The sequence below is a fragment of the Bidens hawaiensis genome, unplaced genomic scaffold (genome assembly GCF_021521415.1).
Source record: "Bidens hawaiensis isolate Kalapana, Puna unplaced genomic scaffold, B.hawaiensis_p1.1 tig00001960_1, whole genome shotgun sequence".
In the NCBI taxonomy this organism is placed as follows: Eukaryota; Viridiplantae; Streptophyta; class Magnoliopsida; order Asterales; family Asteraceae; genus Bidens; species Bidens hawaiensis.
In genome coordinates, this window is record NW_027491108.1 from 300,655 (window position 1) to 444,833 (window position 144,179).

Below are 144,179 nucleotides of genomic sequence, written 5' to 3' on the forward strand. Positions count from 1 at the left end.
TGACTCGTATACTCTCGGTGTCTTCCCGGTTCTCGTAACCGAAGTATATCGACAAACCTCCTATGGTTGATTATTATTTATAGTTTATTGTACTCGTACGCGTTTGTAATCGGATCCGGGTTCGGGTTTCGGTTCATGGTTCGTTTTAAATATTTTATTCCGCTGCGTTTCTTTATTGTTTCGTTAATGAGGTTAATAATTAATATGGATTAATTATTATCGAAACCGAAATATTAAATAAAACGGGTCAAATAGTTTATCCGTTTTTGTCTCGGACCACCGTTGAAACCCAACATGTCCATGTTGTTCGATAATGGTTTGGCATGTATGATTCAGAAGACATATTACTCGTACGTATTTATAATTGGGATCTTGTAAACTTAAGTTTCATAATATGTTTATGTCATCACTATTTTGGTCCTACAAAATATTGGACCACAAATAATTGTGATTAGGTATATTAGTGGGCTTCAAAGAAATCGACATTTTGTTGTTTGATTGTTATAAAATATACAATTTAAATGCAAAGATAAAAGGATCATGTGTTAACTTGTAATGTTTAAGTTATGTAGGATTCAATTACTCAAATGAGTCTGGCCCTACAAAATATTGGACCATAATTATTTATGTTGTAGATATGTGGTGGGGTACAAGGAAATCGACATTTTGCTTGTTTGATTGTTCAAATATTCAATTTAAATACTTAACATCGTTAACGGCAAGTCTCGCCGTGATCTTCTCTTGATTTCTCAAAATTTCCGTCACTCCATCCCCATAGGGTAACATTAAAGGATTTTATGCTAACTTGTATTGTTTTAAGTAGTGTGGGATTATGAGTTGGGTTGATTATCGAGGGTTGCACACCTTTGAAAAAGAAATCGAAGGGTTGATTATGTTAAATGGTCTAAACTTCTGAATATATTCCAGTGAATTAGCCTCCAACATAGCTTCTCATTTGTTTTGTAATCGGCCATATATTAGTTTGTGAATATTGTGAATGAAACATGCCATTCAATAACAAGTCTCTATACCGTGATATTTACCTTGTTTGAGGTTTGTGTTAGTTTCTGTGTGCACAAGATCGTCTACTACATTCGTTGCCACTGCTTGAAAACCTGGCATTTGTGACCTAAAATGCAGTGCCAATCTGCAAATAATTAAATTTTGCAACTGTTTTGCAATTGAGGACTATTCTGCGACTAAATCTAGCGACCCTTTTGGCAGTACAATATTCTTTTGTCTACTAGATGATGACGTAGGAAGCATGGGTTCTTAAATGGAGCCAAGTTCAATCCCCACCGACAATACTTTGGGAGGACATGGGTGGCTCAATGAAGGAAGACCGGGATCTATGTGATCTTCGATTCGATCCTTAGGGCGTTCCGGTTTTAACACCAGCGGGCCTTCAGGCGGACGGGTTTTCCTTGAAACTGGAGATAATTTGGAGGCGCTTAAGGGTTCCGTACGGCTGGTTTGAGCCAGCTGGCGATGACCTTTTGTCATTGGGTCATCTCGTACAAAGTATTTTAAGCAAGTTTTTGTTTGTTGGCCGTATAAAAAAAAAGATATGAATAACTCTTAATAAAACACCTGGATTTTCTCAAAAATTTCACAATAGCGGATGCAGAGTTCTATAAGAATCAAATACTTTAATAAAATAACAATTAATTGATTAAAAATGTCAATGATTAAACGTGAGAACTAATCAACCAATAAACCATAGGAATTAAATCAAATTTCATTATTAAATGGAATATTATAATTTATATACATACAAGAAGCATATGATAAAAATTATTCTTTTCAATTTCATATATAAGGTTAGATTTTGAAGGATCATAGCTACTATATAATTGGCTGGAACGGTCGAACGGAGATATCGTTAGTTGGAAGTTTGTATATGTTGCATGGAATCTTAAATTTTTTATTATTACTTTTAGTAATATTGTTTATATTATTTTGACTTTCAAACATATATAAATAGTTACTATTATAATCAATCAATCAATCAATCTAACTCCTTCAATTCAAAAGTGTTCCGAGAGTTTCTGGAAAATTTGAATGCGTAAACAAAATTCAAAAAAGCTCGCATCGAAAATGAAATTTTGTTTGAGTTACATAGTTTTAGGCTTTTAGATTTAGTTATGGAAAAACAACTTTAAAAACTAAGCTACTTCAAAAGTCTTCAAAAACGTGCTTGGTTTATGATGTATATTTAATTTAATCAGATTTTTTTTTTGACGGTGACTCACACATCTATATACATCTTGCTCTTAAACTACATCGAGAAACTAATCTCCCCTTATATCAATGGTTGAACACTGACCTTTTCAGTTTTCATCAAAAGACAAGAGCTTTTATATAAACCCAATCAAGGCAGAAATGACAATTTTTTTGTACTCTATGATTTGAGTAACGCTATTTTATCACTGCCGGCTCTTGGGTGGTGCAACCCGGACAACCGTCCGGGACACTTACTTTTCAAGGACATCTTGCTCTTAAACTGTGACTCACACATCTATATACATCTTGCTCTTAAACTACATCGAGAAACTAATCTACCCTTATATCAATGGTTGAACATTGGTCTTTTCAGTTTTCATCAAAAGGCAAGAGCTTTTATACAAACCCAATCAAGGCAGAAATGACAATTTTTTTGTACTATATGATTTGAGTAACGCTATTTTATCACTGCCAGCTCTTGGGTGGTGCAACCCGGACAACCGTCCGAGACACTTACTTTTCAAGGGCACAAAATTTATATATATATATATATATATATATATATATATATTAAATTTCTTTATAGAATAGTAATAAATCTTATTCCCGTTATTACATATTGGGTCCAATTTTTGTTGTACCATAATCCATTTGTGGTATTGAGCCCAAACTAATTAAAAAAATGATAATAACTAATAAACCGATTAATTGACTTCTTCAAGGATTTTAGAGAAAATGGTTTTTCAAAAGCGATAGATGGAATTGAGAAGATTGCTTTTGAAATAGGTATTGGCCTGATATTTGCACAAAAACGTGTAATTAAAAGGAAAAAAACAAAGTGATGGGTGTTCAAGTAGTTAAGAAGCTTTATTTACTCCTTAAGAGAATTTTAGAGTAAATTATTTTTATATATTATTTATCAAGCTATTACTTCTCTTGAAACAAGATTTGATCAATTAAAAATTAAGAGAAATTATTTGGATTGTTGTTCCTACAAAACTTGTGGGAAATTGAAGATGAAGATCTTAATTTATCTTGTAATTTTCTTGAAAATGCACTTAAGTTTGAAGGAAGATCTGATATAGATGGCGAGGAGCTTTATATGGAGTTAAGCTCATTAGACACATTATATACCATGAAATTTAGTAGCCCTATTAAAGTTTTGAAGAATTTGAACGAGACCCAATAAAATTTCCTAAATGCAATAACTGCATATAGAATATTGTTAACTATTTCAGTTACGGTGACATCTGCAGAAAGAAGCTTTTTAAAGTTGAAGTTATTAAAATCTAATTTACGATCCACAGTGTCCTAAGAAAGACTTAATGGGTCAGCGATGATAGCCATCGAGAGTGAAATCTTAGATAGTATAAACTGCGAGGAGATGATCAAACAATTTGCTGTCAAGAATACTTAGAGAACTTCACGAATCATTGGTTAGACATTAGCTATTATTGTATTTGAGTTATTACTACAATTTTGCTATTTTTATTTTTATAACGTTAATGTCGTTTAAGAAAATATCTTATATATTTCGTTACTCATTAGGGCCTACGAGCCTTTTTTTATACTCGTCCTAGGTATTTAAATTATCGGAGACGGCCATGTACTTTATCATTATTAATCTTATTTACCATCCTTTGTAAACTGGACCACATTTAAGCAGATTAGATGTAATAATATTAGAGTTGCAGTCTAACACTTGGAGTCGAAAATGAAAAGAAATTAACTTATTAATTAGCACATAATAGTATTTATTAAGGACATATTTTTAAAGGATAATAGTACTAAATTTGGTTAATATAGTGTTGTGTATACTTCAAAGAAGCCAATGTTGATTTGACAATTATATTAAATGCGTTTACAAAATGTAGAACGTCATATGCATTTTAATAAATTTGAACTAATCTTTTATATATATTCTTTATATTTAAGTTTTATGTTATTTGTTTAACGTGTAATCAATAAAATACAGATAATAAGTACAATATGATAAATACAATCTAGGGTCAAGTTATTCTTTAAAGGGAGACAAAAAATGAGAAGGATTTATAGTTAGACAAAAAAAACCTCTAAAAAAATTAAAAATAAATAAATAATCATAACTCAAAATTTAATAAAAAAAACAAAAAAAGTAAAAACATAAAAATGCTTCCACCGTCTTCCTCATTCTAAAAAAATAAAGAAAAACTCGAAAATGACGCAATGTTGAGTGAAAAATACCATTGTGTCTTTTTGTTTATCATTGTGTTTTGTGTTTATTTTCGTCATTGATTGTGTCTTTTTTCCTTGACATTGTGTCTTTTTTTCTTTATGTTGTGTTATATTACTCAACATTGTGTTATATTTTGTTCGGCAGTGTGTTATATTTTGCGATTTGCTGTGTCTTTTTTTAGTTATAATTGTGTCTTTTGTTCATTTTCGTCATTGTGTCTTTTTGTCTCTGCATTGTGTCTTTTAGGAGTTTTTTTTGTTTTTTTTTTTGAACGAGAATGATGAGGGAAACATTTTTGTTTTTTTTCATTTTTTTATTTTTTATTTATATTTTGAGTTATGATTTTTTTAAAATTTTTTTGAGGGATTTTTTGTGTGGCCACAAATCCTTCTCACCATTCTCATTTTTATCTCCCTTTGTATTTTAACTTTTCCCTATAATCTAATATGATAAATTATAGGTTATGTATGATGATTATTAGGGAAGGCTCAAAAACCGTTTCTACCTTTTTTTCTTCTCATAACAATGAAATAGAAAATAGAGTAGGTTGCATTTTTGGTTCATTTGTTTTTTTCTTTTTTTAGAACAGCAAAGGAAATTTATAAAGCAAACGCTATACCGAGAGAGAAAATGATTTAGCCATCAAAGTTAAATTACATACGAAGGAGAGGATTTTTAATCCACTCGACCCAATTCGCTTTCCTGGTCCTATTCGAATACTAAAAAAGCGAATAACTAAGAATAACATATAAAAGTTCCTTAGGAGACCTCATCAAATACCGGTTTGTTCTTTCCGAACATCGTTTGCTTCATAGACTGTCCATTTGTTTAAGGGCGCAAATTTGGTTAGTTAATTTCATGAGATGTTGACCCTTCAAGAAATTTAAAATATGCATATATAACTATATAAGCCCATCCCATATTTCTTTCTCTCTCTCAAATCAAAAATGATCTTCAACAACTATATATGATTGTATAATGTGCAAACTGAGAATAAAAATAAAGCCAATATTCATAAATCTTTAGCCCAAACAACCGCGAAACATATCAAAAAATTTATTTGGGAATTTATTATTTGTCGTTTTGGACTTCCACGGAATTTGGTGAGCGATAACGGCACCAACTTTGCTGACAAGAAGCTACAACAGTGGCTAAAAGAACTTCAAATCACCCACACCTTTACCTCAGTGGCACACCCGCAAGGTAATGGTGAGGTGGAAAGAGCAAATAAGAGCATTGTCGAAGGCATCAAGAAGAGACTATCGGAACACAGATCCGGCTGGGTGGACGAGCTTCCGCACGTCCTTTGGGCAAACAGAACGCTGAAGAAGGCCAGTACGGGAGAAACCCCGTTCAGCCTCACTTATGGCACTGAAGCCATGGTCCCGGTCGAAATTGGTCTACCCTCACCAAGGGTATTGAGTCAGCCAGAAGACAATGATGCGGAAAGACGGTTGGATCTTATGCTAACCGAGGAACGCAGAGACTTAGCCGCAGTACGTGAAGAGAACTACAAACGACAAATGTAAAAGTACTACAACACGCGGGTAAAACTCTGCAACTTCAATATAGGAGACTACATACTGCGTAACAACGAGGCTTCAAACCAAGAGCGCCCGGGAAAGCTGGCCCCGGTCTGGGAAGGGCCATACATTATCAAAGAAGTCCTGGGAAAGGGCGCATACCGGCTCGAAAGGCTCGATGGCACTCCCATCCCAAGAACATGGAATGGAGCTCAATTACGCAAATGTTATATGTAGATCAATTCTAAAACTTGTAAAGAAAAGGCCTAGAGCCACTTCTAATGGAAATGATTCTCCTTTCATAATGTGTTTACCTTTATACTTATGAACTTCCCACTGGTGCCGGTATTCACCGCATAAACGGGAAGAAGTAAGTCGTTACGTGTGGAAGGCGGCAAAACCCGCATAAACACAATGAGGGAAACCTACACGCAGGTATGATGTAAGTAAAGTTTAGCCATCCTTGTAAGTGCAAGTGACGGTCTTACCCGCACAATCACGAACAAGGAAGCAAAACTTCAACCTATCATCTACCACGTTCAAAGGTTATCCTAAAAAAAAAAAAAAAAAAAAAGATGAGGAAAACATACACGCAGGTCAGATATGGGTAAAGTTTAGCCATCCTACTAAGTGCAAGTGACGGTCATACCCGCACAATCACGAAAGAGGAAGCAAAACTTCACACCTATTATCTACCACGTTCAAAGGTTAACTTATCCTCAAAGATGAGGAAAACCTACACGCAGGTCAGATATGGGTAAAGTTTAGCCATCCTACTAAGTGCAAGTGACGGTCATACCCGCACAATCACGAAAGAGGAAGCAAAACTTCACACCTATTATCTACCACGTTCAAAGGTTAACTTATCCTCAAAGATGAGGAAAACCTACACGCAGGTCAGATGGTAAAGTTTAGCCATCCTACTACGTGCAAGTGACGGTCCTACCCGCACAATCACGGAAGAGGAAGCAAAACTTCACACCTATCTACCACGTTCAAAGGTTAACTTATTCTAAACACTTGGAAAATTGCAAATTTAAACTAAAGTATGTAAGTCATATAACGTTTATAAAGCAAGGAATCCAATGAATCAAGCGGTCTTAGCCGCACAAAGATTTACATTTCATAAATATTCGTTACAAGAATGGCCGGGTAACTACCCGCCTACAAGAAAGTAAATCTATACAAACTAAATCTATCCTAGCAGCGGGAAGGGATCTTCAGGATCAGGCTTCAGGGCCACTTCCACTTGGACCAGCGCCGTCAGTAGAGCGTGGCTGTTCAAGGTAAGCCTTAAGGATAGGTAGCCCATCATCAGCAGCAGCAATTTCATTCACCTTCTCCACCACCGGATGCGGGAAGGCGGCGTATTGATTTACTGCTTGGTCATATATGGCTTCGGTATCTACATTGTACAAAGGGAAGTTGGATGGCGGGACGCCTTTCTCAACAAACCCTAGACCAAGCAGGAAGCCGACCCGTTCCCCATCCTCGTGAGAAGCGTTGAGGGCTGCGCTCATTGCATCGTCGTAAGATGTCTCTGAGAAGACCCGATGCACAACCTACATAAGAAAATATACAAGTGTCAACACCCTATTTACAAAGAAAAGCGTGTAGACATGAAGATAGACTTACCTGAGACAACGCTTCTCGAAAAAGCCATTCCTTGGCAACCAGAGCTTCTTGAAGGGCGGCTTGAGCTTGGGTGCAGGCGCGTTCGGCTTCGCTTTTGTTAAGGTTGGCAAGTAGAACTTCCTTTGCGGCAGCCTCTTCGACGCCCTTAAGCTTCCGCTCGGTATGGTCAAGCACGCCCCTCTGGTCCAAGATCTCCTAGAGCTTCTTGGCATCTTCCATCGCCAAGGCATCATGAGCACGTTGGAGAGCCTCTAATTTGGCCTTGAGCTCCTCATTCTCCACGCGTAAAGGCTTAGCAACGGCTTCAGCCTTGGTGGCCCTCTCGGTTGCGTTCCTCGCAGTCTCCTTAGCCAGCCGAAGCTGTTCGTTAACAGCTTGGGCAGCCTTGGAGCGGGCCTCGAGTCGCGCTTGAACCTCAACCTCGAGGGCCTTGAAGGCCTTCTCCTTCTCCGCAGCAGCTGCGGACAGCTTTTGGTTCTCCTCCCGAAGAGCCCGCGCTTGAGATACTTCCTTGGCGCGAGCTGCTTTCAACTTGTCGTTTTCACGACAAAGCAGCTCGACGCGCGGCTGCATCCGGGCTTGGAGAACCCGAAGCTCGTTGGTTAGCCTACCCTCCTGGTAGCTAGCCATGGCTTCCCCCAACGCACCATGGGGAGCAGCGTGGCGAGCCCATTCCACGCACTCCACAGGGGTACGAAGGGTTGTTCCTCGGCGTATGTTCCATCGCGGAACATACACTTCATTGGAATCCGACACTGCAGAAAACAAAAAGCAGTTAGGAAAAGATGATAAAAAATATATGTAGAAAAATGGGCCAAAAGAACCCTACGCACCTGTAGGGTCAATTACAGGCCGATAGCCGCCGAACCCATCACCTGAACCCAATGGAAATCCATCCAAGAGGTCAGGCAGATGGGAAGGTGGCGGAGAGATGCGAGAAGCCCCACGCGTACCTGATTGTCCGGCCGTCGTTGCCGATGACGGGGGCATGGTAGCAGCCGCCGTGGTCGCCGCCGCGGTCGCTGCCGCAGAATCCGCGGCAACAGTAACCGCCGGCTCTGTGAAGGATGCTGTAAAAATCGCCCTCACAGCCGGCGGCGACGTCATCTCGGCTGGAACAGTCGGCTCAAAGGAGTGAGCAACTGAACCAGCGGAAGCAGGCGCAGGCGCCTGGGTCGACGCCTCAGGTAGGCTGACCAAGCCTACCGTCATTGGCGGAGAGGTAATACTCGGCCCCTGACCCTGGAATGCGCCAACATCCACGCCTGCGTAAAGAAGAAAAGTGTTAAAAGACTTAAGGATTAAACTACGAAGATAAAAGCTAAGAGAAAGTTGTACTTACGGGTTTTCTTGAGCTTGAACGTACGGACGGGCGGGGACGAACCCGATGGAGCCGGTCTCTTGATGCCGGTCACCGTCGTCGTCATTGGTTCTCCGGAGGTAACAGTCGTAGCCTCCGGAACAGTGGTCTTCTCACCACCGGGGTTCCCCGCCACCTCTTCACTATCTGACTCAGTGTCAGATAGGAGCACTGGATCGGCTGTGGAGGCCGCCTTCTCCTTCCCTTTCCCGCCGGCAGCCCTCTTCTTCCGCACTAACGGAGGACCATCTGCGGATTCCTCAGAAGAAGACAGGATGTCAGGAATTCCAGCAGCGGGTACAGCACTGAGGGGTGGAGGAGAGAATAACGCCTTACCTGGCCGCCGGTGGCTCAGGATCTCGTGGCCCAGCGGATAGACCTCCACAAACCGATCCGCTGTTTGCTCCAGGATGGGCAACTCGTTCTCGTCAAGAGCACGAGTACCCACCCGCACGGGACCGTCAGCTTCCCGCGGGTACAGGAGCGACTCCAAATCGTTCCCCTATGAAAGAAAAGAAACAGTTAGAAGACAAACTCATATCAGCAAGAAAGACAAGACATACCATAAGGAGTAGAGTTCAAACCGTATTCGAGAAGGATGGGAACCTGAGACGCCTCCTTCCATACCCGGCTCATCCCCAGCATCACCATCCCGGACTCCGCAAACCGGTAAACCGGAGATTGGACCCGGGATATCTTCGCAAACCATTCCGCCTCCTGGTAGTTGGTGGCGTGGTGGCTCAGAATTGCTTGGCCATTTTTAAACTTCATGGCAATGGGGATGGCGCGGGCAGAAATGTAGAAGAACTCCCGCTTCCACGATCGGAGACTGCGCTCGGTCGCGCAAATCTTCAAACCCTTGATCCGGGTTGTTGTTGGTACATGTTTGTCAGTAGTTCATAGTCTAGAAATTGTAATCGAGTCTGTATTGTAATTGTGTATTTGATTATGTTTTAGATTGTGTAACTAGCGAAGTTGTCAACAAGTTCGCTCAGGAGAACTTGTTGAACAAGCGAAGTTGTCAACAAGTTCGCTCAGGCGAACTTGTTGAATATGCGAAGTTACAGACAACTTCGCCTGTGGCGAAGTTGTCGAGTATATAAACTGTTTCAGCCGAAACAGTTTGAAGTTAAGCAGTTTAGGGTTTCAGTCAAGTGTTTGAGTTTAAGCAAACGTGTTTACGAGTTCAAGAGTCTGTAATAGTGACTTCGAGTCACGTGTTTGGTTATTAATATAACGTGTTTGATTCTTTGCTCGTGTGATTCTATCTCTACACTCGTAACTACCTGCGCAGGGATTCCGCACCTGCGTTGTTAGCGATATCCCGTGTACGATCCGTCCAGGAACCTACAATTGGTATCAGAGCCTGAAGCTCGATTGTGAGGTTCGGGATTTCACGCGGGTGTAGATTTCGTTTCATTTCGAGTGTTACCGGGACAAGTTTGTGGTGTTTTTGCTCTGTTTAGCTTCCTACCGGTGTGTTTAAGCTTTCAATCCATTGGAATCGTCGTTAAAATCCGTTTTCCAGATCTGCAGTTCATCAGGCGAAGTTGTAGTTCTTCTGGCGAAGTTATCATTATTCAGGCGAAGTTGCCGTCACTGAAATTAGGGTTTTGGCGAAGATATAAGGATTAGCGAAGTTAACCACAACTTCGCTTACCTCATAAGTTCGCCTTAGCGAAGTTACGAACAGGCGAAGTTGACTTTGGGCGAAGTTGACTTCTCGGCGAAGTTAAAAAAAAAAAAAAAAAAAAAAAAAAAAAAAAAAAGTCTGGAACGCTCGCTTACACGAAAATTTGCCCAAGCCATTTTTATCAGTCGGGAAGTCTTCAGAAAAAGTTTGGCAAAAATAAAATTTTTTTTTTTTTCGACAAAATTTCCCGGAAATTTAAAAAAAAAAAAAAAAAATAGTCTTCAAGAAGGATGTCATCAATCAACATCTCAGACTTAGTCAAAATGGAAGTCGAAGCGGGATCTGCTACTAAGGCCCCAAGATTGCTGAAAGTAACCGATTTTGTGGCGTGGAAGGATAGGTTCATTCAGTATATTAAATACCAGGATGCAAAGATGTGGGTGTGCATCCAGGATGGATATATTCCACCGTCAATGGAACACGAAGGTCGGGATGTGGTAAAGAAGTACAGCCAGATGGAGGAAGAAGAGAAAAAGATGTATGAGGCCGAGAGCAAGGCCCATGCTGCAATTACTATGGCTCTTCCTCAAGAGATTCTCCATACATTCAGGAAGTACACTTCTGCACGAGAGCTTTGGGATGCTCTTGAGAATAGATTCGAAGGGAACGCTGGTATTCGTGCCTCGAAGATTAAGCTATTAAAGACCCAGTTCTCTGTCTTCAAGTATTTGAAGAACGAATCGCTCGATGATATTATCACTCGATATTATCATCTAATGACGGAGCTGAACAACTATTCTATTGCTTACAGAGAGGAGGAAATAGTTGAGAAACTTCTCGATGCTCTCCCACCGAAGTGGGAAATGTACACTGTTCTAATGAGGGAAGACAAAGACTTTCCTAATTATGACTTGGAGACAGCAGTAAACAAGCTCAGAACCTTTGAGCTTAATATGGTTCGTAAAGAGACGCCAATGGATCAGGTTCAAGACCCTGGTATGTATGGTGCCAAAGTTAACTCAGGCTCAAGTTCGAAGCCTGAATCTGCTGCTTACTACTCCAAAGGAGAGTCAGGTTCTAACTCTTCTCATGAAGGGAATATGTCAGTAAACATGAACGGTGATGTTTGCTTTGTTGCTGGAGGATCAAGTGCTTCAAAACCTCAAGCATCCAAGAGTAGTTTCTCTCCCAGTGCTTCAAGCAATAACTACTCTAAGATGCCAATGAGTGTCAAATCTGCTGAAGAGCAGTTTGCACTCTATGCTTCGTTTATTGCTTCATATGAAAACTATATTCAAGGAAAGGTTGTTGATCCAGCGATGCTGGATGAAGACTATGATCAAATAGATGCTGATGATATGGAAGAGATGGATTTACAATGGCAGATGGCTATGATAGTAAGGAGAGTGAAGAGGTTTATGAGGAAGACGGGGAGAAAGTTTGTTGGTGGCAGGCCAGGGTTCGACAAGTCTAAAGTGAGGTGCTATAATTGTCAACAAAATGGGCACTTTGCTAAAGACTGCAGAATCGAGAGAGTTGAACGTGGTCAAGGCCGGTCTGCACAGCACACTGAGGTTAATAAAGAAATCAATGCCATGATGTCCAGAGAAGCAGGTGAATACAACTGGAACCTGCATTCGAATGAAACTGGTGAGCAGGCAAACATGGCTAAGGTAGAGAATGAAGAATGTGAGAAGATTACTGGAGAAGAGAAAGCTACTGGAAAAGAAGCAGCTTTCATGGCAGATAACAAGGATCAACTCTCCGAGGTAAGTACTAAGCCTATTTGTAATAAATGTGAGCAATTGTCTGAGCAACTTGCTACCATAACTGATCAGTATGTTCGTTTAGATGCTGAATTTAAAACTCTTAAAGAAGATCACCATTTTATGAAAGCAAGAGAAAACAGTTATAAAGTTAAGATAAAGGCTTGTGAAAAAGACATTAAAAGTCTTAAAACTAAACTTGCTGAGAAAATAGAAATTATTGATCTTAGTTATGAGGTTTTGGAAGAAAAGACAAAATTGATTGCTGATAGAGATAAACAGATTGCTGACCACCAGGTAAAGGTGGTGGAACTGAACCGCAAACTTGAGCAGTTCAGAAACTCCTCGGCTATCCTTGATCACCTTGTGAGTGATCCAAGTACCTCTGCAAAGAGGGCAGGAATCGGATACCACGAGGTTCCACCACCCTTTAACCATAATTACACTTATAATCCAAGTGTTCAGAAATCTGTTGATTTTGAGATTGCTCAGTCAACCCCAATTAGAATTACTAGTGTCAAACCAAGTGTTAGCTGTGGCGAAACAAGTTCGCCTGTTTCTAGTGTGAATATTTCTGTATCAAGTCCAGTCTCATCAGATTCGGATATGTTGTCCGAATCTGGTCAGACAAAAGAAAAGGTAGAATTACCCACCAGTGGAGATAATGATAAAGTTTCTAAAAAGAGTTCTCCACTCAATCCGTACGTCCCACCTTATGTGAGACGAACGGCTGGTAATACTACCTCTACATCCAAACCAACATTTGACAAGAAAATGGAGAGTAGATGTTGCTTTAGATGTAACAGGTTAGGACATCTTGTTGCAGATTGTCCTTTGAAACCGAGATTTAGAGATGTGAAGCCAAATAAAAATGAGAATAAGCGTCATTTTATTCCAGCTAAAAATGAAAACTTTAAAAATTGCCAAAATGTAACGAATTCAAGTTTTCATAAAAACCAACCTCATTTTTACAACCAAACCACAAGAAATAACACTTTCTATTCTCAAAGGTTTGGAAGGCATTACACTCAATCTGCAGGGAGATTCCCTAACAGGACGTACAGAAATTATCCTGACGCTAACTTGAGAAAGCCAGGGTACGGGATGTATCGATCCAAGACCAACTGGTCTTGGGTCCCAAGATTCTAACTCATTGTTTTATTGTGCAGGAACAGTTGAACAGGGCTGCCAACAATCTTTGGATTGTAGATAGCGGCTGTTCCCGGCACATGACTGGCAACAAACACTTGTTGCAAGATTTAAAACCTGTTCAGGGAGCTAGAGTTAGTTTTGCTGGTGAAAGCGGAGGAAGAATAACTGGGAGAGGAACAGTGTCGAATGGGAGAATGACACTTGAAAATGTAAATTTTGTGGAGGAATTAAAGCACAATCTGCTGAGTGTGTCGCAGATCTGTGATAAAGAATATACTGTCCATTTCACTAAGAATGAAGCAATTGTATTGAAGCCTGGTTTTCATATACCAGAAGAATGGATAGTAATGAAAGCTCCACGTGAAACGAATACATACGTGATGGATATGAGGTCTACTGAAATGGCCACCAGAGAATCCTGTTTAATGACAAAGGCAAGCGAATCAGAATCAGAGTTATGGCACAGGAGAATGGGACATATTCATCTTCGTAAGATGAACTTCATTGTCAAAAATGGGCTTGTGATGGGTGTTCCCTTAAAGAGTTTTAACTTTGAAGATAAATGCATAGCGTGCAAGAAGGGAAAACAACACAAGAAAAGCCATCTCACCAAGACGATCAACTCAATTGCTGGTACTCTAGAACTACTTCATATGGATCTCTTCGGTCCGGTGAATGTACAAAGTCTAGGCGGTACTTCTTACTGCTTGGTGATAACTGATGATTACTCACGATACTCGTGGGTATATTTTCTGAAAACGAAAGACGAGACGACTCAGATGGTGAAGAATCTAATTACAAAAGTCGAGAACGTCATGAGTAAATCAGTTAAATTCATCAGAAGCGACAATGGGACAGAGTTCAAGAACTTTGAGATGGAAATCTTTTGTCTTCAGAAGGGTATTGAGCATCAATATAGCGCTCCGTATACTCCACAACAGAACGGAGTAGCTGAAAGGAAGAACCGAACGTTGATTGAAGGAGCCAGAACTATGCTGGCCGACTCAAAGCTTCCTGTGATGTTCTGGGCTGAAGCAGTTGCTACAGCCTGCTATGTTCTGAATCGGGTGTTAACCGTTAAGAGACTTGGAAAAACTTGTTACGAGCTTATGCACGGAAGGAAGCCCAACTTGTGTGGTCTTGAACCTTTTGGGTCTCCTTGTTCGATTTTGAAGACTAACTCGAAATTTGGTGAAGTAGCCGATGAGGGAATTCTAGTCGGTTATGTTGTTGGGACTCCCAACAGACGGGTCTTCAATACGACAACTTGCAAGGTGGAGGTGGTTTGTAACACCGACATTACTAGTTATCAACCGCCAAAACCAAGCAATGGACCTGCTGAGCTTTTTGACTATGTTAAACTGTTTAAGTCGTTTAACGTACCTAATTTGGAAATTGCTGAAGAAGACGAAAGAGTTGTGACGAAGATGATATTTGATGAGGAAGAGGAGCTAGTGCAACATCAGATGACAGAAAAATCTCAGCCTTCCACATCAAACCCTATCGATACCCCTGCGGCCTCAACTGAAGATGAGTTTATTAATCCTTTTCACTCTCAGCCTGAAACTACCATAGATGAGATCTCTTCAAACTTGGAAGACAATTTACATGTCGGTGCTGTTCCGACCACGAGAATTCACAAAGATCACCCTTTGGAGAATGTTATAGGTGATGTGTCCTCGGGTGTACAAACCAGAAGTAGCCTGAATGAGCACACCTGTGTTTATTCAAGCATAAAAGAAACAGGTATAATGAATGAATGTTTGTACTCCTGCTTTATAAGCCAAATTGAACCGAAAAATTATCAAATGGCTTTGAAGGACAGCTCGTGGGTCGAAGCTATGCAAGAAGAGTTGGCTCAGTTCGGGAAAATGGAAGTTTGGACTTTGGTCGAAAAACCAAAGAATGTGCACGCTATAGGCACGAAATGGGTGTTCAAGTGCAAGAGAGATGAAAAGGGGATTATTGTGAGAAATAAGGCGAGGCTGGTTGTTAAAGGTTTTAATCAGCAAGAGGGTATTGACTACAATGAGGTTTTCGCTCCTGTTGCCCGGTTAGAAGCGATTCGATTGTTTTTGGCGTTTGCTGCTTTCAAAAAGATGAAGGTGTTTCAGTTGGATGTAAAGAGTGTGTTTCTTAACGGGAAAGTTGACGAGGTTGTGTATGTTGAGCAACCACCGGGTTTTCCTGACCCAGACTTTCCTGATCATGTATACAGGTTGAGCAAGGCGTTATATGGTTTACATCAGGCACCTCGTGCCTGGTATTCAACGTTATCGGACTACTTGCTGGAAAATGGTTTTGAAAGGGGTTTAATCGACAGTACGCTGTTTGTGAAGAGAGAAGGATGTGACTTCTTACTGGTTCAAGTCTACGTGGATGACATCATTTTTGCTGCATCAAGAATATCCATGTGTCAAGATTTTGAGGCTGTCATGAAGAAACGATTCGAGATGAGTGCTATGGGTGAACTAACTTTCTTTCTAGGATTGCAGGTTGATCAGAAGAAAGATGGAATGTTCATTCATCAAACAAAGTATGTTCATGATGTGCTGAAAAGATTCAAGATGGAGGACAGTTCTCCATATGACACTCCAATCTGCGTCAATCACAAATTGGGAGCTGAATCAGATGGTGACGCAGATGTGGACCCTACTCTGTATCGGGCGATAATAGGTTCTTTAATGTATTTAACTGCTTCTAGGCCTGATATAATGTTTTCTGTTTGTCTTTGTGCTCGCTTTCAGGCAAACCCAAAGGAATCTCACATGAAAGGTGTGAAGAGGATTTTGCGGTATCTCAAGGGCAAGCCGAAACTAGGATTGTGGTACCCAAAGGGAGGAGACGTTGAACTGGTGGCATATACTGATTCTGATTATGGAGGTTGTAATCAGAGTCGGAAGTCAACAACAGGAGGCTGTCAGTTTCTTGGAGGAAGATTAGTTTCCTGGCAGTGCAAGAAACAGACATCAGTCGCAATTTCAACTTGCGAAGCTGAATACATGGCAGCATCCAACTGCTGCTCTCAGGTTTTATGGATTCAGCAACAATTGCGCGACTATGGTCTGAATTTCTTACTCACTCCTATTTTAATTGATAACACTGCCGCCATCTCAGTAATTAACAATCCCGTGAAGCACAGTAAAACTAAGCATATTGACATTCGTCATCACTTCATACGGGATTGTGCTGAGAAGAAACTGATCAAGATCGAAAAAGTTGATACACTTGAAAATTTTGCTGACTTGTTTACAAAAGCGTTTGATAAATCCAGATTTCAAAACCTAATTGAACTAAATGGGATGATCAATCCCGAGTAACCATGTCTTTGTTTTTGATTTAAAAAAAAAAAAAAAAAAAAAAAAAAAAAAAAAAAAAAAAAAAAAAATGAGTCTTTATTGCTTAAAATTAGTCGGTTACCTCGGTTTGATGGACATCTCCTCGGATATGTTTTGGTCCTTGTTTTCGACTTAGGAAATGAGGATAGCCATTAACCGGAAGACTGAAAGTAACTGGGGCAGTGTTGACATGTTTTTCTTTCAGTTGCTGAAAATTAGTCGGTCATTCTTAGTAAGAAGGACACATACTTGCATGTGGTCGGTCCAGCTGATCCAATGGATCTTCAGGATAGCCGTTTACCTGATGACTTTGACATGATTGGGGCAATTGAATTCAATACTTTATTTTGGGAAATGAAATTACTTTTCAAGTCTATTACTTCGTAAGAAGTTCTTTGCTGTGTTTAAAAGAAAATTGATCCACCCTTGGAAAATGATATGTATACTGACTATGTGTGCCTAACTAGTGAAGTTATTAAGCTTAAAAGGCTTTAGAACAGTCATTGTATGTCATGGTAATTTTAATGGTGCGTAAAAGTGTATGTGATACTAACCTAAATTTACTCGAATTTAATGTGGAAACTCCTTAAGAGTTTTGCATGTCTTCATACACATCTTTTCGAAGGATAGGCAGAAAAGCAACTACCCAGTCATACACGAGCCCGTGAGTGTTCTGATTCCCGTGAAGAAAGCATTTCAAGACACTGCAGTGATCCAGATTCGGGACTTGCAGTAGTTTAGTACTCCGATGAAAACTCTTATGTGTGATTAAAAAAAAAAAAAAAAAAAAAAAAAAAAAAAAAAAAAAAAAAAAAAAATGTACTTATGAGAAGTAGTGACAATAAACACGAGAACCGACACTTCTCAAGATTTCTCAAGTTTGGAGTAAGAAGAAAACGGGAAGCAGACAACGAGTATCTACAAGTTAATCAGACACTATGGGTCGAAGTCAATTCGGGGTGACTTGGGTATAGCCAAATACGCTTTGAGAATAGATAGAAGGCATCATTACCTCTGAGTTGTTGCCAACTTAAATTTTTGAGCTTAACTGAACCTTAATCCGTATCACAGAAACAATGAAAACCATTTAAGTTATTACATGCTTATAACCTGTTTCTCTATGTCATAATACAGCCAAACACGGATCCAAGTGACAGTCACATAGTTAGTATGATTCCTGTTCGGATCTTTTCTAAAACGGAGTGGTCCCTGACTAGACTGAAATTTGATCCCTTATTTCGTTAAAATTTTATAAGTATTTTCTGTTTTTGTTGTTATATTTTTATTGTTGGTTACTGGGTCTTGATCATTTTTGTTTAACTCTTTTTGGTAACTTATAAGATTTATGAAAGAGCTACAGTTGTTGAATTTGGCGAAGTTGTTGAATTTGGCGAAGTTGTGCTTAACTTCGCCATGGCGAAGTTATTCGTAACTTCGCCAGACACAACTCCGCCCAGACACAACTTCGTAGAACACGGACGAACTATCGATGCCTTCAAGGAATTCTTGGCATCTCAGGGGGAGACAACTTGCAGGGGCGATGAGTTGAGGACAAAGAGACGACAAGATCATGACGATGATCCCAACGCACCTTCGGGTGCAGGTGGTGAGCTGCCAAGAACCTCTCAGGATCTTGGGGCTTCCACAGCTGAGGGGGAGTCAACTGATGCAGCGGGTGATGATGTTGTGAATGTTGATGACGATGCTGATGTTGAAGACGTCATCGATGCTTTGAAGGAGTTAGATGAGGAGGAGGTTGATGACTTTGTGAATGATGATGACGATGATGTGTTGCCCGTGGAGGAAATTGAAAGGATTGGAGAAAATATTGATGTGGTGAATGTGTTGGAAGAAGGAGAGATCGTGGATGACGCAGTGGAACATGAGATTCCAGCTGTTGAAAGAGCAGATTTGGGAGATGAGAATGTGGTAGATGATACGGTATGGGAGGAGCAACCAAATTGGAAAGAAGGGTGTGCTCAATGGTTTGTTAAAACTAAGAAGCCTGCAGTGCCAACAATGTTTAGAAAGACGTATAATATAAAGGGCTATGCAGAGTCGAAGAAAGGTATTATATGCTGGTTGTACGACAAAGAGTTGAAATTATTTGTGATCAAAAGGTACGACGGCATTCAATACTTTAAAAGATTATTGAGATCTCTAAACTCCCTACCGGAATGCGAGGTGAAAGAGTTAGCAAGACTGGGGCTAATTAACAGAAGTAACGATAATATGGCGAGAATTATTGAAAAGATCGTCTGGAAAGAAGCCATCAAAGACAAAAAGTTTGAACTGCTAAAGCCTCAGAAAGGAAGATTGATAGAAGATAAAGATAGGGGAATGAGGGCTGACGGAAAACCATGGATGGTTATGAAGTATAAACCAGTCCGACATCTGAAGGAAGTACCAATGAGAGTCATGCCCAAGAATGTCCTAACAGATCTGAAATGGTGGTATGTGGATTGCGAGACAGCTGAGGCGGTTATGGAAGATGAGGACGAACAAGAAGTTCTTCGGGTTTATGACCCGATGCATCTTGTTAATCTATCGCAGGCTGATCTGGAAGTGCTGAACAACAAGAAGATCTTCTACATTCCTGCTTGGAAGGATCAAGCTAGGAAATATCAACGGGTAGTGTCGGTATGTGTGAGAGAAGGGGCGCACGCGTAGAGTTGCAGATTACAAGACTCGAGATTTGAAGATCAAGATATGAAGCTACTGCCAAGGGGGAGTCTGTTGGTACATGTTTGTCAGTAGTTCATAGTCTAGAAATTGTAATCGAGTCTGTATTGTAATTGTGTATTTGATTATGTTTTAGATTGTGTAACTAGCGAAGTTGTCAACAAGTTCGCTCAGGCGAACTTGTTGAACAAGCGAAGTTGTCAACAAGTTCGCTCAGGCGAACTTGTTGAATATGCGAAGTTACAGACAACTTCGCCTGTGGCGAAGTTGTCGAGTATATAAACTGTTTCAGCCGAAACAGTTTGAAGTTAAGCAGTTTAGGGTTTCAGTCAAGTGTTTGAGTTTAAGCAAACGTGTTTACGAGTTCAAGAGTCTGTAATAGTGACTTCGAGTCACGTGTTTGGTTATTAATATAACGTGTTTGATTCATTGTTCGTGTATTCAATCTCTACAATATCTACACTCGTACCTATATACGCAGGGATTCCGCACCTGCGTTGTTAGAGATTTCCCGTGTACGATCCGCGTTCAGGAACCTACAGTTGTCAGGGTGTACCACCCCTGGATGCACCTCCAAGTATAGAAGGTCATCAGGTGGTCCACATAGGGCTCAATGCCCAGAATCCGGCACACCCACTCGAAATGGCGAATCTTGGCGATCGCCATGGGGTGCAACTCGGTCAGATGAACACCGTGCCTCTCAAGGACACGGTAAACAAACTTTGTCAATGGGAACCTAAGATTCCCATAGACAAAGAATGCTGCATAAACCCCGATCTTGCCTCTGGGGGCATCGTACACGGTCTGATGGGGTTCAGGAAACTCAGGCTCGAAAGGATCGAGCATGAACTTCCTAACAACATACCGGTACTGATCGCCGGGCAGAGCACACTGGCACTCACCAGCAGTACTCTTGTCATCGGCCGAAGACTCAAGATCACGAGAAGACATTTTGCAGAAAGAAAGCGATTTCGGGAAAATGCTTGCCTGAAAAGGGGAGTATTTGCCGGAAATCGCTAAGAAGAAGAAGAGAAGGGTGAATGTGTGGATTGCAAAGAGCCCTCTCCCCCTTTATATACTAATCGCAATTAATGCGATGAATTTAATGCGGAGGAGAGAGAAATCGAAGGTGCAATGAAACTATGACACGTGGCAAAAAACAGGCTGGCAACAGCTGTTGACAGGACGCGTACCATTAATTTCGCGGCCACGCGCCCGAAAAATCGCGCCCACGCGCCTGAAAAAGCGTCTGGAATGACCATGTACTGTCACGTCACCATAACTTCCTGCACGTCCTGACACAGTCAGAAGAAACCGTCGCACGACGTTTCAGATGTTTGGACTGTTCCTATCTTTCCACCAACTCTTCGAATTTCGAAATTCAAAATTCAAAAAAGATTCAAAAGTTAGCGGGAAAACACCCCTTACCTTGGCAAACAAGTAACCGTAAGACGGATGCGGGTACAGTGTTAAGGCAAAACCCTTCACATACCTAGCACCCGCAGGGAATTGAAAGCCAAGAATACATTGGCAACCAAGTAACCATAAGCCGGGTGCGGGTACAGTGTTAAGGCAAAACCCTTCACATACCTAGCACCCGCAGGGAATTGAAGCCAAGAATACCTTGGCAACCAAGTAACTATAAGACAGGTGCGGGTACAGTGTTAAGGCAAAACCCTTCACATACCTAGCACCCGCAGGGAATGGACCCCAGTACCTTGGAAGTAAAGTAACCGTAAGACGAGCGCGGGTAGTGTTAAGGCAAAACCCTTCACATACCTAGCGCCCCGCAGAGAATTGAAACCAAGAAGGATCTTCTGGGCAATGCTTGCGGATAGAGGAATAACACCCCCGCATAACGGGAACGTCGAGAATTATATTGTTTGAAACTCCGTGATGGAATTGGTGGTCTTAGCATAATTGATCACTATGTTGAAAACCACCAGAACCCCATGGAGACTATATACAAGTAAGACTCAACGCTCCTGACTTGCGAGAAGGTTACATACCTACCCGCATCATACCCAAAGATCAAGCAAAAAAATCGGGAATTTTTGCAAGTGACATTAGGAAACCCGCGGGAAGAATCCCCACGGAGAACCTTAAAACTAAAAACCTTTTTCAAAACCCCTTGCTTAAAGTCCAAAAGTTCACCTCACTTTATTAAACATTCATGAGAAGAACATTGGACTGGGGGGACTTGAAGAGGTAGGTCCCAGCAGAGCCTAGTTGGTCCCGCAAGACTCACCTTGAACAGGGACGTCTGCGCAAAGGCCATCTGCTCCCGCAGGACCCACTATGCTCAGAGAACCTTACGCGCAGTACGCAAGCTGTACACGCATGGAAAGCCTCCCAATGGTGAAGTACCCCGCCTGTTCCCGCAGTTGCGGATACAAGCCATCAGGGAAGGCTACCCGCAGACAGCAGGGCTACACGCACAAGACAATAGCTACTTCAGTAGTCACATGAAGGAATGAGCAAGGCGGGAACAATCCCGCCAAAATGAGCCAGTCCGTATGATTCTGAAAGATCTTTTGTACTATACCTACCAAGGTATGGATAGGACAGACAATCTGACCAGAACAGCCCATGAGCCAATCACAGGGTGACAGCTCACCGACAACAGTACGAGGAGGAGCACCCTCTAGTACTGTTTGTCACTATTAGCCGCTGCCTACTCACCAACTCTTACTGAGGGGCGTGCGCAGCCTACAGTTGGTAGAATAGTGTTACTGTTGGCCGTAACCTATTCACCAACCAGCATGGCCTGCGTATAATCCACAGTAGGTGGGACGTGCATAATCTACAGTTGGTGGAATAGTGCAGCCGACTTTGTTACTGTTGGCCGTAACCTATCCACCAACCAGTATGGCCTGTGCATAGTCCACTGTTGGTAGAACAGGAATACTATTCAGCCGGCTGTACCTTCTAGGAAACCTATCTTCGGCTATAAATACTCCAACATCTTGGAATGGTAAGATCATCTGCTATCCTGTTATCTAGCAATCTCTTAATATACACTTATATTCAGAGCAATCTAGTCTGATTCTCACGCCGGAGGGTGGTCACAAGGAGGAACCCCCCCCTTCTCAGTGACGAGCTTACGGTGTTTGTTTTGCAGGTCCCCTGAAGAACAACCGTCTCTGTTGGACCTCATTCTCGTGGGAAACATTACTTAACCCCCAGATTATCTATAATCTGCACCGGGTCACTTAGTGTTTCTTCAATGTGCAAACTGAGAATAAAAATAAAGCCAATATTCATAAATCATAACAGCTCCATCAATGATTAGGCAAACAAGTATTCAAGCTACGCATAAACAACAAAACTTGAAATTACGGTCTGGGCGACATCATTTCGAATTTGAGCTATTGGAACGAAAAAACCGTAATTAAAAATTTGTGTGCAATTAGTTCACAAGGTCATATACAATTAGCTTCTGAATCTTGATAATGTGATACTTTGAAGGCATTTACTTCACCAAACATCAAAGTGAACCATTGGAGGCACTACACATAAGGTTGCTAACCAACTCAAAGTGGAATTAACAAAAATTCAAAAACACAAATTTTGTTAAAAATTGTTCATTTTTTGGTGCAATCTTATATTGTCCAATATCCCAAACGATGAATTTACACCCAATTAATCTCTAGCCTTCATTGAAGGCACTCAAAATTTCTTTTTAGCATTAGACACAAAATGGGCGGGAAGACTATTATTAATTTATACTCATTTACATACATTTCTTTTGCAGGTATTATATTATTATTGTTAGCTTTTGTGGGTATTATTAAACTACTGTTAACTTTTATATTATTATATTTTTATCACTGTTACTATTACTTTTTATATTATTGTTTATTTTATTTATTCGAATTAAATAAATAACTGACTATAATAATTAGAAGGTGTGTGGGATGAAAATGATTTATAAGTATGATTTTGGAATGAAAAGAAAGGGCTTAAAAATAGTGGTGTACAATACTGGTTTTTTTTTAAACATTAAATCGGTTTAAAAACCGAACCGGTTTGGTTTCTGCATATTCAAAACCGGTTTAGGTTAAATCGGTTCGGTTTAGAAACCAGTTAAAGCATGGAAGTAGCCACACTGATCCGAACTAGTTCGGGTCAGGTTTAAACCGGTTTAAGACAAAAAAACCGGTTGATTGAAAAATACCCAAACCTTTATAAGAACCGGCGATTTGGTTTGGTTTAAGAACCGGTTTGATAGAAACTGGTTTTAAAAACAAACCGGTTTGATTCGGTTTCGGTTAACCCGTTTTTCTTGTACACCTCTACTTTAAACTTTTAAAGTAGCATGAATGGTAAGTTTGGTTACCAAGTCCAGCAAAATAAATTAGAAAAATAATTAACTAACCGGTTCATTACACACATACACATACACATACAGTCTCTCACTCGTGACAAATTTGACGTCCTGAAGCTTTTTGCAGCTCATCAATGGCTGCTCGTAAATTCGCCAAACGCTTGTTGTACGACTTAGGTACCTATTTCTCTTCTTTCACTTTGGTTCCAATTACTCATAATTCAGTATGAACCCTAAGTTCCTATTGATTTTAATCTTCTCTGAATCGGCATTGTATCAGCCTATTTCGTTACACTTTTGTTGATGATCTTATTTATTGTGAAGTTTACGATCTATATTGTGCTTTACTGATCCATTTTCGCCTCTTCTAAGTGGAAACTTGAGTTCTGTTAAGCTGCCTTGAGGCATATGTATCTGAGAATTGGTATGAAGATCAATAAGGTTTACTGGAAATGTGAATAAATTGATGATTATGAGCAAATTGTTTTTGATATGTTGATGTTCAATCAAACATATTATAAATAGTAGTTAGAATAATTAGAAGGTTTGAATGTGCCCTAGATAAAAGATAATATAATAGGTTATATGTTGAAAGCAAATAGGATGTTAATAATATAAACTATGACTCATTGACTGATAATAATGAATGCGGACAATTTGATCAATGACACTCAACTTTCACTTTCTTTGCCAGTCTCACTCCTTGGATTAAATTTGTTTTCCCCAGAATACCGATACGGTACCGTATCCGGTATTCTCAAATTTGGTATTTTCATTGTCCGTACCGGTAATTTTTTGGTATTTTGGTATTTGGTACCGTTTGAAAATGTACAATTTTTCTTGGGTATTAGGTACCGGTATGGTGGTATCCATGCCTTTGTTTCTTTATTTCTATAGGTATCGATAAGGTATTTTGGACATTTTGTATGTTTTGCTATTATGATTTCTTGATTATGAATGAATTTGATTCGATTTTTGGTTTCTTGATTACCTTTTGCTACGAATGAATTTGATACGATCAACGAATATTAGGAAAGAAAACCAAAGCAGGTACCATACTAAACCAATGCATTCGGTACGGTATTTGATACCCAGTTTTGTTCAAATTCAGTATCGGTATTTTCTGTAATAGTACCAGTACCATACCAATCTCGTCTCTAGTCAGTCACTCTAATTTCCATTTATGTCGTTTCAACATTTTGATTGAGTAAAAGTTAGTTACATTGATTTTGGGCTCTTGTTTCCATATTTAAACTTTTGCTTTTTAACAAGATCATGACATTTTGGTGCTGCAGATTTGAGTTTAAAGTTGTTAAGAAAACGTGAATCATATCCACTGTTTATTTACAATGCACTCAGCCGATATCAATCACACTGCTCGAAAGCAGATAAGTTAGAAAACCCTAACATTATAGATGCAAATGATGCATCTGTTTCATCTACAATGCCAAACTCTGGGGCTAGAAAATACACTTCAGATGAAGATGTTGCAGCCAATAATAAGTGGAAGCCAGAGCTAGCTTGGCTCACAAAATCACTTGAACCGGCTCTGCAACTGTGTAGGTGGCCTTTGCCCACAGGTATGCTTGCCGTTTTTTTTCCCAAGCTCGTTTAAACTCGGATCAAATCAAGTTTTTAACGAGCCAATCTCGAGTAGCTAATTAGCAGCTCGTCAAGTTTACACCTCTATATGTGTGTTTTGTTTCTTGAAGTTGGATCTATCCAACACAGTCTGTCTCCAACATGATGTGCATGAAACCGGAAAAACCTATCCACAACCGAAAAACCAATAATCGAACCCGAACAAAAACCAACGGTTTGGTTTTATGTTTTTCATAAAATCCAAACTTTCGGTTTGGTTTTGCTTTTGCATGTAACTAAAACTGAAAATTTGAACCGGACCGATACTATGGATTTTAGTTTTTTATTTTGAATTTTAAGCCATTTATAAAAATTTAATAAATAATATTACCCGAATATTTTAGCCTGGAGGTATAATAATCAATTAATTATTGATTAACAAAAAGAATAAAAGATTTAGGCCCAAGTTAATATCTTGGGTCAAGTATTTTTAAAAATTTCAAGCCCAAACGGTAAAACCCGAAACCAAACCAAATCCAAAGTTAAAATAGAAAAAAAAAAAAAAAAAAAACTAAAACGAACGGTTCTCAAAAACTGAACTTTTGGTTTTTGGTTCGGTTTGAGTCCAAAACTGATAACATGGGCTTTGATAACTTGGTATGGTGACAGGTCGAATTGGTTCGTTTAAAACATGGCGAGCTGTCTTGATAAACAGCTTGATTGTCATTACAAATCAGTATTATCTCATTAACTAAACGGGTCGAAACTGCACACGTACAGAAAACCCTTTGCAATTTACAAAAAAAATTGCAGTTGATTTAATTTTATTTCACAGGAGATGCATATGGAAACAAAATTCCGCCTAGTAGTAGGTCACTTGCAGAAATCCTTGCAAGCATTCAAAGGAGTAAACTTGAAGTTCAAGATTGGAGCTTGAGTGATCTTACAATAGGTTTATACCTCGTTTACCTTCAACAAGCATCTAAATATCCATCTGAAGATGTTAAGGGCGTAAAGATTTCCTCTGAAAAAGTGGTAAACACTTGAACCTAGGCCTGCAAGTGAACCGAACGAACACAAACGGAACATGTTCATGTTCGTTCGTTCAACATTAACCGAACAAAGAGTTGAGCACGAACAATTAACCGAAGGAGGTTTTTTTTTTCGTGTTCGTTTGTTAAGATAATGAGTATGTTCGTGTTCGTTCTTTTGACTCTAGCTGAACAAATGATCAAACAAAACAATGGAACCAACGGGATTTTCTTTTTCGTGTTCGTTTGTTAAGAAGTGTTAGTTCTTTTAACTCTAACCGAACAAATGACCAAACAAAATAATTGAACCAATGGGATTTTCTTTTTCGTGTTCGTTAAGAAAATTTGTGTGCTCGTGTTTGTTTATGTTCATTTGTTATACTTGAATTGAACAAACGATCGAACAATTAAACAGATGGTGTTTTCTTGTCCGTGTTCATTTATGTTTGTTTGCTAATAGTATAGATGAACACAAACGAATAAACATAACTCAACAAAGATGAACGGACATAAGCAGACAAAAACTGAGTAAACGCCAATTAAAAGTAAACGTGGAAAACAATTTGTTGGGCCTAAAAGCAATTAAACCATACTAAACTATAATGGGTGATATATTGCTTCCATAAAACTAGACTAAATTGTAATGGGCCTAAAAATTTTATATGAATATATAAATGAATGAACTTAAACAAACGTGAGATAAGCAATTATGAATATATAAATGCGCAAACATAAACAAATTTAAATGAATGTACGTAAACATTACGTAAACGAACGTTTACGAACACAAATAAACAAACGAGACGTGTTCATGTTCGTTCGTTTATAAATAAACGAACACAATGAAATTTCCGCCGAACAGTTCACTAAGTGTTCGGTTTGTTTATTTGTATAGGTGGAAGATCTTATATACCATGTAGAACTAGCAAAAGGGGCATATAGGGGTAGTGCTGCTGCTTTGGCCAAAAACAGCATGCTTAGAGAAAGTAATGTTGTGAAGTTTGTGAAGGACTCTAGTATGCTGCGACCCGGATATTATATTGGAATTGATACGCGAAATAAACTTGTGATATTTGGAATTCGGGGAACACACACAGTTTCCGACCTTATTACTGATATTGTTTCTTCGAGTCATGAAGAAGTCAATTTTGAAGGCTACTCAACTCATTTTGGCACTGCTGAAGCTGCTCGTTGGTTTCTAACACATGAGACAGGAACCGTTAAGAAATATCTTGATAAGCATGAGGTAATTAATCTCTCCCAACTTTTGTTTATTGATAAAAGTTGGGTAAACGAGTAGAGTCGAGCCGAGCCCAAGCTCGATTAGGCTCAAGCTTAGCTCGCTTAACTTACAAGAGCTCGAGCTTGGCTCGTGAGTAGTTTTTTCAAGTTAGCGTTTGGCTTGGGATTGGCTTGATTATTATTTATTGATTAATTTATATATATTTTTAATTGATTATTTTATATATTTATAAATAAAAGCTGTATATATAGCATGATATATGCATTTTTATATATATAATAATAGATATTATACAAATATAGATTTAAATATACTATACAATTATATTAGGCTCGTGAGCCTGCTCGAGCTCGGTAAGTGTAACTCTTGGGTTCAGGCGCATTTATTAAACAAGCTTATTTCTAGGCTCGAGCTCGTTTAAGCTCGGCTCAATTCAAGCTTTTAACGAGCTGATCTCGAGTAACCGATAAGCGCATTGCTCGTTTACACCCTAATTCAGAATGGGTTGGGTTAGTTTGACCTGTCAACACTTTATTTTCTTTTGAACTTTATGAATAACTAATGTACTAAATATCATTACAGGAACTCGGATGCCATAGTTGACAGTTCCAACTCATTCTTGTAAAATGGGTCAATCCATGTCGTAGATTATTGATAATAGGTCTAAAAGATAATCTTAAAAATTAACTACTAATGAAGCATGTCAAATTGGCTGAGTTTGCCTAAAGTGTATCAAAAGCTTGGAATCTTCTTTTTTTTCAACAACAAATATTTCCACCATGTCTTAAGTGAGACTAGAACCCACAACCTTTTGGTTGAAATACATACACCTTTGCCACTAGACCAAGCTTGTGGTTGTTTGCTTGGAATCTTCTAAACCATCTTATCTAAGAAAAATCTTATTTAAACAGTATAGTTTTTGTAATTATGTTTAATACATTAATTATTTATAAAATTAAGAAGTCGACTAAAATGTTTGGGGGTAAGGGTGTGCATTAAACTGAAAAAATCAAACCAAGATTACCAAATCTAAACAAAAGCTGACGATTTGGTTTTATTTTTTGATAAAAACCAAACTTTTGTTTCGGTTTTGCATGTATTATAACTGTAACCTGGACCGAATTTTGTGGATTATAATGTCAAATTTTGAATTCTAAGTAATTTATAAAAATTTAATAAATAGTATTACCTAAATATTTAGTCAAAATGTATAATAGTCAATTAATTATGTGTTAACAAATGATTTAAGCCCAAAATCATTTTTTGTGCCAAATTTTCTTTTTGGCCTAAAAATTTTAAGCCCAAATGGTAAAACTGAAATGGCTGAAAACTGAACCGAATTTTGTGGATTTAAATTTCAATTTTTGAATTCTTAAGTAATTTATAAATTATAAAAATTTAATAGTGTTACACAAATGTTTTAGTCAAAATGTAAATTAGCCAATTAATTATTTGTTAACAAAATGATTTAAGCCCATATTCATTTTTTATGCCAAATTTTCTTTTTGGGCTAAAAATTTTAAGTCCAAATGGTAAAACTGAAATGGCCGAAACCAAAACAGAACCGAACCCAAACCAAAACGAATGGTTTCAAAAACTCAAAAACTGATTTTTTTTGGCATGGTTTAAGCCAAAATCCAATCCATGTTTTGCGGATGTGACCCGCATATTCTGCGGCCTTTTTACTTAGAAATAATAATCTGGGTTTTTAATAGAGCTAATTGGGTTATTCAAGAGTTTAAATGCCTTTTTGGAGACTATCAAGTTTCAATATGCTCTGTGTTTAACATCTACCGACCCATTGAATGTCAAATGTAAAGTTGCAAACAAAATCGACCCGTTTCTAGTCAAACAACATATTATGATTCTAATCCGTCTACAGGGATATAGGTTAAGGCTGGTGGGCCATTCACTTGGAGGTGCGATTGCATCAGTGCTAGCTATAATGCTTCGCAAGAAGACACGTGAAGAGTTGGGTTTTAGCCCGGAAATTGTGACGGCTGTCGGATATGGGACCCCACCTTGTGTTTCTAGAGAGTTGGCTGAAAGCTGCTCGGATTATGTCACAACCGTTTGTATGCAGGTTGGTATATTATTTGATCATTTTCGTTATGAATATTTCATGAAGTTTATGGATTGCCATGGAGCTAGTTGCATGTAGGCCTATGAACGAAGTCACGAACCAAACAAACACGAACGGAGTGTGTTCATGCTCGTTTGTTTAACCGAACAATTAAGTATAAACAAATGGTTCAAGAACATAAACGAACGAACGTAACTGAACATAAATGAACGAACACGACTGAGCTAGAATCAATTATATTGTTTTGTACTTATATATTAATCATCTTTAAATAAATCACAATATTCATTTTGTACTTCAATATTTCATTTGTATTTATAGTTGTTATAATATTAATATAAATAATATGCTTGGGCTAAACGAGCTCCAGTTTAGGCTTGAACTCAGATGATTCGAGCTTTAGCCCCGAAACATTTCAATTGATCTTCTATGCCTTTACAGGTTAAGCTTTCTCGTTACCCTCAGAATTTTAGGTCTTATTCTCTCCTAGAGCACATGCTAGAACCATGTAGACTGTGAGTTCATGATCTATCTACTCATATTACTTGGTCCAAATCTTTATAAAACATCATGCCATTTGAAGTTCTGTAAATAACTATACACAAAAAACTAACATGTAAAAAAATCTCAAAGAGTGATTTGTTACTTGCTCGGGTTTAGATTTATAAGAATTTTAGATGTCTGGTTCATTGAACTTTGTTTGGTGACATGCAGGATGATATAATCCCAAGGCTAAGTGTAGCTACTCTGATGAGATTGAGGCATGAAATCATTCAGACTGATTGGTAAGTAACATCCACCAAATTTTTACCTCACATGTAACAAGTAACCAACCGCTTATCACTAATGGTAATGCAAGGCAAAGCATATAATTATTATTTTGATATTTGGTTTTATCAGGAAAACTGTATTTGAGAAGCAGGACTGGAGAAGTGTCTTGGATTTAGTTGATAATGCAAAGCAAGTTCTATCTTCCGTACAAGACGTTGCTAAGAAGCTAGTTGATTATACCAAGTTTGGAAAAGAGGCAAAATTTATTGGTAAACTCTACTTGCATTGTTTTCTCAATATTTTTTTGGAGCTTTAAATACAATAACCAAAAGCTTCAACCTTTAGATGCTCATGTTTGTGTGTTAATATGGTGAAACAAATAAAAATCAAACAAAAACAAATGTGCCCAATAAAATATATCTAAGGGTGTAGCCGAGCCGAGCTCAGGACATTGAGCTTACAAGAGCTTGAGCTTGGCTAGTTTATTATTTATTCATTAATTTGTATACGTTATTTTTATATATATTTTAATTATTTTTTATATATATTTTAAATTATAATTTTTGTAGCATAATATAAATTATTTAGTTATTTTTATCATAATTTTTTAAGAACAATAATTATCATATAAATATATATTTAATATATTAAATAAAGATTATTTAAATATTAAGCTGGTTTAGGCTCACGAGCCTTTTTTTCCTTGACATTTACAACATACTAATTCGGATGACATAATATGGTAAAACAAATATATTCGCTAATGTACATGAGAGGCCTTTTATTGTTACTATCATTCGATCTTCTAACTTAGTTAGGGTTATGTTTTATTTTAATTGGTCAAATGGGGAAAATTAACCTATAACCGAAGAAAAAAGGAAACGTGTTAAATGGGTTGAATCATTTTATTCAAAAAAATCTTATAATTGTGGAAATAAAACAATTTTTTATTCACATTTCACAGACCAATTTATAGAAAAAGTATTTCTTTCTATATTAAAAGATGTTATGAATAATGGATCAACCCAACCCGTTTTGGCCCATATCCACTTGCCACCTAGACTCTCCTATGAAAAATGTGATTTTGTATTTTTCTGATCTCCTGGAGTGTTTTGTTGACTACTGTCGGATTTGACCAAAATTTTGACTTTTTGATCAGCATTTGCAACCTAAACTCTACTATGAAAAATGTGATTTTGCATTTTTCTAACCTTCTGGAGTGTTTTGTTGACTGAATAGTTGACTTTCGTCAGATTTGACCAAAAGTTTGACTCTTTGATCAACATTTGCAACCTAAACTCTCCTATGAAAAATATGATTTTGTATTATCTGATCCAGGATAGCTTTGTTGATTGAGTTGTTGTTAACTAACATCATGTTTGACCCAAACTTTTACTTTTTTCCAACCTTAACAGATGTTCCCGGTAGAAAAGATTCAGTTGTTGTACAAGATACCACCACTTCAACCTCCAAACCAGAAGTAGCCAAATCCAACAACATTAAAAACGAAAAACCCGATTCAACATTTCCCCAAGAGGAGCTATTTATTCCAGGTAGCGTTTATTTTCTAAAACGGAAGGAAGAACAACACAATGGCAATAAAGTAAATGAGTTCACTCTTTGGAGGAGACACACAGGTGAACATTTTCAAAGAATATTACTGTCAAACAACTTGATTGCAGATCACAAATGTGATAGTCATTATTATGCTTTAAGGGATGTTCTTAAAGGTATACCCGCGCCTAAAAAATAATATGTTTGTTTTCATTCGTTCTCCATTTATCATTTTACGGGCTCTGATAAGTGGGGCCCGGCATATGCGAATATTATATGTACGAAACATTGCTTCATATAACAGTAAGGTATCAGGTTAACTAAACATGCTTGTATGTATGTAGTCTCGTACCAAAAATTGAGATATTTAGAAACTTAAGGGGTGTAATATGTAACTATAAAATCAGGTATAAGTATTGGTCCCTTACTCCTTGTTAACCTAGTTGTTAGTTTGTTACAATTTGGATTACTTCTTAAATAGGTGTTAATCTAGTAGTTAGTTTGTTAACGACTTGGTTAGTCTAGTTATAATCATTGGAGTCGGTGACAAGGTTATCCGGTTATAAGGGCACAACTCCTCGAAACTACTATTAATTTATATTACAATCGCTTTGGGCATATTTCGTCGTTCTCTTATCACACTTGAAAGATAACAGTTTACAAAATTTTGAATGCATTGTTATGACGTGAATTTTATCCATATTATTGTTTTTTAAAACTCGTATATAAACAACGTAATGCTTTTTTAAAATTCCAAAAATATTGTTGCGATGCGCTTAATTTTACCTATGTTTTGATACAGTTTTTGCACTTCAAGTTTCTATCAATGATACAAACACTATATAGGGATAGTTGGGTCACATGCTACACTTTTGCGCAGGAGCTAAACATTGTTTTTTTTTTTTTGCATGTGTTGATGATATTGTTCTCGTGAATCAACAGTCCAAAAGTGTCATTGTCATCCGATTAGAGAGTATCCATTATAGTTAAACCATGTACGTTAGTCCCTATCTTATGGTTTGGACTTTGAACAAATGCTCCCCATTCAAACTACACTTCCTATTAGAAGAAATATGCATTTAAAAGAATCTTTGTACCTTTTTTTTAACTTATTACTGGTGCTTAATTGTTGTCAAGCCTACTTAACCTAAAATGAGATTTTGTGGTTAGTTTCTTTACCTCAATTCGTCAAAATGCGCTTTGGACCCTATAGGAAGTGCGTATCCACGTATGCAATACTTAACGACTTGCGTATGTATTTTAGGAGGTATAGATTTAAAAGATAACTAGTTTCTCTTACTAGTGTGTTTATGAAAACCCATTTTTTATTTATAAGACGATGGCAATTGGTCACATAGTCGAATACGTAGCTATTAGTGATAACTAGTAATGGTTAACTTGATCTGACAAGGCGTCAGGTTGAGTTGGATTACAATTCTGACTCATTCATTTCTCTTACATCCTATGTTTTTCTCTTTTCCGACTCACGTTCATTTGTATGTTTCCCTCCGATATGAAAGCAACACCTTTCTAGATTACGCAAAATGGGGTTCACTTGCAATAAAACTTGACAAGGTTTTATACTTTAGTTTAACAAACTTGACAAGGTTTTATACTTTAATTTAAAAAAGGGACTTAAAAAGAGAACACATTACACAAATTTGATTATAATATAAGGTTTGTAGGACAAAAGTTATGATGATACACATACTAGCGACCCCACGTACAAGGTGGATGGTATGGTGACTTTGACCATTCATTTATATGAAAAATTATATGGAAAATTTATAAATGGTCATTTGGTTAAGTTAAACTGCGAAAGTGCCACTAACTTCACGAATCATGTTTATATATGTGACAACCACGAGCTAAGCTTGTGTCAGCCCAAGACAAATCTCATGTCAACATGTAGGCACTACAAGTGCCAAGCTCGCGCCTAAAGGATAGATGTTTGGGTGGGTTGTGTTGGCTCGGTTTTGAGCAAGCCAAATTAAAATGTCGGTTTTTTGTGTTTTTAAATGATGTTCGGTTCATTTTGTTTTTTTTTCGGTTTAGTTTCGGTTCGATTTTCAACTTTTTCGGTTTTGTTGTTTGCTTGAAATTTTTGGGACCAAAAAATTGTCCTAAAACAATTAATTTGGGCTTGATTTTCTTATTAATGATACCTAGATTATTCTTCTTATTAATTAATGTATTTATTATACATGTTAACTAAAGTATCTAGCTTACACTATTTCTTAAGCTTTTATAAATTATAAAATAAAAAAAAATGATAATCCACAAAATTAGGCTCGGCTTTTTGCCGCATATAAAACATTTACAACCGAATTTGTAAATAAGGTTAGCAAACACTTCTACCAACCCCATTTTATCGTCATCAATATAAACATTTTATTAAATTATTAAGATTGTACATACACTAGTACTAGATGCAAAACGCCACTCGTGTGGGTTGTAAAGGGGCAATGATGATGTTCCTGTTCCACTCGTGCGGCATGTCACCGTCAAACTAGCTAACTTCGGGTCCCACTCATTTGGCATGGCCAGACAGCATAATTTAGAGCATGAACACTTAACAATTGAAAGTATTTAATAAATCTCCTGACTCTAGTTTTATATTATTACATCGTTTTTTAGCATGTCTTGTTGAACACAGGGGGTGTTCGTTTGGGATTGCTTATTTTAAGCAACTTATGACTTATTAACTTTCGAAAAGGTTAAAAGGTGTTTGATATTATGTTTTATTGTGAGGGGATAAGTTAATAAATTATAAAGTTATAACTTATTAACCTATAAAAAAAGTTACAAGAAGGTAAAATAAGAAATCCTAACACCCCCATAATTTTCAAAAGTTAAACCAACAACCCTCATCCATCGAGAGAGAGAGAGAGAGAGAGAGAGAGAGAGAAAAGAAAAAATAAAAAAACCCTTAACCAACTTTTAAACAACACCAATAAACTCATTTTGCAAACATTTTCTAAGTTAAATGTCACAATAAACGGCTCCCATCTTATAGATGATTTTGTTTTTGTTACTAGAACATCTAGAAATAAGCATTTACATGTAAAACTAATTATTTCTAGTTCCCCAATGAACCTCACTTAATACATACATATATAGATAAATGATGGAATACAATATAATGGCTTATAACGCAACAACGCACGTACGAGAGATTCGCAACCCTTGACTTCACTTAAAAAAATGTGGTGGTATAAATGTATACACATGTAAAAATATATAGGTTGCATTATTATTTTATAAGTTACAGAATTTTCTTCATGCATAATTATATTTCTTCACATGTAATTATGTTTCTTCGTTCGTGATTAGGTTAATTTCTTTATATGTAATAAGTTTTTTTCATGCATGATTATTGTTACTTCATGCGTGGTTATATACGTGGTTATATACTTTTATGTGTAAATTAGGTCCATATTTACAATAATGTCATCACATGAATTGATCAACCTCACTCTAAAACACACGTAAAAATGATCTAGCAAATTTACATTTTATAAACATGCAATCATCCATCACCCAATAATTAGAAGAGAGGGTGTGTTTTATTCATGTTAGCTCTTTTGTCCTTTAAGGGTCAAAAATGGAATCTCATGAACAAGAAATACAAATAAAAGCTAATTATTTAAGAGTTTGGTACTTTGGTTGTGGGATTAAATATTAAAAACATTCATCTCATTATTAATTCGAAAAAAACATTAAAATAATAAAACTGTAGGCCATCAAGGGAACAATTTTTGCAGTTTAGCTATTCACCACTTCCTCTTTTGTATTTATAAACATGGTGATCATAATGTTTTCATCAACATATTAACCACCCTTTTAAACTTTATTGCCCATAACTTCAGCTTTTCATAAAGATTGTATTATGATGACAGGATCAGGCTCTCCATGTGGTGCCTGCAAGTTCTTGAGAAGAAAATGTATCAAGGGTTGTGTGTTTGCCCCTTATTTCTGCCATGAACAAGGTGCTACACACTTTGCTGCCATTCATAAGGTTTTTGGTGCAAGTAATGCATCCAAGCTTCTTGCTCATCTGCCTGTTTGTGATCGATCCGAAGCTGCGGTTACTATAGTGTATGAAGCTCAAGCTAGGCTTCAAGATCCCATTTATGGTTGTGTTTCACATATATTCTCACTGCAACAACAGGTTTGTAATTCTTAGTTATGTATATGTCTTAGTAGTAGAGTTAGGTTCTATTTTGTTATGTATGTTAGACTAATCTTGCGTAAGTATAGGGACCTAGTTGTTGTACTTATAAACCGGGTTTTTTGAGTTAGTTTTTCTCCTATTATTGTTTAACAAGGAATTATATATATGGTTATCAATAGGAGTTATAATCAAGTAATAACAACAATTAATAATACAATCGAGGTTTAGACTTAAAATTTTATTACCTTTTAATGTATATAGTCTAAAATATCACCATAGTGTTTTGGAAGAAATGGTTGTGGATAAGAGTTAAACTTCTTAGTTAAGCGTGCATCGGGTGAGAGCAATAATGGGCGACCTCGGAAAAGTGTTCACTCAGGCAAACAACATCGAATAAAATTAGTGAGCTATTTGCGGCTAAAACAGATAATACTGATTGACACGAGGGTATAAATGTTACATAAAAATTCTTTGATCTAGTTTACACCAAAAATTTCAATCATGGCTTCATGTTATCGAATCGATGAAAACCCTAAGACAGTTCATGATTGTTCCAACATAAAGCCCTCTTTTTTATCTTGATTATTTAACTGAAACTTAATCTTGATCTCTGTATTATTCGGATTCCCGACTGAAAGCCCTAATCTTGATCTTCACTACATAACTAAATATCATGCTTATTGTTGACATCTTAGCTTTGTGATCTACAGGTTGTTAGTTTACAATCACAAATAGCTTCTTTAAAGGAACAAATAGGTCACAGGCAAGTGAATGTGAATCCCATCAATATGAGACACCCTTCTTACCAACAAACGCTAGACGTCAAGAATCAGTTTCAAGAATCAGAAAATTATTCATGGACGAACATGCCTCACTTTGATCCAAACTCGATGAATGAAGTCATGAACTTAAAATCTATGGCCGAAAACTACCTGAATCCGGTTTTGAAAGAAGAAGATAGATTGTTTTCGAGCTTTGAAGAAGGTTCAAGTTACTCCATTGATTCGTGGGACATCCAAATAAGCAGCAACCAGCAGCAATGGGGATTTGGAGACCATGATGAAGACCTTCAATCAGTTGCTTTCGGTTATGGTCGTAATTAGTTTCAAGATGGCTCAATTTAAGTTTTTTTTAAAAAAAGGCAAACGCTTAATTACACCTTTCAAAATTGAATGTTCATAGATATTAAAACAAAAAAAAATTAGAACATGTTAATGTGGGTTGGGAAGCCTTTTCTTGCACCAATTCCTTTTGTCCTAATGTGGGACAAGGGTGCTTGTTTTAATTTATTTATTTTTTTTAAGACGTTTTCCTTAGCATGATCGTTTCCCCTTATAATGTAAGGGACATTTTTTCAATTTATAGAAGTTTTTTACTGAAAATTTAAATTTTGATAATCCAAGTTATTAATCATTGCTAATATTAATCTGAACTAACAATTTGACTAATGACATTCCCTACTTTCTGTTTTGCTAACAATAATAATCTCAGTTTAACAAATCGATAACTCCATTTAATGACGTGGCGTGAGATGTGGTAGTTACGTGGCAATGACTCATGTGAGATAGCAGATGAGTCAAACTAATGAGCCAAGCCCTCAACTTGTTTTTCATTTGATTGAAACCTTTTTAATAAAACATAGTCGCTCTTTCTCTTTCTCGATTAACACTAATATCAGTATTTTACCCCAAATTCTACATAAAGTCAACCCTAATTTCTCAAATAAAGTACTTATACATTAACCCAAATTTCCACTAAGTAACAAAATCATTGTGATATATTTACGAATGGTGTGGTGGTGAAACCCTAAAACCGTCATAACCTCTTGGACGACGATCCAAGGGGTTGATAAATTTGTGATATATTTACGAATGATGATTAAGAAACATGTTTAAGTAACTTATTAGGTCTACTTGGTATGGGTAATAGAATGAAAGTGAGGATTGAATTGTCACACCCTGACCAATGAAGACGGAAACGTCGAGGCGCAACATGATTGCTCATTGCACAATGACACTATAAAGTTAGAATATTTAAACAACTCATTTAAATCCATATCATCATAAATAACACAACAATTGTTCATACAAAATGCCAAATAGATAGATAAACAAATAACTTGTTCTTTTATTTTCTAATATCCTAAAGCCAAGATAATAAGTTTCTTCAAGTAATCCAATCAAGCTAACATCAAACCTGTAACATTGCATAAAATAGAGTTTGTCAACACGAAAGTTGGTGAGCAATTTTCATAGTTTTGGACAATAAGTATATAGTATGAAATCCACAACTAGTATATGAAAACAATAAATAATAGCAACAACTTAGATAAATGAAACCGTCAATAAGAATACATTGACGAACCGTCAATAAGAATACATTGACGACAATAATGAAATCGTCAATAAGAATACATTGACGACACATTTCTATATGGGGATACCATATATACTCGGAATTAACATATGATCATACTTTGATGAGGCTACCCGCCTTAGCATTCAAGAGGCTACCCGCCTTAGCATTCAAGAATTTGCACATAATCATGTAAAGCATATAACACCAAATCGAGCATTTATTTAAGTAAACATATACAATACGTGTTGTGGTTTAAGACTCAAGTATAAATCATTTGAATTTGAATAAGTATGCAATGTCACCCCCAAAACGAAAGATGGAAAACGGGGGATGAAAAAGTACTCACATTAACAAGTAACTTGAAAGATAGTGTCGTGAATAATCGGAGAGATCGGTTTAACGAGCAAGACCTATATTAAACGGGTCTTGTGTTAGTAGGTAGTCTTGGAAGGGTTTAAAATAAAATACATGACAAATAAAGTAAATAAATAAAGTTTAGGATTTAAAATGTAGATATTTGAGAAATTAAATAAACGAGTTTTGTAAAATAAGTTTACTCGAAACCGGGTCTCGGTATTCTATTCATTAGTTTTTTTTCTTTTTTTTACTCAACCTATGTTAAGTAATAATGTGGGTTAAAATGCGATATTGCAAAACCCTTGGTTATAAGAATACCCAAAACGAGGTTTAAACGAGTGTTCGGGTTTGTCGGTTCGAGACTTGATAATTGACCAAGCTCACAGTTAACTTCCCAAAATAATAAATGTTATGAGATAACTCAATAAAATCAAAATAGACTTAGCCAAGTATGTAGTTCTATTGTGAAGAACCTTAACGTTCGTTAAGCGAGTATACGACCTTATCGGTTCGAACTTGTTATAAGATCAAGTTGGTTACCGACATGCCAAGTATGTTTAGAAACTAACTAAAATTGATTTAAAATATAATCTTGAAGAAAAATATGAGTTTTGGTGGCTAAAAACACACTTGTGTGTATTAAGCGAGTGAACTCGGTTTAGTTCGGTTTTTGGTTCGGTCCTTGACTCGGAATAAGACCGAGGATGGTTACCACATACCCAATTACCATGGAACTTGTAAAATAACTTATAAATAATAATACTCAAGTTTTACATTCAAAAAGTTAACAATAAAGCTTTTAAACAAAAGTTCGGTTTTTGGTTCGGTCCTTGACTCGGAATAAGACCGAGGATGGTTACCACATACCCAATTACCATGGAACTTGTAAAATAACTTATAAATAATAATACTCAAGTTTTACATTCAAAAAGTTAACAATAATGCTTTTAAACAAAAGTTCGGTTTTTGGTTCGGTTCTCAACTCGGGATGAAACCGAGGCTAGTCACCACATACCTAATACCATGGAACTTGACAAATATGAACAATAAACTAAAATATGTAGAAGTTAATCAAGTATAACAAGTTATATGATTAGATTTGTTAAATATATAAACAAGGACTACAAAGTCCTCCATGTAACATTGCCTTACTAGCCCGACATTTCAACCGGCCGAGACCGGAGAAATGAAAGACCGAAGGTAAACAAGGAGTGTATATTATATATATATATGTTGTAACATCAAGCTTTAAGGGTTGAGAAGTTAGTTAAAATGAAAGATTAGCTTATGAAGAACAACCTTAGAATCAAGAATTTGAGAGAGAAATGAAGAAATTAGCAAGCACAAATGAAGAAGATGGGTGTGTATATATAGAGTAAGTTGAATGGGTCTTTCATAAAGGGTGTTTCATGAAAATGGGTTGGTTATAGACCCAAGAAGCACAAACAACAAATGGGTCCTTCAAGTCTCTATTTTGGTAGTTTTAGTCCCTGGAGTTCGTTTTGAGCGTTTTCGGGGAATTTTAAGAACCGAAAAGGGTGTTTTTTTTATCCAACAACTATAAAACAAATATTTAACATACAATTCATCATTTTGATAATATCGAAAGGTTCGGGAAACAAAACGGGTCGGGTTTACATTAAGAATACAAGTATAAAATAACCCAAAATTGACAAATGTCACATGAATGAACGAGGTAATGGAATGGATCATTGCTATTCCATTATCTTGTTTGGTTCACATGGTAACGAATCAATACTTTGTGTTGCTTCGAAGACAAGAAACGACAAATGAATAAAATAAAATTGGTGATGAATGGAGGTGATGGTGGTGGGTGGCGAGCGGTGATTGGCGGAGGTTGGTGGTGGCAGTTGGTGATTATGGTTGGTGATGACACGTGGTGTAACGATGGCAGGCGGTGGTGGCGGTAGTTAGTGATAGTGGTGATAACACTCCCAACTTTCGATTTGTATCCTTCCAACCAAGCCCGGTTATATAGGGAGAAGATCAAGAGAAAACTCATCTTTAGGGATATTCCTAAAGAATTATTTTTAATTAAATATAAAAAAATATTTTCAAATTTCCGTTTTTGCTATTATTCTTATATTTTGGTCCCCTTCACTCGAAAAAATAAAAAAAACCCGTTGTAATGCACATACGTATTACTGTGCGAAACCGTTGTATTACACATGTGTATTACTATATATTTTTTAAGTTCAATAGTGTTTAGTTGTATATATTCAATATTTGTGTATTGTATATGTGTAGTAATGTTGAATTATATGAAAAAAAAATAATAATAAAATAAAAATCGATGCAGTGCACACGTGCGTTAATGTTGTATTACACATACGTACTAATGTGTAATCGATGTGCGTATTAGTCTTATATTGCATATATACAATATTGTGTATCAAATATGTGTAACAGTGTAGTATACTATGCAATACAAACACTTTTGCATACATGCAATGCATACCATTATACATGTGCACTACACCGACGAGGTTACCGACAAGGTTTTTTTTTTTTTTTTGGAACCAATAACAAAATAGTTTTTAGGTGTTTTTAAGTTTTTCTCTTTAAGAGAAGTTTTCACTGGATCTCACCCCTATATATAAATATATATTATATATATATATGGGAATGTTCATGTGCATTTTAGTCTTAGCATGAGAACGTAGGAAATGATACGAATTTATAAAAAAAATGAGAACGTAAGACACAATATCAACTACAATACCAATCTACATAAACAATTATTTGTAATAACAAAGGAAAAAACCTAAAAATTACAACAAAAGAATCAAAATCAAGAACAAAATAATAATAGCAAATGCCAACATATACTTATATCAGCAAAAGAAAACATCTAATAATAACAACAAAATATAAATAAGCAAATACTTATAACGTCTTATAATCGAAAATTAGCAAATACGAACAAAAAATAACAGAAACATTTATAAAAATAAATCTAATAATAACAGCAAATTGGTTCACACTATTTTCATGTCAAGAATAAAATATATTTGATCATGTTTTTATATATATATATATATATTCCTGGCTCATACAAGTTGCTTATTGATTATGTAAGATGAGAGTGAACGAATTTTTTCTGGATTTTTTTTCCGGCATTGACGAGCACTATAGAGGGTGCGGTGGTGGTTTGGTTCCTGGCCTCCTGGGTAAACAAAGAAGATGACTTAAAAGAGTTATAAGTACAACTTCTATTTTATTATCGTATTTAATTTTTTATTTGACAAGTGGGAAGTACGAGGCATTGTCATGCTATAGTAATTACCATGAGACAAACATTGTTAGACCATTGGTAATCACCAATGCAATGCATTTAGCATGCATTTGGTGAGGTGGCTCATGACATGGAGGAGAGAGACAAAAGAGAGAAGAGTTTTTGCACTTTATCAAGGAGTTTTTTACCAAAATGGATGATGGGAAAAAAATATTTACCGTGATTTTAAAAGTATTTATCAAAATTGTTTTTTTTTTCTTTTTTCATTTGTTTTAATAATCCCCCACCATCTCCTACCATAACCTTTGCCACCGGCCAACATGTCCGGCTACAGCCCCTCACTGACCACCATTTCCTATGGCAATAATAAAATCGAAGATGAAGACAAATCCACTGTCCCTCTCTGTTCGGGGAGGCGGGTTTCACAGCCACCAAACCGCCCCTGTTCGCTGGAAAACGTAAAACCCCATCGCCGGAAAGAACGAGATCTAATCCTGTATTTTCAGAACGACCTGTACCACTATCGTCTCTAGCCTTTTCTCTCTTAAACATTGCGATGGGTTTACGGCTATGGGTTTTACGACATCTCTCAGAACGACCTGCACCATATCTCTCTGTATTTCAGAACGACCTGCACCATATCTCTTTATAAATACAGGATTAGATCTCGTTTTTTCTGGCGATGGGGTTTTACGTTTTCCGACGAACAGGGGCGGTTTGGTGGTTGTGAAACCCGCTTCCCTGAACAGAGAGGGACAGTGGATTTGTCTTCATCTTCGATTTTGTTATTGCCATCGGAAATGGTGGTCGGTGAGGGGCTGTAGCCGGACATGTTGGCCGGCGGCAAGGGTTATGGTAGGAGATGGTGGGGGATTATTAAAACAAATGAAAAAAAAAAACTTTTAAAATCACCTATATTGATAAATACTTTTTCCTCATCATCCATTTTGGTATCACCAAGTGCAGAGAAAATTTGTGAGTGTAGTGATATTAATGAAGATAAAGAAATAAAAAAAAAAGATAGTGGATACAATGATGTGGCAAAAATTTTCGTAAGAGTTTTTGTTTAGTATTGAGTTTGGTCTTATTTATTTATTTATTTTTTTGTTTAATAAAATCTGGTAAGAGTTTTCTTTCTTTTTTTTTTCTACTTTTCATTTAACTTTATTTGCCATTCAAATTTTTATTTATTTAAAATGTTTTATCTATATTTATTTATCCTTCATTTAGTTTTTGTTATATGTTTATCTAATTTTATATAAAAAAAACTAGAATATTATTTGCCATATCTTTTAAATACCGATTGAAGTAAAATTATACGAAGACTAGAAACGTAGCACACATACACTTGTGAGTTCAAAAATAAAGTTTTATTATTGGTTTTAGTATTGCAACCAAGAAAGCGAATGATGAAGAAATGATAAGAGATTATCCTATTTGCTTGTTACTCGCGCCAAAGTATGCGATATTATAATCCCCGAACATCAAACACATACCTTCCATTATTGAAGAAGTGAATATTAATTATCGTATTTATTGAAATGTAATTTAAATGTTTAGTAAATTTTTGCATTAGCATGTTAGTATTTGATGTTTAATGACTTTAGATAGATAAAAACTATAAACAAAAGAAAAATTAAGTATTTTAATTACTAAAAAAAGTTTGTTTTGTTTATCATCATCATATTTTTTTTCTAAATTATATAAGATTTTGAGTTTTTTATTTTAGGGCCTTTTGTTTTTTATGCCCCAGGCCTTGATTTATTTTGTATTCTCGGGGACGGCCCTGCTTCCAACTTTCACCTTATTTTTGGTAATCTTGAACTGAACTTAATGAATCCTAACTCCATTAGTTTTCTTACTACCGATGAATTTTTTATTAATAAAAAGTGGATAGTCGGTCTCACACCATCTTCTTTCTTCAACATATAATATCTTCGCCCACCTTCAACAATTCAAAACCCTAGATCTCAAAAATCCACCACCATTCCATCGTCCACCGTTCACTGCCACCGCTCACCGCCCAAAGCGACCACAATCTCCACCCACCACCACAATCAGCGTCAGAACCCTTTGCTCGCCGAAAAACGAGTTACACGTTTCCGGCAAACACCATATCCATCATTTCACCACCCACGCCACAACCACAACCTCAACCCTCCGCCACCACTTCCCGGAATCGTGTGCTTGCCGAAAAAACGAGTTGGTTTCCGGCAAGCACCATCTTCATCGTCTCTCCACCGGTGCACAATCTCCATGATTTCCATCGCCTTTCTACACCTTTGCACCATCTCCGTTGTCATAAAAGCGAGGTCGCTGGAAAAACCGAATTCCCCGGAAAAACGAAGTTGTCGAAAAAATGAGATTGCCGGAAATGGAGGTTGTTGAGGTTTTATGTTGAAGATGTGTGAGATCCACAACTTACTTTTTATTAATAAAAAATTCACAACATAAAAAAAAATTAACGGAGTTAAGGTTTTAAAAAAATGAATGAATCACAATATTTTTGTAATAATTAAGAAACGAACAGAAAACCACAATACATATAGCAAAATTACCTATTCAACTTTTGATCTACAAGTATTTTACATTTTTACCATTTCTCTAAGAACCGGGGGAGAACTATAAATATTTATTCTTGTTAAAAAATTTTGAACTGTCAGCAAATCCTATAAATTAATTACTGGTTAAATTCACCACATCATAATACTCTCGCCGAATGCATGACGGTGCAGTGATGTAAAACTCATTCAGTTCGAGAATCCAACTCGTGGACATCACCTGCTCGACTAGTCTCCCATCATCACCCGGTGCTGCCAAAACTAAATGATGATGACATAAATCAAGCATGAATCACACGGGACACCAAATCTCTCCATTATCATTCCAGCACAACACAAAATGTACAATTATTATATGTTTTAACTAGTTTTTATCCCCCGTATTACGGGGGTTGTTTTACGTTATTTATTTTTAATATTTATATATTTTTTTGGATTTTAATTTTATTTATTGTAAGAAAATTAATAATATACTTAGGGTTTGATGATGAAATGGTTTCACAAATAAATGAGATATTATAATCCGGCTTAAAAGTTATCAGGGTTTGGTAAGACCCATGACCCGTTTATTTTTTTACTATAAAATTGTTTCTTAATTATAAATAATATTTAAAAAAAATCATATATTAATTTTTAATATATCCCTATTTTATAAGATTTTCATATCAAATATTTGGTGAGATTAATTTTTAATTTAATAAGATGTTATAACCCATTTAAGGGCTATTTGGGTTTGGTAAAACTCATACCTATTAATTCGGGTCAAATATATGAGAAGACTTTATTTACAAATAAAGCAATCTGATACTTGAAAGAATGTATGGAGTAACCATAGATCTTTATATATATTTAAGAGGGTTATGTTATAATAGGAAGTATAGTTTTTGTATGAAGGATAAGAAGTAATCTTGTCCATTGATTTTTAACATGGAGGGTTGAGATTAGTTTATGTGGAAATCAAGTGTGAACACAAGGTAAAGGGTATAAGATGAATAACACATTTATTGACTTTCTCTCTCCACATGCAAGGCACATGCCAAATTTCCCCATCATTTTAATTGGGTTTTTGAAATGAATGTAAGTAGGTTTTGAGACTAAAGTAAGTGGGTTTTGATATAAAAGTGTTAGACAAAAATACCCTCCTTTCTAGCCTTCTTAGAAAAATCAAACTTCTTATTTGAACCTAATCCATATTTAAGATTAGGGAAAATTCCCAAAATAGCCTTTTTTAGAGAGAAGATTCCCAAAATAGCCCTTTTTTCCTCAAAATAATTTAAGATTTGGACTGGCAAGACGCATTGGGAAAAGATAAAAATAATGAGGGAGCAGTCCAAGTTTTGAAGGAAAGTAAGGTAGGAGACGGGATTTGGAAAAATAATGAAGGTAAAGCCCAAATTATTTTGTAATCTTGGAGCAAAAGTCCAAATTTTTCCAAAACTTTTTCTTTCATAACACCGTCTTGAGAGACTGTTTTTTTATGTTTCATACATTTCCCGTCCATATTTTCAAATTTTTGAAAAAATATGTTTTTTACAATTATACCCCTAAACCACCACCACCACCACCTTGATCCACCACCATCACCGACGCCGTCGCCCCCCCCCCCCCCCATCACCACCACGTCACTATCACCATAACCGCCTCCACCATCAATTTCCATCACTGGAGAAAACCACCACCACCATACCCGTGAACGCTTGTGGTTCACCCATGGGCCACGGCGGCGGACGGAGCCGACAGACCCACGTCGGCCGTGACGGAAGTCGACGGACCCAGAAACACGGAAGGCGGAATCGCAACGGAATTGGAATTGGAAGATGACGTCATCGGGTGGTGGTGTTTGTAGCATTTGGAGCAGAGGTTGAGGGTGGTGGGGCTGCCGAAGAAGCCGCAGTTGTTGGCGCAGAGGACGTGGTTGGAGGGTTGCTACCATTTTTGTTGCTCCTCAGCCATGGTTTCGTTTTCTTTTTGTTGCTCCTCGCCACTAATATATGCTATTGGGTTGACCATAATCAGAGCACCATGGGTGAACCACAAGCCTTCACGGGCATGGTGGTGGTGGTTTTCTCCGGCGACGGAAATTGACGGTGGAGGCGGTTATGGTGATAGTGACGGTGGTGGTGATGGGGTGGGGCCGACGGCGTCGGTGATGGTGGTGGTGGTGATTCAAGGGTATAATTGTAAAAAATATATTTTTTCAAGAATTTGAAAATATGGACGGGAAAGGTACGAAACATAAAAAAACAGTTTCTCAAGACGGTTTTTTGAAAGAAAAAGTTTTGGAAAAATTGGGACTTTTGTTCCAAGATTACAAAATAATTTGAACTTTACCTTCATTATTTTTCCAAATCCCGTCTCCTACTTTACTTTCCTTCAAAATTTGGACTGCTCCCTCATTATTTTTACATTTTCCCGATGCGTCTTACCAGTCCAAATCTTAAATTATTTTGAGCAAAAAAAAGGACTATTTTGAGAATATTCTCTTTAAAAAGGGCTATTTTGGGAATCTTTCCTTGAGATTAAAGATGTTATGTATTAAAAAATTTAAATATACTGCTTTCATCGAAAAACTTCGAGGCAACCCAAAATTCAAGGGTGTCCCGTCCAAAAAGTCAATTGGCTTTCGCTTATCCACATTTTTTTTATGAGGGCTATTTGTTCTCATTATTATTTTAATCCATTATTCAAATATTCATGCTAATGGTATTCTCGATCTATCTTAAGAGAGGGGTATGAACTCTTTGATTTGTGAAGGTTTGATGGTATTAAAAACAGGAATCGTGTAGGTGTCGTTTAATAAAAAAATTTTAATGTATCAATTAAGGATTTTGAGGTCAGCTTCAGATTTCATTTGTTGGGATGAATGTTTAGCTTATATACCTTTATTTATTTCTTGATGTATTACTAAGTTTTAAGCTCCATATGAATTCTAGTGATATTGGAGCGTCCGTGGACTTGTCCGTAGTGTTTCGGTTTACTTGGCTTTATTATCTGAGTATTGATCGTCACGGGTGGATTAGGCTTGAATGTTGGCTGTTGAGAAGATGGGAAACACGCGGTCTGGGTAAAGAAGGGTCATTTGGTCCCCGAATGTGGATCAAGAGGTGGGTCGGTGGGAACAGGACAAGAGAAGAAACACAGGCCAATGGGGGAAAGAGACTTGTCTCTTTTTCAACAGTTTTTTTCCCTCAAATTTTAGTCGTTTTTGCTCATTTGTGTAGTAGCTGGAGGTCAAGAATGGATAGTCGGTCCAAATAGCGATAAGGTATATGATACCCCTATATGAGATGGGTACTCAATACGTTCTCAAATGCCCCCCCCCACCCCCACCCCACACACACACACATTTCCTTCGCAAACTTCTTTCAAAATTATATATTTACTCTTAAGTAGGGGTGTTAATCGGGTTAACCCGATTAACATTTCGGGTTAATCGGGTTTTTCTTAAAGAAAACTAACCCGCAACCCGACCCTATTAAGGTTCGGGTTTATCGGGTTCGGGTTTATCAGGTTTCGGGTTAGTCGGGTCGGATTGATCGGGTTAGTCGGGTTACTCTATATTTTGAGTTTAATTTAAATAGACATACATAATTACCTAACTAAGATATTACATCTACCGTGAAACTATCTTGTAATCAAGTTAAGAGCCCTACATGCATAAAATTTATTACTCAAGTGGCTCGCTTTCTTTCAAAGGTTTTACTGGCTTTTTGCCATCATAGAATCTAGAGTTATGCTTATATATGAACTCATAAGAAGTATTTGGATGAGTTTAAAATATAACTGTTTGTCAAACAATCACGAAGGTGTAACAAAGATAGTAATTCTAATCATTAGCATTTTAACAAAAGTAGAATTAGTTGGTTATATTGTTGACTGTTATGCAAATAACTAATAGTTGAGAGTTGAAAAGTTGTAGGTTTTAACTTTATAGATTTAACCAGTACATGTATAGGTAATCGGGTTATTCGGGTCATCCCGAAACCCGACTATTTTTCTAAACAGACTCAAAACCCGACCCTAATAACTATCCGGGTTAATCCGAATAACCCGATTAATAATTTTTGACCCTATTTAACCCGACCCTAATTAGCTTAGTCGGGTTTGAGTCTGGTCGGGTTAATCGGGTTTAGGCTTTTTGGACACCCCTACTCTTAAGTTAGAGTCCGGTCACTGAGAAAGCCTCTTACCTTTAAGGAGGCTAAGTGTTGCAATTTGTGCAACTCCATCCGGACAGCTACCGGCTACCCATCCAAAAGTGTTTACATGCGTTTAAACACATGTAGTTGGACTAAGATTATAGTCCAACTACATGTCTACATGCGTTTTGTAAAAAGTATTTGAAACAAATATTTTACTCAAAATTAATGTTCTAAAACAACTTAAAACTATTTTCTAATCAGTATCAAACTCATGATAGGAAAATAGTCCAATACCAATATTCAAGAGCCCATATATATAATTAACTAGCATGAAGTTTTGAAATCTAGGTTTTTCACCAAGAGTAATTTCAAGAAACTGATCAATTAAGATGAAATCGATCTTTATAGCGCCTTTCAATTCTAACTCATCTCTAACTTAAAGTCTATTAACATATATGTTGGTTCCATAATTAACATCATATATATTTGATCACAATTAATATCAAACTAGCTACATGCAATCTACATGATCAGTTCCTCATCATTCTCACTGCAAGTTCTTGAAGCTCGCCCAAATCACTTTCAGAAAGTCTCTTCTCGAAGAACCCATCGCGAATCGGCATTCCTTCATTGCTATGATCAACTGAGTCCATCGAACTTTGCGGTGATGTGTTGAAGTTCATGAAATTTGCAGCATTCATGTAATTCTGATAAGCCATGTTAGCAGACCATTGAGTTTCAGTATTTCTTGAATCCCTGCATTCTTGTGCCAGTTGAGCTCTGGCTTGATTCACTTGAGCTTGTAAACATGCAACCTAAAGTTTCATTAATTAAGGATGCTTCACGAATGAAATAAATGAAGAATTAATTTGCATATTTTACCTATAGGACAAAGCTAGAAAATATATCCTAGTGGAGGATAGAGTTTCTTAAATGGATTACAGTTAGATATTCCTTGAAGATATAATTAAACTAACTACTTTATGATTAAAATTGGAAACTTTAAACATCTTTATCAATTGTAGATTTAAAATCCATGTAATTTACAACTCATGATGGAGAACAGTGTAGAACATATAATTAATGTATAGTGTTTTGAATATGATAAGAAACTGTCATAATTAATTTCTCGATTATCTTTTATACGCAATATAACTACGGCAGCTTTTAACGTATTATTGGTTTTAAAATCAACGGGCGTATACCTGTTGTTGTAAGGCAAAGATATGGCCAACACAACCAAAAACAGGATCTTTGATCCTAGCTTGAGCTTCATAGCCAATCGCAACCACCACCTCACTGCGGTCAGCAACCGCCACTTGGTGCAACAATTTTGAAGCATTGCTTGCACCAAACACCTTGTGAATGGCGGCGAATCTAGCGGGACCTTGTTCGGAGCAGAAATAGGGTGCAAAGACGCAATCAGGAGTGCATTTTCTTCTGAGAAACTTGCATGCACCACAAGGGGAGCCAGTTCCTACGGTGGCTGCCATGGGAGAAGATTGTGATGGGTGCACACGAGGGGACTTGAAAAAGATGACAAAAAATAATGGTTTTAAAGGCGTAAGGGGAGACAAAGAAAGTATGTGTGTAGGGTTGTAAAGAGACAAGAGAGTAATGGCATGACTATTTAATGTGTTATTCAATGTGTTATTTTGTGTTTGTAACTTCTAATGTTGGAAATTGAATTAATCAAAAATTAAAAACCTATTATTAGAAAAAATAATTATAATTGAACTAATCCCATGATATTCTCATAACTCATGATATTCGATTTCACATCTTAACCACCTTACCATCCCATCAAAGTAAGAACAACTTTATTATAATTGAACTAATAACAAAGATTGCTTTTTTATATACCTTTTTAAAGACCAAGTTTTGATAATATCTATATTCACAAGAAGTAGTGAATTTGAGAACAAATAATCAAATACGGACTTAAAATTAAGAAGTGAATTAAAAATATAGTACAATGTAAAATAATCATTTAAAATAAATTCAAAAGACACTATGTTTCATTAGTTTTCCTCTTGTTAACCCCTATGGTTGAATGACATAAAGGGTTTTTCAATAGGGTTTTTCATAATGATGAGTTTCTTTCTTGATGGTGTTCTTAGGTAAGTAAGACCTAAACGTTAAAACAAGTATGTACATGATTGGCATCTCATTTCACGAATACTTAATTACTCGGATATTAGGTAGTGATGTTTAAAAAAAGGTAAGTATTTTTAGCCATTTGACATGCCTCTATGTATTAAATATACTACGTCATACTTCAAGGTTTAATATCACGTAATAAAACTACATTTATTTGAAAAATATATTTTTTTACAAAAAATAAAAAAGAAAAAAATAATACTAGCTAAAAGAATTGTTTGTTTTTTCAATTAAAATACGTGAGGAGGGAGGGAGAGAGAGTTTTTAAAATATAGCCACTTGATAAAAATGTTTAAATCATTCAATTCGTTTGTGTCCGTATATATTCATTTTGTGTCCGTTACGACATTTATGTTCGTTAAAATGCACTAACGTAAACGAACGAACATTATCGAGCATATATGAACAAATATAAGCATACACATTATGGAACCTTCGCGAAAATAATTAAGCGGACATGACCTCTATGAGTATTTATTTATTTAGACGTTTATGATGTTTCGAGTCAATAAACATGGAGAAAAACGCGCATATTTATAAATGTAAAAAATAAGAATATTGAAATACAAAAACAATTCAAATAAAAAATCTTTTATCATATTAAAACACATAAAAAGTATTAAATATGTTGAAAAAGAAACTTACGTATGATTTGAAAAAGTAAAAACTTTTTAGCGATTGAGGAGACAATAAAACGTTTTTAACGGGTGCAGAGAAAAAAAGGTAAGTAAATAATTAAATATATATAATTAAAACTTTTTGCTAATTTTTTTTAAAACAACAATAGTTTAGGTTGTCGCATGTCGGCTTGCGGCCGACCCAGATTGAAAATCCAAGATAAGTAGATTGTTTTAAAGTAAAGTTAAGATATTAACAATTTAAAATATGACTTATATTAGTTTATCATAATTCATATCAACAACGTAACCAAGGGAACTCTTAAGTTTTACGTTTGTTGACAAGGGTAATCCATAATCCAACTCTAAACAAAAAGTTGTTTGCTCACGTGTTTATGCACACTTATACAAGTATAGTTCAATGAATGTTTTAGGTTTGATTGCATGTGTGGATCATAAAGTTGAAGATTAAAGACCGTTCGTGCGTAATTATTGAAGGTTTGGTGGGTCCGAATGTTTGGTCTCCAAAGGGTGTTCAAGCTTAAACAAATATTTTCCCGCCGAACGCCGCACCTGCGAACTACTCTCTTTGTCGTTTTTTCACTTGCAATATTTCAGACACGTGGACATAAGTCAATACACATGCGCCACAATCTTAAGTTTTTAACCAGTTTTCAATTATCATTTGAAATTAATCCAAAATCAAATTGGATACATTCATAGGTTAAATGATTTTTAAATTTTATATTTTTATTCCCGTGTGATAGTATTGATACACACTTTTATTTAAAATTTTGTATTCTTCTACATTCTACCTGCATACGAATATACGATAGCTGTTACAAACTCGTATTCCTATGAATTTAAAGGAAGTTGCGTTGTAGTATTACAAAATTCCACCTTGCGGTGTTCACAGTTCAATTTAAAGTCGTGAAATCATCCAACCGGTCTTCGTTTTGGTTTCACGATCGATTTTCAACTTATTTTCAATCGGTCAGTTATTTTTAAACCGTAATAAATGGTTTGGTTTACACTTCATACTGAAAGCAGACCAAACCATAAGATTTAAAGATATACTTTAAACTTTTAGATATTTTATATCTTACATACTAAAAGCAGACCAAGCCATAAGATTTAACGATATATTTTAAACTTTTAGATATTTTATATCATATATATATAATGTATTTACATAATTAATGTTAAGACTTGGTTTGTTTGGTAGAGTTATACTAATTGCACTTTGCATATTTTAATGCATGTTCCTAATCCTTCCCTCACAGTTCCTTCCATCAGGTTAAGGTTCACATGTTTTTCTCATCTTGTAGTGCATGTAGAAATAGTTGTTAAATAGAATTTAACCCTTCATTAAAGATTTAAAGTGCTAAACACATTCAAAGTGTTAATGATGGTTTTCTTAATTATAATTCATTTTCCTCTTAGGACTATTCTTTTAGTCCCCAGAGGTAAAGGTAATATACTAATATTGTACCATTTGTATATTACGTGAAATTTCGAACTCATTTGAGTTGCTTTTGACCTAAACCATGAAATCAATCCAGAACCAAACTAATCGGGACATAAGGTAACACATGTATATTAAGCTCTTGCCTCTCGTACCGTGCCTCAACTTTTGAAACTTAACACCCCAGAACGCTTTAACGTTTTTTAAACCAAGATTACAATTTGAAAATGTATAAAAGGTGAATCGCATTGCTAGGCTGCATTACACCTTCACGTATTAAAATTTGTATAATCCTTTTTTCTAGTAACTGATCAAATGCAGTTCAACAATCAACAAAATATAGTCTTGCTTTGTATATTTCTAATTGGTGATGAAAAAACAACTTTGCTGTCATTTGAAGCTTATTCAATATTTGTTTCAACTAAAACTAATCTAGTTTATTTTAACAGTTCACAGGTTCTATGCATGAAAAAATGAGGGTGTCAAGTGGGTCGTGATAACTCAAAAAAAGGTTAATATTTTACGCAATTAAGACTACCCAAAATACTTTCAACTTTTATAAATAATTAATGACTTAATGTGTCAGAAGTGTATACGAAATCTTATAGTTTGTATAATAATAATAATAATAATAATAATAATAATAATAATAATCCAATTTTGTAATAAGACGACTTAAAAAGAGGTTTTATGCTTTTTTCCTATTCAACTTGTTGAAGAGAAAAAAATTTGTTTATATGCTTCATCCCACTCAGCAGTTCGTAATTGCTTGCTGTAGCTATTATTTCTGTCATTCCATTTTATCTATTTTCTCTTTATTTTAAAAAAACGGAAGAATAAAAAAAATGAACTAAAAAAAGTACACCAGCAGGAAATCGAACCCAGGTCTATACCATGGCAGGGTACTATTCTACCACTAGACCACTGATGCTGATACGTTTTTCTGCATTATTTCCAGACTAATACCTGTAAACAATAAACGACTAGATTTCTTATTCACTTAAGGTTTAGAAAAAGCAAATTTAAGCATCTTAGAAGGCATGAATATATTCTCTTAAGAGCTTGTTGTCCGCTTGTCTTCTGTTTCGATGTAATTAGTTCATTCTATTAAAAGGTCAGTAATTTTTTATATAAATAAAATCAATTTATGTACACATAGTTTGTAAACCAATTGATCTTGAAGTGACTGCATTGCTTGTTTTTAGCAAAAAAAATTCAAGTTAAAATTTCATTTTGAGATTTTTGAGCAGTTATTATTATTATTATTTTGTGTTTATGCCTTTATGGATATGGATTGTGATTTCAAAAATTGTTTGCTAATCGATTTTGAGAATTTATACATATATGACTTAAGGTCTGGTCCAAGCTCTTGACTTTTAAAATTATGTTTTCATCATAAAAAATGAAACATTGTATATAACATAAACATAAAACAAATATTTTAAGATGATTAAGAAGATATAAATCTTTATAACATACAACTTTTGTAGTTAAAAGAAAATTAATATATAGTTAATTCGATTAGGACATGAATTAAAATAGCCAATTTGACTCTCTCTGGTTAGCTTCTCGTTTGTAATTCTGCGTTATTAATTTACTTTCCTTTATATAATAAACAAATATGAGAATGCGTATTAACAATCTATCGATGATGGTTACAATTCTAGAGGACAATATTTGGTTCTTACCAATACCATACTGTGTATATAGGCCGAATATGGAGGAAGCCATTGCTGAGCTTGTTAGTCTATCCCAAACCATTAGTGCTCCATGATAGACTGGATAGGTGGAAATGGGTGAGGGATAAAGATGGGGAATTCAATGTGGCTTTAGTTAAGAAACTGTTGTTATTGTTCAGAACTGTTTACGGGCCAGAAATTTTTTGCTGGAATAGTTGCTCGTTAATGTTTTCGGATGGCGATGCCTGCAATTGCATTTACCCATTTCGATGAAACTTGCTAAAAATAACATAATCCTAGTCAACACTATGCCCCCCCCCCTAAGCAGTGGTGCTATGGAGACCAACAAACATTTATTCACTTCCTGTATTGTGGCATGCTGTAACATTCGTTACTTTTCAAATCCGAAAACACGACCCGTTTCAAATTTTCGGATATTTTGTTCTCAAGTATTTATATATGTGTGTGTGTGTGTGTATGGATATGTTATTATATTCCCAATGTTTAATGTTCAATGTTCGGTTGAGTATCTCATTATTCAATTGTTTATAAATTTCCCGAGCCTTAACGTTAATTGAGCTATGTGGGTTAAACGTGTAAATAATCCAAAACCAAAAACTATATATTTTAATTATAAAGTTTAGGGTTAAAAACGAAAGTTTAAATAATAAACTTCAACTTAAAAGATTCTAAAACTTCAGGGTTTAAAGTGTAAATATGAATTTAAAATATAAAAAAACATATAAAATTAACCCTACCCCTCCCGTCCCAGCCCCCGTATTTCCGACGGGCCTCCGGCCGCCGGAATCCGGCGCCGGAGTGGCCGCCGGCCGCCTTTAAACTTTTTTTTTAATACATTAAATCTATCTTCGTTAATATATCAAAATCAACTCGTTAATTGCCGTTAATCATGTCAACGAACTCCGTGATGAACGCCGGAAAATCCGGAAATCAAATTAAACGTCTTAACGCGTAGACGCTCCCTTTTACTAGTATAAATAGTTGATTAAGACACTGTACAACTCGCTCATACCTCTCATTCTCTCTAAACATCTATATATTCTTCATATTAATCCGGCCAAAGTTCGGCTCCGGTGACTTGTGGTTCTCCGTCAAAGCAAAACATTATAAGGTAATTTATATATGCTTTTTAACGTCGTTGAGCCAATAAACAAAAACCCCAAACTAATTTTAACGAACATGGAACAGATTCTTCGATTGAATTATTAGGGTTCATGATGAAGATGATGAACCTGATATGTGTATATATATAATTTTTTTTTTCTAATATCTAAACGAATTACAATTCTGGCTCACTGGTTAAAACTGTTGTGTTGTAAACAGGAACCCGGGTCAAGCGTTTTCTTCTATTTTTGTTAAACTGTTAATACTATTATTATAATTAATTAAAACCATTGCAAACTAATAATATATATATATATATAATTAAAACCATGATCTCAACGAATATGAAGCCTAGATTAGATGGTTAGTACACGTACCTTATAACTTCAAGACATGGGTTTGAAACTTGGGTCAATACCATTTTTTTATTAAATATTTTTCTGTTTATTAATAATAACTAAATTCTTTTAATCATTTAAAAATCAAAATAAATTTATAAAACCTTTTTTAAATTAAATAAAAAATTATGTCAATTAACTATAAAATATATCTCACTATTTTACATTTAAAAATCAAGTTATCGTTTTCGAAAGTTGTTATTAAAAATCGTGTAATAAACGTAAAGTAAACTTTAAATGTCTAGAAAACATTTAGTCAACGCAATAATTATAATTATAACTTATAATCAATAGTTCAAGCTTTTCTAACATATAAATTTCGTTTTCTCTCCAATAAGTGCTTAAATAGTACTAACAACCGATTTATCGTTAAAGCATAAATAATAATATAATAATAAAAGTATAGAAATATAAAATAACACCTTACAAGGTATGCAATAACCCGTTAACCAAATTTATATAACTTTTGTAATCTCGTTAGTTAGATTTTGCCTTTGTTTAATTATAGTTCAAGAAGTTCGATCGTTTCGAGTTCTTTAACGCACTTTCAGTTGCTTTGGTTTCGTTATCATGTTTTCGGCTTATATTACAAGTTAGCTTCAATTTCAAGGTGAGTTTCTCATCACCTTTTTTTAAACGTTTTCATATTTTGGGGTAGCATATGTATCTTATTATAAATTCAATGTATTACGATTTTGCTTACAAACTACAATTCACTATATGGACTTATGTGTTACTTGATTACTTGCTCGAATTTACTTGCACGTGGTAGCCTCGATAAGTATGATCATACGCCCCCCTTTGCACTCAGGTCCATTTGTATCGAGTGGAAAAGGGCCTCGTTATCCGAGTATGTTGGTTGTTACCAACTGGAAAGAACCTTACTTGCGCGATTACCCGAGTACGTTGGTTGATACCAACTTGAAAGAACTTTACTTGCTCGTTTATCACATGTCCATGAATTGTATGATTTTTACGTATTATATCAAACTGTGGAAATCTCACTAGCTATGTTCATAGCTGACTTTATTTTATACATAAGTTACAGGTGTAAAAATACGAGGATGAAAGTTAGAAGACACATAGCATACCTATAGGATATTCAAAGAACAACTTCTCGTTTGTTTATTTATTTGTTACAACTTGTACTATTTGATAAACTTGTGTTACATGAAGATTTAAATGAAATAATGTTATTATGGTCACCTAATAGTGTCACGTGTGTTTGAGTAATTTCTATGTCACACTCGGGCGTTTCCGCTTTAGCCGGGGTGTTACACATGCTTAATTTGGCAACATATTGGAAGTTGGTGTAGACTCCAACATTTTTTTATTTTTTCTTTAAAAGAATTCACAAGTTTGTTTCTATTTCTAACAGTAGAAAGAGATTCTTTCAATCCATTTTGTTGATTGCTTGTTGATGTATTTGGAAAGTTAGGAACAGGAGAATATTTGAGGATGAGGAGGTGGATGTGTAAAAGATTGTGGGCCAAATTGAATCTCTTAGCTTTCTTTGGTTGAAGGCTCGGTCGAGAAAATTAGGAATAGATTAAAGAAAATGGTTGGAGTTCGATGTTTAATTATGTTTGTTGTTCCTTTGTTTCTTTCGTTCTTGCTAGTTGCTTACTAGCGAGTTTGTTGTTTTTTTAATGAAAGTTGTCGTTCTAAAAAAGACACAAAAAAAAATACCATATTATAAAAAAAAAAAACCTAAAGTATAAACACATGAAATTTAACAATCCAATGACGATGATGATTCATAAAAGGCGCGAAGTGACAGGAGCCAAAACTACCTCCCTCAAATCGGCGAGTTTCCACAACGGCTCCGAAACCCAATCCAATCCAATCCATTTTTACTTACCAATCGCCCATTTCCAGCTTCACTTACCAACTCATCACCATCGTCGTACGTACGGTTACGTTCAAAGGATTCAATATATCCACTTTCCTCCCGACACATTCTCGATAAAAACCCTAGCTTTCATCTTCTATCTATCTCTTGTTTCACCAATTTCTGCTGATTCATTGAATTAAGATTGAATTTATACAACAATTGAAACGCATCCGAAACCCTAGGCTGTTCAATACTCCAATTGATAGTAATTTCTCATTTTTTAACTGTTTCACGAATTTCATTGAGTTCCTGGAAGATCTATTTGGTTGCTTGATGTGAAATTTCGGAACCGATGGAAGAATTCGAAGTGGACGAGCTTTTATTTTGGATTCAGATGGAAATATGTAATGCGAACGCTGAGTTTATTGGTTAGGGATATTTAATGTGGTGAATCCGTTAATGCGCTTTCATTTTCATGGTGAAGAGATTCTTCTTCACAGTTCAGATTGGGGACATTCTCGATTTGCGAGGCCACGGATGAGGAAGAATTCACTGTGACAGAGGTTTAATTCTCATATTCAGATGGTATGTTACTGTTTTTGTTTGTTTTACACTGTATTACTTGTAAATAAGCATACAAACAATGATCAAAGTCTGTTGATTACTTGACCTACATGCACTTAACATGCCATTAATTTGAGGGGTTTTAGCCCTTATTTTGACTCATGAGGATGAGAAGTATCATTCAACATACCAAATAAATTTTGCTGCTAAATCGTATGTGCACTCTAGATCTTCAAGATATAAGATTTTCTTCTAAAGTGTTAGAATATGTAATATGGTTTAGTGAATTGGTATTCAAAATTCTTTAGATCATAGACAATTGTTGGCTTCAAGTAGTTTTGCTCATTTTTGTGGTATATATATATGTAGAGAAAGCTTGTAGATATGATTCGCTTATATAAGAGAATCTTTGATAGTAGAAAATGCAATGATTCTGTTTAATTTTGAACAAGGACAATAAGTGTGGGACTTCATTTTAGGCTTTGTAAACCATATTCAATTTTGGCCAACATCTTTGATTCTTTGTCAAAGTTTTCATCATTTGATTATGTGAAAAATGCCAATACCTTTTCCTTATTTTGTTGTGCATAATGACTATTATGACCATTTATGTTAGTTTCCAGTAGCAGTGCAGTTATAAAGTTTGCTTTGTTTTCTAATCAAGGCGTTTACTTGTCATAATTGAAATGCTTATTCTTGTGGTTAAATTTCTTCTTATTCATCACCTTTTTGCTTATTCCATTATTGTGCTACACTACTTCTAGTTCATTGTTTCTTTGAATCAATATACAGGAGTCTGCAGAAAAAATAACCGTAGGTTCTCAAGTATGGTTGGAAAAACCATCCGTGGCTTGGATTGATGGAGAAATGCTGAAAATAGATGGAAAGGATGCTGAAATCCGAACCTCTGATGGGAAGAAAGTAAGATGTTCTACTTCTTATGCGTGAGTCAAATATTAACAAATTTTTATTTTGTCTTCCAACTTCACAATCTTATAAGGAAAAAAGCTGGATGCCAACTTTGAGGCTAATTAAACACACGGAACCAGCATCCTATAAAGCTAACAAAGAATCACCCAAAAGTTTTTAAAGAAAAGTTGTTCTGTATGGAATCTTATAGAATAAACAGTTGTTATGCATCGTTTTTAAATATTAATTTTTTATGCAGCGTTTTAACCAGTTTCTGATTTTGACATCACTCACTTTCAGGCTTAGACCATTTGTTATGGTAAGTTATAGTAAAAATGCTGCCATGTAGGCGCCACCTAGGCAGCGGGAGTTTTACTATCACTATCATAAACATGTGTTATGGTAAGTGATAGTGAGTGGTCTTTTTTTATAATTATTTTATGCATTCTATTTATTATTTATAAACTACTTGTCATCCGAAATATCAACCCAAGCACGTGCCAAAACAGCTTATGAGACCAAAAATATTTTTTTCGAAAACAACTCTGTCTTCATTAAAATTTATATCGGAACGTTCAGCTAATAAAAATAAACAAGACTGCATATTTAGTTTTTTTTTAAGTTACCGAATACAAGTTATTTGAGAAAAAATCAAATGAAGTGTATTAGAATAAAAAATTTTAAAAAATAAGATGGAGAGGTGTTGCTTTGTGATTGGCTCCACCAAATCAATTTTCTCACCCTCAAAGCTCTTTCACGCCCCTCTTTACCGTGAGTACACCCACAAGATCAACATCCACGACCACACCACGCACACCCAGAGCGGTGTGCCAACCACGTTCACGTGGTATAAAGCGTAGTCTTATAATGTTACAAGTTTAAGTTCATGTTTTCTTCTCCATTTGAACTCATAACATTTACTTTGTATAGGTTGTTACAAATCTATCAAAAGTATACCCCAAAGAAATGGAGTATCCTGATGGTGGAGTGGATGACATGACCAAACTTTCTTATTTGCATGAGCCTGGAGTTTTGCATAACCTAGCTATCAGATACGAACGAGATAAAATCTATGTAAGAGGATGTCCAGCCTCACTGTTTATGTAACTCATAATGGGTAAAATTGAAACATGCCGAACAGGTTGAAAGTTGTCAAAAGTCAATTGTTAATCCATATCACATTTTAGAATTAATTACAGGGTTGGTCCTTTTGGTTTTGCATATTACTGTTTTGATACATTATTTTGGAAAATTACACCTTTAGTCCATTGATTTTCAAAAAAGTTACATATTTAGTCCCTACCCACAGATGGGGTTATTCTTTTATGTTAAATAGGCATGAAATGACTAAAAAACCCCTTTACTAGTAAAAACAGAAATTACAAACACACACCACAATAGTTAAGGGGTATTTTGGTCAAATTTACCAGAAAAAGATAACACCATTTGTGGGCTATATGACTAAACGTGCTACTGTTTTTGAAAATAACTGGACTACAGGTGTAATTTCTGAAACAAAATGTATCAAATCCGTGATAAGGGTAAACCACAGGGACCAATCGTTTAATTAAATTAATTCTATATTTGAAGAATAAATAAAAACATGTATGGGAATCAATTGATCGGCCCGTAATATTATAACATACGTTGACATTGTGGCAGACTTATACAGGCAATATCCTCATCGCCGTTAACCCATTTCAAAGTTTACCTCACTTGTATGATACTCACATGATGGAAAAATACAACGGTGCACAATTTGGGGCTTTAAGTCCTCATGTATTTGCAATTGCAGACGTTGCTTTCAGGTAATATTTCTTTTTGTATATCATGGAAATGATTACATTGGCGTGCTTACATGAAATCAATCAGGGAAATGGTTAATGGAGGAAAAAGCAACTCAATTCTGGTTAGTGGTGAAAGTGGTGCGGGTAAGACTGAAACTACTAAAATGCTTATGAGATATCTTGCTTATGTTGGCGGTCATAAAGGTACTGAAGGACGAACGGTTGAACAACAAGTTTTGGAAGTAAGATTGCACAATAACTTCAAGTCTTTGTTTTGTCTAGGGTGCAAACTAGTCGAGCCAAGCCTGAGCTCGACTAGGCTCGACATCGACTTGTTTAACTTATGAAAGCTCGAGCTCAATCTTTGCTCGTTTCGAGCTTTATTTAATATATTAAATAAACTTTATATATAAATATATAATAGGTTCGTTTATGATAGCAAGCCAGCTTGAGCTCAATAAGTGAAGCTCTGGCTCGGGATTGAGGTTGTTTAAGATCGGCTCAATTCGAGTTTAGCGAGCCCTCGAGTAGCTTGCGAGCGGCTTGGCTTGCTCACACCCCTTGTTTTGTCTCTATAAATGTTTCACTAAATCAAGTATAAATGCAAACTAATTTGACGAGGGTAGTATGTCAAGCTCATTATTGGAGAATCATACATTGAATCTAGTTATATGCAACTAGTTTGATATTCAACTGTGAATGGAATTTAAACTACTCTTTCTTTAGCACTAAAGACGCATTGATGCTGTGATAATAAGTTGTTATCTTTGTTTTCTCACGCTAACTTATCCAATTGTATTGATTAAATTTTTACAAATGCAGTCAAATCCCGTTCTGGAAGCATTTGGCAATGCAAAAACTGTTAGAAATAACAATTCCAGGTGCATTTTTTTATGTCAAAATTTTCACTTTCATCCAAAAATTGACTCCAGTTTTTTATCTTGTTCTCCTTGCAAAATAATTGATTTCTATGCACATTATTTTGATCCTTTAAATTGAAAGAAATTAGAATTTTCAATTCTCTATGACGTCTAGACGATAAAATTTTTTCAGGAACAAGCAAATTAGAATTATTTTTGTCTCTATTTAGATTTTTTCTTTTATGTCTTGGAATGGATTCATCAAAATGATTCTTAGCAACATTTTGGGGGTTTCGGTATCTTTGACTACTTTGGTGCTTACTTTTATGAACCAATGAAATACCTATGATTTGATACATAATAAACGGTCCATCGTTTTTTACAGATAGACGGGCAGGTTCCATAATCAATATTCTCTTTTTCGTTAATTGTGTAAGATTTTAAACGTCTCCTCATTATAGCCAGATTCATTTCTTTCCTTTGAATGTAGGATATAGTAATATTTCTTACATTTATGAGGCTAATTAGGAGACCGTATATCTGGATATTATTCATCATTAATCAACTTTTAATCAACTTTTAGAGTTACCCATTTGACCCGTTAGAAATAAAACGTAACCATAATCCTCAGGGATAGAGGCAAGGTTTGCCTACATCCCACCCTTCCCAAACCCTACCACTAGCTTGCTATGGGTGGAATTTACTTTGTATGATTGTTGTCTTGGTATATGGTAAAAATTGCCACCTCTTGTACTTTTTCATTATTAATTGTATTGGCTGAAACTATCCTGATTCTTCTTTGTTATCTTACTGCAGTCGTTTCGGAAAGTTTGTTGAGATTCAGTTTGATAAGCACGGAAGGATATCTGGGGCAGCCATCCGGACATACCTTCTAGAAAGATCTCGTGTTTGCCAAATTTCTGATCCTGAACGCAATTATCACTGCTTCTATCTCCTTTGTGCAGCACCTCCTGAGGTAATATAGGCATCCGTTACATAATTATGTAACCAACTAACTACTTAAAGAATGTTAATTAACTCTTTCTTTCCTTTCAAGGAAGTTAAGAAATATAAATTAGGAGATCCCACTTCTTTTCACTATCTCAATCAGTCAAATTGTTATGAGCTTGTTGGTGTGAATGATGCTGAGGATTATCTTGCCACTAAGAAAGCCATGGATATTATTGGAATAAGCAAAAAGGAACAGGTTGCGAAATCTTCAAACTGATTGTTAGTTATATTGTTTTTTTTTCTTTTTGTGTAATGAGCTGTGACCATAACATACCACTTTTCCAGGATGCAATTTTTAGAGTTGTGGCTTCAATTCTGCATCTAGGTAATCTTGAATTTGCAAAAGGGGAAGAGATCGATTCAGCAATTCTGAAAGACGATAAATCCAAATTTCATCTTCAGATGACAGCCGAGTTGCTAATGTATGGTCACAGCTTTGATATGCTCGTTTCTTTCGGTTTCCATTTTGTTTGAGTACATGTCAATGCGTGTGTGTAGGTGTGATTTACATGCATTGGAAGATGCGTTATTGAAGCGTGTGATGGTTACTCCTGAAGAAGTTATCAAGAGAAGGCTTGATCCCAAGGGTGCAACTTACACCAGGGATGGCTTGGCTAAGACCTTATATTCTCGTTTGTTTGACTGGTAATTTCAACCTCTCATGTTGCTCCGTGCTAAATATTATTATGGTGTATTATCACTAGTTTATTATTTGCATTTATTTGTCTTTAGCCCATGGGCTCGTTATAGGCTTGTCTAGGGTTTCTGGTTTGTTTCCTATATATTGAGGGTTCCGACTGTATTGTAATCACAACGTTTAGATATATTATTATTCTAGTCTCTTTTACATTCTGCTTTAGTAAATGAGCCGAGCATGACTAGTTTTACTTAAAGAGTGTGAGCTGGAGCTTAGCTCGTTTCGAGCTCTATTTCTAAAGCTGGAGCTCGGCTAGTGAGTAGTCTTTTAAGCTCAAGCTTGGCTTGTTTATGATTTATTAATTAGTCTATAGGTATTTTTAATTGTTTTTATATATAAGTATATAGCATAATATTATTATATAACATAATGTATATATTATTTAGTTAGTTTTATCATAGTTTTCTGTATTGCACAATCAGTTAGGAAAAGATAATCAGTATTATTGAATTTATGAGATACAATTACAACCAATTATATAGAGATACTAAATACACTTAGATACCCTATACAATATAGAACTTAATAATAATAAACTGAAACTATAGCCGACATAGTCTAATACGCACTAATTATTAAAGTTTATATAATTAATAGGCTCGTTTAGGCTCGCGAGCATGATTTTCTTACTCACAGGTTGGTAGATAAGATTAATGTGTCAATCGGGCAAGATTCAAAATCAAATTCTCTGATTGGTGTTCTTGACATATATGGCTTTGAGAGCTTCAAAACCAATAGGTAGAATTTATGCTCTCGCATAATTGTTAACATGATTGTGATGATTAAATCACTTTTCTGTTTGTAATTTGTGCAGTTTTGAACAGTTCTGTATAAATTTTACTAACGAGAAGCTGCAGCAACACTTCAATCAGGTGTGACTCAATTTTTTGTTTTGACAAAATTGTTAATATTCTACTTGTGCACATGTATTGAGGGTCCCTTCAAACAGCATGTTTTCAGGATGCAGCAAGAGATATACACCAAAGATGAAATTGACTGGAGCTACATAGAGTTTGTAGATAACAGAGACATCCTAGATCTTATTGAAAAGGTTCTTTTGATGCCTACACAATATTTATTAGAGTAATTTTTTTGTTTATACCAAATTTCAGACTTCGTCCTTAAAATAAGGTATAACAGCAATGGTCTTTTATGTTTTAAAAAGCTTGCAAGCTTCATCCTTGGGTGCAACGCCTGGGGATGAAAACCGCAAGTCTTTTGGAACATAAAGGACCATTGCTATTATTTTCTTTAGTTTAAGGATGAAAAGTTTAATTTACTCCATTTATTGAAAGAACTTGTAAAGGGTTTTAGTGTGGTTGCAAATTTTGGTGTAAATTGTTTTCAACATGAGTAATTTCATAGAACTCACTGAGTTATTAAAAATAAAGCTTTCTATGTCACCTTTTTTCGTATTATTCATTAAACTAATGCTTGAATTCTTTTCTCAGAAACCTGGTGGGATCATTGCTCTGCTTGATGAAGCATGGTATGCAACTTTACGTGCTTATTTATATTCTTGTTTTTATCATATTTGATTATATTTCTGCATGCACATCTGTGTGCTTTCATTTTCACTTTCTGATATTTGATGCGCAGACAAATTGATAATATCTTTTTGTTAGCTTATGAGTAACTAATTCTTTTTCCAGTATGTTTCCCAAGTCAACTCCTGAAACATTTTCACAGAAGCTTTATCAGACATTCAAAAATCACAGACGATTTATTAAACCAAAATTGGCATGCTCCGATTTCATCATTGCTCATTATGCTGGAGAGGTGATTTAGGCTTTTAATTTCTTCTAGAAAAGAATGTTACTAATATCTAGAGGCAGAAAAACAGGTTGGTCGGTTGGGTAACGGGTCAGTCCAATTGTGTTCGTCTAGCCTGCCAACAATTTTTGTCCAATTTGTATTTTTAAAATTATAATGTAATGATTAAAAAACTATATTGTTAAAATATAATATATTTTTGGAAACAATTTTAGGCTATTGTGGATTTAGAAAACATGTTAAACGATTTTTGACCCGTTTAACCATTCAATCTGTTTGATGCGTTTCATTTTAAGCCAATTCTGTATATTTTACATGTTTGACCTGTTAATCAGGTTCACTAACAGTCCGATCAATTCCTAGACAAAAACAAAGATTATATTGTTCCTGAACATCAAGATTTGTTGAGCGCTTCCAAGTGCTCTTTTGTAGCTGGGCTTTTTCCTCCACCCCATGAGGATGCAATTAAGTCATCCAAGTTCTCATCAATTGGTTCTCGCTTTAAAGCAAGTTTTCTGTTTAAAACTCAGGGATTAAACTATGGTTGTTCAAAAAGCTCGCGGCTCGCTTGAAGTTCTCTTAAGCTCGTTTGTAAACGAGCCAAGCCCGAGCCAGGTTGGCTCGGCTCGTGGGTCGCTGGATAACTGGCTCGTTGGCTCGTTTGGATTAAGCCCCAAATGCTTATATGTAGTAATAATAATAATAATAATAATAATAACAGCATATAAAAAATTGACAAAAATGATTCATATAGTATGCCTCTCGATCCTTAATAAAATCGAAAAACAAGAATAAAAATAATGCATATAATGTTATAAGTTCTCTAGTTTGTAAATTTTTATGTGTGAAAACAAACGGTTTAAAAAAATTTAACAAGAGGCTCAGGCTTTTTACGGGACGAGCTCGACTTTTCAGCTCATTAAGATAAACGAGCCAAGCCGAGTTGGCCCGATTAAGTTCGAGACCTAGTCCAACTTGGCTCGGCTCGGTTCGTTTACTGTCTTAGATTAAACAAGTAGACAATAATAAAAGGTAGTAAACTATGAGATAAAGTTTTGCTTCTTCTAAAGATGAAAAGGTTAAACAAAAAAGGAAGATTAAAGAAAGAGGAAAAAGGCATGAAAATAAATGGTTTTAACATCCTGAATATGAGATTTTAAATCTACATCTTTCTTAATCATTGCAGCTACAACTTCAACAGTTGATGGAGACTCTTAATTCCACACAACCACATTACATTAGATGTGTGAAGCCAAATAACATTCTTAAACCTACTGTTTTTGAGAATGTCAATGTCCTTCATCAATTACGTTACGGGGTGAGTAAATTTAACAATTTCTGAATGCAAATAATGAACTTCTTAAACTAAATGTATTTTCTGCTCGCCATTTAGGGGGTTCTAGAAGCAATCCGTATCAGCTGTGCCGCATACCCTACCGACAAGGGTTTCGTTGATTTTGTTAATCGATTTGGTCTTCTGGTTCCAGAGGTTTTTCTCCGATGTAAGTAAAACTTATAGGTGGCAATATGACCTGTTCTTCAAAGAATGGGTTGATTTGGGCAAAAATAAAATGTGTATGGGTTCGTATGGGTCACCTCAAATTGGTCAATTTGGGTCTAATCAAATTAGTCAACGGGTCGAAACGGGTAGCAGTTATAGAACCTGTTAACTTAAAAATTGCCCAAATGGGTTAAAACCACATACTTGTCGTCGCTGACACCACCGCCGCCGCCACTACCACCACCGACAGTTCCCGCCACCACTCTACTGGCACTGCGCTGTCTCCGACACTCCCACCGCTACCACCACCACCACAACCACCGCTACCCCAACAGTCAATCATAGTTGTCCTCACTATCACCACCACATCCGTCGCCGTCACCGCAGTCACTTCCACTGTTGCCATTAGCTACCATACGAAAATAACTCATTTCAACCCGACTTCATGTTAATCAGAACCCGTTTTGACCCAAACCAAAATGATGCTTTTTTAGAAAAGGCCCATTTTGGCATGAACTCAATTTGCTCAAAACCTGAATTGACCAGTGACCCCAAGCGCCCGACTCGTCCAGTTTGTCGACATAGTAAAATTCATTTATCTAACTAAAATAAAAAAATTGGATTTGTTTACACATTGCTTGTACTAACAGGCATGACAAAAAAGATGGATGCAGAAAGATTCTAGAAAAAGCAGGAATCCGGGGATATCAGGTAATAAAGTCACTACTTTATATTGTTTCAATTTGTAACTTACAGTCATTTACATTATTTTTGTTAAGAAGAGGATGTTTATTGACTGAATGAATATTACAATAGTGTGTACATATATATATACAAGAGGCAAACCCTAATTACATCCAATAATAGGCCCATGGGCTTTGTCTAGCTATCCAATATAAACTAACACTCCTCCTCAAGTTGGAGCATATATGTTAATCATGCCCAACTTGTTACAAATAAAATCTATTTGAGGTTTCCGAAGAGGCTTGGTGAGAATATCCGCAAGCTGAAAGTTTGTCTTAATATGAATCGGTTGAATGGATGGAGGATCTGTTTGTGTGCCTACTACCCGGTCTCTAATAAGATGGCAGTCAACCTCAATGTGTTTCGTCCTTTCATGAAAAACTTGATTCTTGGCTATATAAATGGCTGATTGATTATCACAGTATAGCCGCATCAAGTCTTTAGAAACAACTCCAAGTTCTATGAGAAGACGAATCCATGTCATCTCCGATGTTACATCTGCCATAGCTCTATACTCCGATTCAGCGCTCGATCTAGAAACCGTGTTTTGTTTCTTACTTTTCCATGACACAAGATTTCCTCTGACAAACACACAATACCCAGTAGTAGATCGTCATGAAATCGGACAACCTGCCCAGTCTGCGTCTGAGAAACCTGATATCCGACCATCTCCCTCTTCTGTGAAAGCTCCTACTCGACAATAACCCTGATCAGAATATAGGATGCCAAGGCCTAGTGTGGCCTTGAGATATCTTAAGACACGAAGAGCAGCATCCCAGTGACTGGTGCATGGTTCAGCCATGAATTGGCTCAGAACACTGACAGAAAAAGAAATATCCGGTCGCGTGACAGTTAAATAATTAAGTTTACCAACCAACCGTCTGTATCGCTCAGGATCCTTCATCGGATCCACTTCTTTTGGGAGGAGCTTCTTTGTAGGAAGCATTGGGGTATCAACTGGTTTGCAACCCAGCAAGCCGCATTCAGTCAACATATCAAGGACATACTTCCGTTGAGAGAGAAGTATTCCTTGTGGAGAGCGAGATACCTCTATGCCGAGGAAGTACCGCAGCCAACCTAAGTCGCTAACCTGAAACTGAGTCTGAAGGAACTGTTTGAGTTCAGTGATCCTGGGAGTATCGTCACCTGTGATTATGATGTCATCCACATAAACAACTACAATAATCCTTTTCCCTTTGTGGTGTCTAAAAAAGACAGAATGATCGTATGCACTACGAGTCATCCCGAACTGTCCCATAACACTCGAGAATCGACCAAACCATGCCCTGGGAGACTGTTTAAGGCCATAGAGAGAACGACGTAGTCTGCAAACTTTCGAGGCCTCCTCCTCAACAATAAACCCTGGTGGCTTCTCCATATACACCTCCTCCTCAAGAACACCATTAAGGAAGGCGTTCTTGACATCAAGCTGGTGGAGCGGCCAATGATTTATGGCAGCAAGAGCAATGCAAATACGGACAGATGGCATTTTAGCAACCGGCGAGAAAGTTTCATCATAATCAATGCCATAGGCCTGAGAATAACCTTTGGCGACCAATCGCGCCTTTAAGCGATGTAAAGAGCCATCCGGGTGCAGTTTGACTGTGAATACCCAACGACAACCAACAACACGCTTCCCTACAGGAAGCGTTTCAAGATCCCATGTATGATTGGATCTAAGAGCCCCAATTTCCTCCTCCATAGCCCGCCTCCATCCTGGATGAGCAAGAGCTGTCATCACATTCCTGGGAATCGGGTAGGAATCAAGGGTAGTAGTGTAGGCATGAGATTCAGGAGACAGATGAGAATAGGCAACATAATCCTGAATCGGGTAACGGGTGCAAGATCGAGGCTCTTTGCGAAAGGCAATAGGTATATCAGGAAAAGGGCCACCTGGAGGATTGTATGGTGTAGTGGAGGTAGGAGTGGGTTCGGGAGTGGGTGGGGGGAGGTTGGTCTCAGAAGCGGGAGGTGGAACTGAGGACAAATCATGGTCCGGTTGGGAATCAGGAGGCTGTGACGAGTGATTACGACGTTGACGACTATATGTGAAAAGTAGAGGTGGAGGTTCTGTCGGTGGACCCGTAGGAGCAGGATCAGAAGCAGTTAAGACTGGGGAATCTGGTACACTAGGCTTGGGAAAGGTGGGGATGAAGATAGAGGTGGGTAGATCAAGGTCGTGGAAAGGGTCAGACATAGAAGTGGTAGGCTCGAGAAAGTAGGGACATGACTCATGAAAGGTGACATCGGTACTAGTAAAGTATCGGTGAAGGGATGGGCTATAGCACCGATACCCCTTTTGAACTCGGGAGTAACCAAGAAAGACACAACGGATAGCTCGGGGGTCAAGTTTAGTGACCTTCGGACGATGATCATGAGCATAGGCCACACAACCAAAAACTTTAGGTGCGAGAGGAAATGGAGTGCCTGTAGGAAAAAGGATAGAAAATGGTGTTTTACCATGAAGAACGGGTGTGGGCATGCGATTTATTAGATATGTGGCAGTGAGAACGGCGTCCCCCCAGAAGCGATGTGGAACATGAGATTGAAACATGAGTGTGCGAGCAACTTCCAATAGGTGACGATTTTTGCGTTCAGAGACACCATTTTGTTGGGATGTATATGCACACGAGGATTCATGAACAATCCCATGGGTGTTTTAAGTATGATGTGAAGTCGGTGGAAAAATATTCTTTTGCATTATCAGATCGTAGAGTTTTAATTGTTGTGTTAAATTGGTTTTGAGCGTAAGCATTAAATTCACGAAAGGTGGAAAACACCTCACTACGAGATTTCAATAAATAAACCCAAGTAGCGCGAGAATAATCATCAATAAAGGTAACAAAATATTCAAAACCCAATGTAGATTTAGTAGGGCAAGGACCCCATACATCAGAATGCAAAAGTTCAAAACAACCACTGACTCGATTAGACACTCTAGGGGGATAGGGACGCCTGGTGTGTTTACCAAGCTGACACGACTCACAATGAAAATTAAAAGACGAAAGTGGTAAATCTGGTCTCATTTGCCTCATAACCGCTGTAGAGGGATGACCTAACCGGCAGTGGTCCTCTTTGAATTTTGAAACGCAAGTGTTTGCTGTAGGACGTGATGGGAAGGTTAAGCGGTAGAGGCCTCCTGATTCAAAACCTATGCCAATCAGCCGGTTCGTCCCCAGCTCCTGAAAGATACAGTGAGTAGGATAAAACTTAGTAGAGCAATTATTTTGTTTAGTAAGTTGGCTCACGGAACAAAGGCTATCGGGAAATTTAGGAACAAACAAAATAGAAGAGAGGTTTAGGTTTTATGAATTGGTGACGGATCCAATGCCAAGGACCGGGCAAGTAGATCCATCAGCAAGTCTAACTGGCTGGTGGGAAACTTTGTGTAGGCTGGAAAGGATATCGGGGTTCCTAGTCATGTGATGAGTAGCACCTGAATCAATAACCCAAGATGAAGTGAGACTAGGAAATGTACCTGAATTGGCCGTATTTGCGCGTGGAGTGGGGGAGGGTGTCTGAGAGTTTAGAAGATGCTGCAGTCGACAATAGTCTTCTTCACTAAACGTGTAGGCCGGAGTAGCGACCGGATCTGAAGCCTCACCGGTGGCAGCCATGCGAGCTTTGGGACAAAGAGGTGGCTGGCTTCCTACGGGACGATTTGGGCAATCCCATTTAGTGTGACGAGGTTCCTTGCAATAGTGACAGATAAGACCATTACCTCGTCCAATACCTTTTTGTGGGTCGTATGAGAGCCTCGACCAACACCTTTACCAGTAGAGGTATACATAGCTGATGTGTCTGTAGGAGTTGCATCGTGACCATACATCTCCCGTAACAGATAATAAGTTGATTCAACAGAGGATGTAGCCGAAGGGTTACTCAACAGTAAGGGCCGAGCGCTCGAATACTTGGGTGATAAACCGGCAATGAAGGTCATGACATCCATCTTGGTGTTTCGCTCCTGGACCTGTAAATCAGTAGTGGGTGGATATGCAGCACGAAGCTCATCCCGGAGTTTAGAAAATCGTGTAAAGTAATCGGTGAATGTAGAATCGCCTTGTTCGGCTCTGCCATAGGCCTGGACCACAGAATATGCATGAGATAGAGACTCTTGAGCCGAAAAGGATGAAGAAAGGTGATCCCACATCTTCTTCACAGTGGAAAAGTTTTGGGCAATAGTGAGAATTTGTGGTTCCATGGCATTCCATAGTGCCATTTGTATTCCACTGTCATCAATACGCCACTCTCGGGTAATCGGATCAGGAGGTAGCTTAGTGAGATTGTCGTCTTTGTCCACACTAGTAAGGCCTTTTTGGACAAAGACTCCACGAACCCCAATTTTTGGAGTCAAGCTTGATGGGAATGCGTAGGATAGCAGAGTAGTTGATGATTCCTGGAGCAATCTGAGTTTCTGGAGTCTTGTTGTTGGCCATAGAAGTTGAAGATTTGAACACCGAGCAAGAACGAATACACGAGCCGGGGCAGAAAAACAAAAGTGTCCAAATCGAAAAACTAACAACACAGGGAGGTTCAGAGGTAAAAAACAAGAAGTCTGGAACAAATCCGGTGGCCGGAAAAGGGCCACGCGCCGTCACTCGCTGGCGCGTGGGTGGCAGCGGCGGAACAAGGGTGGCGTGGGGGCGCGTGTGGCGTCGGTTCGGCGGCGGGTTTTCGGGTTATCTAAAACGAGGGTGTCCGGGGACGATGGTGGTGGCGGTGATGGTTGGGGATGTGTCGGAAAAAGATCTGTGACAGAACAGGAGGTAGCGGCTAGGGTTTGTGACTGAGCAGAAAAAAAAGGTGGCGGCTAGGGTTTGTGCAGGGGACCAGAACTCGTTTTTCAGACTAGGGTTTGGATCAAGAGCCGTAGCTCTGATACCATGTTAAGAAGAGGATGTTTACTGACTGAATGAATGTTACAATAGTGTGTACATATATATATACAAGAGGCAAACCCTAATTACATCCAATAATAGGCCCATGGGCTTTGTCTAGCTATCCAATATAAACTAACTAACAATTTCATATTTATGAGTTGACAGATTGGAAAATCAAAAGTTTTTCTTAGAGCTGGTCACATGGCTGCATTAGATGCACGGAGAGTGGAAAGGATTAACTCTGCAATCAATCTTATTCAGAGAATGACAAGGAGCTATACTATTAGAAAACGTTTTCTTGCTATGGCGAATCTTGCAGTTGCCTTGCAAACTTTATGCAGAGGTTTGTAATTCAACTATTCAAGTAAACTCACTTTAAACGTTTGTTCTTTCTGAACAATCTAGAGGTTATTGGCACATTTCTACATCATGCTATATACAACAACCATACCCAGTCAACATACGTTATTTTAATACATTGATTATTTATAAAAATTCAACAATATGGACAAACAGTGTTTGTGGGTCAAACCACCTTAGAAAAGTACATGTTCTAACCCGAATCCATTTGGCCTGCTACCCAACCATTCACCTTTCTGTTTTGCCACCTCTAATGCTAAATATACACTATGATCTTGCATTCCACTTACTGAATTAAGATTGAATGTAATCTCACTGTCCCACACTCTTTCTTGGATTATTTCTACTAGGAAAGCTTGCTGCTAAGGCATATCAAGATATGAGAAAGACTATTGTGTCAACTAAAATCCAAAGTAATTTTCGGCGATACACAATGAGGTCATCCTTCACCCGACTCAGGCATGCAGTTGTACTCATTCAGGCAGGTCTGAGAGCAATGGCTGCTCGTTATGAACTCAGATACAGAAGGCGACACATGGCAGCTACTAAATTAGAAGTCAGTACCTGGTATTCACATACTTATAAATCTAAATGTTCGTAGTTTCTTTTCCTAATACAAGTCAGTTCTTGTAGGCCACATGGCGCGGTCATAGAGATTATACAAGCTATAAGAAGCTCAAAAAGGCGACACTTGTCACACAATGCGGATGGAGGGGCAAAGTTGCCAGGAGAGAACTTCAAAGATTAAAGTCGGTATGTCTCATTTTATACATGGTATTTGGTTTATTGGGTTGTTGTAGTATATTGTTGTTCTCTTGTTGTATAATAAATATAATTTAGGCCTATAGACAAATCGTGTTGTTCTCTTGTTGTATAATAAATATAATTTAGGCCTATAGACAAATCGAACAAACATGAACGACGCGTGTTGGTGTTCGTTCGTTAGCTTGAACTGAACAAACAATCAAATGCGAAAAATTACATGAACGATGTTTTTTTGTTCGTGCTCATTCGTTAAGAAAATGAGTGTGTTCATGTCCATTTGTTAAGAGTGCAAACGAACAAACATAACTAAACATATATGAACAAACATAACCGAGCGAGCACTGATCAAAAGTAAACGTGAACATCAACATGTTGGGCCTAAATACATAATAAAACCAGACTAATTTGTACTGGGTGTTATTTTAATTTCATAGAGGTAGACTAAACTGTAATGATCCTAACAAGTTTAATTGAATATATAAACGAACAAACTTAATCAAAGTATCAAACATAAACTAGCAAACGTAAATGAACATAAACGAGCGTAAATGAACGAACATAATTGAAGAAACGAGACATGTGCTCATGTTTGCTCGTTTAACTACATAAACGAACTTCTGGCTGAATGTTTGGTTCATTTACAGGCCTAATATATATATACCTTTTAAAATACATATATTGGTAACTTTTTTAGATTTAGCAATCTGGTCAAGGCTTACATAAGATTCTGAAGCCATTTAGGTTGCAATGCTTTATAAACTCTAGTTTTCCGTTACTGTTTTATTTAAATTTTCTCCATCCAGAAGTATATTACATATTGCATCGGTCATCACAGCATTACTTGTTTGTGTTGGACGTGTATAGGCTGCGAAGGATACTGGTGCACTAAAACTAGCGAATGTAGATCTTCAAAGACAAGTGAAAGAGCTTAAACAACGTCTAGAGCTAGAAATACGTTTGAAGGTAAAATTTCATTTTTTTAAAGTTAATCTGTCATTCTTCTGCACTAGTTTGTGATTACTTCTATGTATGGATATAAATCAAGTTACATTGTGATTGGACCCGGCTATGCTTATTGAACAAAATAACAAACCAAATATGTTGGTTGATGTTTGAGAGGTTGACCGACTCTCCGATGATCTGATTTTACTCTTTCTTGCTTCTTTAATCAACTAATTATGCATCATACCAGCTAAACTAGAATGGTTGACTGTATACATAATAAGGTTACATAAGCCTCTATATATCGAGTTAGATGTTATGGGTTGTTTGGCAATCTTGTGCTGAATCATTAAGAGACCTGACTGATTATTCAGCATGTTTCTAAGACTTACCCATTAGGTGTCTTTTTAGTGAACCGAGCAATTCAGAGTTAGCCTCTTAATCAAACAGCCCCTTACACATAGATACCCTCTAGACTATAGTGACAGATAAGAACATAACTAATCCAATAATCTGTATAAACACCCCTATCTATTTTTCAGATTTTGCTAACGATAGTTGTTTGTTTTTTTTTTGAACGACCAGCAAATAAAGTCCATCTACCCGTGGTAACCCGATGGCAAAAGGCTGTATGCCCGTGATCGTAGACAGCGCTGGGTAGCCCAAGCCCACCATCTCCTAATCCGGGGAAAACCCGCTGCCTGAATGCCCACTATGGTAAAACCCGGTTGGGATCGGATTCGAACTTGAGACCTTGTGGTTTCCAGCCTAAATCTTCACTTCCCCTCCAATGCCAGTTGAGCAAAAGCTGACGTTAGTTGTATCCTTCTAAAACTACCAATCCCAGTCCTTATCCAAAAGTCTTACCTATTTTATTCAATAAAAATAAAACTAACACTTACGTAATAAGTAAAATTGCATGGGGTTTTAACATGCAGTTATGTATCAAATGGTTGAATGCTTGATGTAACAAAATTCATAGCCTGTTTTGTTACACTAGAAAGTCATTTTGAAGTCACCCACCTATCAGGCTCTTTTATCACATTGTCATCTTATCATCGAAAAGACAAGTAGACCCATCTATTAATTTGGAACTTTTTTTTATCATGCAGATTGATTTAGAAGGAACATGAGTTAGCAACAAAAGATGTAGAAAAGACTGAGAATTTAACTGCAGAAGTGGAAAACTTGTCGGTAATATTAACGTTTCTTCTCTCCCTGCCCCCTAATTTCTTACTGTTACACTGTTAAAAGATGTGTGAATCCATTTTCCTTTGAAACTATATAGTGTGAGAACTAGAGGTGGTAAGGTCGACTAATGGGCCAAAAACAGCAACTTTTTAGTAGCTTTATGACCAATAAACTTATACCACAATTTTGTAGTAAATATCATACCAAACTATATTATCACAATAATAATGTAATTTTTGTATGAAGCGATTTATAATGATGTATGCTCTAAATATTTTTTTGGACATTTTTGGTTCGTTTCCTTTTTTAACTGAACGTTTGATTCATTAGAGATGAAACATAACCCAATTTGACCTATAAGGAGGTCCAATTTTTCGTTTGTGCTGATAGCTCTAGGTGCTAATTTATCAGTGACATTTTCCAGTGTGAAGATGTAGGAGCGTTAATACTGCTTCTACCATATTAATGATGCTTTTATGATGATTTGATAATAAGTAGGAACTGTAGCGAAATCTAAAAGGGTAACTGGTAACATGGCTATGTTTAAAAGATGTTTAGTTTCTGTAATGTATTATCTTGCATGCAAGAGCATCTTATCTTAGATTTCTCTCCATTATTCTGTCTGTTTATCTCTCTCCTCTAGATTGATATATCACCTGTTTAAGTGTTTTAAGTGTTCTATATATGTGTTGGCATGCAGTTTATAATAGAATCAGAGAGAAAACTAGCTGAAGAAAATGAGCAGAAGTATGCTAAAGCCCGGGAAACAATTGAAATTATGATGTCAGAAGAAACTGAAAGAAAGGTACTTGAAGTCCATGACTTTGATTGCTTTTGTTTATTTCACCATAAAATCATGGCATGTATGTATACTATAGGTACAATATGTTGCATATAGTTACAATATGTGTGATACGATGAAACCAAAACAGTAATATATAAAAAAGATACAGCATTATTATCCAATGTTGTATACGACATTGTTGAGGGAATCTGTGTGATTGCTAAAAGCACGTGATCTGGTTTTATTTTGGCTGGACTTGAATTAGGAATGTACTTGATCATGCCTACTCATATAGTATGCAAATGTCTTTACAGTAAGGTAATGATTTTACCAAATCATCAAGCGTTTTATGATGACTGAATATAAGGCAAGGGATATAAAAAATTGAAAGTATTTCTTATTTATTTTTTTAACAGAAGAATATACATATAGGAGAGGAACCTCCTTTAGGGCCATTACATTAACAGTATTACCTAAAATTTAAAGAGTATTAAATGGTATGCCACTTGCTTGGTTAACTACCTGATGGTATTAGCTTTGAAGCAAGATGTTTATTTTCTTTTAGTTATTTATCAGATCTACATTATTCTCTTGATTTTTAAATGACCCATCAAGTATACTTGTTGACATGCAGGTTCAATTAGAATCAGAGAGACAACGAGCTGACAATATTGAGAAAAAACATGTTGAAGCCCTGGAAACGATCAAAATGATGAAGCTGGAAGTAACTGAAAGAAATGTACTTCAACTTGTTGAATACATACTAACTTGTTTGGATTGTCATTGTAATTGATTTCACAAACATGCAAACACATTATGTTCATACCATACGAGATATAAAGTTGCATTAATGCAGATCAAATTGGAAGATGGATTGCTTACTAAGGAAAACAAGCATGCTTCTGAAGTATCTGACCAAACTTCTTCTCATGCGATAAAAGCACCAGGTGTTATGGAAACTGAAAAGATTGATCGTTTAACTTCAGAACTTGAAAAACTCAAGGTAATGTTGGTTAAGTAAAATTCTCTCGTCTCTCCCCACCCTTTAGTATTTGTGATATAAAGATTCTGTATGCACTGCAATGTGGTTGTTTAAATTGATTTACTTGTCTACCATTTTTTTTCCATTTTTTGGATTTCATAGATAATTAATATATTAAATTTGATTACATAAACTCTCCTACTCTCTTTATCTGAAAATTACTCCTCATTTCTCATATATTTTTCGGCATGCACAGGCCTTATTAGAATCAGAGAAACAACGAGCTGATCGAGTCGAAAAGAGGTTCTCTGAAGCTTTGGATTTAATCAAAGTTATGAATGCAAAATTGGAAGAAACAGAAAGAAGGCACTTAAGCTTCAGCAAGCGGAAAAAAGGGTACGTATAATTCTAGACTATGATTTTTTTAGTCTCTCTCACCATAAAATAGTGCCAAATATGTACACTTTAGAGGTAATTTAATGCAAGTAAGTGGAGAAACGAACTTTGGGCAGCGCGTCTTATAACACATTTGAATTTTTAAAATCATGTGCAAGAATGAAACCTTCTAATGAGCTAGTTTCAATCATAAACATTAGGTGGTGTTTGTATCGAGGGTTTGTTTTAGGATAGGAATTTTAGTGTCATGTAATTATTAAAAGAAATCTAGATGCATAAAATAACCTCAAATACCTGAGTGCATACTAGCTCTAGGGATGCAAACGAGTCGAGCCGAGCTCTTGAACTTGTTTAATTTACGAGAGCTCGGATCGTGAGTAAATTTTCATTGCGGGCTCAGCCCGTTTCTTATTATTTAATTATTTATAAATGTACTAGATGGGTGCCCGCGCGATGCAACGGGAAACACAGGCTGTTGGTAATGGTTCCGATTCAATTTTCAACGGTTTTTTATGACAAAAAACCGTTACTAACTTTTTTGGCACACGGTTTAATTTAAAAACTATCAAAACCGGATCACAAACACTGCTACATAAAATGTTGATTCTTTTTAACTAAAAAAAACTATAGCAATATCATACTCAAATTAAAGAGAATAAAATTCTCGTTTTTATGGTGCAATTTTTTTTTAAAAATATAAATGTATGAAAAAGTTATAAACGTTTAAAAATCGTGGGTGGAAGCTGGGTTAAAAATGAAATTTAAAAGAATATAAGGTTAAAAGTTAAATGGTCAATGTTGTAACTACTTAAATTTACGAAAGGTTAGTAAAGTTTAAGGGGCAATATTGTAACTATTTTTAACATATCTTATATTAGACAACTTTGCCCATATGCTACATGCTTTATTGGGTGTACATCATGCTTTGAACGTTGTAAATTCCTTAAAAACTTAGTGTCTTAATTTGCCCATGAATGATATATTATATATAGTATAGATAATTAGGGGGGGGGGGGTGGATAATTTGAGAACCTTGTTGAGTTTTAAAAACTTTAAGAACCTCATTCTTAACCACACACTTAATTAAGTAGGTTAGATTATGTGGTTGAGATTAAATCTGATTAAAAAATTAAGTAGGAGAGAGAATAAAGATGTATAGTGATTACACTAATTTAAACGTCCGTTACACCTATGTAAAAAGTCGATTCGGTGCGTAAAAAATGTTATAATTTTTTTGCGTACATGTAACCTTTGTATATTACATATATGTAAAATCAAAAAAAAATTGTTACGTTGAGTTCTTTCGAGTTCTTAAAACTCAAAGTGGTTATCAAAAGAAATCAGCCCTAGATAGTTATATATTTAGTTATATTTTTTATTGCAACACAAATATAAATTATTTAGTTATTTAGGCTTGCGCTGAAAAACTGAAACTCAGGATCGGGCTCATTTATCAAACGAGCTTATTTGTAAGCTCGGGCTGGGGCTCGTTTACCCAATTTGAGCCGACATCTAGTAGCTCATAGTTGCTTGGCTTGCTTATACCCTAAGTAGCTCTCAGGTAATTATTGCTAATGTGGAATGTAATTGTGATTCGTTTAACAAACATGAAAAAGTTTTGTTTTTGTATTGTCACAAATATAAAGTTACCTTATCATGTGGACTTAATTGAATGAAACGATGCCTTTCAAGGAACCCGGGTCTGCAAAGGAAGCAGCTGATAGTTTAACAACAGAGGTGGAACACATCAAGGTAATGCTGTTTAGTATTTTTTTTTCTTAACTTCAGTTTAATACATGTGTTGTTTAATAGATTGGCGAATTATCCATTATATATACATATTGATTTTCAGGTTTTAATAGAATCAGAGAAACAACGAGCTGATGAATCTGAAACAAAGTATGCTAAAGCCTTGGAATCAATCAATGGTATGCATGTTAAGTTGGAAGAAAATGAAAGAAAGGTACTTTATGTAAATTTCCGAATTATGACAGTCAGCAAATATGTACACATCTAGAGTAAATTTATTGCAAGTTAGCACATGTTGCTTTGATCTTTAACAAAGCACAAGTTGTGTGGATTTTAGTTGTGATTGTTATGCTAAAATATAAAAAGTCATGATGAATCATCCAAATTTTGAATTACTTTATCTTGCAGGCTGAATTGGAAGGCCGAAATCTTGGCAATGAACATGAATATCCAATGGAAGCATTGTCTGGTGGGAAAAAAGCCACAGGCTCTGTGGAAGATAACGAAAAGATTCAAAGTTTAAATGCGGAAGTGGAATATTTGAAGGTAATGTTAGTCTTACATAAAATTGAATCATAACCAGTCTAGGAGTATGTTTTAAACTTTAGCCGTATTTCTAACATTATTCAGTTTTTAAAATAAATTACTCACTCGGTTATTTGCATGCAGGCTTTAGTAGAATCAGAGAGACAAAGAGCTGATGCATGTGAGAGGAAGTACATTCAAGCCCTTGAATCAAATGAAATTAAGCGCCAAAAATTTGAAGAAACTGAAAGACGGGTGCTTCAACTTCAGGATGCACTCAACAGGTAATATTTACTGTAGTATCAATCATATAAAAAAATTTCTCTTTTTTATATTAATATCTATAGCATTAAATGTTGAAAAAACTTCACCCAGCAGTAATCAAGTTTCCCAAGTGTTCTCCGAAAGTCACTCAAATTTTATTAGTTCTATGTAACTCTTTTATAGATGTTTAATATTTTTAAGTTAGGCAAATGAAATATACATGAATCTTGATTACTAATTGTTAAAGTTAAGCCAAATTGGTTTACTATATAATAACCTAGTTTTATAAATTTTAAACTTAAGCCAAATTGGTGAAGATAATAATCACTAAATAGTAACTAAGTTTAATTTGTTTCATTTGGTTCTCTTAATTTTAAGTCCTCTTTAATATTTATAAAAAGTCAATATGAATGAACACCTAATGTAAGTATAGTAATTTTAGTAAGATACATTTGAAACAGTAATCTACTCACGGAACTTCTCATATATTATGTTTGTTCTAAACTAATATGAAGTCTGAGGTGTCGTTTAACTAATGCCACGTGTATCTAGTGTGGCTCAGGATGATATACAGCATGTCAGACCAGTTTTCAGAGCTAAAATGTATGATATGTGCTTCATCCAGTTCGAGTGTAACTTCTGGATTCATTATCAGAGACGGTTTTGGCGATGCTACTTCTACTTCTTCTGATATTACATCAAATGATTCTGATTTCACTTTCCCAGCTCCCAATTCAACTGCTCCAGATACAGTTTCTCGGCAAGCGACAGTTCATCCTCATTCTGTTCTAAACCTTTTATTTACTTATCAGTTTCTACAAAATTCCATTTTTGCCCCTAAACCTTTTATTTACTTATCAGCTTTGACATGCTCATGTCACTCTCGTAGTCTCGTGTCAGTTTTGTTAAATCAGGAATATTAGGGGTGTAAACGAGCCGAGTCTGAGCTCGAATAGCCTCGAGCTCGGCTCGTTTAACTTACAAGAGTTTGAGCTTGAGCTCGACTTGTGAGTAGTTTTTCAAGCTCGAGCTCGGCTCGTTAATCTAATACTAGAGGTCTAAACGGGCCGAGCCGAACTAGGCTCGAGGTCGGATCATTTAACTTACGAGATTTATAAAGCTCGAGCTTGGCTTGTGAGAAATTTTCAAGCTTGAGCTCGGCTCGGGCTTGACTCCGTAATCTGGAATACTAGGGGTGTAAACGAGCCAAGCCCGAGTGGGGCTCGGTTTGTTTATTATTTATTAATTAAAAATGTATAATTTATACTATATAGTTGTTTTTATCATATTTTTATATACTATAATAATTACTATATAAATATATATTTAATATATTAAATAAAAAGTTTAGTTCCTGAGCCAGGTTTAGCTTGTTAAGTGAAGCCCGGGCTCGTTTAATAAAAAAGCTTATTTTTAGGCTCAGCTCGCCCGGCCTCGTTTATTGAATGAGGTTATTTTAGGCTCAAGCCGTTCAAATTGCAAGAGCTTGAACTCGGGCTCAGGCTCGGCTCGTTTATTTTTTTATTTAGTTTGTGTGTGTGTGTGTATGTGTGTGTATATATATATACTTTTATCATCATAGAAAAGGGTTAAAATAAAAATACAAAGTGTTCTAGGAAGAGTAGGAAGGACATAAATTTGGAGTTTGAAAAACCATATGAGCCTATCTAGGAAACTATGTAGTCTAAATCCTAGATCTTAGTAAACTATTTGGTATTTTGGAAACTACTAATTTCATCTACTAGATCCTATATCCAAGGGCCTAGATGTATTCTTACTCTTCTTAGAAAACTATCTCTTTTTACTTTAACCCACCCCTATCATCATATATTTTTTTATATATAAGATAATATATATATTATTACATTATTTTCATCATAACTATAAATTTATAACAGTTAACGTATTAATATATATTTAGAACATTAGATGAATATAATATAACTAATAGGCTCGAGCTCGATAAGTGAAGCCCGGGCTTGTTTATTAATCGAGCTTATTTTTGGATTCGAGGTCTTTTAAGCCCGGATTGATTTGAGCTTTTAGCGAGCTGATCTCGAGTGGCTCACAAGCGGCTTGGCTTGTTTACTACTTTACACCCCTGGTTTTGTATCTCTTCATGGTTGCTTTGTGCAGAGCCTGGAAACTGGGAAAAAGACGAGGGGGGTCTTTGATGACGTAATCTGATGGAATTTATTTGCCTGTTTCAAATTGTGACATCATTTTCTTACTAAAACGGCATGGTTTGATCTTGTAGGTATCTCTTCTTACTTCTCCTTATATAGATCATTGCCTCTACTTCTAGTTCTACAGTTATTTCCAATATAAATTTGGCTTTTATTAGGTTACAGTTTGATTCTCTTTGCATAGCTTACAATTTTTTAAATTTTACATTTATAAAATTTTATTTAAGATTGCTTCACCTATTTGAAATTTGAAATTTTATTCAAGGTTGGGTTGACTTGCTAACACTTTTTAGATTTTTTATTTTTTTATTTTATATTAGTATTGATGTGCCTCTCTATCCCTATGGGATAGAGGTAAGGCTGTCTACATCTTACCCTCCTCAGACCCTACCATAGCATTGCTATTGGTGGGATATACTGAGTACGATGATGATGATGATGATGATTAGTATTGATGTGTTTATTATGATTACTAAATCAATAGTACATGTCATGTTGCATTTTTGCTCTCTATAGCAATATTTCTATTTTAATGATATATGAGATTCATTCAAATGGATATATCATTAAACGGGAGAAGGGTCATACTCAATTTTCAAGAAAAAGATAATAAAACTAATTGACCATTTCTGTTGTTCTCAGTGTGATCGCTGCAATTCTCGTGCATTGGAGCACCAAGAGGAATGAAAATAACAGGTTTTCAACATGTCGATTCCTTTTTTTCCTTTTTGTCCTTTTTGTGTAAAGATCATGAAAATAGGCATTAAATTTTAGCTTTTAAAAAATAGACATTTAAATTAACAATCAGAAAACACCAAATAAGCTCTGCTGGCTAAGGCGGCTAGGTTTTAGTCGGCACAAAAAGCCTTGAAACTTGTCCACGAAAACAACCGGTAAAATCAATACATGTGTAAAGGTCGGCTAAATTTAAGCCACCGGTTGAAATTTAGTTCTCGCTTTTAGCAGGCGGCTGAAATTTAGCCCACTGCTTTTAGCAGGCAGCTGGAATTTAGCCCTACTTTTAGCAAACGGCAGAAATTTAGCCACGCTAAATTCCAACAACTGGAATTTACCTCTTGCTTTTAGCAGACGGGGCTAAAATTTAGCATCTGCCTTTTGCAAGTGGCTGAAATTTAGCCCTGCTAAAAGCCAGCAGCTGGAATTTACCCCTTGCTTTTAGTAGACGGGGCTGAATGTGACAGCTGCTTAGCAGGCCCGTGCTTTTAGTAGACAGCTGAAATTTAGCCCCTGCTTTTAATGCGTGTAATTTTTGGTTGGCCTTTTTGTGGACCCGATTACACTTTTTAATGTTTTTTGTGTCAAACCTAGTCCTTTTAACCGGCCTTGCTTATTTAGTATTGTCTGATTAGTTAAAGTCGATGCCTATTTCTGCATAATGTTAGGTCAAAATGCGTATTTTGGTGATTTCCCTTTTATTTAGCTTTATAGAATTCAATAAGGATGACCTTTTTTATACAAAAATATATGTCATATGATCAAGCTTACTTTTATGTACGATTTTGCTTTGTTTTTTTGGATGTATGCTTACTCAAAGTATTTAGCAGGCGCAAAAGTTGCAGAGCTGAAGAGACGAGAACAGGTGTATATATACTTACATATTTCTTTATTTACTTTTTACATATTTTCTCATTTGCGTGTACGTTCTAAATATATGTTCTATTCCAGGAAAGAAAATACCGGGATGACTTTCTCACATGGTTTGGCTGTTATATATATATGCAAGGATACCTAATCTAGGCGACAGGATTGTATATAATTTCGAAAATACCATTGTTTGTTAGGATACTAATTATGATTCATTTAGATCATGAAATTGATTACTTAAAAGGATGGTGATCACTGCTTCAATTTGTTTTCTTTTGATTGATGAAGTGATTTTGGTTCTAACAATCCAATTTGGTTATTTTGATACTTTCTAGAGCTAGAAATGTTGTGCATGGTATCTTACTACTATTTAATGTAAAAGAGCATGCTCCTTACATCTTGATATTGATGCAAAATCTAACGAGTTAGAGGGTGTTTGTTTGGCCTCTTAATGGGGATGTCAATATCTGAATCGGTTAGATTAGGTGTGATTCAGTGTGTTTGGCTCCTCCATCAGACAACTCTTAATGGATTTTTCAACCACTTCATGGGTCAGACATCAAACAAGTCTGAATGAGAAAGGAGACCAAAATACCCTAACCTTCCTATCCTCCTCTTTGATCCAGTTCCTTTCTTCCACCCGTTCTTCACCTCCACACCGTCAACCACCACAGTGTATCCACCACCGTCGCACAACGTCGACCACCACTGCGCAAAACCACCGTCTCACATCCTCCTGAAATCAACCACCATTTACCATTAACGGCACTGCCTCCACAACTCTTCGTCGTCTTCCTTCGATTACAGTCCTCCGGTGTCATTCATCTTCCTACTCTTGTCGATTACAGGTATCTCATAAGGGTTTTGATCCAATTGAAATTTGATTTTTTTTTGTGCCCTAAATCACTACTAGCAGCTATTGCCCTAAAATTCATTTATGAATGTATAAAGCTGTGTTGGTTTTATTGCATTTAATGAATATTAGTCAGCTATTTGTTTATTCAGTTTGGGTTTCGGTTATTCGGCTCAGTTAATTTGGTTTAATAGCTTGAACTTAAATAAAAACGAATAGGCCTACTGTATAAATGGAATAAACAGATAACCAAACCGATAAACATTGCCATTATGATTTGGATTTTAAGATTAAATGATTGTATAAGGTGGGTGTGTTTGTTATTTGGTTATAAGAAGATTATGTTAAAACCGAGAATAAAACATATCCTGATTTTTAATAGGTTATTCGCTTTGTGTTTGTAACAGTAACCGAGCTATTGGTTAAGCCGATTAAATCGAAACTCGAAAAACAGAATAGAATTTTCATTCGGATCAAATGACTATTATTTGCGTAAGAAGTGATGGAGTTATAAACTAATCCACTGAAAACGCTAGGTTATGAATTTAATTGAATTTACTAAAACGCGTCATCAACTTGGTAGCCGTAACGAACCTGTACTGTACCAATTCGTTACCGAAACCTAGCGTTATATGCTCATGCCTAATATATTCGCTTTGTTTGCTGTATTTGTAGCTTATGCTTTTAGTTCATGCCACTAAGTTATGTGAATTCTAATTGGTACCTATTGAATTACCTTAAATCTCATTGTATTGAAGGTGGTTTAGGCTGCCTATTGCATTTGGGAGTTATTGCCTTTGGAACCTTTCTTCTGTCGGGTGTCGTGTTGCGTTTGCTTTACAGGTTAGAAAGCTTTTTATATTTTTTTTAAAATTCTGAATGGGTTTTTATATACCTTTGGATTCGTGATTACTCGGTTTGATGCTTCCAACATATTATACGGGTGTTGAATTCGGGTTAGAGCTGTGAAAATGGGTTGAAAATGGAGGGTTGGGTCGAGTTGGAGAAGAAGCATAAAGCTGATTTTCATAACTTTCACACTAGTTATGGGCTGTTTTGCAAAAATCTATAAAGTGTCCGTTTTGGGTGTTCTTTATATGCATGGAAACCTTGTAGTGTCTAGTTTTTGTAGAAATTTAGATTTTAAGAAGATATGGTCATTTAGTTGGTCAAATAAGCTTGTTAAAGTAGCTGCACAGAAAGTGCCTCACATGATTTACTCTTCTTAAAACGAGCTAAAAGTGGATGCTTAAACATGTTCGGACTAAAACAATAACTGATGTTTTTAAAGACAAATTGGTTTTATTTAGCATGAAAAGACAAATTGGTTTCATTTAGCATGAAATTATTTCACATGAGATGATTGCTAATGATATTATACACTTCTATTAATAATGTGTGACTTGGATATGCCACAGGAAATGGGTTTGAGGATTGAAGAGCAAGCTTCCACGACAATGGTAAAGTCATAAAAGAAGGATCGGTTGTAGGGTCGAGATGTAGGAAAACGACAAGGAACCCTGATAGGATGTTGAAGACCCAAATGATAAGTTTAACATACTTATTATAGTGAGATCCTAATCGTGAACTCACATATTAGGAGAAAAAATGCTCGGAACAGAGGATGAACACACACATCTAGAAGTTTAAGTCAAGTTTGATGATTTATACTTAAGTTGGTTTGGCCTCACATGTAAAGTGTCTATTTCATTTGATCAAATGTGGTTGTTTTTACAATAATTTAATTACTTAAACGAAAATATTGTTATTAAGTTAATGAAATCCTAAGAATGTCGTGGATACTTGCCAAACAGCCCCTTAATCTAAGAATCATACTTGTAGTCTTTCTTTTATGAGATCATGTCGTGCCATGTAGCGTTGTGAAATTGTCCTATAGACGACATGTATGTGTAATCTGTGTTTATGTTTCATGTATCTTTTGAAGCATTTACAACGGGAACAGAAACGTGAGTGTACTAACCGGTGGTCAGTTTCGCTCTCAAATTATAGTGTTTTGCGTGTGTAAGGAATAAATAATCGATTAAGGCATAATTTCTATCAATGAACAAGAAGTTATTTTCTGTGAAATTGAAGTATGAAATTCGATGTATGGAATTAGACCAAATAATTTCCTAATATAGGTGTTGAACATTGCACTGGTAGAGGTGAAACATCGCAAGGTTTCAATAAGAGTTACGGCATTATTGGGTGCTAACGTTGCAATTACATCATTATCGGTAACTCCATTCGGGAGCAAACTCAATAGCCACCTAAGTTAGGTGTTAACGTTGCAATTACAGCATTGCAACAACGTTTCAACAAGATGACAATGTTGCTACCGCTTGAACTTAGTTGTCATTGCAACTTAAAGTTGCTACCAACGTTCACTAGCTATCGACATTTAGCAACTAAGTTCTACCAAAATGTCAATGTTATACCCTTGGAACCCCCATAACTACCATAGAGGTTCCTTGGTACCAAAATGTTGTTGCTCACGTGTATAGTTCACTCTTAAATTGTACCAATGTGTACTGTGATTTTTCATTTAGTTCGTAAGTAAATCACCATTAACCAAAATAGCTTGATGACAAATATCACCAACAAAATCCATACATAACCTAGTTTGACACAAATCTCAGTAATTGATGTGACAAAACACGTGTGGTAAGAGGCTTGGGTTCTTCAGTAGAGACTTAGTTTTGAATCCAAAAATTTTGCTCTTTTGAGCATAATGATTGTCAAGTGGGACCCAAGCCAAACATAGTCTGTTCTTCAGAGTTTGGTAATCCACAACAATAAATGCCAAATGTATTCATGCATGCGAAAATCTAACTGTATAGTATAAAGAAGTCGGTATTCATTCAGATATTCATTACACAAACATATTTACGATCAAGGCATAGAGATTATATTCGATTCAAAAAGTAAAATTGAAAAAAAAAATAAAAACAACTCACCGGTACTGATGTCAACAAGGATAGATGTTATTTGGATAAAAGCGATCGAGATCAAACTAATACCTTTTTCTTCAACCAGATTTGAAAGAGAGGTGTTGATAAAGAGAAACTTGATGTTGTTTTGCACTGTGCTAGTGATGGAAACAAGTGTGGTGTAAAGTTAAAACACATTGGACATTCATATGCTTTATATGAATTCCTGTTAGTCATAGAAACATTATATATATATTTAAAAGGCAGATTGCCATTGTCACACAGAATGAAACTGTTCATGGGAGCAACCACTAATTTTGTCACACGTGGTGAGTAGACACGAATTCCAACATAGACAGTTAGAGAGCTTTCTTTCTCTAAATTGATAAAATCCTAAAGCGATACAACTCCTCCTCCTCACCACCTGCTTCACTTTTCCCCCGATTGTCTCCAATTCTATTAAATAAGATAAGATGTCGAGTTTGAACCTGTGCAAGGTGAACTCAAACAACAAATAACTATGCAGTTCGGTTTTACCCGTTGGTTTGAACCTGTTCGCGGTTCCCCACTTTAACGTGTTGGTTTTTTTTAATATGTTAATTTCTTGTATATTAACTTTTTTTTTTGTTCAGCTCTAAATCTAATGCTATAGCCCGATACATGCCATTGTAGCAAATCCAACCGATACCAACCAACCAAGGATCGTATACGATAAATCAAATATAGAGCACCCATGAATCGATTCATCATCAATGTAAGCTTCTTCTACCTTAGTAATAATTATAATTTATTTCTCCCTCGATTTCCATTTGCCGATTTGTTCTTGTGTTTCCAATTAATTAAGAAAAAGCTCGGAGCTTTCAGAGCCTATGCTGCCGCTGCGAATAATAATAATAATAATAATAATCTGAAAATACAAGGTGTGAAAGATATTATCGCCGTCGCCTCCGGCAAAGGCGGTGTCGGCAAGTCCACCACCGCCGGTAACTGATTTCATTTTGTATTTGGTTTAAGAAAGCCCTAATTTTGATCCCCTGCAAACCCTAATTTTGACCAGCTTTTATTTGCAGTCAACTTGGCTGTTTCACTAGCACAATCATGTCAGCTTCGCGTTGGATTGCTGGATGCTGACGTCTATGGGCCGTCAATCCCTACAATGATGAAACTAGATGGGAAGCCTCAACTAAGTGAAGGTGATGATGATATTTCAATGTTTTTCAACTCATAGATTCAATGAGGTTGATAATGTAATACATTCGTAAAGCTTTGTTTTTTTAATATGATTTTCAGCAAACAAAATGATTCCGATTGAAAACCATGGAGTGAAGTGTATATCAATGGGATCACTTGTTGACAAAGATGCTCCAATTGTCTGGAGAGGTCCTATGGTATGTATATGCAGTTTCCATATAATCATTTTATATTTATATATAATAATAGTTAGTATATTTAATAGTTGTATGAATATTAGGCTCGCGAGCCTGCTTGAGCTCGATAAGTGAACCTCGGGCTCAATTTGAGCTTTTAGCGAGCCAATCTCGAGTAGTTTATGAGCAACTTGTTTAGTTTTTCAAAACAAGTTATTATTAGGCTCGGTCTCAATTAGTAGCTCATGAGTGGCTTGGCTTGTTTACGCCCCTACTATTAATAATTTGTTCAGGTTATATTGGGTGAGGGTCAGGGCAAAAGTATTACCTTTAAATTATAAGCATTATTTATAGGTGATGAAAGCTCTTGAACAAATGACGAGAGGAGTAGAGTGGGGCCAGTTAGATATTCTCGTGGTGGATATGCCACCTGGCACTGGTGATGCTCAGATCTCCATGTCGCAGAGGTTGCAATTATCAGGTATGCGAAGTAAAATATATATTAATGAATAACTAATTTGTTAATGGGCTTAAACATGTTAATAATATAGAACATGACAAGTATTAATGAATAAGGTCATATTTAATATACCATATCAGATAGAATACACAGATTTCCTTCAACATACATTTTTAAAGGTTTAAGTCGTTAACAGGTTATCATTTGTTGTTTGGTGGCAGGAGCATTGATTGTATCGACTCCTCAAGATGTTGCGTTAATGGATGCTCGAAGAGGAGTCAAAATGTTCTCCAAAGTCTCTGTTCCTGTAATGACGATTTTCATGTCTTTACGCGCTATATACATACATAATACATGCATACGTGTGTGTGTGTGTGTGTAGTGGAGGGTTCCGGGCAAAAAACAGGTTTTCGTGAGAACTAGAAGGAAAAAAAATTATTTACTTTTTCAATCTTAATATTTTTAAATATAAGAAAATGGCTGTAATGCAATTCATCTCTCCTGAAATTCAAAAGCAAAGATGAATAAATTTTTATTTACTTAAAAGCCTACACATGTGTACGTAAACTTTAAAATCATAAAACATACGAACAAATTACTTGGTACATAATAGACATTGTATGAAACTTTGATAAAAAGTTAACCGATGGCCTTTTCTCGCAATAATTTAGGGTTCTTTGGCAAACCTCATGTTATGTATGTATATTACATTTAATCACAAAAAAGTAGTATTAAATTTGTTTAATTTGCAGATATTGGGACTAATAGAGAACATGAGCTACTTCAAATGTCCACACTGCAGCAACCCTTCTTACATTTTTGGAAAAGGCGGAGCGCGTAAAACAGCTGAAGAAATGGGACTGGGATTTGTTGGTGGAGTGCGTTTTTATCCTTTAAATCTACTCATGTTGACCGGCTCATGTGTTTTTACTTATTAGTTATCATTATGGATGTAGATACCATTAGAGGAAGAGATTAGAAGCGGGTCCGATGAAGGTGTTCCCGTAGTTGTATCTCAGCCAAATTCTGCAGTTTCAAAAGCATATTGTGATGTAGCTCACAAAGTTATTAGCAGACTCCGAGAATTAGCAGCAGATGACCAACACTTTAGACCTGTCATTACCCTATAAATGAAATTTTCATTGTTCTCTCTGTTACTAGCATTGTCATACCTTGTTGTAATGCATTTGTTACCTCCCTTTAAACGGTTATTAAAGTATGACGTAAGAGTTTTCAAGTTCAAAAATGTAGGTCAAATATTAACCAAGTCCGCTTAGTGGATTTTTTGATGTCATGTTCTCTACATACCAAGTCTACAATGAAAGTGAACAAAAAACCAATCAACTGAAACATAAATCATACTCACTGACAATTCAGCATTGGCTTGTTTCAGCTATCCTCATTTCTAAACCAACCGCAACAAATCTAGCTACGCCAAACTTGTTTATTGTATTCAACTGTCAAATTTATAATGTTGATAGTAACTTTGTAAGTTTTTCACTTGGCATTCAAATTATTATTTTAGAAATAACATGAAGGTCCCATTTGGAAGTTTAAAAAAAGTGTCAATTTCTCAAAACATTATCCAAAAGACAGCACAAACTAAGATTAAGAACGAAAGGCCAAACAAGCCAGTATGTTTAAATAACGAACTATTTCTTGTTACAACATTACCCTTGCTGCCTCTATTCATAAAGAAAATTGCGCAAGGGCATTTCACTCAAAACACACTTCAATACCCGTAATTCCCTCCGTACACAGCTCCACCATACTCAGCAGCAGGCGGTGCGTGGGTGGCAGGAGGCGGTTGAGATTGGTAACCGCCAGGATAAGGAGCATTATAGCCGCCTTGAGCAGGAGGTGCTGCGGTAGAATTTTGAGCCGCAGTTGCAGCTTCTGCAACAAAATTCTGAACAAAAAATATTATTAGTAATCAACCAAATAGAAAATCTTCAACAGTGTTTAATAAAACTTACCGGTTGCATGAAACAAAAAAAAACCCAAACAAAAACTAGCCCAAAGAATAGTAATTAATTAATTAACAAAAAGATTTAGGCCCAAATTCATTATTTGAGACAAAATTCATGCCAAAATACGACCCCTGCACGCCATTAGAGCTGAATATGCTTATTACAATTTTTATATTTTATGTTTTCTTTAACGAGCCAAACGAGCAAGTCACCCGATGTGCAAAATTATAACTTAAAACTAGTGTTTCCTAAATCACTTAAAAAACAACATTTTAAGTAAAAACCTACTTCTAGTCAGCCCATTTGAGCAATTTCAACCATAAGAAAAATTGACCATTTTGACCTGCAACCAAACCCAACATTTTGATCCGCTAAATGAAGTGTGAAATAATACCTGTATCAACTGCTGAGCTGTCTGAACTTGTGACGCTGACCCGTTAATCTCAACTGTCATTTCATCAGGAACGCCCCGTGTTTCTTGTATTGCAATGGTGGCCCCACTGGCGCGTCTTATATAACTAATATTAGTCCCCGAGGTACCAATTACAGCATCAGCATAGGAAAGAGGGATTTGCATGTTTTGTGAGACCTAAAATAAGACATCATACATGATTATATGTAATCAGCATCATTTGAAAAATAAAAGAATAAAAAAAAACAAAAAGATTTGTTCATTTAGTTGAACGAACATGCAGACAAGTTCGTTCATTTATGTTCGGGAACGTTCATTTCTGTTCGTTTGTTTAAGTTTATTTATGTTCGTTTGTAGACCTTTGTTAGTATAAATATTTATATTTTTAGTCCCATCATAGTTTAGTCCAGTTTTTATAACGTTCTAGGCCCAACACATTGTTCATATTTACTTTAAATTAAATTGTTTATAGCTCGGTTAGGCTCGTTCATTAACGTTTTTGATCCGTTCGTTTATACTGTTAACGAACGAACATAAATAAACACGAACACATTCATTTTCTTAACAAACGAAACCCTTGTTCGGTGAGTGAAACAAACACGCAAAGCTCCATTTGTGTTCGTTCGATTCGTTTAAAGTTAAACAAACGAACATAAACAAGCTCTAATCGTGCTTATTCGGTTCGTTTAAAGTTTAAAGTAAACAAACAAACATGAATAAGCTCCATTTGTGTCCGCTCGGTTCGTTTACAATACACTTGACTAAAATAGTCACCCGTTCTGGAAGATTGTATTACTTTAATATTACATAAATAATACCTTTGTAACCATTGACTGCTGTGGCTGCACAGTTGAAGAGTGAGGTGGTCCTGTGGTTGGATCCCTGCCATAAGGTGGACCCTGACGAGGCTGTTTATCCATTGGTGGAGGCAAGTCTGCTCGTGGATAGTAGTTGTCAAACTGGTGCTGAGGTGGCATAAACTGATTGGGCCCAAAATTTGGCCCGAAACTAGGCCCACCACCTAGGAAACTTTGAGGTGATGGAGCTCCCCATGGTTGGTGAGGTGGCATCTCTTGATTTGGACGAGCATTTGCCATTTGCATCTGTCAAATGGCAAACAAAGTTATAGTCGTTTAATAAGATAAACGAGGTTGTTTTACTATTTAGAATAATACTTACTTGGGACTCAAAAATACTGATAATGCTTCGATCAACTAAAAACTTTCTTAAATGAGTTGCGATTAGTTCCAAAGCCGTGTGCACACCCGTCGGGTCCCCTTGTATCTCAACAACACTGTCATCAGGTAGAGCAAAAATAGGGAGGTTTTCTGCAAAATTAAATAAAATTAAAATCATATCAATAAGTTAATGTTTCAAATGTGATTACAAAATTAATAGTGTTCAATGATAATCTAAATTTTTGAAGACGTTGGTTTAAGGGAGTTTATGTATGAAAATTACACATTGATAACTTCAAACGTCCAACCGACTTCTTTTTTGCTACTTTTTGTGAATTTACATGCTTGATACGTTAAAGAACATAATTATAATTAACCCAGTTATGAGTATGTGGGTCACCGTAGAGTGGATGTGACGCAGTTTCGGAAGTGATCAATGGCTCGAGAGACTCATGATAATCAAAGACGATAATTTGAACCTAAGGTTCCAAGAACAAAGTTCTTATAATAATAAACTTAATCAAAAACTTAAATTTTAAACTACTAATAAAAGATACTAAAATCTGAATTCGAATTAGTAGATATTCTGCATCAGGATGACACTAGAATAAGACTGTAAAGGAGCCGAGCCAAGCCAAGTTGGGGTCGAACTCGAATTTAAAATATCCAGCTCAGCTTGGCTCGTTTATTTTAACAGACTAAAAAGTCTAGCCCAAGCTCAACTCGTAATAACCTCGAAACAACTCGTGGCTTGTTGAGCTGACAAGTTAAACTTTTTAAATTTTTTAACTTAATGACATGAAAAGTCGAGCTCGAGCCAGCTTGTGGCTCGTCAAGCCAACATGTTAAAAAAACTATTTAAATTGTTTTCCTTAACGTATGTATAAAAGGATTTTAACATTATATGTATTATTTTTATTTTTATTTTTCAATTTTTGATCAAGATACAAATTCAAATAACATGTATTATTTTTGTTTTTAATATTTTTATACGCTATTATTTATATATATTGAAAAATGGGGTTTAATTTAAACAAGCCAATCGAGCAAGCCACAAGCCAGTTATCAAGCAGGCCACGAGACAAGCCAAGCCAACCCTGGCTTGGGCCGTAAACAAAGGAGCTTTTTTCAAGCCAAACCACAAGCTTTTGAAACAGTTTTTAGACTTAAAAACATAATCTTTCATCACCTCCAACAACCCGAATTTTACAGTTTGAAGAATCTTGGATGGTCTTTATGGTGGCACCCTGCTTCCCTATCAAGCTTCCACCTTGTGCACCCGCCACAAGTAGCCTTGTAGAAATAGAGGTGGGCCCACCAGGTGGACCATGAGCAGAATCCTTGTCAGCATCAAGGACTCGTTGATGAACCTTCAACAAACCATCCATTGCAGGAGAAATAGGAACCTCCGGTTCTTCTTTTGCAGATATCAACACCTACCAAAGCAACATTTAATTATTTACTAATAACTTCGTATCACAAAACATTTACTAAAGTCACATTGTTGCATCAAAAATAAACATTAATAACTTTCATAGAACATTACTTAGTTTAGAGAAAATTACAGTTTTCATCCTTTAGGTATGTAGCGAATTCACCTTTCATCCTTCAATTAAAGAAATAACGGAAATCATCCTTAATGTTAATATTGTTGTCACGCTTTTTGTCATTTGATCTAATGGACATTATATTTATCTGTTAAAGCCAGCCATGTGTGTTGCACATGAAGGTAGTTTAATCATTTTACTGTGTGCTGCACATGAAGGTAGTTTAATCATTTTACTCTCACACAAACTAATCTTGTAATTTAATAAAATAATAAACAAGATTATTGTTCTCTCTCTACATACTCTGTTTCTAGTCTCTCTCTACATTTCTTATTCTTATTGTAGATAAGATCCTTTTTTGGGTTTTGTTAACTTGTTTGACTTGTTGACTTGTTTGACTATTAACAAGTGGCAAGACATCAATTCATCCAGTTCTGAAGTTACCTGCAATCTGGATCTTGGGCTCTTCTAAATGGAGCCACTTTGACAATTGTAATGTTGCCTTTAAAATGAAAAAAACCTGCACACATTCATTTAAGTTATTGGGATAACATAAACTTTTTTTCCTATATTTAACCTTATTTTTGTTAGATGTTGATAGTTGTATAATCTTCACTAATTTCATGTTTTCTTTTTGGCTGTTACTGTTTTACATTTTAAACTCTTTCCATCTCAGTTTCTTATAGTTAATTATATCTTCCTTTTGTTATGATAGATTCTTTTGTTAGTAGACATATATTACACATAGATTCACAAAATAAAACAAATCAATCAACAAATAATATAAAAATCTATAAAAGCAAAAACCAAAACATAATATGTGAGGAACTTACAGCTCTTTCATTAGTACCAGGAGGACCATCAAGAATCTTGATGCGAGCCCGTGTTTCTTCACAAGTTTTCTTTATGTACTCTCCCTTACGACCAATGATACCACCAACTTTATGCGAGGGAACCAATATCCTGAAAACATTCTCTCCGGGCCACCCTGGCCATTTCTGTTCCACAACACCTTCTGCAGCAGGAGCACCCTCCGCCACCTCAGCATCACCTTGTTCTTCTTCATCATTTTCTTGAGGCTCTACTGCTTCATCACCGTGTTCTTCCACGTACTCATTCTCGGGAACTTGAACTTCAACGGGAATTGAGTTCTCGGTCAACGCCTTGGTGTCGTGTATATTAGTGTTATCTTCTGACATGTTCTATAAAATAAACAAGTGAAATCAGTTTCGCTCATGTCCTTTTAAGATTCTTATAAGAAAATGCACAGAAATATTATTTAAAGATGGACCAAAAACCTAAAATAATTCATGTTAGATAGAGTTAATAGAAAACAACAAAAGTAGCAAGTGCTACTTAGCTTGTAAATAAACCCAAACGAACACAAACGGAGCACGTTTGTGTTTGTTAGCGTAGTTTTAAAAGAACAAACAGATGAACACAAACAGTTAAACAAACAGGGCTATCTGCTTCATATCCGTTCATTAAAAAAATGAGTGTGTTCGTGTTTGTTTTATGTTCGTTTGTAATGGGTGAGATAAAACTAGACAACATTGTAATATGCCTAAAAGGTTTAAATAAATATACAACCAAACAAACTTAAACAACGGAAACTAACAAACACATAAACGAACGTAAAGAAACCGAGTCCTGTTCATGCCTTTTCTTTTAACTACATGAGCAAATAATTTTGTTCATGATCATTAAATAAACGAGCATAAACTAACTTCCTATCGAAAGGTCACCAAGCATCAGGTTCGAATTGGTACGTTTGCAGGCCTAGTGTTACAATGTGGTGGAAGAACTAATATCCGTTAACTACAAACCAGATTATAAACTGTAAAAAACAAACCCTAACCCTAGAGGCACAAATTCTCTAAAACCCTAGAAAGCTAGGGTTTGCGATTTTCAAACAATTACACGAACCCTAAGCCAAAAACTACACCAATTCATCAACACACAAGAGCATAGTAATGAATTCAAGGTCTAGATCTAACAAATTAAACAAATCGACGGAGAAACTGCAGGAAAAACGGGTATAACGTCATAACAACATGTAATTCCGTAATTAACATACAAAATCATCAACAACACGAGTGTAACGGATTCGTACGCAAAGCGTATTGTTGGACTTACAAGTGAATTCGATTGAGCGGGAGAGAGGCGGCTATGCGAGTCTGGAGAGACGACGACGAAGAATAGCGATTTATCTTGGGATCACTTTTAACATAGGTACCTACAATTATGATTTTTATCAATTTTACCCCATCACTTGGAGGATTGCTTATTTTCACCGACTTATAACTTATTAACTTTTTGAAAAATAATAAGGTGTTTTGGATTGTTTATATTGTGGGAGGAAAATTTCATAATAAGGTAAAATAAGGAATCCCAAACACCCCCTAGGTATACAAATATATCCATCATGTCGGTAGTTTAGTCCTTTTAGCATTGTGCTTAATTGAAAACTAACCCCTCTTTTTACTAATAATAATCCCAACTAGTTGTTTTAAACTTGTGCGTTGGGTTGGGGACGCGACGGGAACTCGGTCTATATTAGGGGTGGCGATATTGACCCAAATCATTTTAAATGGGTCAATTTTTGTTGTTTTAAAAATTAAATGGGTTGGGTTAGAGATTTTAACTAAATTGGTCAAAATTGGTCATTTGAAATTTCATCTTGTTATTTTCAGGGCAAAACGGGTCGACATATTCAAAGAAATGGGTCGATGTGGGTTAGTGTCCAAAGGAAATGCGGCAAGTTTCGGATCGGAACAGGTTTCCGCACGAGACAGGTTTTTGCAAGAAACGGGATTAAGATTGGAACGGGTTCGGTTCAGGTTTCAAGTCAGCACGAGTTTTCACACAGGACGGGTTGGGTTTTGGTTTCTTTTTGATCAATTATGGACTCGTTTTTGGTTTTTTGTTTCATTTTTGTTCGGTTTCAATTTTTTTAGTTTTGTTTTGATATATTTTTTTGATTTCGATTGATTTGGTTTGGTTTTGCCTTTTTGTTTCATTTTCGTCGATTTTTCGGTTTCGGTTCAATTTCTCGGTAGGTTTTTTTTTTATGGAATAAGGACAACGGATGAAACATTTTAGTTTTTTTAGCTTTTTTGTTTTTTATTTACATTTTGAGTTATGATTTTTATATTATTATTTTTAAATAATTTTTTGAAGGGTTTTTGATCTTAATAAAAAACATAAAAATTTTAAAAATAATAATAAAAAAATCACAACTCAAAATATAAATCAAAAACACAAAAAGTAAAAAACTAAAATGTTTCCTCCGTTGTCCTCGTTCCATTAAAAAAATGAAACCCGTTCTGACTCGTTCCGAACCTAACCTGTTTTGACCAAAACCAAAACAGTTCTTTTTTTTAGTTGACCCATTCTGACTCAAACTCATTTCGATCCATGACCCGTTCAACTCAACCCATTTGCCATCTCTAGTCTATATCAATTCGTTTCGTACCATATTAAAAATCTGTGATGTTTTGTTGTAAATGGATTGATCATTGACGTCTTAAGGGATTTTACTTGTTGCTTCATTATCACCGTCAATTAGTTTGTGAATTTGAGTTTCCCTTGTCATGGTATTGGATAGCCTTATGGCATCCTTGAATATTAGTGTTTATATTTTTTTATAGTTGTAGCTTGTAATAATGATACTATGAGTATATAAAGTCTTACGATGTGTGTAATGTGTAAATTTAGTAGGCGAGAATCCCACGTTTTGGGGTGTTACATTGGTGGAGCTGAAAATAGGTTGAGTTTTAAAGTCGTTGAAAATTATATACCCTTTGGGCAGAAAAAAGTTGCACGAAGTGTGTGATGCCCGTGTGAGAAGAAAAGAGGAGGGTGACTTTTTATTTATTGTTAAGTTGGTTTTAACTTATTATTATTATTATTAAGTGAAATCTTACTATGGTCGTTTCTATAGTTTAACATAAAGAAAACTTAACTGACATTCATATCGAAGACGAAAAGCGTAACAATCTCGCAGACACTTGAGAACTATTTTCGTAAGGGTCAACGCCCATCAAGATTTCTTTAAATGACTTCCGGCTCACTAGCCTAACCAATTGCATCTACAAAGTAGTAACCAAAGTTTTAGCAAACCAATCAAAATTGGTGATTGGCTTAGTAATTTCATATGTTTAATCGGCCTACATTTCAAACATGAACATTTTAAAGGACCTTTTTATCATCAATAAGTTTAATTTCGTGGGTAAAGAAATCCAACGCTAGAATGCTCTTCAAGCTCAACTCTGAAAAGGTTTTTTTAATTCCTTGAACTTTTTGACTCGATTTTGGAGCAAATATGCATTTCCAATTAAATGACGTTTATGGATATGGAGTTGTTTATCTTCTGCCCGACAATCCGTTTTTGTTAGCAGTTGTCGCACGCTATAACTCCATTGTCATTAGGGAGTGAGATCAGATGACCTCGTCTCACTTTTCATTTTCATTTTGGCAACGGAGGCACTCCATCAACTAATGTTTGACGCGTGTCGAATTGTGGGTGTTTCACGTAATCAAAACTTCAAACGACAGGCCAGTTGTGTAACATCTGTTTTATGCGGACGACACTAATAATTTCAGGTGATTGATGGCCATATTTGTATTAATTTATCATGATTATTATATTGTTTCTTTCTTATCCTAGGTCTAATGTAAATATGAAAAGGTGTATTTTATTTGGAATAGGACGAGACCAACCCGAATTAGACTTATGAGCCGATATGCTCTATTATAACAAAAGAACACTTCCATTCAAGTACTTAGGTTTATCCATTGGGGCAAATATGAATTTGGTCAACAATTAGGGATCTCATTATACGACTTCTCTATCTACGATACTTCGGTTAAAATCCTAGGCAAATTAGAGAGAGTTAGAAGATTCTTTTGAGGAGGTCACTTAGAGAAAAAAATAAGCAATTAGGTTGTGATGAAAAACATGGTGTATAAAAAAAACTAGGAGGGCTGGGTATTGGTTTGTTAAAGACGGCAAGCCTAGCTCTCTTATCGAAATGGTGGTGAGAATACGCAATAATGATCAAGGTTTGTGGTGCTCAGTATTGGTTCAAAAGACTCCTCGATCTTGTGATCCTATTTCAAGAAGAGTGGGTATTTTAAGGGCCTGGTGTTTAATTACCAAATTAGACATGGACGAGTATGCTTTAGACATCTATATATCCATTAAAAAAATTCATTTTGTCCAATTCTTATTGGTTCCATTCACTAATTCCCATATATATCTTACAACCTTAGAATTTATTATCATTTAAATAATTCAAAATATCTTTGTAACTTCAAAATTTACTACCATTTATTACTATTTGTAGTAGATGTATTAATTTTAAAAAATTTGTCACTACTAAAAGTTGGTACTATATAATAATTATTAATACTATATAATAATTATTTCTTACATTCTCTACACGTGAGTCTGGAACCTTTTTATTTATCATCTTTACTCAAGTTACTATGCATAGGTTTATAAGATCTTCAAGTTGGATCATCATACTTGCAACGCTCTCCTTGTTCTAGAGCTCCATTATAATATATATGTTGTATATAAACAACAAAAAGTTTTTGTTGTAACTGAAAATTCGGTTTTCAAAGAAAAAAAACAAAAAATTAGCCGTCAGTTAATGCTTCGGTTCGGTTTTTTCTGTTCGTTTTTCGGTTAATTTGGTTTCGGTTCGGTTAATTCGGTTTTCTGCTCACCCATGCATTCTACTATGTAACTTCGTTTTTTGTAAGTTTATGATTTTCAATACTTTCTTTCCGTATGAATATGAATTGCAATTATAAATCATGTTGTCGTCTCAAAAACGTATTCAAAAACATTTTGTCGTTTTAAATGACGTGCGTACTCGACGATTTCTATATTTCCGCCCGTGTCGTACACGGGTTAATAACCTAGTAATAAATATAGATGTATAAAAGGTGTGGCTGGCAATAGAAAGAAAATCATTTGTTCGTTGGACGTTTGGATTTATATGTTCATGACCCTAAAAAAATTTGTCAGTCTTTTTTTTTATTTATTTTTTTATTTTTTGCAATTGTCACAAATGCATATAGTAACTTTAAGGAATGTTACAAGCTTGTTGGGCCTAATTTAATTTGGGACTAGACCTGGTTACGTTTCCCGAGCAAGTGAGCAACACTTTAGAGTTGCAAAGTTAGACGAGTGTTATTCTATGTTGATCCAGGTTAACCTTTCTCATGGTGTTAACAAATGAACCTGGGCCAGAGGAATCTGATGGAGATTTCTCTATTTGTTTATGTTTTGGCAAAAATTTATAATCATAACCCGGTCCCAAGGGTAATTCTATGAATGGACCAACTGGATCCCCAAGAAAGCAATGTTTTTTGTTGGAGGGAAATCTCGGAAAGGTTACCAACCCAAGATAACTTGGCGAAAAGGGACATTCAAATTAACTCGAAGGCGTGCCCTTTTCACTCAGAGGTACCGAAATTGGTGGAACATACTAGTCTATCATGTGTTTGGTCCTCTACAATATGGGAAAATATTAGAGATTGATGCCATCTTTCATCCTTCTATGCTTTTGATACAAAGACATAATGGGATATTTCATAAACAGATGCCCAGAACCAAGAGAACTTAATGCATGCTATCTTCTGTATTACAAGCTGGAGCATTAAGTAACAATAAAGTTTTCAACAACATAAGGATATATATGCCAAGACAATTTGGTGAAGTATACTTAGGGCCGGGGTGGCCCTCTTGTTTTTTGCGCAGTAGTGTAAATTTATTCGTATTCAACCGAAATTTTTTATACGCGGTGTAAATTTAGTCGTTTTCGACCGATAATTTGAGCCCCCCCTCGTTTGTGATTTTTTAAAATACATTTTGAGTCTGGCCCCCTGGTGTCTTAGTCCAAGCTTCGCCAGCCAAGTAATGTAGTTGAACAAATAAAGACGTTGAAAGTTTTATGGTTGAACTTAAGGTCGAACAAAATTTGTATAAAGTGAAAAAATTGATGTAATTTTAATATTTCTCAACTGTATGAAATTTTGTTATGCTATGTTTCGAGTTCGCTAGCTAGGTTTTTATTTATTTTTTGAAAAATAATAATATAATGAACGATGTTTTGTAGTAGTAGGCTAGTAGCGAGTAGGAGAGTTGAGAGGGTTTAGCCACCGTGTTTTTTAGCGTGGAGTCAACTCTAGAATTAATCCGAACAGTACGTACCGGCGGCCACCTTAATTTGCAAACAAACCGTGTCCCTAACCGATCCAAATGATTGGCTCCCCGGCCAACATTTTTATATCCATTTAATATTTAAACAGATTCATTAATTAACCATTTTAAGTAAAAAATATATATTTCGCTTACATACTTCAAAGTTATAACGTGTATATACTTCGAAGGAATATTTATGTTTTTATGTATTTTATGAAGATATCTATCAATAATATATATAAACGAAACTTTTAAAAGCTCTCTGGTTGCTCCTTAAATTCTCTCAAGTCACTAAATTGTTTTATTTATAAATGAAGGTTTCTCATGCATTCGACCCGAATTCATGGGTGTGGATATCACCAAACCCAGATAGTTGTTAAACGAGTTATAACATCTCATTTAATTAAAAATTAATCTGACTAAATATTTGATATGAAAATCATATAAGATATGGATATACTAGAAAATAATATCCGATTTTTTTAAAAAATATATTATTTATAATAAAGAAACAACTTTAAAGAATAAGCAGGTCATGGTTCACCAAACCCAGATAGCTTTTAAACAGGCTATAGCATATCATTTATTTGTAAAAACTTTTAATTATCAAACCCTGAGTATGTTATTAACTTTTTTATAATAAAAAAAATTAAAATCCAAAAATAAATATTAAAAAACAAAAAATGTAAAGAATCTCTAAAATACGGAGAGATAAAACCTACTATATTGATATAAACTTGTCTGAAATTTAAGCTGGCATATAAATATTTTTAAACTTGGTTATTTTCTGTGACTTCCTTTTATTTTTAATATGTGTTTAAAATATTCTTTCTAGTTATGTTCTAGTAGTTATGTTCTAGAAGTATATTAAAATAAAGGAAAATTGGTTTTTATTGGTCCCAACTTTTTCATTTTTACCGGTGCTGGTCCTAACTTTCATTTTGGCTGGCAACAGTCCCAACTTTAACATTCGTTTCTTCCACCAGTTCGCGACTGACGGAGCACTAACTCTGTTATGTTTTTGCTTACGTGTCAATCTGAGTTGTCAAAAACATATTACGTGGCAGCCACCGTGCATTATTGGTTTATACATATAACTTATGACGTTCTTATATCTAGATCCTTAACTCTTCAACGGCTCAATTACAATCCCCAATTAATGTCCAGAACCCTAATTGCATGCCACTCCAATCGATTAACGACGAACAAAGCAGCAAGCCCTAATCTTTAACAATGGATAATCAATTACGGATTTCCTTCCACACCAATGGCGCATTTGACGTTGCACCACCGATATTAAGGTATGTTGGTGAAAAAAAAACTTCATTCATGTTAGATGTTGACAAGCTTTCACACTTCAAGCTACTGGATTATGCAAAGGAGTTTGGTTCATACGAATCGAAAGTTGGTCTTTGGTTGTATTGCAAGATTCCAGATGATGGTCGTTTAAAACTATTAGTTAGTGATAAAGAAGTCTTTGAGGTGTTGTCTTTGATTGGTTCCAGTTCTGGGTCTGCACAAGGTATGGTTTTATACGTTCAAACTGATAAGTTAAGGAAACCCACAAACAATACCAGTAGCCCTCAAGCCCAGCCCATTATCTCTCCAGCCCAGTCCATTATCCCTGAAGCCCAGCCCATTATCCATGTAGCCTAGCCCAGTAGCCAACCAGAAGCTTGTTTGAGCCCTAGTTCAGGAGTTAGGAGGTACTCTAAGCTCACAGCTAGAAAACAAGTTCCACCAATTGACATAAATATATCACCAACTAAGGATACATGTACACCACTTAAATCACCAGCTAAGGTTATTAGTTTGTCACTTGGATCACCAGTTAAGGTTACAGACACAACACTTAAATCACCACCAATTAACACAAATAAACATGAAATAGATAGTGGTGGGTCAGATTCAGATAGTTCAGAAGATGATGATTCTGATGATGAGTCTTATAAATGTGATTTGGATGATGATGATGATGATGGATCTGACAAAGATGATGAAGAGTGGAGGTGTTCAGTTGCTAAGTTACAACAGGTGAATGAGCAAGATGTTGAAACACAAAAGAAGTTACTTGAAGACTGTCTAAAACAATCTGCTGATGCAATTAAAGAAGCATCCAGTAGTTATGAAGATTCTGATGCTGATATTGACACACCTGGAGAGTGAAGATGATGACATAAGAGGTAAGAAACACAAACAAGATGTTCCAGTTGTAAGTGAAGAAACTGACTGGTCAAAGTTTAAATGGGTTGTTGGGATAAAGTTTGCCACTAGGGATGCTTTCAAAGAAGCAGTTAGAAAGTATGCTGTCTCAAATGGTAAAAATGTTTACATTGCTACAAATAACAAGAGTAGAGGAGGACGTGTATGTGTTAAATGTGTGAAAGGGTGTCCATTTAGTATGTATTGTTCATTTCACAAGGGCAAGAGTCGCTATATGGTTAAGACTGTTAATAGTAAGCACAATTGTCAGAGAAACATGGCAAAGAATAGACAACCGACTGCTAAGTTTATAGCTAAAGACTTCTTGCCATTATTCAAAGCTAAACCTCGATGGAGTGGTAAAGATATCCAGGATGCAGGTAAAGAGAAACATAAGGTGCTTATACGCAAATGGTTGGCTCACAATGCCAGGAAATGTGCATTTAAGATGCTTCATGGGTCAATGAGGGAGCACTACAGTAAATTTGGGTCTTACTTGACAGCTTTGAAAGAAATAAATCCAACTTCAACCTTTGAGTTGGTAACTGCCCCACCAGGGTTCAATAACCAGGAACCAAATTCAAACTTGGAGACATTCTTTAGATTGTTTGTGTGTTTTGATGGGGTGAAGAGGGGATTTTTGGCTGGTTGTAGGAAATTTTTGTGTTTGGATGGTTGTTTTTTGAAAACATTTTTAGGGGGTATGTTGTTGGCTGCAATTGGGAGAGATGCTAATGACCAAATGTACCCTGTGGCATGGGCTGTTGTTGATGGTGAGTCTAATGATAGCTGGGAATGGTTCATGGAAGAACTAAGAAAATGCCTAGATGTCCAAGATGGTGGAAAGGACTGGACACTTGTCTCTGACCAACAAAAGGTATGACTTCACTTTGTTAATATCTAAGTTATAAGTTGTAAGTTGTAAGTTCTAGATGTCTAAAGTTTCTTTGATTTGGAATAATAATGACAGGGACTAGTGAATATTGTATCTTTGATTTGGAAAAATGCAGAACATAGAAACTGTGCAAGGCACATCTATGCAAACTGGAAAAAGAAGTTCAAGGGTAAAGAGTTAAAGACATATTATTGGCATGCATGTAGGGCTTATAATGAGCCTGACTTCAATGATGCTATCAAGGAGATGAGAACAATATCAGCTGATGGATTGGAGGCTTTCATGAAACAGAATCCTAATTGCTTTGTAAGGTGCTTTCTTACGGGTCATACATCTTGTGATGTCATAGTTAGTAACATGGCTGAGACTTTTAATGGAACCATAGTTGAGGCAAGATCTATGCATATTATAGACATGTTAGAGTCAATCAGGGTCTCAACAATGACAAGGATAATTACTAAGCATTCTCAAATGTTAGCTAAAGATGTTGTTGTGTGCCCAAGGATACAAACTAAACTTGATAGAGGAAAAAAATGGGCTCATAAATGTACAGTGTTCCCATCAACATATAATGTGTTCCAAGTTAAAGACTTTGCTGATGATCTTGCTGTGAACTTGAATAACAGAACATGTTCATGTAGGAAGTGGGACTTAGCAGGTAGATTAACCATTAATCATTCAATAATTAAGTTATGTTGACAGGTCTTCAAATGTGTATAAAAAAAACTGTATTTTGACAGGTATACCATGTAAGCATGTGTGTGCAGTTGCTGGGTTTCTTGGAAGAAATGCTGAAGAGTTTGTTCATGATTGTTATCTTAAGGAGGCATATTTAATGTCATATTCATACACAATTCCACCCTTGCCTAGTGAGAGGTACTGGCCAAGAGTTGATTATCCTTTGGACCCTCCTCCCATCAAAAGTCAACCAGGAAGACCAAAGACAAAAAAAAGAAAGATCCCCATGAAGATCCTAAAAAGCCAGGTAAATTGACAAAACATAGAGGAGAAATGACTTGTAGCAATTGCAAAGAAACTGGTCATAACATTAGAAAGTGTACAAAACCTAAGACTTCTAAGAATAAAGCCACATCAAAATCTGGTGCAAGGGGAAGGTCAACAAGGTCAACTCAAGCCACACATGAAAGTCAACCAACACAACAGTCAGTAGGTTCTAAGAGGCCAGGGGGGATGACCAAATATATGCCAAGTCAACCAACACAACAATCAACAAGTTCTAAGAGGCCAAGGGGAAACACAAAGGCCAAAGGCAAGGGGAAAGCTACTTGATGGTTTATGGTTAATGTTTAAGTATGTTAATAATGTTTTTTGGAATGTTTAAGACTGTTGATGGTTAATTATGTTTATGTAATGATGCTGACTTGTGTGATTTATGTTCCCTGTGTACTGATTAACTAATGTATTTTGCAACATTTTTAATGTATGGAAATCATGTATGATGCATGAGTTTGTAATGGTCATTTGGAAATTTTGTATGAATTTGTTAGTTGCAGATTATGGGCAATTGGTTATCTTGTGTAGTCAATCTGATATGGGCAGTTTGTAATGGTCATTTGTGTAGTCATATGATATGGGCAGCTTATGGTAATTTTGACAAGCCAGTCTACTCATTTGGTTAATCTGATAGGATCTGATATGGGCATTATGGTAATCTGTTTTGGTCAATATTGAGACATATGCAGGTCAATATGTCTGTCTGGGCATTATGGTCATTTTGACTAATCTGATCTGGTCAATATGCATGATCTTTTGGACAATATGCTGGTCAATATGTCTGGTCTTTTGTTTTGGTCATCAGTCTGATATGGGCATTATGGTCATTTTGACTAATCAATTTGACTAATCTGGTTTGGTTCAAATATGCTGGTCAACATGACTAATTTGATTTGGTCAATATGTCTGATTTTTTGTCACATTCTTTGATTAATCTGATATGGGCAATATGGTCATTTTTGACTAATTTGTTCATTTGTGATGTTGCCATTTTGACTAATCTGTTCACTATGTCTGATCTTTTATGTTGTCAATATGTATGTGCAGATAAACTCGTTGATAAGCATCCATTTTTGGCACACAAATAAAGTCCACCATATGTTGAGAACAACATCCATTAACATTAACATATTACATGAAGTTGATAACAACATTAACATATTACATGAAATTGATAGCCAAGGTCCCAAGGAAACAGATTACATTCCATACCATGTTCTTTAACAAACACAACATTTTCACACAAATAAAGTCCACCATAGTGCTATGATAATAATTGCTAAACCTAAAACACTATTACTCTTCCAATTGGACTTTTTCAGTGAGAGTTGAAGCTTCAAATTACTGTTCTCTTCTTCCAACACCATGTTCTTTAATTTTAAATTTTCTGTTTGCATATCTTTTATTTCTTGATCTTTTCTTGAACCACATTCCTTTAAGAAGTAATCAAAATCTTCTTTCCACATGAAGATTTTACAGTCTTGATTCTAGCCACAACAAGAAAGAATTTATTGATTTAGATACAAAAGTAAACTTGAAAACCAAAAAATGTACTCATAGGCCATAAAGAGCAGCCATATAATTCATCCCCATTTCGAGAACTTCTGTGACCAGCAACCCTATGAATTGCAATCAAATCGTGGTTGCAATAGACATTGCCCTGTAAATCAAGCTTGAAATTTTTAGGGTTTTTCTTACGAGCAGATGTACAAGACGATGATGAACTCGTTGCTAGCAGAGTGTGATTAGGGCTTGATATTGTAATTGATTCAATGATTCAATTAGGGTTTTGGACATTAATTGGGGATTTGATTTGGGGATTGTAATTGAGCCGTTGAAGAGTTAAGGATCTGGATATAAGAACGTTATAAGTTATATGTATAAACCAATAATCCACGGTGGTTGCCACGTAATATGTTTTTGACAACCCAGATTGACACGTAAGCAAAAACATAACGGAGTTATTGCTCCGTCAGTCGCGGGCTGTTGGAAGAAACGAATGTTAAAGTTGGGACCATTGCCAGCCAAAATGAAAGTGGGACCAGCGCCGGCAAAAATGAAAAAGTTGGGACCAATAAAAACCATTTTTCCTAAAATAAAAAATACAACAAACTGATAAAAGTATAAAACGAGATATATTTATATAGGATCGAAGCCCAGCCAACAAGATAGTGATATGCTGATATCAATATTAGTTATTATGAATTAAAATAGTAAAATACTACACGTAGAAATGGGTCAACTAAGAGCATTGCAAACCTTTGACAACTTCCAAAACTATATCGTAAGCGTTCAAAAGATTTGGCCTTTTTTGTTCAAAGAATGAAAGGTCTCTTTTGTAATATTTAATATACTATATACTATCTGTCTATCTATATAATATATAAAAACGAAAACCCTAAAATCCTATGTGTCGTGATATGGTCGTCGTCCCCCCCCTTATGGAAGTCACAAGATTGCTTGATTTTCAAATGGAGGCCTCTCATTGATTTAACCCAAATTCATGGGTATGGGTCTTACCAAAACCAAATAGCTCTTAAACGGTTATAACATCTCATTAAATTAAAAATTAATCTTACTAATTATTTGATATGAAAATCCTATAAAATAGGGATATACTAAAATTTAATATCCAATTAAAAAAAAGATATTATTTATAATTAATATACAATTTTATAGTAAAAAACATAAGTGGGTCATGGGTCACCAAATCCAGATAACTTTTAAACGGGTTATAACATATTATTTATTTATGAAACCCTTTCATCATCAACCCCTAAGGGCCCGTTCGTTTCACGGACTTTTTTAAAGGATTTGGAATTGGAATTGGAATTGGAATTGGAATGGAATGGAATGTTTGAGAATCCCTTTCATGTGTTTGGTTGGTTAATATGTATTGGAATTGGAATCTTCTTCATTCTCGGGTTTTTTTTTTTTGAAGAACGAGGACAACGAAGGAAACATTTTAATTTTTTTACATTTTTCATTTTTTATTTATATTTTGAGTTATGATTTTTTTATTAATTTTTTTGAATTTTTTTTGAAAGGGTTTTTATTTTTCATAATAATCCTTTAAAATAGGTGGGATTTTGAAATCCCAGGGATTTGATGGGATTTAGTTTCCATTCCCATTCTTTTATTTAATGAAATGAATATATCAATTCATGAGATTTAAAATCCCATTCCTTAGAATTCCTTCCAAATCCTTGAAACGAATAGGACCTAAGGATATTATTAACTTTCTTACAATAAAGAAAATTAAAATCCAAAAAATAAATATTAAAAAACAAAAAATGTAAAACAACCATTCTCTCAAACCATCAGATTGCTTTATTTGTAAATGAATGTTTCTCACGCATTGACCCGAATTCACGGGTAAAGGTCTCACCAAACCTAGATAGCTCTTAAACGGGTTATAACATCTCATTATATTAAAAATTAATCTCATAAAATATTTGATATGAAAATCCTATAAAATAGGGATATACTAAAAATTAACATCCTATTTTATTAAAAAAAAGATATTATTTATAATTAAGAAACAATTTTATAATAAAGAAAATAAACAGATAATGGGTATCACCAAATCCAGATAGTTTTTAAACCGGATTATAATATATCATTTATTTGTGAAATCATTTTATTATCAAACCTCAAGTATATTAATTATTAATTTTCTTACAATAAATAAAATTAAAATCCAAATATAAATATATAAATATTAAAAACGAATAATGTAAAACAACCCCCATAATACGAGGGATAAAATCTAGTATAATATATATTCATTAAACTACAAAATAAATGATAATAAAAAAGTGAAGTCCAATATTTCATGGCTCTTCTTAATTCTTATACTTGAGATGTTGCCAAGACATCTATGCGTGCATTCGTTAATAACACATCTAGTTATTACTTTTTGTGTATATAGTCTGGTGGTGTAATAGGTGTACAATCCTTAAAAGATCGATGATTCAAATCTCAGAATATAGACAACTTAGGTGGATTGGGTCGTAAATTATTAGTTGTAAAAAAATATATAATATAAAGTATTTATAAGCATGTTCTCATTCCATGAATTTAAATTTGTTAAGTAAATTACAATTTTCCTCATTGGTTTGGGTTAATTAAATTACGTTATGATCCATGGATGATGATTCTAATTACGAGTTTAGTTTCTCTGAACATTATTCGTCCAAGTTTCGGCGTCACTGTTGTCATTGAGAACCTGAAACTCATGTTTTTTACGAAGTAATGTGGGAGTTCATAGATGCCAAACTTTATTTATCTGAATTGAGCGACTGGTTCTTGGTTTCAGTTGAGTTAATTTCTGTTGCTCGTATTTATCCGGCATGTATAAACGATGTTTACTTAAAGTGGTATACTTACTTTGGAAATTAAGTATGTGGATCTGACAGGAGAATCAACAATTATAAATAGATCATGATTCAATTATCGTCGTATCACTAGAAGCCATACTTTTATACTTTATTAAACTTCTGATGCCACTATATATAATAGTATAATACGTACAAAAACTAATTTTAAAAGAGGCCGAAAAGTTGGCACCAAATTAGAGTTTTAAGATAAAGTCAATTTTCTCTCTTAATGAGCATGACACTTTTGAATGTTGGAAGACAATGATCGGTTTCATACCTAACCAAACACGCTATACAACACTAGGTGTGTACACAATGCTTTTAGTTTTTTTATTACTAAAATCATGAATATTATAAACTACAACTATAATGGCACGATGGTTCTGTTGATACAGTTTCGATCCTTAAAGTTAAGTAATTAGCTAGCATAAAAAAATGTTTAAAATATTTTGTAGATGTTTGCACAACCATAAGTTTATAAATAAAGTTACTAATATTTTATATTTTTAGTTGATTAAAATTAAATAAAAGTTGATGAAGATGCAATAAGATATATGAATAATTACAAAAGTAGCTATATATATTTTTTGTTTTGATACTCGGGAATGTTAACAAAAGTAGCTGCGCTTTTAGTTTGTATGCTTGAATATGTTCGAATACTTTCACATATATGTATACCCGTAACATACGCGTATTTGTTATATCCACGCGTCTATATTCACATATAAGATACTCTTTGACTGACGGGGCCCATCTTTCGGTCACGTAACATTATTAACATAAGTTTATTCATGACTCACATACGTAAAATTCACATGTATATAGCAAATCGGCGATTCCAAGGTCATCGGACATCAACCTTGCCGCATTTTTCCAACTCGGCCACCATTACTCGCCAAGATCCAACTCGGTCAAAAGTCGGAATACTCGGGATTACTCGGCTTCTAAGGTCAACTTGGCCACCATTTTTTTATAGTAAAAAACTAAAAATAACAACAAAACATGAATTTTTTGAATTATGTTTTTTTTTCCATATGAATTATGTTTATTTTGATGTGAATTATGTTTTTTCTTGACATATATATAATATCCAATAATTATTTTATGTTATATTTATCATGTTCGAGTACAAGCCGAGTACTCCCTACAAGGGGGTCGGCCGTCTAGGGACCGTTTAGCGAATTTTACAACATTGCCTAAAACACACTTATAGTGATTTAGAAACTCCAAAAACTAATGTGGCAAACTTAACAATAATAAGTTAAAGGTGTTAAACTCAAAATATAACCATCATGTGGAGGCATGCCCTAACGGAGTATAAATACACGTCGGAACTTAACCAAGCCAACCTGTCACTCATATTCTCTCTACTCACACAAATGGCTATCAACAGACTTAACCGCCGTAACGGCAACAACTTCACCGGCGCTACATCAACCGACTCACCGGTGCAATCAGCGTCACCGGCACCACCGTCAAACAAACCGCCAAAGGAGTTTCATTACCGCGGCGTCCGTAAGCGTCCGTGGGGACGCTACGCGGCGGAGATTCGCGATCCGGCGAAGAAAACGCGGTTGTGGCTCGGCACATTCGACACAGCGGAGGACGCCGCCAGAGCGTACGACGCCGCCGCATTCCGGCTCCGCGGCGTGAAGACGAAGATGAATTTCGGATTCTCCGGATTTGCGCCGCCGGTTGGTGAGAAGAACGGCGAGTTTAGTGGCTTTCCGGCGGTGTTTTATCGTTCCGGTGACGAGGCCGTTGTGGAGGAGGATGATCGGAAATTGAGGACGGAGAAGGTGTTCATGTTTGATTTGAACTTGCCGGCGACGATGTTTTGACCGCCGTGACGGTGGTTAGGGTTCCGTCTGATTGTTGTACGGATTTTGGAAAAGTCGTCCCGCGTAATTTTACACGTAAAATTGGTTGATGTTGATGTGACAGTTTAATAAATAAGTGATTCGACAAATATTTGTTTTGGAATATTTATTTCATTGTAACTTTAGAATATGATTAATTATTAATTAAAAGTTTTAAAAGGACTTACTATTTGTTTAAATAATAATTTCTTGGCTTAAAATGAATTAGCTTGATACAAAACATAATACATACAGTTTAAAGATCTAGTCATCTATAGAGAGTCATATCGAGGCTTCATGCACTACTAAAAGTAATTAATTGAATGAATAGTGTGCATATTTAACAATTTGGTAGACGCGTACGTTTAGAAACATTTGGTATACCATAATTAAGTGCTTTATAACCCGAATTTTAATCTTAGATATGACTCTTTTATGTAAGAGTATAATGGTTGTGGAGATGCCCTCCATATAGGTACATATAAATCCCAAGACTTGTACTATAAGTGTGAGGTTTGACGCAACATAAAACTAACACAAAATGAGAGAGCTATGTTTATTCTAACCTGGTTCAGATAAGTTTCAGGCGAACCCTTGTGATTATGTTTAGCTAAATCAATTGTATTTTTTTCAACCTGATGAACTAACGAGTTACCCGTTTCACCCATATGTTTGCTTCTCTTACCTTTTCTTTTACTGTGTTTTAGGTAATTAACTAAACTACTTGTGTATTTTTATACCAAAATTTTAGTGTTAAAAAGTTCGAACACAAGTGCTTCAAAAAATAATAATAATATGTAAATTTAGAATTATAAAGCTTTAATATGCAAAAAAACAACAGCAACAACAACAATAACAATAATAATAATAAAATAAGATGTATATTTTTCCTGGGTTAAACGCAGTGGCGGACATAAGGCTTGGGCAGGGGTAACCCGGGTTACCCCTCAACTTCCATTCCGTAGTGTAAAATTTTTTTTATTTTGGTCATTTTATATATCGGGTTACCCCTAAACAAAAACTAGGTAACCCCTCAAAAATTTTAAGAAGCCCACACATTATTTAAAAGTCCATACATTAGTAAAAAGCCCACTCAACTTAAATAAAATAAACCCAAAAAACATAATATTGCACCTCCAGACAACAGTCGCTCTCCCCTCTGCTCCCACCACATCCAATAGCCGTCACTCCAGCAGGTCGCCGGACCACCACTGCCGTCCGTCGGCCGTTTCTCCGGCCAAATTCGTTCTCGACCTCCTATTCACTATTGTTTTACTCAAATATTCAAATATTCAAAGGTATTGTTAATTGTTATTGTTTATTTTTTTATATTTAAATGGGATGAAATTGGACTTTAGGTTAGGGTTTGGTACTTTGGTTGTTAATTTTAGTTGTTATTTTTTCTTTGTTTATAATTAAAATTGTAACTCTTACTTTCTTATATAATTAGGCCATTAGGGTATTTGGAACTTAGAAGATGAAGCCACATTCAAAACAAGTTCTTATTGGCAAATTTTTTTAAAAAAAATTTCAAGAGTTTGACGACATTGATGGAAGTCCAAATATTGATAATAATGTGCAAGAACAAGATGATTATGATAATATTGGTCCAATTATTCCTTCGACTTCAAGTCCTTCAATTCCACATATAATTTATTTGAATGATCTTCATTAGGATCCCTTTGATAATTGCATTTTCTGAGATGTATGAGAACGATTTTACTACAAAAGAAAGAGGTGTCTTTTGGGTTAACTTTATAATATCTTCTATCACTCTGTAAAGGAAGATGAAAGATTACAAAATTGGATGGAATACATGATATTACTCGTTTAGTGGTGGAAACCGGAAAAGATCTTTCTTTTCTTTTGGTTTATCGGATATTGAAGCTAGCTCTGGTTTTACCAGTTGCAACTGCAACTATTGAAAGATGTTTTTCTAATGTCGAAGAGGAGAGATCATCTATTAGGTAGGTGTGTTAACTTTATTTGTTATCATCTTTTTTTTTTTGAATGTATGAAAAACAAAAATTTTTAGGTTACCCCTGGAATTTAGTTCTAGATCCGCCACTGGTTAAACGTGTAGTGTTCGAGTTCAAGTGTGTGACACGATTTTCAGATTCGTGTCAAATTTCCGTGTTCAATCCACTAACCTGCGATCATGACTCCCTCAATATCCCTGTACACTACAAGAAAGCAAATCTAGCCCAACAACCTTTACCTATGACATGTCTATCAAATTACATCGTAAGAGTTCTTTAATCGTCATATTAGCAAGTGAACGAATTCATTTGTGGTGCATTACCCAAATGAAACTCGCCAAATCCAAACAAGGTCACATGAAAATAACCACTATCCTTCGCCTCACAATCATAAGGTTAAGTTTTCTATAAATTGAGATAAAATTGAGAAGGATGGGAAAGATGAGAAGCCACACACAAAATAAAAAACCTCCTAAAAGAATAAAAAAAATTCATAACTCAAAATTTAATAAAAAACCGAAAAAGCAATAACACAAAAATGTTTTCACCGTCTTCCTCGTTTAAAAAAAAGACACAATATTGAGGGAAAAATATCATTGTGTTTTATGTTTATTTTCGTCATTGACTGACATTGTTTTTTTTATTGATATTGTGTTATATCTTGCGATCTATTGTGTCTTTTATTTAGTTATAATTGTGTCTTTTGTTCATTTTCGTCATTGTGTCTTTGATCTCGGCATTGTGTCTTTTGGTCGTATTTTTCGAAACGAGAATGACGGAGGAAACATTTGAGTTTTTTTTGTATTTTTTTTCGTTTTTTATTTATATTTTGAGTTATGATTTTTTTATTATTATTTTTTAATTTTTTGTTGAGGGGGTTTCTATGTGGCCAAAAATCCTTCTCACACTTCTTATTTTTGTCTTCCTTTGTATTTTAACGGGGTTTTTTTGGAATGAGAATGACGAAGGAATCATTTAAGTTTTAAATTTTTTTCGTATTTCATTTATATTTTAAGTTATAATTTTTTATTATTTTTTTGAATTTTTTGTTGAGGGGGGTTTTTGTATGACCACAAATCATTTTTACATTTATCATTTTTGTCTTCCTTTGCATTTTAATCTTTTCCCACAATCATATCTTATTTTCCATTAGGATTGTAAATCAAGCAAAGCTTAAAATTCGTTTTCAACCGTTTTATCTTCATTAGAGCACCACTAGTGCGCTCATCTGGGCGATACCAAATGTTTGTGTTATGAAGTCGCTAAACAACAAATCGTAAGAGAGAAAAAACCGAATTCAAACCCAAACCCCGATTTTCGACAATTTCAAACAATCTCATGCTTCATCAATTTCAAAATGTCGATTTCGCGCAATTTCAAATGCCATTTTTTCAACAACTTCAAAATGACAGCTCCCACAGTTTTAAATGCCGATTCCTCACAATTTCAAAGGTTAAAACTCATATCTATCGATACTAATATTACCGAAAACAACCAAAAGAAAAGTGATTTCTTGAGGCATGTCCACGAGTATTAATTTCCAGTGCAGCTAGCATTATGAATTTATGATGCTCAACAATCCATTCACAACTTACGGTCATGCTTTCACCTTATTGAAGCTAGCGTTGGTAAATGGTTACTAACTTATTTGGCGTATGCAACTACATTAGAGCACAAAACATACGTGGTTGTTTTGATGACCAAATTATGACAATGACGCATAAAAAATGAGCATATATACCAAGGAATGTTCGTACATGTGTGGTGGATCGTCAAAAGACTAGGCGGCATGAGTCAGTCAGCATCCAACCAGAAAGGACAAAGACATCAACCTCACGTACGTGACTATACCCTATCAGCTTCGTATGTTCACACTACTGCGTTCAGCGTGGATGATGTTGATCCTATATATATAAGCTGATGATTGTGGGGTTGACATTGTGTTCGGATCAGGTTAAACAACTTCGTCCATTGTGGAAAAATGAATGCTTTGTAATCGTATGATATAACTTGACGTGACATCTAAAAATAATTGCCTAGATATTACTTTAAATTTTAGAAAACCAATAAAAAGTATATATGATATATATGTACAAAGGAAAAATTCCGAAAATAAGAGTTTATAAAAACATTTCAAGTTTTAGGTGTCATTTGTAAAAAATTCCAGAAATATGTATTATAAACTAGTCGTGATGAGTATATTATGATGACACACGAGTAGTTTGTAGAACCAAACTTGCCACGTGCCCTTAAACGAACTGTAACGAGCAGGTTCACTAATCATTTACTCGTCACGACTAAATTAAGTTTCATGCCTCGTAATCAACGCCACGAGTAATTCATAAGTTCTTTAGTCGCGACGACTCGTTTACCCGGTTTACATTCCTTACACGAGTAGTTTATTAGTGGTTAACTCGTCGCGACTAGTTTAACCTTACAATATACTTGCCGCGACTAAAGGACTTATGAATTACTCATGGGCGTTGATTACGAGGCATGAAACTTATTTAGTCGTGACGAGTAAATGATTAGTGAACCTGTTCGTTACGGTTAGTTTAAGGACACATGGCAAGCTTTAATTGGTTCTACAAACTACTTGTCACGACTAGTTTATAATACCTATTTCTGAAATTTCTTGCAAAAAACACCTAAAGCTTGAAATTTGTTTTCATAAACGCTTATTTTCAGAATTTTCCCTATGTACAAATGCTAGATCTTCCAATCAAATTAAATAATAGTAATTTATATTATAAATTTTAAGTGTAACTCTATAGACAAAAGCAAACATTGTAGGTGTATCTGAAAATCATTTTAAGACAGTCCCATATTGGTGAGAGTACGTTTTGACCCGAACCAAAGTGATATTTTTTTAAAACCATCCCTTATGATTCATGTTTGCGAACCTGTTTTGATCAAATCCAAACCGAACCTGTACAACCATATTTGTTAGAAAGCATATTGACATGTCACCTGGCCTACCTGTTTTGCGAGGCTTAATTCACATGTAGGAATGACAAACAACTTGTACACCATGAATAAAACTTACAAAAAGATTTATACACCAAGGCATTCTATCTCAATGAATGAATGATACACAATAACTACTTGTAAATCATGCAACAAAACTTGCACATACAAGATGCATATGCAAATTAAATTCCATGTGAATTAGATACCATACAAATTAAGCTTTTTGATGCACAAAATGCATACAACCTCCTAATTGGTTCTCTCTCCAAATATTCTGCTTACAATTACGAGGTGCACAAATCAAGCATTTTTAGGAACCGGAACCGGAACCGGTTCCGGGTATGGTCAATAAAAATAAAAACCGAGTCTGGGTAGAATCCGGTTCCAAGTATAGTCAGGTATTTGACCGGGTATTTCTGGTTCCGGTGGGTCTAGGTCGGTTCCGTTTCCGGGTACGGCTTCAGGGAGAAATCTTGTACCAGATAGTACCCGCAGGTTGGGTACAGACAGGAACTGGTTCCGGGTATTTTGTGCACCTCTACTCATAACTAATGCAACAATTCTCTAAAACAAATTTTAGAAAATGGATAAAGAAGCGCTTGCAGGCCAAGCTAACACGGCCCAATCCATTAAACTTTCTTGATATACAGGGAAAAGGTTAAGAGACCATTTGCTAGCCTCTTAATGGTCAAAGAAGATGCTACCTCTTAATGGTGCATTGCCTCTTAATGGTTAAGAGGTAACCTTAAGTCTAAATGGTTAGAAGGTAATATCTTAACGGTTACCTCTTAACGACCATTAAGAACTATTTTTATCATGATTTTCCAAACTGGCCCGACCCGTCCAAATTTTGCAATGCAAGCACAAGTAGATATTCAAATATTTCCAAGATTTTCCAAAAGATGTACAGAATTCATAGAACTAAAAAGGTGCAAGAAAAATTAACATTTGTAAATATAGCAAATTGTGAAAACCATTGAAAGTGAAAGTTATTGCTTCCTTCCCCTTCCTCTTTTGGCAGGCTGTGCTGTTTGTTCTTTTCCAGTTACTTCTGTAATATCAGCTGCACAAGTAATAAACAGTTTTTTCTTATCATCATAATCATAATATATATAAAACAAATTTATCTGCATAAATTATACACAAAAAAAATTGGGCTTAGATTAGGTTTGCATTCACAAGACGGGTTTTGTTTCTATTTCAGGTGGCAAAAACTGCAGGAAGGCCAAAATGGATGGTTTTTTAGTTCGGATCAGATTGCCCACAAAGCATTTCATTGTCACTTTTATCAATTTTATTAAAAACTAACACAGTCAATATGATTACAATTATAATCTGCATTTCTTAATGTAATAATTTAAAAGGTTGTATGAAAAAAAAAATACACTCTCAGCAACCTTCAATCTGTTTGACTTGTTACTTTTAGGTAAATATTTCAGCCCGTTTGAGATTTAAAAAAACACAAAATTGACAGATTCATAAGTATAGAACAAACAAAGGACAATACCTTCGGGACCTCGAGCCATAAGGGTAAAGAATATGTTGTTGAGCTTCTCCATCTTTTTAGCATCTTGTGCTTGATCCGTCTTATATTTCAGACACTACAACAAATTCATCCACAAAAGATCAGTAGTTAGGATCAAACAGAATGAAATTTACAAAATTTAGATCATTGTAAAAAGGAACACAAGCTCATAACCTTCTCTGTCTCAATCGAGCATAAATATAGGAATATAACAACTCCACTTAAATTCTTAGAGTTGCATTTTCTTTTCGAATTTCAATGTATAAAACGGTTTATAATTCACATGAAAAAATGTAACTTTCGGTCCAATGTACCAACCGATATGGTCCTCTTTGCCCATAACAAGTTCATTGATTTGTGTTTGGTTGCTCGAGTGAAGACTCCCAGGGGCTCCCCGTGGTTTTAAAAGGTGTGCCTGGGGCGTGAGTCGTTTAAGAAATCAATTTGGTACTTGAGGTGGTGCTTGATGTAACTATGGGTTAAAATTGGTCAAAATCAGGGTTTGTAGAGAGACTTATATGTAAAAACAACCAAAAGGATGAAGAAATTATGAAAGGTTACTTGATAAAAAGGTTGATATGTAACACAGATGAGATAGACACAAAATCTAGTTGTAAACAGAGCTTATTTAGTTGTACATTGAGCTGTGCCTCTGCTTTTGGGACCTAAACATCCCGAAGTGCCTCACACCTTTTTAAACCAGTGGTCATCTATTCTAGCCTCCTAGAGTTACTCCCACCGAAACACACGTAACTGTGAAGTTCTCCTCTCATCCCCGACCAGACGTTCCCTATGACCTTAGTCAGTATCTCTCATGTGAATGGAAAAAAACAATATGCGATTTGTATAAGGAATCACAAAAGATTACACATATCTCTCTACGGAATTGGTAAACTTAGTAAACGGACCACGGAAAACAATACTCTCAGCAAGTCTAGTGGCACGTTCTTTTCAGAACCAATAGTATGTTAAGAACCACGAAAGACGTGCATACATGCACTTCGACAAAATACTATCAATATCATACTTTATAAAAATAAATCTTAAAGTTTATATAATAGATAATAGATTGCAGTTGTGAGCATAATAATACTGGTTCTAACAAAAAGTCTAAATTCTGAAATCATATCCAAGAATTTAAGTTACACAAAAAGAAAACCTAACTAAAATAAATCATGCAGAAATCAACCATAATTCTGTTTCAGTGTGCGATGGGATGAAATTAGTAATACCTGTTTGTCATCAGTGACCTTGAGAACCAATTTAGCATCAGAATGTCTGTATTTCATCACGTATCGAGTCTGCAATTCAAAATAAATATAGATCGGAAGTAATCGAATGGAAACAGAAGAAGAAAGAAATAGAAGTTACGTTTTGAGGACTAGCGCGGAACAAGTGGATGGATCGTTCGACGAAATCATCCCATGATATCACGTACACCATGGTTCAGAAGACTTGCCCCAATTTAAACTAAAGGAAACTTGTCAAAAATCACACATTTTAACAGCTTACCCTCAGAATATTTTGTGATAATTATTATTTCGAGTATTTGTGATAACTATTTCGAATTTAGTTTACGTCAATTTGACTTGTATATCTAAATACTCTAAAACATCAATTTGAAATCTTAACGAATGTCTAATGAGAAAAAAAAAATAGCATGACAGGTGGGACCGATAACAAAAATATTTTCAGCCGGAATTATAAACAAATCAAACTCATATAAATTTAAAACAATTCAAAACATCATTTCTTTTGTCTAAGCTTAAACTCTTCGATCATTATCTTATTCTTATTATTATTATTATTATTATTTGAATTATTGGCTCCTCTATTGTAGAATGTTGGGATTTATCACTTTATCTCATTACTAACTTATAAGAAATTATTTCATTTTTGGTTTTATAGAAATTAGCCTATTAATGTTTACTTACTTTTAAGCATGTGTTCATTATGGAACTAATAGTATGACCCCCCCCCCCCCCAAAGAGCCGCTAATACACTTGTACACGCTGCAAGATAATGTGGTCGGAGACTATATCATATCATAGGTGAATTGCCTCACGTTAGTATTGTACGATCGTTGATCGTTCTACGTCAATATGATACAGTATATTCTAATCTCAAATACCCTGAAAACATTGTGACAAGATGACAACCAAATCTGTATATCAATCAATAAAATTACCTTATTAAAATAATTTATGATTTAGTTTAAGAACATGGTGTGGTGGTATGGTAAGATGCATCTCGTCTATCCTTTTAATGTCTCCTAAAATTAAGATTTTATGTATGTCTAGATTGAAGTAAAATATATATACCTTTTTTCTTTTATTTTTTTTAAAGTAAACATACATATTTTTAAATATATTGATGGCAAAATTATAAAAACTAGAAGCCTAACGTTTATTCCCGCCACTTTCTCTCAACCTCATCTTTCCCCATCAAAACCCCTTCTCATTGCCCCCATTTTAATCCTCCTCATCCTGCTCCTCCCGCCACCGCCCCTTCACCACCACGTAACCGCCACGTAACCGACAAACCAACCCTTTTGCCAACCAAAAAATCTAAAAAAATGATAAATCACACCGCGGTCTTGGCCCTTTTATGCACCATTCTATCAATAGTCGGTCCCACGACTTGCCGGCCCACCGCCACCTCTCCCACGCCAGCTCCATCATCCACCGATGACGGATCCTTCATAGTTCAAGGCAAAGTTTATTGTGACCCGTGCCGGATTCAATTCCCAACCAAACTCAGCTACCCGGTCCCCAACACGAAAGTGGTCCTCCAATGCCGCCAGCGAGAAAACGGGGCCGAGACTGCTAAGGTGGAAGGGAAAACGGATTCTAGCGGCATGTATCGCATCACCGCCACTGGGGACCACGAGGAGGAGATATGCGATGTTCGGGTTACCGAAAGCCCCGATAAAAAGTGCCCCGAGGTGATGGATGATGAGAGCATTGCTCGGGTTTCGTTGACTGATAAGGATGGTGTTCGGGGCAATACCCGAAAGGCGAACCCGATCGGGTTCATGGTTAAGGAAATTGATCCTCGTTGTAAGGAGATTCTCGCCGAGATTGGTATCACCGGAATTTAAATTTCGGTTGTAAATGGTAGTTATATTTAGATTCAAACTAATTATTTTTCTTTTAGAAAAGTTTAAATTATATATGAAAACTTAATTTAAAATGTATTTTAGGAGCTTGTAATCTCTTCTTATAGATGGCTTTTAAAAGCATTCAATAACGGTTGGTTTTATTTATACATTTCGTGAAGTATGACTCTACTTTTTTGTTAGGGATGTTAAAAATTGTAAAAAACCGACTCAATCATCCAAATCAAGCTAAATTGGACGGTTCGGTTGTGTTAGAAATAATACGGTTTGGTTTACGATTTGAAAACTGGGTTTCACGGTTCCATTTGCGTTAACAGGCCGAATAAACCAAACAGGCCGGATTCTCATAAATGTTATAAACTTATAATCTAACTTTTATAATAAGTATGTGCACTTTATAAATTATTAATCTAACAGGTTAATGCTTTAATATGCAAAACCTTAGGTCCTTTCTTTAGCCTTACTGCTGTAATAAACGTTTGAATATCGTCTATGTCAAATTGTCAATGTAAAACCGGCAAACTGTCCGACCGAAAGAAATACAAACACAAACACAATTAAAAAACATGATTGGCTTCTAGTGAAAAAAACAAACAAACAAACCTTAATTTCTTTATAATCTCATCCAACAGTCAAAAGCTTATAACCAAACAATCTGACAAAGCAAAGCAACGTAACAGAAGTCACATACCCGGTTTGGGTTCATATATTATCCCATTTGTGGGCCCCGGGACCATATCAGTAGCAGGCTTCTTGGCATATGATATTTTCATGACAAATTCATGTGCAGATGACCCAATTTGTGCACTTACTGTGTCATTGTGAGCTTGTAGCCATTGCTCCATTAGATTACACAGCTGCTGCGTGGGGCCCACCGGCCGACCCATGCATCTGAGCTCCACCTACACGCGTTAAAACATTTGGTAACCGCGAGAAGAGAAAACGGTCGATTTTAACGGTTTTAGGTCAAACCGTTAGTAATAGTTTTTGATCATCGTAAACCAAAACCAAACCGTTACTAACAGTTTGGCTTCGGTCTGGTTTCATGATTTGGGCTGTTTGGACCTAGACAATAGAAAAGGCATAAAATATGATCAAAATAATTGAAATATTCGTTTACCTCATGTTCACTTGGAAGTGCCAATTTGTTCATTACTAGCTTTTGGATAATTGAAATAGGTACATTTCCATCACTATAAACATCAAATCACAAAAGTTAGAGCAAGCATACAAATGTACGATAATTTATGTCAATATACGAATAAATGTAAGAAGCTGAATACAATAAAGATGAAGCAACTTGAATACAATTAAGGGTGTAAATTTATTTCTGTAGCTTTTGTTCGGCTCATTTATTATTTATTAATTAATTTATATACATTTATAATTCTTTTTTGTATATGTATTTACAATTAGAATTTTTATATAAACCATAATATATATTAGTTATTTTTATCACAACTTTATATATAAAAGATTTATCATATAAATATATACTTAAAATACTAAATAAAAAACTATATAAATAATATGCTCGTTTAAGCTCGCAAGCCAGCTCAAGCTCAATAACCGAAGCTCGGGCTTAGGGACGTTTATTAAACAAGTTCATCTCTACTCGAACTCGTTTAACCTTGACTCAAATCGAGCTGATCTCAAGTAGCTCATGATCGGCTTGACCCGCTCCCTTTTTAGTTACATCCATAACACATTTGACTTGACATTAATTAAGATGACAAACAATACGATAACAAACCAATATCAGATAAATAATTTATTCACATCATTAGCACACTAATAAAAATTGGAGGCTAAAGAGAACTCACTTTAGTTTAACATAACGTCCTTCGATCTGGCGCAAGGGTTCTCCTTCCCTAAAACATTGAAAGAAAATCAACAATATGAAATAATTTCATGGAAATTGCAAAAGGATGATGTGACAAAATTGGTTAACTTTGGTCAGAGGGGTACACTTGTGGTATGGGTTGAGTCAGCACACTTTTTTCCCCAATTTCTTTTATAAATAGCAAGTGTGGTATTTGGTGTTAATCTAATTTTCTATATAAAATTATTTTTGAGGTTCTATGCATTTGACCTGTTTCCTTTTACATATATTATTTAAAATTTACCGTTTTTTCCATTATAGGTAAAGCATAACACATGTCGTGTTCACGGGTCCAACTTGAAAATTTGACATGAACCCAGACACAAAACTGAAAATCATGTCAACAAATGAACAACCCGAAAGTGACACAGGTATTTGAGGGTTCACACAACCGTTAACCCGATTTTTTTTAATCTTTAATAACAACTTTAAAACAAAAAATACAAATGTATATAAAACAATTACATTTTAATTACAAAATCTTATGCCAATTTATTTTTCAAATTTTAAACTTTGGTATAAAGCAACCAACCAATTTAATTAATGCCATAAAACTAATTATAGAAATACAAAATGGTTTAAACAGGTCAACCCACAAACCTGCCAGGTTGACACGAACACGACCCGTTTAACCAAACGACTCGGCAGGTTTGACCTGAACCTGAACTGAACCAAGATGGGCCGAGGTTGAAAATTGTCACCTCAAATGTGTTAAACGAGTCCGAACATGACCGTTATGCGGGTCGGCGGGTCTGACCCAAAAATCCAAAATGACCTGAACCCGTCAAAATTGCCACTCAAACTGTATTAAAGCATAAATGAAGCACTCACTGTTCTTCAAATGGAACCAACTGGAACCAAATAGGATATGTTTTTTTCCCTGGGCCGCCACTATTGCCGCCAGTATCCACCACAGCTTGTGTGGTTGTAACATCAGGGCCACCAGCATCTTTCTTTTTATAATTTCTTCTAAACTTTTTGGGTTTTATTGATTCAGTTGCATCATTAGCTTCATGATGATCATCTTGAACGTTAGATCTTTGAAACAGATCCTTTCCTTTATTTTTGGGCATGCTTTTTGGTTCTGGTTTTGAAGATTTACTCCTGCTTGCTGCTTCAACAAGATCATTCAAAGCTTTCCAGTCAACTTTATCGGCCCATGGTTGACCGTCTTCGTTTTGTTCTTCGGATTGAGGACGGTTAGATGGCTCAGCAGTAGAAGGATTCTGCATTTTCATGGTTATCTTTCGTTAAAAAGATATTAATAAGTCCAAAAAGATGGTGACTTTGTCATAATTAGAGATTTAAAGGCAGTAATTTCAACCCATTAACAAAAAACGGGCAAATACCAGTGGTACCAAACAAGCCAAAATTACGATTGACAACCTCCGGGACTGTGTTATTAAAAAATTTAGCTGCTTTGATAGTATAGTATTTGTAATCATATTAAATACATCAAATTTCATCAAATCAGAAAAATGGGCACATAAGGGAGACAGTTCAACCCGTCTAAACCTGTACATGAACTAACTAGTACCCGTTTCATCCAACCCCGTTTGACCTTTAGGTGACCATTTAAACAATAAATAATCTATGGATTATACTTTGCCTTTAACATGTCAGTGTGTCACACGAGTCGGAATTTTCCCGTGGTGAATTCATATGATCAAAACTAAGAGTGTAAACGATCGTTTAACTTACAAGAGTCGAGTACTCAAACTCGTCTAGGCTAGAGCTAGACTCATTTAACTTACGAGAGCTCGAGGTCAAGCTCGGCTCGTTTCTAGCTCTGTTTCTAAAGCACAAGCTTGGCTTGCAAGTAGTTTTTCAAGCTCAAGCTCGGCTCCGGTCTCCTGTTCGTCTCAAGTATTATATATTAATTAATTTATATACATTTATGATTATTTTTTTATATATTTTTAATTATAATTTTTATTATATGTATTGTTCGGTTTTATCATAATTTTATATATAATAATAGCTATAATAAAAAATATGTATTTAACATATTAAATAAAAATCTCGTGAGGATGGGCTCGTTTACTAGACAAGCTTATTTTAGGCTCGGGCTTGTTTAAGCTTGCTCGATTCAAGCCTTAAGCGAGCCGGGCTCGACTAGCTTACGATCGGTTACACCTCTAGTTACAACCTCCTACACCACTAATGAATAAAGATTCGATAATTTTTTATTAGTAAAGTTTTTAGAACTAAAGCACCCCCTTTGACCCAGACCCGTTTGGCCTGATACATGACCCACAAGTTTTGACCCCTCTAGTCAAACAGTCAAAGTTGTAAGTTTTGCTTACCTGTTTAGAGTTTTGATTTATCTGGTTTGAAGTCTCGCGTGAACTGGAACTCTCTTGGGAATCTTCCATGGAATCTTCTGTTTTCTTGGCCCGTTTCTCAAAAGAAAAACTTGGCCCTCGTGATTTCTTCCTTGAGGTGACCTTTGACCTTTTTCCAGTCAATGGAGTTTGTGTTGAAATTCTTGGAGTGTTGACTACAAGTGATGAAAGTGATCTCTCTTTCCTTCTTGATGGTATTGCTACTGATGCCACTATTTCAGGTATCCCTCGTCTTCGTTTGTGTGGAAAAATTTTGGCCCGCACATCTTCCAAACTATGGTCAGCCCTGTTTAATGCAAAAATAAAAGCCTAAGAAGAGTTGACTTTATAAAAAGCCTGAAACTTTTGAGTTATTGCATGGAATGATAACCAGCTATAGTCTTTCTTTTCACCAATAAAAAAGCCTCAAACTTAAAAAGCTAATTTATAATCTGTACAAGTTCTTAGGGTTGTCAATTTATGACACGGACATGTTAACACGACACGACACGGGTTTTAACAGGTTTGGGTTTGAGCTTAACAGGTTTCGTGTCTTAAACAGGTCAACCTGTTTAAGACATGTTTAAAAATTCGAGTCTTAGCAGGTTAAAGACCTGTTAACCTGTTAGTAACCTGCGTATATTTTTAATTTATAAAATAAATATATATATATATATATATATATATATATATACTTCTAAAGTCCTAAACCTTAAGTCATATTTACATACAACATTTCACTCATGCCCGTCAAAACCGGATATTACATTTTTAATGGATGTTATGATTTTCTTCTATGGTTTTTTGTTTCAAGTATGTTATAGATTTGTGGTTTTTTGCTTCAAGTATGTTATTAATTTGTGGTTTTTGTTTCAAATATGTCATGGATTATGTATTAATTAAGATTTTTATGCACATTTTAAAAATTTTTGTTTCATTACACATGCATTATTCATTGTGTCTTTAAACAGGTCCATTAACAGGTCTAACAGGTTAACCTGTTACTAAACAGGTCCGTGTTCGTGTTTGGAAAAAAAGACACGATTAGTTATCGTGTCGTGTTCGTGTTTAGTATCACAGGTCATCGTGTTTTATCGCGTGGTGTCTTATCGTGTCGTGTCCGACATGTTATGACAGCCCTACAAGTTCTATGTAAAAATGCTGATGTGACAGATTATATGTAAGTAAGTTTGAACATGTTGACTTTCTTCAGGTGTGGTGATATGAAAAATAGTTACTTGCTGACATAGATGTAAATTCTGAAGTTGGATATGCTTCCTTACACGAAAACATACACAAATTAAACACTTGTACAGTATATATGGCATGCTAAAAATAATTTTTTAAGGTTACACATAAGAAAAACAGAGTGGTTTGTCAATGGGGAAAGTAAGTAAATTGTTGCATTTGCAAATGTATTAAAAGAAGACCCACGCTTAAACCACTCTTAATAGATTCACTACTCCATTAATGAATAAATGTCAAAAGGATTGCATGTCATTGCGGTTATATAAGATGAATCTGATTTACAGTCAGTCAATTTTACATTTATCTCAATATTCAGTTTTAAGCAACTCATTGCATGATTATCCAAATCTTATTGCAACTTCAAATCGCAATAACTATGTTTGACACACATCCAAAGACCTATAGGTTTAACACGAAGATTCTAGAGCCTTATGTTTTCTTTAATATGCCATAGCATGCACATAAAGATGCCTACTCTTAGACTTTCTTCAAAGACAATTCTAAACAGATATTATGAACATAAATCCATCTTACAAACAGTATAATCAATAAGAAAATTCCACGTTATCTCAACTATGTGTGTTTGAATACTTAATGACTTTGGTGGTTCCCTTTCGATGTGTGTTGTTGCATTATAGATATATCATACGGGACGGATTCATATGAGAACCATTACGTAATTAGGACCAAGGGACCAACTTTTCAGTCTTTGATCGGCCTAAAGGTTGTTTCTTTCGTATCTAATTATTTTATGGTTCTCATTTTACCCTCTCTACATACATATATCTATATTACTATATATGCGTGTGCGTAGAGAAAGACTGAAAAAGAGGACCTCAATTTCTCCAAAGGTACACATCCGAGATCAATCTCGCATATTGGACAGCATTCAAGTTCTTCATCTGTGAGCTTCTTTCGAATACACTTCCTGCAGACTAGATAACCAAAAGACAGACAGTAAATAACAAATTTCATGCAAATAAAATAAAACAAAAATCCAGAAATAATGCTAACAACATATATGTTAGAAACATAAAAGTGCTCTCATCTCTGTTTATTATTAATCACATTAGCTTGTATCGTTTTGGAACAATCAATATTAAAAAAGATAAATTACAAAATTAAGGAAACTCAAGATCACACCTCTTTCTTCAACCTATGCTTTCAAAAGATTCATAAAACCGAATAATGAAACAATTCAGAAACTTTCAATTAATAAACACACAAAGCTATAAAATTGGGAATCAGGGCAATATCACATAACAATTGAAGAAACTACACAAACAAGACCATAAACACATGCACAAATCCACAAAAATAAAGCTCTAAAGTGACAAGTAAAGAGTCAAAAACAAGATAATAAATAAATGACTGACATGTATGAAGACATTCAGGGATAGTGGTGGCATATTTCAACAACTTGTTACAAATAGGGCATGTCATGCATGCCACCAGATCATCTCTTCGTACTTTGACCACCGACATCTTCAACTAGCAATACGTCGAACACCTGGCGTGCCTCTTCATAAACCACCCACGTCAGCCTACAACCAGAATATGCATGTTAACTAGGAAACACATGGGACTCAATTAGCTGCTGCATTGACCACCAAAAATACTCAATTGAAGTAAGCTGCAATAGAAGCTGATAATTGATGTGAAAAAGTAAGATACCTTGGATCGGCGTGATGTGGGTTCGAAATTGTGAGATTGGTGAGATGGGTGTGGATGATTTGAGGAGAATTGACGTGGGTTGGTGATGGATTTGACGATAGGTGTTGATTGATCGTCTGTCTGGAAATCCAAATCGAAGGCTTAGAGAGAGAGAGAGAGAGAGAGAGAGAGAACGAAAGAAGAAGAGTACAAGACTTGTTGAAGTCCGTAAATGCAAAATAAGCATGGATGGATGGACCCAACACGTTTATATAATTTTTTTTTAATTATTATTATTTTTAGGGTATGCATGGATCAAGCCAAAGTTTAGTTTTTTTCTTTTACTATTATTATTAGGTTTAGATTTTTTTTTTATTGGTTCGATTGGGTTACTAGTTAATTTTTTTTTATTTATATTTGGGCTTCAAGTATGTTGTACCGAAATAAAATATTTGAGTCTGAAATTTATAAACTAGAGTTTTTGTTAAACACCTCTTAATAAATTTGTATTTGGACTTGAAAATTTGGGCTAGAAATAGTGAACTTGGGTTATAGATATCAAAAACAACTATCTAAGTAAGTTCATTGAGGTTTGGATTTATAGTCCGGTTTGGTTTTGTTCAATTCAGTTTTAGAGCGAGGCAAAACCAAAATAGAAGCATAATTTTCGGTTTTCAATTAAGAAACATAACTTGTAGGTTCTTAGCTTGAGCCGGTTATTCAGGTTTGGTTTTCTTTTTTTTTTTATTAAGTTTTGTTAAATCTATTTTTTTCTCAATTCTCACTGTATTCATTTAAAAATTCATAATAACAAATATTTTACCCGTGCATTCGGTGGGGTGGGTTAAATGTATTACTTGTTCAAAAGTTGTCGTGTGTTGCGACGGAACCAAAGTGAGAGGTCGGTCGGTATTGGTTTGATTCGTTATGATAAAAGTTATTGTTTCAAAAGTTTTATTGTCAAAGTTGAGGAGCTAAAAAGTAAAGATGTAAGTTGAGGGGCAAAAGCTTAATCACGAAAGTGAAGGGTAAAAAGTAACTATGTAAAACTAAAGTTGAAAGACAAAAAATATATATTTGAAACTTTTGTTAACTAAAATTGAGAAGCCAAAAGGTATATATTAGAAAGTTAGTGTGACGTGAGTAAGAAAGCTAACTTTACGAATTGTGTCTTAAGTTTTAGATTAAAAATAATAGATGGCAAATTTATAATATAACATTTACGGGAGAACTGTGCAATCAAGTATTGTACCTTGGGCTTTAGTGTTTGTATCATCTTTCCTCATTTTCCTTTGCCTGTGTCTGCTTTTCAAAGATTGTTGTTAGGCTAAGGGGTGTGGGGGGCTCTAATGGGGGCTCCAGCCAATAATATTTTGACGTGTGGCAGAGAGAGAAACTGGATAAGGGGGGTGTTGGAGCCCCTGGCCCTGGTGTGGAGGGGCTCCAGCAGGGGCTCCAGCGAATTTTTTTTTTATTTTTTTATAAATATATTCAAACAACGTATTATTAAAAAAACCTATAAATTATTAAAAAAACACACATTTTTTTTAAAATTCAAATTACAAAAAAAACATACTAAAAATTAAACAAACAATAATACTTAATAATAACACTAATCTAATACAAGATCATCGGGTCGCCTCGCCCACAAATGTTCAACCAACTCATGTCGAAGATCCCCGTGTATCTCACGGCTCTTGATATTTGCTATGTTATGAAGTCTTTGTTGATCACTGATTGTGGACGGTTGTGGCGGAATGTCACCTTGGTAGTTTTGGCATATAGCTTTGCCCTCGTCTTCTAACGTCATGTTGTGTAGGATCAGACACGTGTAGACGACGTCCGTTATCCTCTCCCGAGTCCAATAACGTATCGGGTTCGCCAGAACATAATATTGTTTTTTTATAGCTCCAAAAGCTCTTTCAATATCTTTTCTAGCAGACTCTTGCTTCTTCGTAAAATACTTCCGTTTGTCGGCGATTGGATCTGTAAAAGCTTGAACTAACAAAGCCCATTCGTTGTAAATACCATCGACCAGATAGTACCCGTACTTGAAGAGTTCTCCATTTGCAACAAAAGATTGAGGTGGTTCAACCCCGTCGATAAGGTCGTTGATCAAATGTGACTGATCGATAACATTAAGGTCGTTATTTGACCCAGCAACACCAAAAAAAGCATGCCAAAACCAAAGATCCTGTGACACCGCCGCCTCAAGTATAAGGGTCGGCCCTTCATGATCACCACGGTGGAACTGACCTCGCCAGGCCGTTGGACACATAGCCCATCCAACATGCGTACAATCGATGCTACCTAGCATCCCAGGAAAACCATGTTTTTCTGCGTGCACCTCATATATGCGTTGGATGTCATACATTGTAGGTTTACGCAGATATCTCCGAGCGTAAGTCGATATGACTCCTACGTATAATATATATTACAAAATGTAATAAATATTTAATAAAAAGTAAAATTAATGTTTTTTACCTTGGCAGAAAAAATGAAGGGATTCACGTGCAACCCTTTTCGACATCTGTAAATACTCATCCAAAGCGTCCGACGAGATGCCGTACGCTAATTGACGGATAGCAGCCGTGCATTTTTGAAGAGGGGTAAAACCGGGGAGACCCCTAGCATCCTCCCTTTGTTGAAAAAAGGGATACCGTGCCTCTAAATCACTTGCTATACGCATGAACAATTGTCTGCTCATTCGGAAATGAGTTCGAAAATCCGACTCCTCATATATCGGTTGAGGGCTAAAATAATGCCTAAACAAAGTATCGTTAGCACCCGATCAATCACGATCACGAGGTGGTGCTCTAACCCTCGGGAGTCGAGGTTGATGGGCTTGATTTTGTAAGAGATCGACCACGGTTGCGGTCAAAACTCCCCCTACATGAAGAAGCAAATCATCATCTTCGGAGGAGTCGGAATCAGACGAGTACGACGACATTATTTTAAAAAAAAAATTGGGAAGATGGGTTGATTTTGGGTTTTATTTTGAAGTTATGGTGATTGATATGGGTGAAATGGGGTATTTTATAGATGAAATGGGGTATTATTTAGGTAAAAAATATTTTTTTTTTAATTTAAGATGTTCCCAACGGCTATTTCTCCATTTCCAACGGCTATTTCTCTCTCTTCTCCCGCGACCAGGCTCACGCCTGCCTGGATTTCCACGCTCGCGCCCCGCTCGCGCCCCGGCTTGCGCCCCGGTGGTGTGGGGTTAGCGCCCCGAGGCGCGAGCGGAGGGGCTCTCGCGCCCAGGTTAGCGCCCCACACCCCTCAGCCTTATACGGTATTTTTCATCATCTGTGTTTGCTTTCCACCGTCTTCTCACATAAATCCTAATTTGATTAGACATGCTCTCTCTTTCTTCCATCAATTGAAGCTCGTCCCTCTTTGTTCTCCATTGGTTATCGTAGTCATTGCCTACTATTGCCGGGTCCGTTTTTGAAACCCTAGGTGACGGTGGTGTGGTGGCATGGTTAGAGTTTCTTATGTAAAACCCTAAATCATCTGTGACTATGGAGGATGTGTTTGCTTGCTATTTGTTGAGCCCTCATGGTCATTGTTGCCGGCGGCTTTGTCGTCCATGGTGGCTAGCGGCCATGAAAGACTGCTGTCGGGTTCCATTTAGGCGATGGTGGGTTTTGCTGTTGTTGAAGGTATGATTTCCTCCATTCCTTTCTATTTATGGGGAACTCGATTTCCCAATGACTTTTGGTGGAGGTGGAGGGTCTGTGTTGGGTGTCCAATGGTGATGGCTATGACTCTGCCATTGTTTTCTATGGTTAACAGTTGTGATGATGTTCCGCTTTCTGGCGTGGCAACCTATGTTGCAAGTCTATAGCGGGTCTGAGCCTTAGTTAACAACCCCGTTTCAAATTTATGAATTTGGGTTGCGATGTTTGTTTTAAAGTTGCGATTTTGCAAAATTTAGTGTATGTTTGATTTGGTTTGCCTCTTATTTGTGTGTTGTAGTTCACTTGCTACTAAGGCATTGTACTCTGAAACGTGCGGTTCACTTTGCTATCAAAATACAAATCACAGTAGCTTGGATTTTGAAATTTTTGAAATGTGAATTTGGTTGATAGTGCTACTTTTATCATGTAGTATCATTTGGTTGATTGTGGCTTAATATGTGCAGATAAGTTTGTATGACCTGTATCATAATATATATAACATTTTTGGTTGATTATATTTAGGATCTTTTGGTTAGCCTATCAACATCTTTAGGCTTTTATAGTCGCAGAAGTTAAGGCTTACTGAAGATGATGCTTGAAGAAGTTGTTATTGTGGCTTAATATGTGCAGGTAACTTTGTATATATTATAGTATGTGTATAATTATTGTCACTACCATTTGTATTATTGGTTGCATTTTAAGTTTTTTTTTTTTCTTATGTAGTCATACTGTGGACCTGAGTCTCAAGTTAACAATTTAATATTTAAACTGGACAGATGATGAGCTTAACGAAGGGTTAACATAATGTATAGATGTTTAAAGTTTGGAAACTGCAATAAATATACCTTCTGATGTGCAAAACAAGGTATGTTACATGTTGTTTCTTACACCCTGCCGCGACGTTTGGGTATGTCATCATGGCAATGATGGTGGCCTGCTACTTGGCGTGGCAACCTCAGTTGCAGCCGTGGCGACGCTGAGCTGCACTTTTTTCACAATGACAATGAGTGGTGCTAATATTTTTAAATGCTTATGGTTTTGATGACATGAGTCGATGATGATGACCATAAGCTCATCTGAGGTCGGTTTAAATGTTATTTTTGGGCATCTGTTAAGAGTGCTAACATTTGATATTTGATGTTTTGAGTCATTGAATTTGTACTTCACTTGATTTAGAAATGTCATCCATTGGTTGTCTCCCACGGGCCTTTTATTGTATAAAGCGGTCGATGTTTGGAGTGTTTGTTAATGACCAACATGTTGTGAATTAATCAAATTCATTTTAGTTGGTGATAAGGGTATTTTTGGAAATTATGGCAAATTGTTTTTGGTTTGATAACGGGTCATACTGGGGACACATAATTTTGAATACATATTTGCTACAAGTTTGAACCTTTTGTAAACCTTTTTTTATGTTAAGCGAAATGGATGTTAAGCAATATGTTGTAATGCTAATTGCTACAACGTTTCAGATTCAATGTTTACTTTTATATGTATGTTTATGTTTATGTGTCTAAATACCTTGCTTTTAGTAGCATAATGGTCGGAAACAGTTTTTAGTGACCGTCTGACCTTACGTCTTGTCCCGCCGCAACACGCGGGGTTTGAAAACTAGTATATGCATAATTATTAATTTACTGTAACTGCTCTTATTATTAATGCAGGGCCAAGTAAAGTGTACAGTCTTTTCTTGTATTGCAGTGGCGTGCGATTTAGGATTCCGATTTCCAAGTGCTTTCATATTGCAGCGCACGTTATCGAGAAGTTCAAATTTTAAATCACAATTGAGTTTTAAAACCAATTATTTTGTTAAACATGTTTAATCTAAACATATAATTGTATTATAATAGTGGTTTATGAAAAATTGTCCATAACCTTTAAAGTCACTACTGACCTTCAATATTGGATGTCGAACTACAATAACCTTCAAATATCATTTTCAAGCATCTTTTTGCCATCCATCATGACTTCAACAAGATGTGCTGCCTCTTAGACAGTTGGTCCTCACAAAGGGTCAACCCTTGGAACTTACTGTAGCCCGTAAAGGGGTGGCGTCCATTGAAACCCTCATCATGAAGTCATAGAGGTTCTTAAATACCAAAGTCACAATACTATTGCATAAGTATGTATGTCACACCTTTAAATGTACCGATATATAAATTGTGAATTGTCGTTTAGTCTATACATAAATCCCGACTACCTAAATGGTCTATTGATATTAAAATCACCAACACACTATAGATACACGAAGATAAATTAGAAAGAAAGTAAGATCTTGAAGCCAATATGATGAAAGACTTTGTTTCATCGTAAGATGTTGACCTTGAAGTATAATGACATAATTAACGAAAACATCGTCGCTTAAAAAATAAATACTTTTAAGTGGTGTGACGTGAACTTTAAAGCTCATAATAAAATATTACATTATAAACATGACATTACATTCTAAAAAAACAATATATCTATTGAATTTGTGTTTATGACATTAAGATAAGTGTTTATAAAAATTCACACCACACAATATATAAAAGAACAGTTTAAATGTTAATAACCTTCTCATATGTAAATATATATATTTTTAATTACACAACAAAATCGAGTATTTTTTTTATTTTTAATTTGAGTATGCTACTGTATAATCTTTTTAAAAAAATATTGAATGATATTGAACAGAACAAAACAATATAACACTAAAGTTTAACAAGGTATTCAACGGAGCGCGTACAAGGAGAGTCCAAAAACTTGGATTGTTGAAGACGAATGGCTTTGGCTTAAATAGACTAACTTGCTGGTCAAGTTGAGGATGGGTGACACATTTGATTAGACGTTTTTCCTATTGTAGTTCAGGCCTAGTGACCCATATGTTAGTTTGACATATTTATCTTCTAAGCATTTGTCGGTTATTTTTTTATGCACATTTTATCGTATTTTTAGCATCCATCTTCATTGCATTTCATGTGCTTTTGTTCCATTCATATTGTGGGATTTGGTAAATATTTGATTTTGTGGAAGGAAGTCTACTATTTGAGTCGTTTCTGTTGTTTTAGACACCGGGCGATTGCTTGTGCATTGATCGCAAGTCGAGACTAAGACTACAAGTCTACAACGTTTAAACATTTCACTTTTATGTTGGGCTGCACCAAGTGGCCAAACAACTAGTTGGACTAAATATCTTAATTGGGCTAATATTAATTAATACGGGCTGAAGTTTTATATATCTTCTCCTTGGGCTTGGGCCTGGGCCAACAATTGAGGTAAAAGTGTAAAAACAATAAAAAAAATATTGAAGTTAGTGGAGTAGAGGTCAGAGGTGCATAAACCGGTTTAAAACTCAAAATCGGTTCGGTTTGGTCAACAAAAGTCAAAACCGGTTTATGATCGGTTTCGGTTCGGGTTGAAACGGGTTTCTTACCATGGTACGATCAGTTTCGGTTCGGGTTTTGATCGGTTTCGGTTCGTGTTTTGCCGGTTTTGGCCGGCCTTGGTTTGGTTAACCGGTTTGGAACCGATTTTGGTGGAGAAAATTGCAAACCGGTTCCAAACCTATGGTTTCAATCGGTTCCAAACCTGTTCTACATAATCGGTTTCAAACTGGTTCGGTTTCGGTTCAGTTTTCGATTCGATTCGGTTAACCGGTTTATTTGCCCACCTCTATAGTGAAGGAATGCAATTAAATAGGATAAGGTTAGACGACAATTTAGAACGGGGGTTTTAATTTCAATGTTTTGCTTTGAATTTAGTTCGGTTGATCCAGCCACTATATTTACTAAATAAATATAATTTTGATGCTTAGGTTACTTGTTAACTTTGATTTTATATTTATGTGAAACGATATGTGATCCAACTTTTCAATCATTTATTTATGCAATTTTTATCTTAAATTTGTTGCGACTGAAGGCTTAAAATCTAGAAGGAAAAAATAAATAAATCTTAAAAGAGTTAAAGACCGGTTCGTCACGAGGTGACATGATAGTGTGAAAGCTCGAATAAGAAGCCGGCGTAGAATATTTTTGAGAAAAGGAGTCTTTAATAATTAAAGTGTTTCCATCATTTGCTTAGACATTTATATTATATATTATATTCCTTTTGTTGTTGGAAGTATATCTAAATTATATATTTTTTTATGCTTCCAAGTTATGTATTTAATAAAGAGAAATAAAAGTAAGAATTATGATTAAGGTTTCTATGTAGTGATTTTTTTTTTTTTTTTAGAAAAAGACAATGAAGACAATTAAATTATAATGAATCTTTTTTAATATGATGTATTGGTAGGAAGTTTGACTTTCTCAGTAAAGACTCAAGTTTAACCCACATAAACAACAATTTAGAGGGGGTACGAGTGACTCAATTAAGAAAAACCGAGATCTTTGTGATTTCTAGTTCGGTTCTGAGAGCGTCCAAACATTACTACCAGTGGGTATTCGGACGGGTCGGTTTCTCCGAAGCTGAAGATAATTTGGAGGCGCTTAATGGCTCCGTACAACTGAGTTGGACTAGCTGACGATGGCCTTTTGCCATTAGGTCACCTTGTACATAATACATAACCAGTTCTCTGTTTGTTGACCATTTAAAAAAAAAGAGTTAAATTCTAATAAAAACGAGATACCTAGCTAGACAATAAATTTCTAACGAAACAAGATATTTTAGATCATGCATATACTATTTTTCGCGTGCTTAATTTATTAATTAGTTACAAAACGTGTTGATTTTTCTAAGGGAAAATTCTTAAAATGCCCAATTATAATAGGGGATTTCATTTATGTCCCCTTAATAAAAATTTATTGAAATGTCTTCTACAAACACGTCTTTGACGACGTGTTAGGCCTTAACGCGCCTTTCACAACCTGTTACCCTCCAACGCACGTCTTTCACGACATGCTAGCCTTTAACAAGTCTTTCACGACATGTTAGCCATATTGATTGTTTTTTTTATATTACATTACTATAATTAATTTAATACATATTTACCATTTCTTTTATAACTTGTAATATATAAATTTATATATAATTTTAAATATGTCGTTGAGACGTGTTTATTTTTCTACATGTTCTCATAAATTTTACTCAAAATCAAGCGTCAACTTAATATTAAAATGTTCAATAAATGTTTAATAAAATTTGACCAGTCTCGTTTTAAGTCAAATTTAAGCCAACATGTAGATAAAAATAAGTAAGTCTCAACGGTATATTTGAAACTTTATGCATTACAAGTTATAAAAGAAATGATAAATATGTATTAAATTAATTGTAATAATGTAATATTAAAAAAAACAATTAATAGGGCTAACATGTCGTGAAAGACGCGTTAAAGGCTAGCATGACGTGAAAGACGCGCGTTGAAGGTTAGCATGTTATGAAAAACGCGTTAAGGCTTAACACGTCGTGAAAACGTGTTTGTAGGAACATTTCTGAAAACTTTTATTTGAGGAGACAAAAATGGAATTTCTTATTATAATCTCACCATTTGAGAATTCTCCCCTTTTTTTAACCATTATAATTTTTATAACTAATTACCGAAAAACTAAAAGGTACACATTTTTCTTAACCATTATAATTAACTCGTTATGATTTCATCACCAAGTAATAATTAGACATAAAATTCAGATAAAAAGAAAATCAATCAATCAATCATGCTCAGTAAAATCCCACCGACAGCAAAGCTATAAGTAGGGTCTGGGGAGGGTGGGATGTAGGCACACCGTACCTCTATCCAAAGGAATAAAGAGGTGGCTTCCAGAGAGACCCTTGACTCTAAGTACATGTGTATGAAGCAAAATAAAGGAAAATAAAGCAAAATAAAGGAAATCAAAGTTTAACAGTTATATAAAAACTACTACTAATTATAATAATATTAATAATAAGATCACAGTTTAACAGCTATATAAAAGCTAATAATAATTATAATAATAATAATAATATATGTAAGGGAAATATCATTATGGTATGTGGCCTAAATAAGTTAAGTCTAAGCCCTAAGGTATTCAATTCTCTCTAAAAATCCTTAACTTTAATTCTACTTCTCCACGAATTCCTATCCTCAACCATGTTCTCGGAGAGGTTTAGGTCTATCAAATCATGCCTAATCCTCTCATCCCAAGTCAATTTCGGTCGTCCTCTACCCCTCCTCCCCTCTATAGTAAAGTTTTCTACGGATCTAACAGGATTCGTCGTCTGTCTTCTCTTTACATGTCCAAACCATCTCAATCTCCACTCTCTTATCTTGTCTGCTATGTTCGCCACCCCTAATCTCTCTCGCAACACAACGTTTCTTATTCGGTCTAGCCTTGTGTGCCCACACATCCAACGTAGCATTCTCATTTCTGCTACCTCCATCTTCCGCACTTGTGCCTTCTTGATGGCCCAACAATCTGTTCCATATAGCATTGCAGGTCTAACTGCCACCCTATAGAATTTTCCCTTTAGTTTAGTCGGGAAACTCTTGTCGCACAATATACCTGTGGCTGCTTTCCATCTACACCATCCTACCTGAACTCGGTGGGTCACATCACTGTCTAATTCCCCATCGCTCTGTACAAAAGATCCTAAATACTTGAACTTCGTTACCTGCGGGACCACCTGCCCTTCAATTGTGATCTGTGTGTCTTCATTGTCGTTTATCCCACCAAAATCACAGTGGAGGTACTCCGTTTTAGATCGGCTAATCTTTAAACCTTTTGTCTCTAAGGTTGTTCGCCACTCCTCAAGCCTCATGTTTAGATCTTGTTTTTTCTCAGCAAGTAACACAATATCGTCTGCGAACATCATGCACCACGGGAGAGTCCCCTGAATCGACTTTGACAACTCATCCAAGACTACTGCAAAAAGAAACGGGCTCAACGCTGACCCCTGGTGAAGACCTACCTCTACAGGAAAGAAATCAGTATCCCCCACTGGCGCACGGACACTTGTTTCACTCCTGGTATACATATCCATAATTATCTCTATGTATTTCCTGGGCACTGTTCTACCCTCCAAGCACTCCCAGAGCACCTGTCGTGGCACACTGTCGTAGGCCTTTTCTAGGTCAATAAACACCATATGTAGATCACGCTTCTTCTCCCTATACTTTTCCATTAATATTCTTATAAGGTGTATTGCCTCTGTGGTGGAACGCCCCGGCATGAAGCCAAATTGGTTGACCGTAACCTGAGTTTCTCGTCAAAGTCTACCCTCAATCACTCTTTCTCATAGCTTCATAGTATGACTTAGTAGTTTGATTCCTCGGTAGTTACCACAACATTGGGCGTCTCCTTTGTTCTTATAGATAGGAACTACAACGCTGCTCCTCCACTGGTCTGGCATCTTACCTGATTTGAGAATACTATTGAACAGAGTAGTTAACCACATGACTCCTTCCTCCCCCAGACACTTCCACACCTCGATGGGTATGTTGTCTGGGCCAACCGCCTTAGACCTTCCCATCTTCCTAAGTGCATCCTTCACCTCTTCTCGTGTGATCCGACGGCAGTAGCAGTTATTCGATTGTTGTCGTTGAAAGTTTGTGTTGTCATGTTCTTCTTGGAAAGCTGTCCCATTGTTAAAAAGATTGTGGAAGTAGGTTTGCCATCTTAGCTTGATGTCCTGCTCCTTGACCAGTACATGCCCATCTGTATCCTTTATGAACTTCACCGGTCCTAGATCTTGCCTTCTACGCTCCCTGGCTTTGGCAATCTTAAACATAGCATGTTCCCCCTCTTTTGTTTCTAGACTTTCATACATCCGTTTAAAGGCCGCCTTCTTTGCTTCCGCCACTGCCTTCTTCGCCTCTATCTTGGCCGTTTTGTAGTTGTCCCTCAATTCCACTCGCTCCTCCTCATTCGTGCACCTCATTAGCTCCCTAAAACATCCTTGTTTGTCCCTTATCTTGTCTTGCACTGCGTCATTCCACCACCAAGACTCCTTATGCCCACTTGTCTTTCCTGTTGTGACCCCGAGAGTCTCCTTTGCTACTTGGATGATCTTTGTCTCCATAGCTTCCCATATATGAGTTGAGTCCCCATTTAGTCGAGCCCGCGTATGCAGCATGAGTTTATCCTTAAACAGTAGGAGATTTTCATCCTTCAAATTTCCCCATCGAATTCTCGGTGTACCTTTCTTCTCTCGAACAGTCACCTTATTTCTGAAGGCTATATCTGTCACTAGTAGTCGATGTTGAGTCACAACTGCCTCCCCAGGTATGGCTTTGCAGTCCTTCCACCAACGTCGGTCTCCTTGCCTCATCAAAAGGTAGTCAATTTGCGTGTCGCGTCCGCCACTGCTAAAAGTGATTAAATGAGAATCTTGTTTCCTAAAAAAAGAATTTATAATACCTAGGTCATGTGCCACCGCAAACTCTGGAAGATCTGTTCCGGTGTCATTCCTATCACCAAAACCGAAACCCCCATGAACGGCTTGAAAACCATCGTTAGCCTTACCAATGTGTCCATTAAAATCACCTCCTATGCAAATCCTCTCCCCCCTAGGTATGCCCCCTACCACTGCGTCTAGGCAATCCCAAAATTCTCTCTTTTCCTGATCCCCTAGGCCTACATGAGGCGCGTAGGCGGAGACTACTGCCACTACTTCCTCTCCTAGTACTAATTTCAACACCATAATCCTGTCATTATGTCTTATCACCTCCACCACACTAGTGTGTATTTCCTTAGCCACTAGAAACCCCACTCCATTCCTAGCTCCATCAGACCCGAGTACCACAACTTATACCCATTACACTCAGCCCCTCTATGTCCTTTCCACTTAGTCTCCTGGAGGCATGCTATCTGAACCCTACATCTTTTAAGCACATCTACCAATTCTAGCAACTTACCATTTATTGTTCCTACATTCCAAGAAGCCAAACGCAATATACGCTCCCTATCTTTACTCTTTCCTACACCCCTCGTTTCAGGACATGGTCTCAAGTAATAGTCATGGTTCCTACGCTCTATGGTTGCAACTAATCACACAAACACAAGCAATAGAACACCAAATCAATAATAATAATAATAGTAACAAAACTAATAATAATAATAATAGTGTGTAGCAATAACAATAATAGTCAAGAGATCTTAAAATGAAAATAAACTCCAAAGATCCGGATCACGTATGTTCTAATGATAATAATAATAATAATAATACTAATAATAATAATAGTGAGAAAGGAACGAGTATACCGTGAAGATGATGAAGGCAGGTACAGCTCAACCGGGAGAACACGAGATATAACGAGGTGAACCAACAATTCCGGCGACTTTTACGGCGGCCGTGGGTGGTGACGCAGCGGCAGGAGGCGGCGCGACAGCAGATCCGGCAAGCTGTGAGATCGGCGGACAGGAGTGGCAGCACACACCAGTGGTAGCAGCAAACAGATGAATTCCGGTGACTGCAGCTCGTCGAAAATGGCGGCGGCGCGTCGGATGTGGCTTATAAACACAAGTTGTTATGAAACACACAAATGATGCACAGGAATTCAAAAATAAAAAGAGCAAGGGTATAGAACAATCTCACAGCGATTAACTCCACTGATGACTTGTAAAAAATTACAAGTCACTCTTGAATATCAAGAAGATTCAGTGAAACGGTAACCTTCACTTAGGGTTACAGATTCACCCTTCACAGAAGTGCGAGTGATTCAGTAGTCTTTCTGAATCAAGCCGTCACACCACCAAACAGTCAATCACCAACAATAACGAACTAGGGTTTCAAAAGATCCGAAACCCTAATTAAACGAATCAGAGAATACGATCCAGTTAAAGAAGAGAGCGTGGTGAGGTCGAATCAGAGAATACGATCCAGTTAACTGCTTAAATGTTTGTCGAATCAGAGAATACAAGCAGTCACACCACCAAACAGTCAATACCCAATAATCGATAGCAGAGCAGTAGGAAGACGAAGCACAAAATTTAATACGAAAATAATACTATATTAAGAAAACATTTTTGAACAACAATAAATAAAACAAAATTTAAAATTAAGAATGTACATAATCTATATTTATACTATATAAGAAATAAATGTTTCTTAATGCCACATGACATCACACAAAATACTAATTTTAATATAAAGGATAAAGTTATAAATTAAATTACAAATATTGTATACAAAGAAATATTTAAAGATTTATGAAGTTTCAACTTTTTATTTCCATGTTATGTATTGTGTAATTTGTTCTATCATATATTATAGTTTTTTATATGTTAAACATATTTTTTATATTTCACATTGTGTTATTATTTAAATAAATTTATTTAGTTTAACCCGTGTTCTACACGGGTACCTAACCTAGTAAATAATATAAACAAGTTATTAGATTAGTAATTTAAATTGAGTAAGATGAATGATGTATGAAGAGGTAGGTCCCAGCAGAGCCCAGTTGGACCCGCAAGACTCACCTTGAAGAGGGACGTCTGCGCAGAAACCAACTGGATCCGCAGGACCAACCATGCTCAGAGACGTGACGTCCTTACGCGCAGTACGCAAGCTGGTCCCGCAGGAAATGCCTCCCGATGGTGAAGGACTCCGCCTGTTCCCGCAGCTTCGGATACAAGCCATCAGGGAAGGCCACCCGCGCAGCAAGGCTACACGCACAAGGCACTTAGCTCTCCATCACTCAGTGTCACCTGAGGGAATGAGCAAAGCCGGGAACAATCCCGCACAAGGGCGGGAGGGGGAATACTCCCGCCCAAATAAGCCAGTCCGTACGATACGGGAAGATCTTCTGTACTGTACCTGACGAGGTATGGGAAAAAGATCTGACTAAAGATACGACAGCTTACTGACACAGTATGGCGAGCAGCATGCTCCTGTACTGTCACTATT

General features: G+C 35.9%; 8 protein-coding genes and 2 pseudogenes across 9 annotated transcripts; 6 read left to right on the top strand and 4 right to left on the bottom strand.

Moving 5' to 3' along the window:
• Positions 1 to 23,978: 23,978 nt before the first annotated feature.
• Positions 23,979 to 32,392, top strand: LOC143600069 (uncharacterized). Its single transcript, XM_077077860.1, has 8 exons — positions 23,979 to 24,031; positions 25,150 to 25,434; positions 26,271 to 26,470; positions 27,362 to 27,712; positions 29,592 to 29,792; positions 30,507 to 30,577; positions 30,693 to 30,832; positions 31,979 to 32,392. Exons 1-8 carry the CDS (start codon positions 23,989 to 23,991, stop codon positions 32,314 to 32,316), a joined length of 1,629 nt encoding a protein of 542 aa, XP_076933975.1. The 5' UTR covers positions 23,979 to 23,988; the 3' UTR covers positions 32,317 to 32,392.
• A 3,564-nt stretch (positions 32,393 to 35,956) lies between these two features.
• Positions 35,957 to 37,399, top strand: LOC143600078 (uncharacterized). Its single transcript, XM_077077869.1, has 2 exons — positions 35,957 to 36,288; positions 37,002 to 37,399. Exons 1-2 carry the CDS (start codon positions 36,007 to 36,009, stop codon positions 37,392 to 37,394), a joined length of 675 nt encoding a protein of 224 aa, XP_076933984.1. The 5' UTR covers positions 35,957 to 36,006; the 3' UTR covers positions 37,395 to 37,399.
• A 12,096-nt stretch (positions 37,400 to 49,495) lies between these two features.
• On the bottom strand, positions 49,496 to 50,490 carry LOC143600089 (LOB domain-containing protein 16-like). Its single transcript, XM_077077875.1, has 2 exons — positions 50,171 to 50,490; positions 49,496 to 49,780 (listed from the first exon to the last, which is right to left on the bottom strand). The coding sequence occupies exons 1-2, from the start codon at positions 50,456 to 50,458 to the stop codon at positions 49,496 to 49,498; spliced, it is 573 nt and encodes a 190-aa protein (XP_076933990.1). The 5' UTR covers positions 50,459 to 50,490.
• Positions 50,491 to 58,708: 8,218 nt separating this feature from the next.
• Positions 58,709 to 81,794, top strand: LOC143601731 (myosin-5-like; annotated as a pseudogene). Its single transcript, XR_013147713.1, has 34 exons — positions 58,709 to 58,828; positions 59,600 to 59,728; positions 60,647 to 60,790; positions 61,379 to 61,524; positions 61,589 to 61,745; positions 62,326 to 62,384; positions 63,180 to 63,339; positions 63,421 to 63,570; positions 63,660 to 63,796; positions 63,873 to 64,019; positions 64,708 to 64,809; positions 64,886 to 64,943; positions 65,021 to 65,122; positions 65,523 to 65,560; positions 65,724 to 65,850; positions 66,180 to 66,350; positions 67,031 to 67,162; positions 67,238 to 67,350; positions 67,996 to 68,056; positions 73,135 to 73,312; positions 73,680 to 73,885; positions 73,963 to 74,082; positions 74,959 to 75,078; positions 76,159 to 76,230; positions 76,928 to 77,032; positions 77,646 to 77,750; positions 77,868 to 78,014; positions 78,250 to 78,382; positions 80,050 to 80,141; positions 80,242 to 80,352; positions 80,547 to 80,684; positions 80,808 to 80,947; positions 81,490 to 81,712; positions 81,789 to 81,794. The product of XR_013147713.1 is annotated as a myosin-5-like (transcript).
• Positions 81,795 to 89,234: 7,440 nt separating this feature from the next.
• Positions 89,235 to 91,658, top strand: LOC143601742 (iron-sulfur protein required for NADH dehydrogenase, mitochondrial-like). Its single transcript, XM_077079062.1, has 7 exons — positions 89,235 to 89,484; positions 89,572 to 89,694; positions 89,792 to 89,889; positions 90,223 to 90,349; positions 90,550 to 90,635; positions 91,081 to 91,206; positions 91,285 to 91,658. Exons 1-7 carry the CDS (start codon positions 89,235 to 89,237, stop codon positions 91,456 to 91,458), a joined length of 984 nt encoding a protein of 327 aa, XP_076935177.1. The 3' UTR covers positions 91,459 to 91,658.
• Positions 91,659 to 91,836: 178 nt separating this feature from the next.
• On the bottom strand, positions 91,837 to 97,578 carry LOC143600100 (flowering locus K homology domain-like). The gene is made up of 7 exons (XM_077077884.1): positions 97,572 to 97,578; positions 96,269 to 96,637; positions 95,078 to 95,324; positions 93,890 to 94,038; positions 93,529 to 93,813; positions 92,693 to 92,887; positions 91,837 to 92,237 (listed from the first exon to the last, which is right to left on the bottom strand). Exons 2-7 carry the CDS (start codon positions 96,632 to 96,634, stop codon positions 92,061 to 92,063), a joined length of 1,419 nt encoding a protein of 472 aa, XP_076933999.1. The 5' UTR covers positions 96,635 to 96,637; positions 97,572 to 97,578; the 3' UTR covers positions 91,837 to 92,060.
• Positions 97,579 to 112,520: 14,942 nt separating this feature from the next.
• LOC143600110 (ethylene-responsive transcription factor RAP2-2-like) lies at positions 112,521 to 113,043 on the top strand. Its single transcript, XM_077077892.1, has one exon. It carries the CDS (start codon positions 112,521 to 112,523, stop codon positions 112,980 to 112,982), a length of 462 nt encoding a protein of 153 aa, XP_076934007.1. The 3' UTR covers positions 112,983 to 113,043.
• Positions 113,044 to 118,873: 5,830 nt separating this feature from the next.
• On the bottom strand, positions 118,874 to 120,934 carry LOC143600120 (signal recognition particle 9 kDa protein-like). The gene is made up of 4 exons (XM_077077900.1): positions 120,846 to 120,934; positions 120,707 to 120,775; positions 119,457 to 119,550; positions 118,874 to 119,012 (listed from the first exon to the last, which is right to left on the bottom strand). Exons 1-4 carry the CDS (start codon positions 120,915 to 120,917, stop codon positions 118,939 to 118,941), a joined length of 309 nt encoding a protein of 102 aa, XP_076934015.1. The 5' UTR covers positions 120,918 to 120,934; the 3' UTR covers positions 118,874 to 118,938.
• A 1,115-nt stretch (positions 120,935 to 122,049) lies between these two features.
• On the top strand, positions 122,050 to 122,750 carry LOC143600127 (major pollen allergen Lol p 11 pseudogene; annotated as a pseudogene).
• A 440-nt stretch (positions 122,751 to 123,190) lies between these two features.
• LOC143600132 (E3 ubiquitin protein ligase DRIP2-like) lies at positions 123,191 to 129,571 on the bottom strand. Its single transcript, XM_077077909.1, has 7 exons — positions 129,423 to 129,571; positions 128,882 to 128,981; positions 126,781 to 127,105; positions 125,306 to 125,700; positions 124,416 to 124,463; positions 123,713 to 123,785; positions 123,191 to 123,494 (listed from the first exon to the last, which is right to left on the bottom strand). The coding sequence occupies exons 1-7, from the start codon at positions 129,529 to 129,531 to the stop codon at positions 123,276 to 123,278; spliced, it is 1,269 nt and encodes a 422-aa protein (XP_076934024.1). The 5' UTR covers positions 129,532 to 129,571; the 3' UTR covers positions 123,191 to 123,275.
• Positions 129,572 to 144,179: the final 14,608 nt, after the last annotated feature.

Excerpts from the sequence above, each read along its gene's own strand:
- LOC143600078 (XM_077077869.1), top strand. The coding sequence starts at position 36,007 with ATGATGACAGGATCAGGCTCTCCATGTGGTGCCTGCAAGTTCTTGAGA. Across the intron at positions 36,289-37,001 it reads TATTCTCACTGCAACAACAG|GTTGTTAGTTTACAATCACA; the intron begins GTTTGTAATTCT and ends TGTGATCTACAG.
- LOC143600069 (XM_077077860.1), top strand. The coding sequence starts at position 23,989 with ATGGCTGCTCGTAAATTCGCCAAACGCTTGTTGTACGACTTAG. Across the intron at positions 25,435-26,270 it reads TAGGTGGCCTTTGCCCACAG|GAGATGCATATGGAAACAAA; the intron begins GTATGCTTGCCG and ends TTTATTTCACAG. Across the intron at positions 27,713-29,591 it reads AATATCTTGATAAGCATGAG|GGATATAGGTTAAGGCTGGT; the intron begins GTAATTAATCTC and ends ATCCGTCTACAG.
- LOC143600089 (XM_077077875.1), bottom strand. The coding sequence starts at position 50,458 with ATGGCAGCCACCGTAGGAACTGGCTCCCCTTGTGGTGCATGCAAGTTT. Across the intron at positions 49,781-50,170 it reads TCTTTGCCTTACAACAACAG|GTTGCATGTTTACAAGCTCA; the intron begins GTATACGCCCGT and ends ATGAAACTTTAG.
- LOC143600120 (XM_077077900.1), bottom strand. The coding sequence starts at position 120,917 with ATGGTGTACGTGATATCATGGGATGATTTCGTCGAACGATCCATCCAC. Across the intron at positions 120,776-120,845 it reads TCCGCGCTAGTCCTCAAAAC|ACTCGATACGTGATGAAATA; the intron begins GTAACTTCTATT and ends TTTGAATTGCAG. Across the intron at positions 119,013-119,456 it reads TATGGCTCGAGGTCCCGAAG|CTGATATTACAGAAGTAACT; the intron begins GTATTGTCCTTT and ends TTACTTGTGCAG.
- LOC143601742 (XM_077079062.1), top strand. The coding sequence starts at position 89,235 with ATGAATCGATTCATCATCAATGTAAGCTTCTTCTACCTTAGTAATAAT. Across the intron at positions 89,485-89,571 it reads CGGCAAGTCCACCACCGCCG|TCAACTTGGCTGTTTCACTA; the intron begins GTAACTGATTTC and ends TTTTATTTGCAG. Across the intron at positions 89,890-90,222 it reads TTGTCTGGAGAGGTCCTATG|GTGATGAAAGCTCTTGAACA; the intron begins GTATGTATATGC and ends CATTATTTATAG.
- LOC143600110 (XM_077077892.1), top strand. The coding sequence starts at position 112,521 with ATGGCTATCAACAGACTTAACCGCCGTAACGGCAACAACTTCACCGGC.
- LOC143600132 (XM_077077909.1), bottom strand. The coding sequence starts at position 129,531 with ATGTCGGTGGTCAAAGTACGAAGAGATGATCTGGTGGCATGCATGACA. Across the intron at positions 128,982-129,422 it reads CCCTGAATGTCTTCATACAT|TCTGCAGGAAGTGTATTCGA; the intron begins GTCAGTCATTTA and ends TTGGTTATCTAG. Across the intron at positions 123,495-123,712 it reads CACTTCCAAGTGAACATGAG|GTGGAGCTCAGATGCATGGG; the intron begins GTAAACGAATAT and ends TAACGCGTGTAG.
- LOC143600100 (XM_077077884.1), bottom strand. The coding sequence starts at position 96,634 with ATGTCAGAAGATAACACTAATATACACGACACCAAGGCGTTGACCGAG. Across the intron at positions 95,325-96,268 it reads CTGGTACTAATGAAAGAGCT|GTGTTGATATCTGCAAAAGA; the intron begins GTAAGTTCCTCA and ends TTGCTTTGGTAG. Across the intron at positions 92,238-92,692 it reads CAGCTCAGCAGTTGATACAG|AATTTTGTTGCAGAAGCTGC; the intron begins GTATTATTTCAC and ends TTTTTTGTTCAG.